The following is a 144,179-nucleotide window of genomic DNA, read 5'->3' on the forward strand; positions in this document are numbered from 1 at the left end:
ACCCAACGCCAACGTCCTGTTGAGTAATTGCGAACGGTATTAAAATGAGCTAAAAGATAATTGTCCATTATCTAATGCAACTTGAATTGATAGATAAATATGGAATAATAATTATAAACTTTTAAAGCCACGGGTCAAATACAATCAACATTACCAAACGTTAACTATACAATGTGGATAAATGTCCTGCCAGTAGATATGGTTCTAAAAACTGGTATTGTGAGAGCATGGCAAGGCATGGACAAGCTGGAGCGGGTAGCTCTTCTGACTACAAATGGCTTTGGTAGCAGTGCCTTCAGATCTGGTGAGCACAAGCTTGTGTGCATTTTGTAGAGGGCCGTTGCTGCAGCTACTTGACGTCTTTGCTGAAGAGATGTGATGTTCAGCATTGTGGTTGCTTCCTCTTCGCTCACGCCCATGATTCGAAGGGCCTTCCTCTGGATGTAATAATCCTAGAATGGTGGCGCCGGTACTCAACCAAGACAGTGAGGCGTATAACACTGCAAACTTGAGCCTTGTAAACGGTTGCTCTGCCTCTGACATCAGGTTTATTTGCAACTCTTCTCAGAGCGCCCAGCCTCTGTCCTACTCTGGATGAGACGTAGGCCCCTATACATTTCTAATAGAAATATGCTTTGTCCAGGTCAGCTTGCTGTCAACTGTGACTACCAGGATCTCCAGCTTCATATGGAAGGTTTCTATACAAAACGATTCTCTTATAAACCATCTACGCACAGTTTCCACCTCGATACACCTAAGCACACATTTTCACCCAAGAGCTTCCAAGCAGAGAACAGCAAGCAGTGAATTGTCTTCCCCACAGCCTTTGATTACACTACACGGTTGAGTGCATAGCATCGTATGAGCTGTGGAGCTTCTAGCTGGAAAATGGGCCTCTGTAATTGGTTTTTGTAGAAACCTCAAGTGTTCCCTTCATCCAATCAGATTTTTTTTTATATCAAACGAAAGCTAACACTTCCCCCTAAAAACACTTTTCGTCACTTGTGTCAGCAGATAACGCAATTCAATGTTATAGCAAGGCCAATGTGGTAAATCTATTGAACACTACTATCCAAGCACATTTTTGACCAAAATGTGGGTTTTAAAGGTCAAAACCTCAAATGTTCAAAATGTCAAATTTTATGTCATTAAATGCACATATTGTCCATACACTAGCGTCACTAGAATGAGCAATGGCATATTCTCTTTCAATTCCAAATCTTGTGCAAAAAGTTACTATTTTCGCCTGTTTTGTCATACGGTTGTAAATTCAATGAACTATGACTTTGCTAAAGAGCGCTTACAAATTGATATGCTCTTTCTCAGCCAGTTTGGGGGTACCAAACATAAAATTATTAAGATTTACCTTGGTTGGATTCCTCTTTCTTGATATTGTCATTGCCTTACATTTCGATGGCTCGAAGGTTACCTTCCATCTGTCTCCCCAGATCCTCATTTTCTCCAGGTCTCTGTTCGGCTAACAGTAACAGCTTTAGAGTTGACCTCCAGATGTTATCTCACAGAACAAGGTGGAATCATCTGCATAGAGGTGAGTTGGTTTTCACACTCATCACCCAGGTCACCAATGAAGACAAATGTGGGCCCCATATTGACCCCTGGGAAACTGACGCTTTGATGGAGGAAGTACTTGATGACTGGCCAGATAAGACCATTGATGGAACGATCTGTCAGGTAGCTCCTAATCCAGGTGAGTAGTTTGCCGGATACTTCTTTTGCCATGAGTATCGAGCAAATGCCATTATGTCAGACCTTTGATGTCCAGTGCAATCAAGCGCACTTCGTTGCCTCTGTCCAGGAAGCTGTGCTGTGGTGTGGCCTAAATTTAAATCTATAAGTAAAATATCCTGTAAATTTTACCCGAAATGGGGGTCGAATTTTAAAGAAAATCAAGAAAATTAAAATCTGACAGGCTGGTTTAGAAACTTGTTTCGCTCACTAGCCTTGCTTGCGCAAAGCTCCCGTCTCACGAAATCCTGTATAACTATTTTAAAGGGTTCAGATCATATATGCAGTAAAGAAGGGATTATTCCCCATATTTTACAAGAACAGTAATAATTCTTGGTATCATTCCTATTTTTCAACTCAAAACCCAGAGAACATATCTTACCCTTCCCAGAATCCTTTTCAACATAATACATCCCCTCATTCCAACAAATGATGCTCCCATTACTCTTTGTACACTCTTTGTTTCCTTTGTTTTCATATTGGGAATAGACTGGCTGAACATGGATCGCTAATCAAGAGATAAACATATTTCATATGAACGTAACCAGACCCAGTTAACAAGTGTAGCGCAAACCCATTCGGGAATTTCATCTAGATATTCCATAGCGATTGTAAAAAAGTGTTCCTCTCACTCACACAAATATCTGTCATCCTGCAATTTTCTGTGAATTTTTTGGAAACATACCTGAACGTAAATCTGAAATTTGGAGGTTTATAATGAAAGAAACTGGTATTTTTTACCTTGTTTTCGCCACGGCTTCTGTGTGGAATTGAACAGCTTGTTACAAAACGTATAGCGTGCATCTAGGCGTTCGTTGTATGATCCATTTAGATCGAATTTTAGATTGTCCATAGAGTGCCTGGGAAAAGTGCTTCGGGTGCTTCTCTTTCGCCCACAAATACTCAAAAAGTTAATGTGGGACAAAATGTGTATTGCTGTTTGAGCTTATTGGGCGTAAATTAACGTAACCTACAATGGACATCATATTATCGACATAGTTGATCAAAATAAACGTACCTTTATGCGAAATATTATTTCTTGCCAATTTGTACCACCTCCTCACTCGGGCGTGCCGTCTTCATGTTCTAGGAGAGGGTTGATCCAAGTTGTTCCGCGTGTCTGTGGTGGAGACAGTTGTCCCTCCTTTCAATAGAACTTTGGTTATTTTCAATTTCCCTCCTCCCACCGCTGTCTTTATGTATGACCTTAATCTTAGTGTGCCTCTCTTTGGGCAAGTTTTTTCCCTATTTGCCTTCCATCCGGGCCTTCCATACCTTTTCTAGCGGAACAATTTCACACCTATTGTTAACCTGATCTAGTTCCTTGTGTTATTTCTTTATTTTATTATTCTTCTAGTGGCTACACTATACATAGAGCCGGTCTCTATGTTGCACCACACTGTGCTGTTTTTAAATAGGTCCCTAAACAATTTCGCTGCCTGAGAAACAAACATCCTGCTTTGATAAAAAAAATAATATCACACTAGTACTGGATGTTTAAAATTGTGTTTCCCATGAGTAATGACAATAACTTGTTTAAAGAAAGTGTCCAGCAATCAACATTATGTCTTATGTGTTAGAAAAATAATTATTAAGCACGAATCGCATGGTTTTATTTAAAACAAAGTCATATTAACCATGAAAACGAATAAAAACAGCCATCTCTCAACACGCGATATTCAAAATTTCCGCTCCGAAATTGGCTCGAGCAATGACGTCCTTATAATTCAATGAAGCCTGACGACAAATGAGCACAAATAACCATGACGTCATTGCTCTAGAAAGTTTCGGCGCGGGAATTTTGAATATTGTGTGTTGAGAGATTGCTGTTTTTAGTCGTTTTTATGGTTAATATGAGTTTGTTTTAAATAAAACCATGTGATTCGTTCTTGATAATTATTTTTTTAACATATAAGACATAATGTTGTGATTGCCGGACACTTTCTTTAATAAACATTGAAAAAAATTCAGGTAGTCATCAGTATTCTAACTCGGGCCACCGTATCAGGAATCGAACACCCTAACCATTAGGCCATGAGACCCTGTACTATCTTCTTCAGAGCGAAAGATGAAGATGGCACTCGCTAGAGTTCCGAAAGCTCAGCCCTCTGAAAAGGACTTCCCTAGGGAAAGATCAAACCTTACTCAGCAAGAATGTTAGTTAATTATCAAACAACGATTGACTGTAGGATTGGTGTCATTTAAAAAAAAATCAAATGAGTTGTTAAAATATTACACTTGGGACTGTACCCAGCGAAAAATATCACAGAACAATTGCTTTAGTGTTTCCGTCAGCATCCGTTTAGTCTTCTTTATCAGTCATATATTCTGTGTGACTCTTGAGAACCAGAAAGCCTTAACTCACAATGACCAGCTCTAACAAATTGAGCATAAAGTTGAAAAAAAAATTCTGAGATATTCCAGATTTGAAATCTTTACTCTATACCCTTCAATGTCATACCAAACATGTTAAGATTGCTCCTTGCTTTGGTCTTAAAATTTTTTGTTGTTGTTGTGTTTTTTGTTGAATTTTTTTATTTTTAATGGACAATATCTTATAATGCCCTGGTGACTATGCTCCTTTCGTGGGAGCAGGTGATTGTGAGTTAAGGCTTTCTGGCTCTCAACCCTTGACTTAGCCTCGTACACTTATGTACAGTAAACCAAAAAATTATGTTCACCCCTGTATACCCTAAACAAAGACAGATATATCATAATTGGAACCAGCAGCCAATAGCTGCATCTTTTAGCTCGAATTTAAGACCTTATTTGTTGAAATTGTTCAAGAAAAAAGGAAACGATCCAAAAAGCCAAGGAAGATGCCAATTTAAAATTGCAGTTTGCTCCATTGCGTGCCCTATTGATTTGTACAAAGCGTTTGCAAACAACAGAATTATTGCAATGCTTTCATTGATTAGCACATTAAAACTAGCATTGTGCTTTCATTGATTGGAACACAAAAGTGCTACTTAAGTTAGGCGGGCAGCCTAACTTATTTCTTTCTTGCCATTTCTTTCTTCTTTCTTCTTTCTTTCTTTCTTTCTTCTCACAATTTGCTACTACTTCCACATCCTTGATCGGATTTCGACCAAACTCAGTCACAAGCAGTATTGTGTAGCTGGCTACAAAAGTTATGGGTTGTTTAACGTCGGAGGTCATCCAAGGGGTCACAGGGGTCAAAAAGGTCATGTTAACCGAAAATACTCCAATTGAGCTGAAATTTATATGCAATGATCCTTATGACATTCTAAACATGCTTAAAATATTTTAATATTCATTAAATGTCATTAAGGGTCATAAAGGGGTCAAAGGTCAAGTTTTTGAAAATGCTCCAATTGAGCTGGAATTTAAATGCAATGATCCTTATGACATTCTTAACATGTTAAAAATATTTAAAAATTCATTTAAGATCATTAAGGGGCAACAAAGGGGTCAAAGGTCAAATTTTCAAAATGCTTCAATTGAGCTGAAATTTAAATGCAATGATCCTTATGACATTTTTTACATGTTTTAAATATTTCAAAATTCATTTCTGGTCATTAGGGGTTATACAGAGGTCAAAGGTCAAGTTTTCAAAATGCCAGCTTTCCACGATGAATGTACATTAAAACGGCAAACAGTCTTATTAAAATTAATACTATCCAGCACCCAGCACAGTATTGCTTGATCAAATCGTCACAATCATCCGCCTAACTTACCTCGTGCCCTTGCAAAGGGCACAGTTGCTCTAGTTTTGATTTTGTTTCTTATTAGATTTTAGATCTTTAATTTCTTTAATTCTCAACCAATTTCAAAAAATATGGTCTTAAATCAAGAGCTAACGAATACAGGTGTTGGCTGCCTGTTTTAATTTTGACATATTTTTGATATTCTTTGGCTTACTATATATTATGTATATGCGATGCAAATGTTAACTACGGAAAAAAATTTGCCTCCCAGACCTCCACCCGAGGCAGTGAAGGGCATAAAAAAACAAAAACAAAAAAGGCAAAAAAAAAAAAAGCGGTTTCAGGCGCTAAGCGCCTAAAAGCAGCACATTTTGATGTATAGTACCATTTTTTCAAAATTTTTTATACTTTATCAAATTTTTCCGCCCTTTTTTATTTCCTAATTCTTTTTGCCACCCCTTCGCTTTTTGCCGCCACTATTTTTACCGCCTTCTTCCGCCGCCCTTCATTTTTGCCGCCTTGCTTTTTTCCCGGGGCTGGCGCCTAAAGCCTCCCCAAAATACACGCATGCGAGGCCCTAAAGCGAGTCCACTAACTTTACCCATTAGTCAATCACCATTAGTCATTTCTTTACACAAGGAATTTAGTAATAAACACAAACACACACACAATTGTTTGAGTAACAAGTGGCAATATATTCCAATAAGAATGTTTTTAATACATAATTGTCAAGCAAAATTGTGGTGAGAACAATCAATCTATTACACTCTATGAGGTATAAGGAGATCTCTACATGCATGCATTATTAGTATATATTTTAAGCTATGCTAATATGGTGTAGTCTATCTGTAAAATGCCATTGGAGCATGTTTTACAGAATTTTCGTGCAGTATCTTGCATTTTACAAGCACAGATGGAAGTGTGTTAAAGATCTAGATAGTCTAGGCACTGCGCTTTTTAGGCAAAGCTTGAAGGGTTGTTATTCCTAAGATTCATTACTGCGAAAGATCATTACTCCAAATGTACAACAAGGTTCATTATTACGAAGGGGCAATACTCCAAATTTAAAACAAGGTTCGTTACTCTGAAGGGTCATTATTAACTTTGGAGTAATAACCTTTTTGAATAACAAGCCTTCAGAGTATTGATATTTCAGGATAACAAACCATGTTGTAAATTTGGAGTAATGACCCTTCCAAGTAATGAGCCTTCGGAATAACAACCCTCAGAATGACTGTCCTTCAGAATAACGATCTGCTCCCAGCTTGAAAGAGCCAGGAGCAGGTTAACTAACATCTTTGTACTAGTAAGAAGCTACTAAAATAATAAGGTGCAACTATACATATGCGTGCAGTTATCTAAGTAAGCAGTATTTTACAGCGGTTTATTGTGCAGTATCTACAGCACTCTACAGGTTAAAAGCGACTATGTTTACTTCTTTCTACAATGGTTGCACAGTATCTAGATATATTTTATAGATTCAATAACAATGACCTACTATATAATATGTAAGCAAAGCAAACACTACTTCTGTATTAGTAAACCCTGTCCCCAAATGACACAATATTGCCATGGTTACAAATGACACAATATTGCCATGGTTATACACTACAGTGCAAATCAAAAAGTGCAACTAAAACTGTGGCTATTATAATACATCTTTGGCTCTTCATATTAAAAATTATTTTGTAATATTTTCACTGCAGCACTATGGAAAATAGATTTTACATGTAGTTACAGTTCTTATAAAAATGCAGCACAAGTACATATACCTTAATTATTCACACACTTTTATAGATTAATCTGATATTTGCTTTAAAAAATTATAAAAGATTAAAAAAAACAGTAAAAAAGTATCAAATCCAGTACAAAAATGTCTTGTTCTTTGGTCATATACATATACAAAATGCGTCATGATCTGACCTAGTTGGTCTGATGTTGCAAACAATAAAATTGACATGTGCAAAATAAGATGACAAAAACAAGAGAAAATTTACAGAAATGTCACCATAAAAGTTGTCAAACCGCGCAGCCATGTATGCTAGATTTATGAAGCTTTTGATATACATGTGGAAGTCGATTTTCCCCAGTTTATTTTTAAGACTAGCCCATCAAAAGTAGCTGTACTTTCAAAATGATTGACATTAAATCAGACCAAATCACACATGTTGTCTAGTTTTTAATCAAGCCTTAAACATTGACAGTCACCACAGCAGCTTTACTCCTGCGAAGCTTAGCTGGGTTTTGTACAACACACATGTAAGATCCCGCATCTTCCAATGTCGCAGATGAAATAACCAGACTACCGTCCTCCATCAGCATCACCCTCTCATTGTTAAGATCTAGAAGCTGGCCATCTTTTTCCCATGATACCTCAGGGTCGGGTCTTCCTGTTGGTGGCTGGCATTCTAGTAAGAATGAGTCTCCCGCAGAGACGATTTGACTAGTTGGTTCCTTCCCCCAAGCCTTACGGAAAACTACAAGAGAAAATAATATAATAAGAATGAGTCTCCAGCAGAGACGATTTGACTTGTTGATTCCTTCCCCCAAGCCTTACGGAAAACTACAAGAGAAAATAATATAATAAGAATGAGTCTCCAGCAGAGACGATTTGACTAGTTGGTTCCTTCCCCCAAGCCTTACGGAAAACTACAAGAGAAAATAATATAATAAGAATGAGTCTCCCGCAGAGACGATTTGACTAGTTGGTTCCTTCCCCCAAGCCTTACGCAAAACTACAAGAGAAAATAATATAATAAGAATGAGTCTCCTGCAGAGACGATTTGACTAGTTGGTTCCTTCCCCCAAGCCTTACGGAAAAAAACAAGAGAAAATAATAAACACAGCCAAAAAAGAAAGTCTCCAGTAGTGCCATCCCCATTTAATCAGATTCGGATGAGTTTATGGCAAAATAATTTATATAATAATTTTCTATACACCTTCCTGCGAAGATTGATACCAAATTTGATATCAAAAGTTTAATCATCATGAGCAAAGGAGCCGTTGTTTGGAAATTCGTGCAATTTTAAAAATGACAAATTACGAATTGACCACGCAAAAATCAATGCATGGTATCAGCTTATTATGTGGCCTGAAGCATGCCCGTGCAGGAATCATTGTACACTTGCGTGCGCACAATTGAAAGGGCGGGGTATTTGATTTGCGTTTTGACATGCATGGGCAAACCTTTAACCTGCCGGCCTATTCAGGCGACGTAATTCTTGGCACTCACGCTAGCTCTGCTACGTGATACAATTCCTATGTCATTTTTAAAATTGCATGAATTTCCAAACAAATATTTCTATGCTCACGATGATTAAACTTTTGATATCAAATTTGGTATCAACCTTTGAAGGAAGTGTATAGAAAATTATTATATAAATTATTTTGCCATAAACTCATCAGAATCTGATTAAATGGGGATGGAACTACTGGAGACTTTCTTTTTTGGCTGTGTTTATAATAAGAATGAGTCTCCCGTAGAGACGATTTGACTAGTTGGTTCCTTCCCCCAAACCTTACGGAAAACTACAAGAGAAAATAAAATAATAAGAATGAGTCTCCCGCAGAGACGATTTGACTTGTTGGTTCCTTCCCCCAAACCTTACGGAAAACTACAAGAGAAAATAATATAATAAGAATGAGTCTCCCGCAGAGACGATTTGACTTGTTGGTTCCTTCCCCCAAACCTTACGGAAAACTACAAAAGAAAATAATATAATAAGAATGAGTCTCCAGCAGAGACGATTTGACTAGTTGGTTCCTTCCCCCAAGCCTTAAGGAAAAAAACAAGAGAAAATAATGTAATAAGAATGAGTCTCCCGTAGAGACGATTTGACTAGTTGGTTCCTTCCCCCAAACCTTACGGAAAACTACAAGAGAAAATAATATAATAAGAATGAGTCTCCCGTAGAGACGATTTGACTAGTTGGCTCCTTCCCCCAAACCTTACGGAAAACTACAAAAGAAAATAATAAAATAAGAATGAGTCTCCCGTAGAGACGATTTGACTAGTTGGTTCTTTCCCCCAAACCTTGTGGTCAAAACAATATTAGTATAACTGTCAAGGAGGTTTTCTGATGATTTCAAGCCGAAATAATGAGGTAATATGAAAGGAAATTTAACTGTGGAGCTCTATGGGGGAAACGGTGAATAAACCCCAGTTTTAATCAAGAACTCTTAAATTTTACTGTAATTAAAGCACTTTAGGCTCAGTCTTTCACAAGGTATTATAAGTAGAAAACTGGGTATCAAAATTGTGCAAAAAGTAGAATTTGAGGGCGAACTTTAATCACTTGTGGGCAAATCATTATTGCTTTAAATGTTGGATTATATATGTATACATTTTTAAACACCTTACTTGTATATGAAAAATATAAATTACAAAATATTTTTTGTAATTCTGTGCCAGTGATAAAGTGTAATAAATAAAATAAATAAATAAAATAAATAAATAAATAAATAAATAAATAAATAAATAAATAAATAAATAAATAAATAAATAAATAAATAAATAAATAAATAAATAAATAAATAAATAAATAAATAAATAAATAAATAAATAAATAAATAAATAAAACACTACAAAAACATTTTTAACTATTGCCAAAATGTAAAAAGTTATGTTACACCAACTTTTACAAATAAAGTCTGCACAAAAAGTAACGCAGCTGTTATAAATACGCCTATAGATTCAGAACTAATAATTGTTTTCAAAATATTTCAACATAAAAAGGATGATTTATTTACGCGCATTTTGATACCCCATTTTGTTCAATATTGACAATACAGCAGTGTTTTGAAAGAAAAATACCCTAATAAAAGTTGCAGTTATTTCTATTGATTTGAAGTAAGCGCTGAGATAATGGCGGGCTTGACGTGTTTACAGTGCTGGCATTATAACCATTGATCGCTGTAAACTGCAACTTTTAAATTCAGGTATTTTTTTGTAAAAGCACTACTGTGTTGTTAAGGGCGTACTACACCCATATATTGGTTTGATTGGTCTAAAAAAATATTTTTTCATTTATAGCGAGGCGATATATGCACGGATCATGTGAAATAAAAAAAAAATTTAAAAAAATAAATAAAAAGGTGCTTTTAACATGTTTAAACCATTGTATAGTAAGCCATTTTAGCCCTATATATTTTTTGTTTACCGTATCCTGGTAACTCAGATGCGTGTTTCATAACAAACCATAATTTATTCTTTTCAACATGTTCAAGTACAGGGTACATGAATAGAATACATTAAATCCTTTGTTATACTCTCTATAGAAAATCTAGTGGTGCTTGCAAAATATATAACACTGAATAAATTAAATAAACACTTACACAATAGATGCATAGTCATTAGTCAATTTGATATTGATGTTGTTATTGATGTGTTGTTAGGAGAAGAAAAGGCTATTAGGTCACCGTATGTCAGGTTATAGGTCAATTGGTTCAGGTCAAATTTAAGCATCAATTTTGAATACACATGTGAGAGTCTGTGATACAAAATGTATCATAATGAGGAATAATTTTGATATTCTGTCTTTAACTGGATATATATCGAGAAGTGCAAGGTGGATATACTAATATACCTTGGGATGTAAATGGTGAGTACAATTTAGAATGCCTAGTTGAGATGGATTTCACAAATAAATATAAAATAGTTACCAAAATCACAAAACTTAAGCTTACGGAAAACTACCCAATATGGTGGTATAGGTGACAAGAAATACAATTTTTTCAACATTGCTGTAGTATGGTTGTGGTAACCTGTTACCTATGGCTTAATTAAGTTTCAGTGAAATAATGTCGCAAGTTAAAAATACAAAATATAGCTCAACATTGAAAATAGAAGCATTTTAACCAGTTCCTTTTTGATAGTTGTGGAGCACCAAGTTCATGAAGTCATAAAAGAAATCAGGAACCACTTATTCCCATTTTACATATCAACTTTATTTTCCTAACGTGTTAGCAACACATATCCAAAATTTTAACGAAATCCGTTGATATTAAGCTTTCCAAAATGAAGTGAATTTAAATCATCAGTGATGTACCACCTTTTGGCTTCTACTTTTAAAAGCATGTAAGCTACGTTGATACCGATGCCACCAATAAAACGAGAAGATTTGCCCCTTCATTTTGCATACCACTTTGTCCAATTTTTTGGGGAATTTCTTCACAAAATGCAAAAAAAATGCAAAAAAAAATCAATGGGTGTAGTACCCCCTTAATATTGAACAAAATTTGACGAATAGGGTATCAAAATGTGTGTAAATAAATCATCCTTCTCTCTATGTTGAAATATTGTGAAAACAATAATTAGTTCTGAATCTATAGGCATATTTATAACAGCTGAGTTACTTTTTGTGCAGACTTTAGTAAGTTTATAAATACCTTCCACAGAGGGAGTATGAAAATCATATGGAATGAACACATTAGGCAGCTGTATTTGAATTTCACACACCCTGTGAGAATGATTCAACATGAATCTTCCACAGAGGGAGGGTGAGATTCAAAGAGTTGGTTAATGTGCTAATTCCATTTCAAGTTCATACTCCCCCTGTGGAAGATATTTCCAAAATCTTCCACAGGGGGAGTGTGTACTTTAAATGAATAAGCCCAATTATGAATTACATCCAATCATTATAAATATCAAAGAAATTGCAACTTACATGAAATACCGACTTCAGCCACAGAGCTGCGATACTCGGTTAAGTCTGGAGTTGAGGCGACACATTGGCAATAGAATTTGTTATTGAAGTCCTCTACTTCACCACGAGAAATATCTAAAAAAAATAAATTCAGGCATGATATAGAGATAAATATACTGTACTACGGGAATGGTTAAAAATATTTTTATGCAATATTAAACTGCATGCTTTTATGCTACATGTTGTAATTATGGCTTTATGTCAAAACTGCTCTGTTGTCCTACAAGTACAACAACTTTGGCTGATTACATTTTAGGTGCAAGTTTAGACATGTGTAAACATTACATATAGCAAAAAATCGGGTTTGAAAAAAATTAAATAATTTCATATTATAAGATCGCACATTATGGCTTTAAAACCACTAAAAGTGGTGCCCAATATTGAAAGCTTAATTTGAACAATGACCACGATTTGACAACTTAAGCCAGAAAGCCTTATAAGTCTGGCAATATTCATTCATGATATCTGCATGCTCATATTTTTTTTAAACTGTAAAACTAAAACTATAAAATAAAATTTAAAGTTATTAATTGAACACATTAGTGACCTGTGGTAGCATGTCACATATTTGCTATTTCTTACCAATAGATGCATAAGTTGTGACAATTCCCGGTGTAATGCTTTCAGCAGTATATGTCACACGGCTTGTATCCATGATCTCGCCATTGCACTCAAATGAGATTGTAACATCTTGTGGATCCGATACTTCTGCTCCACAAGTCAGGGTGACAGGCTGGCTGTAGCGGACAACCCAACTATCCTCCAAATCTTGTGTAAAGAACCACTGCTCTGTAGGAACTGAAAAATTACAACAGAAATTCAAGAAATATATAATCTACACATCTACACAATATTGTTTTTGTTTACGCTAAGGGTGTCAAATTAAGTTAATCAGATTCTAGATCACTGAAAGATCCCTGCGGACTAATTCACCTGCTATCTGGTTGCTGTTGACATAACACTCGCAGGTCCTCTGGTAACCGTCCGATATTGGGTTACACTTATTATTATTAAGAATTACTCATATATATACATCCATATCAAAACAATGCACTTGTCGGCTGCTACATGTGTCTCATTTCACATAATAGCTAGGAATAATTACCAGACTCATCTCAAGTGGACGTCATTTCAAGTCATCCCCACATCACATGGTTTAGGAATATGTTCTCTGTATTCCTAAATCAAGTGACTTCGGTATAATTTGAGGTGACCTCCACTTGAGATGAGTCTGGTATTTATTCCTAGCTATTATGTAAAATGAGACACAGGTAGCAACTGACAAGTGCATCATTTGATATGGATGTACACATTATTATTACATAGGGGTTACTCATATTATTACAAAGGAGCTCACAGGTTATCAATGAGGATAATTGTTTAGCCATTAAATTTGGAATTTTAAGTTTTGTAAAAAGAAATTAAAATATATTTTTATGTTTATGAGTAATGACTAGATATGTTTTTGTTGACATTCAAATGACAAATCTTTACCTGGTGGAGGTGGTGTTGCAGATGAGACCTCATCTTCTGGTACAGGATCTGCTACTGTGGACAAACCAAATATCATGTATGGGTTAATACAAGATATCTTTAGTTTCTTTGTTTGAAAACTAAGAGAATCATATCTGGGTTATTACAAGGTGCCTTTAGTTTTGCTGGTTTCTTTTTGTGTTACCCTCCTCCTTGTTTATACTAAAATGCAATCATTACTAATCCATTATATCAAAATTTAGACATCAAAGTCCCTCTGCAGCTGTCATTGAAGTACAGCACTGTGATGTTGGATATTTACATAGACAACACACACTTATGCTTGTATGAAAATGTATTTTGCAGGACCTTGATGAAAGTCAGCACTATCGAGTATGATTTTTATAAAGACAACACACATATGAAATGTACTTTTTTCTCAGGAGTCATATACTCACCCTCTGGGCATGAATATTCTGGACAGCAATGTATCTTTGGATCAAATTGTATACTTGTACACCCTAGTTCTGGAGGTGGTGCCGCACACAAGGGTGTGGGACACATGGAATTCCCATCTTCACAGAAACAAGTCCCACAAGGTTCTTCCCAGCTATCACCATGGTTTACTGTGTTACCATTGTTATCAGTACATGCTGAAATGAAATGCAATGAAAAGCTTGGTATAATGATGATAATGCATGAGAAGGTGAGTGAGATTTTTGGATCAAATATACTTGTACATCCTGGAGGAATACTTATATAAGAAGAGGAATAAGAAGAAGGGGGCAACACACACAAGGGTGTGGGACACATGGAATTCCCATCTTCACAGAAACAAGTCCCACAAGGTTCTTCCCAGCTCTCACCATGGTTTACTGTGTTACCATTGTTATCAGTACATGCTGCTGAAATGAAATGATTTGTATAACGATTTGATGATGATGATATGAGAGGGGTGAGTGAGTGAGTGAGTGGGGGAGGGGAGAGAGAGAGGGAGAGTGAAAAGAGTATAAGCGAGTAAGAGAGACACAGAAAGAAAGAGGCTGAGAAAGAGAGAAAAGAGACACACAAAAGGCTATTCCAGCTGAAATCCATTGATTTCATACGGAGTAACCTCATTTGAAATTCACACTCCCTGTGTGGAAGATTAAGGTCATGTTTTCCATAGGGGGTGTATGGATTTCAACTGGAATAGCCAAAACGGTTGGAATATGGAAAAAAACATGAAGAAAACAAATGAGAGACACAAGACAACAAGCAAGAAAACAGAGATAGGCAAAGACATCGGGAAAATGGGAGGAAGAAGACAGAGAGAGACAGAGAGAGATAAAGAGAATATGGAAGGCAGAAAATAAACAGTCAATGAGGGAGTCCTTCTTTTGCATTTCTACCAAACAAATGCCAAAACATGCACCACATTGGCTTTAGGAAGACAAAGACCATAACCATATGGGCATGTAACAAGTCATATCAAAAAGGTGGACTTTGCAGAAAACTGTTTTTCAATAATAAAATCTGAATCAATTTTGAAAAGTGATGTCTGAAAATAAAATTGATCAAAAATACCACATATGAAAGACAAAAGTATCATCTTAAATATGATTTTTTCCTGCAAAGTCCACCTGTTTGATGTGACTGTTCACAAATGCACTGAACAAATGTCTTAACCCCCTGAGCACTACCTGCCGATCTAACATTGCCTCTGATTGGTCAATTACATGATATCTTCATTTTAATCACCAATCAGAATGGAGTTTTGCAAATAATTCACCCCAATTATTTTGCGTGGTGAAATTATTCTAAAAATGTTGCTGATTGGTCCAATTGATAATGAAAACTCCTTTTTGACCAATAGGCAGGTAGTTGTTATGGGGTTAAAGAGAGAGACCACTTACCCTCAGGTTCTGGACATTCAAAGGTTGGACAGCACTGATCTTCTGTAGGTGGTACAAGAGTACATAGTGCTGATGGTGGGCTACCACATGCCATACCCTTGCATACAGGAGGACGAAGACCTTCCCCTGCTGGACACACACACATTGTGCACACATCTGTCATCCATTCATCACCGGTTTCATGAAGACCAACAGAGTCGGCACAACCTAAAGAAGAGATGGTTAAACTATCAGTCTCTAAGCACCATTTGATTGGTAACAAACAGGGTTACATCATATATTGAGCCAATCACAAGATATGAAGGTATAAGAATAGTAAGGCCTAAAAGAAATTGTTTGATTGGCGTAACATAAAAAAATTAGGGTAAGTAGCTGGGAGTTTTTTAACTTTTATTAAAGCTGTAAATTGCATTTGATTAAGGCCTTGAACTTTTTTTTTTTTTTTTAACTAAATTTTTAATTAAAAAAAAATCAGGGTCAGGCTTATTTTTAGGGTAGGTCGGCTAATGCCAATCAAACCATTCTTTAGGCCTAAGTAGGGCTGAAGGGGATTAAATTTAAAAGTGTTATGAGCTCGATTTTGATTGGTTACTCAAATGATTATATAAGTTAATTAACCTATCAGGTCCATGGTAAGAAAGCCAGTAGAGCTCTTGAGGTTATAATAACAGACAAACTGGATTATGCCATGTTTGCATGATGCCTATGGAACATGGGACGTAAGAGTACTGGACCTCAAAATGTGCATGTGAACTTGCTTGTGTAGGTGCATGTTTTGAAACAATGCAAGTGGGAAGGTATAGTCTGGTTTTTATAAGTGTGAGGTTATATGTTTGTGACTCCATGCTTACCTTCTGGGCATGAGTATTGTGGACAGCAATCTACTTCTGGATCAAAAGTGCTTGTACATAGTGGGCTAGGAGGCCCAGAACATGAGGCTATAGGATATAGGATAGATGGTGGTGTGTGGGGGGGTGGCTCCATGCTTACCTTCTGGGCATGAGTATTGTGGACAGCAATCTACTTCTGGATCAAAAGTGCTTGTACAGAGTGGGCTTGGAGGCCCAGCACATAAGGCTGTAGGATATAGGATAGATGTGGTGTGGGGTGTGTGTGTGGCTCCATGCTTACCTTCTGGGCATGAGTATTGTGGACAGCAATCTACTTCTGGATCAAAAGTGCTTGTACAGAGTGGGCTAGGAGGCCCAGAACATGAGGCTGTAGGATATAGGATAGATGGTGGTGTGTGTGTGTGGGGGGGTGGCTCCATGCTTACCTTCTGGGCATGAGTATTGTGGACAACAATCTACTTCTGGATCAAAAGTGCTTGTACAGAGTGGGCTAGGAGGCCCAGCACATGAGGCTGTAGGGATATAGGATAGATTGTAGGGGGGGGGGGGGTGTGTGTGTGGCTCCATGCTTACCTTCTGGGCATGAGTATTGTGGACAACAATCTACTTCTGGATCAAAAGTGCTTGTACAGAGTGGGCTAGGAGGCCCAGAACATGAGGCTGTAGGATATAGGATAGATGATGGTGTGGGGTGTGTGTGTGGCTCCATGCTTACCTTCTGGGCATGAGTATTGTGGACAGCAATCTACTTCTGGATCAAAAGTGCTTGTACAGAGTGGGCTAGGAGGCCCAGAACATGAGGCTGTAGGATATAGGATATAGTGTTGTGGGGTGTGTGTATGTGTGTGGCTCCATGCTTACCTTCTGGGCATGAGTATTGTGGACAGCAATCTACTTCTGGATCAAAAGTGCTTGTACAGAGTGGGCTAGGAGGCCCAGAACATGAGGCTGTAGGACACATTTGATATCCATCCTGGCATACACAGGTTCCGCATGGTTGCTCCCAACGCTCTCCGTGTGATCTTAGGTTACCCATGTCATCCTCACAGTCTAAATAAAATAAAACATGTACTTTCTTGGTGATTATTTTTGTGCAAATCAATTGACCTTGCAACTTTTGTTAGCAGCTGAGGGTGGCCCAGAACAAAGTTTTTTTACAGGGTTCGTACACTTGCTGACCAACCAAAATTCCATGATTTTCCATGAGCTTTAGAAAGGGTTTGGACAGCAATGTTCACATAGTATTTTTCTGGGACTCGAGAGCACATCAGACATATCATATTGCATTCTGAATATAAGAGACGTCTTTTTATATCACATAATTTGATTGTTTGAAATTTGCGATATAATACAAATTTTATGGCTTACCTGCAAATGCTTCAACTATTGGCTCAGGTGGGCATTCTCCCTCACTCACTACAGTAATTTCAACATTGTTATTACAGGCCACTGTCCTTAACTCGCACTCATTTGAGTAAGTATTTCCATCACTACCGCATACTGGGTTATAATCTGCAGTGCATATAAGGGGGCATTCTGTAATATAAAAGGAAACATAGTAAATCACACTGGGTTATAATCTGCAGTGCATATAAGGGGGCATTCTGTAATGTAAAAGAAAACATAGTAAATCACACTGGGTTATAATCTGCAGTGCATATAAGGGGGCATTCTGTAATATAAAAGGAAACAAGAGTAAATTAATCAGTTTTTTCTTGAAAAAGAAACCCTGGAACCTCCATGGGGTACAAATAACCATAGGTGGATGTACCATAAACATTTGGGCAACATTTTTGACAATCTGATGTGTTGATTATATTTTTAGTTCAATTTTGGTACAGAGAAGGGTCATTTCGTTTTGAAATTTGTCAAAAGTGTTTGGAACACATGAATGAACACATATGTGGCACACTTTGACCAATCGTGCCGGGCAATCGTGTAAGTCCAAAAATCATTTTTGTAAGGAGGATGTTAACATTCTGCAAGTGATAACACCTAAAACAACATCATAAGGAAGGAAATAAAATTTTAGTCAATTTTGGAGTTTGTCTGTAAGGACAATAATAGCTACAAATTGAGAAATTAAAGTTAAACTATGTAGGAAATTAAATATGAGAAAGATTTTTAACATACATACATAAATGACAGCCAATGAAAAAATTTCACTGACCATCCAGGATTTGAACCTGTGGACCTTTCGGATCATCAGAACAATACTCTACCAACTGACCTGATGAGTTGGATGGAGAAGAGCAGTGATGTTATCATCTACACGCCTTCAGTTCAATACCCACCTTCTTATCATCTTCTCATCCAAGAAGCTTTATGACAGAGGTTTGGAAAATCAGTCCGAAATCATATTCAAACCAGTGAAAAAAGTTCACTGACCATAGCAACAAGCATTTTTTTAACACTGTTGTAATCCTCCTTTTTGTCACTTTGTTATTTGAAAACAATATAGCCCAGCGCTAGTGCATTTGACGTAGCGATGGGTGCCTTTGACGGCGCAGAAATTTGTGAGCTAGTCGGCCTATTTATCCTTCATGAGCTCAAATCCAAACTCGGGGCTAATAGCGTTGGCTTATACCGTGATGACGGGTTGGCAGTGCTAAAGCAATGTTCTGGAAGTGAAGCAGATCGTACGAGGAAAAGAATCGTACAAATATTCAAGCAGTTTGATCTGAAAATTACTGTAGAAACCAATCTCAAAGCGGTCAACTTCCTTGATGTAAATCTGGACCTCAGTACTGGTATTCATAAACCATACAGAAAACCAAACAACCCCCCTATGTACATAAATGCTAACTCGAACCACCCCCGTCTATAATTAAGAATATACCATCAGGTATTGGGAAGAGAATATCCAACATCTCCTCTAGTAGAGATGTCTTCAACAATGCTGCGGACATTTACAATGAAGCACTTAAAGATAGCGGCTATTCTGAAGAAATAACGTACGAGGAGAGAAATCAAGAATCTAACACAGCAAGCAATAGAAGAAGTAATAATAAACATAGAACAAGAAAAAGAAAGACAATTTGGTTTAACCTGCCATTTAGCAACAATGTAAAATCAAATGTAGGAGGAAAGTTCCTCAAACTAATCAAAAAGCATTTCCCTGCGGGAAGCAAGCTAAACCAGATCTTTAATAAGAACAGTATGAAGGTCAGCTATAGCTGCATGCTAATATGGGCTCTATAATGAGATCACATAACACTCAGTATCAGGAATAAAGCCAAGAACACTCCTAAAAGGAGTGCAATTGCAGGACTAAAAGCAGCTGCCCCTTAAAGGGAAATGCTTAACAGAGAGCATCATTTATAGGGCTACCGTCCAATCGGGCAATACATCTATGTTTTATGTGGGCTTATCGGGGAAAGTTCAAGGATCGCTATAACAATCATACTAAGTCATTCAGGCACAGTAAGTATGAAAAAGAAACCGAGCTATCAAAATATATCTGGAAATTAAAGCAACAAAACAGTGATTACAGCATCAATTGGGAAATTGCGCACAAATCAAACACTTGTATGAGGCAATCTGGTAACTGTAATTTATGCATTGATGAAAAACCAATAGCTCAAGTGCCCTTAATAAAAGATCTGAGCTAGTATCTAAATGTCGTCATGGATACAAACCAGCCAACCGTGCTAAGAAAAAATAAGACTGTGTGATCATTGTCATACCATTCCACCTGATGATTGCTACATGCTTGTAGCATGAAACTCGGAGTAGTGGCCATGATGTGTTAATTAAACTTAATTAATTATTTTATAATTAGCTCTACTGACAGTAATGTTAGTATTGAGCACTCTTGTATAAGGCCTATGTTAACTTTTTCATTGGATATAGCCCAATAAATATGTAGGCATTTAGACAATCATAATTTAATAGTTCGTCTCAAAGCCCCTTACGCATAAAATCACCAACTGCGCGTTATTCCCACTGGATTGAGTAAATCAAAATAGCCTTAATCAAAAATCTCAATACAATTCTTCATCTTGACCACAGTGAAAACTCCTTACCAAACGAAACAGTGGTCTATTTTTGTCAAAACGCTTGTCCCACAGATGAATAAAACCACACATTCCGCAATAGGTTTTCAACTTGGGAAAGGCTTTGAGACAAACTAGAGTGCCTCTAATTAAGCTCAATATCTAACCTTGTTCAGATGGGCATTCTCCTTCACTAATCTTGGTGATTTCCACATCTTGTTCACAAGCAGTGCGGCCCATATCGCATTCATTAGAATAAGTTGTACCATCACTGCCACACACTGGGGTGTAATCCTCAGTACAGAAGTATGTGCACTCTGAAATACATGACATTTTATTGGCATTTTAACAATTTTCAATTGACAAAATATCTAGCCAGAGTCATCTATTGTAATCATTTAGAGCAAGAGCCAGGTTGAAGCAGCCCCACTAGGTTAAAGACCACTAATAGGCCAGGGCGATACATTGAAATACGATGAGGAACTATTTGTTTTCATGGCATTCGAAAAGACTGCATTAAAATCGCTGAAATTGATCAAGTTATATAGCCAAAAAAGTACTTTTTAGAGTTTGATGCTTCAAAATGGTACATTTTCTCTCATTATATGACATTTTTGATGTAATAGTACCAAAATTCATACGCACAGCTTCGGTTTTTAGTAAATAGTCGCCTTATCATATTGTAACTTTCAGCTTCGAGGGCGCACTGTCATTTTAAGGTGTTTACGGTTCAGTGCGTTAAAACAAGAAAAGTCTCAGTTCAACCTATGTTGAATTTTTTGATCATTTGGCATCTAAATCATATAGTTTCACCTGATATTGGTGGCATTGAACTGTGAGAGTTCTGAATATGAGAAAATTCCACCCGAAATTAGGCATTTTCCCATTGAAAACCGCGTAATACATAATTAGTGGTATTTAACCTATAGAAACACTGAATTCTATGGATCTGATATTCGTCATGGAGACTTTTCTAGCTATTTTTTGCTTACATTTCTCAATATTGAACTGTATTTGCCCTGGCAAGAAAACGTGCATCTTCTTCGACTACTAAGGTATGTTTTTAGAACCCGTTGAGGTAGTAACGGGTTGAGGGGGTGGGGGGGACTTGTGGCATTAGTATTGGGTTTACGGCTGGTTTCTGTGATTTCAGGGCTTCTAAATTCAACAACCTTCGCTTGCCTGCGTATACATATAGAAAGCTTAATGATGATGAAAAATCAATGTTGATGATCATATAAACATGCCACTTTGTTAATTAGACCCACATGCACATTTTGTTGGTGATTTCCTTGCCCTAAATAACGTACATAGGCCTATACGTGTAAATACAGTATATGCCTAGGCTAGGCATTTTGCTTAAGCTTTAAGTCGCATGTAAGGCCTATAGTCACGTGTAAAATAAAACCTAGTCTTTGTGTACACGTTGTCTATGGGCCTCTACAGCATCTTGTGTGGCCTCACTCTATCCTAACTCAAGCCGGAACCCTAACTTGATCTATAACTCTATTTTAAACCCATATCTAATCCTCAGACCTAGCCGTATCTCTATCCCTATCCATGAGCCTAGCCCTATAAAAACCCTATTCCTAATGCGAACCTGACCCTAATCAACAATTCTAACACTAAACAGCAAGCCTAAATCGAACACTAACCCTAAATCAATCTTAATCTGATCTGATCGTGCTAGGACAGGCTACAGATACGAATCTCCAGATATAGTCCTAGGTTGAAGCAAAAACAGCGAAACAGTCATCATACAGGGTGTCCGAAAATCATTGATATTTTACTCGTCATGCTGTTTTCCAGAAATTTTCTTGTTAAAACATGTCTTGCAAATGTCAATGTTTACATTCTTGGCATTTTATCCGAGATTTGAGCACCTTTGTGCTGATATGGGTTAAAGACCACTAATAGGCCAGGCGATACATTGAAATACGATGAGGAACTATTTGTTTTCATGGCATTCGAAAAGACTGCATTAAAATCGCTGAAATTGATCAAGTTATATAGCCAAAAAGTACTTTTTAGAGTCTGATGCTTCAAAATGATACATTTTCTCTCATTATATGACATTTTTGATGTAATAGTACCAAAATTCATACGCACAGCTTCGGTTTTTAGTAAATAGTCGCCTTATCATATTGTAACTTTCAGCTTCGAGGGCGCACTGTCATTTTAAGGTGTTTACGGTTCAGTGCGTTAAAACAAGAAAAGTCTCAGTTCAACCTATGTTGAATTTTTGATCATTTGGCATCTAAATCATATAGTTTCACCTGATATTGGTGGCATTGAACTGTGAGAGTTCTGAATATGAGAAAATTCCACCCGAAATTAGGCATTTTCCCATTGAAACCTGTGTAATACATAATTAGTGGTATTTAACCACTAGAATGCACGATGTTATGCCAAATAAAGAGACACCAAGTTTAATCAGTAATAAATTTGATCTGTACTTACCTCCTAGTTTTGGGTATGTAGGCTCCGGCTCTAATCAAAGTAGAAGAAAGAAAAGAAAACAAAGAAACATTTATTTAAAAGTAAAAGAGACTGATAACTAAAAACAATACTTTTCCACAGTGATGCCAACGCTGTGTCTTAGACGCCTAATTGAAAACCATGCCACTACTGGTCTAAAATTGGGCTACTTTTGTGAGTGTCAGGCTGTGACATTAATTTTATGGATTTTTTTTCGTGAGTCTCTGAAGCTCCAAATTGCAATAACAATGGGTATTTGTGATCAGTGATTGGTCGGTAAGTACCAGAAGTTTAACAACGCAAGTGCTTTTTGGCCACAACCACAGAGGTCGGTATACACAAGAGTCGCATAAGTTTACATGTTCACGTAACCTCCTTCAACTCATTTGCATAGAACTGGATACCAGGATCATATTCTGATTCGTCGTTCCTTCTAACCTGTTCTAATTAGCATACTTTTGGATACCTCCATATTTGGTATTACCTAATTAATTATTTATTCCTCTATGTTGTTTACATAGTGACGTCATAGAGCTTGTCACTTCGTGAAACATCCGACGAACGAACGTTTGCAGTTTTCTTTTAATTACTGTTATATCGTGAAATACCATATAGCTGAGGTGTTAGTCCAATATGCATAGGAAAATATTTCTGGCGATGACCCATGTTCACATTGGCTAAATAAGCTGTATTTTACGCTGGAAAGGGGCCGGGACGAGTCGGCCATTTTGTTTGCAAAAGGCATGTTCTTCTCCGCGTTACCGGAAGTGGCAGCACCAGAACAAATGACGCCATTTCTGGATTTCAGCCGGAACGGTTACGTTCACTGCCGTGCATCAGTATAGGCATCAGCTTATCTAGGTTTTACTAAAGTAAAACATCTTTGGCCACAACTGAGTAATTTACGTACAAAATCTAGGTGAAGCTGCCCAAATATCCAATAATGGTGTACTTGAGAGACATTATAAGTGCCTGTATACATTATGTACACACACCCACACCCCTCCTCCACCCTCAATTTATAATTTTCTCCTTCTTTAGGATAATTATCCACTACTGGACCAAATTAACTCTCGGCATTAGTCTATGTAATTTGCATAATTAATTTTTTGTGCTTCACCATTTTCAACTGTTTCTCCTTTTTTTACATACGCTTTTTTAAGCTTCTTTACATAATTTTTACTATATAAAAGGAATATATTGTGTGCATTGATATTTTTGTGGTACTTGCCTAGAGCATGAAAAAAATACTTTTACAGAGTAGGCAAAGTGCTTAAAGAGAAAAGACAAGAAAAGGAAAAGAGCTATAAACAGTGGGAAAGAGGTGGGTTTTAAGAAAGTTTTTGAAGGTGGTGATATTTTCTTGACTATGGATGATGGTGTGGGCAACTTGTTCCAGAGGAATAGGTGTGGCCCTGCAGTTGAAAAGGCACAATTCCCAGCTTGTTTTTTGGAATGAGGCATTTAGAATGTGACAGCTGAGTCAGAGCAAAGTGCACAGTAAATTCGAGGTTGAAAATAAGAAGATAAGTAGCCAGTATTTACAATATATTTTACCTGGTAAGCATTCGCCATAATAAGCCAAGGTAATCTCTACATCTTGCTCACAAGCAGCACGACCCATCTCACATTCATTAGAATGAGTTGTACCATCACTGCCACACACTGGGGTATAATCCTGATCACAGAAGTATGTGCACTCTGAATATGAGAATGAGAAAGACAGGTTTGTTGGCATTACAAACATATTTTGTGTTAAACACTATGAAGTTATACTGGGCTAAGGTAGAGTCCAAAGTTTATCGTTTTCTAAAATCCATTTTCTTTGTTGTAATCCGTGTTGTAAAATCTGTAAATCCGTGTTTCATGAATAAAGCTTAAAATGTATAAACAATGATAGTGTCACAATAAAGTGTTCAATATCGGCGATCAATATGCGCTGATTGGAATATTGTCACGATAATAGGCCGACTGTTACAATGTTTGGATGGATATAGGGGTTCATGCCTTGGTAATATATCATAAAAGTTGACACAGTAAACTAATGATTGTTTTTAACATTTACTTCTCTTATCTTTTAAAAATTTATTCACGTTATACAAAAAATTTCATTTCCCGTGTTGTACCTCCGATTCTGTGATTTATTTCCGTTTTCCGCAAAAGGGAAAACTTCTGAGACTTCTAAGGGACATTCGCCATATTGAATTGTCACAAGCTCTCATTTTTTCCCTCTTTTGTTCCCTTGACACATTTAATATTGAACATGTGACAAGGTCAAAGAATATTTTAATTCTTTCCCATAAATTTCAATCAGAATTGATATATTATGCTTGTTAGAATAGGTTCAGTAGGTTGTTTCAGATCTCACTATGATTGACCATCATACAATGTAAAAAGTCATGGTAATGTCGTCCTCCATTGACAGGCAGTTTATAGACGAATCCGACAAGCTAGGTGATGGTCAGGATTAAGTCGGCCATATATAGCTGGGGCCATCCATGCCAAACTAGCTTCGTTCATTTGGATTGCGATCCAAGACACCCACTTTCGCGAGCGCATCAGAGCGCGTAGCACTTACGCCACGCCGCGGAAGCGGTAAACGCTGCACGCCTATGATACTGGCATCGCGTAAAATGGATGGCCCCTACCTATGGCCGCCAGTGAGGTGTAGGAATGTAGCTTGTCAGATTCTTCTATAGTTGGATGCTATTTGGCACTATGCAGTCATCATTACAGTGTTTACTATAATGTTGTCATAGCATGTATCATAATGCATCTTGTTACAGTAAGTATATAAAAGCCCTACTTACTTCCAACAACTCTTGGTTCAGGTACGCATTCTCCTTCACTAATCTTGGTGATTTCCACATCTTGTTCACAAGCAGCACGGCCCATCTCACATTCATTAGAATGAGTTGTACCATCACTGCCACACACTGGTGTGTAATCTTCAGTACAGAAGTATGTGCACTCTGAAAGAAGGAGAAAGGCAGGTTTGGTAATTAACATTTGACTGAACAGGGTGGATTACACAGAGTTACGATGCATTTACCAACAATGGAAAAGGAGACGCGTAGCAAAGTTAGCAATCGACATGCACCTTATTATATATGATTAATTACCTGATCTACAATTAACAGTACAGTCAGATAATTAGAAAATGATAATAAAAATTGGACAAACTTACCTCCAATAACTGGGAAGGTTGGTTCAGGCTCTGATGAAAGAAAACAAAAAACATAAATGAATAAATACTAAAAGCAGTATTAAACCAGATAGCCTGAAGTTAATAGTCAAGATATAGATTAAATTGAGGCAAAATTTAATCTTAACCTATGCGTATCACAGTGATAACGATGGCAGTGATTATAAAGCTGCTTTGTGGTAGATGTGTAACAGCTATAAGAGGGGCACAAAGATTTGTAGACCAAAGGGGACCAAATGGCCCTTAAAAATGTTGGCTATTTCCAACGTTGGTTGCAAGTTGGTTATATCGTTTAGTTGACATGAATTGGCCTATTCTATTTAAAATCCACACTCCCACTGTGGAAGATTTTGGAAATATGTTCCACAGGGGGAGTATGAATTTCAAATGGAATGAACACATCAGGCAGCTCCATTTTATTTTCATATACCCTCTGAGAAAAATTCAACCTGAATCTTCCACAGAAGGCCGACCTGTAGCCAAGGAGGTTACGCTGTCCCGGGCAGCGATTCCCTGGGTATATGACTTAGGCTGATTGCGTCATCAAGTCATGTGGGATGCATGCACAAGCAGTGGTTTTAATAGTGAGATTTGGTTTAGTAAGGGTTAAGGTTGAAATTTTGTAACCTCTAGGGGTTTTTGAAGCTTATTTTACTACTGTAAAAGTGGAAATTTTCGCGCGATTTATTTTGCGCGTTTTGCCAAATTTAAACTGTTTCCCTTGTTTTTAAATTCACGATTCTAAGTTTCCTTACAGTAGCCTATACACAAAAGGAATATATTAGGTGCATTGTTATTTTCATGGTAGCATCTTGCAACGCATAAAAAAAGCATAAAACTAAATATAGCGCGAAATTTCCACTTTTTCCAGTATAAGGAGAAACCACTAATACTTCATACCTGGACAAAGTTTAATAGTACCAGCTTCTGCAATCTCCCCACAAGTACACTGATTACAGCCATCGGCACAGAGATAGGATTCACCAACTTTGCGTTTATTTTGGTCGGAATCAATGCAGTGATCTTTCAGTTCTGTAAATTGAAAAAAAAATGATAGTCAACCATAATTACAAATACAGAAACATACGTAAGCATTTAGACAATAATAATGTACTGCACGCTACCTGCTTTGAAGTCACTGCGTGAAATTGGGGGGGTTTGTTTTGAGCCAAGGAAAAATACAGAGGCCCAACACAAACCCTGATGATTTCACACAATGATCATAAAACAGATGGTGCAAAATTGTTATTATCATTTATTATCATTTTACAACTTTGCTTCATGAAAATAACATAATTTCTTTTGTTTAAAATACTACTGAAAATGTATCTTCCATTCACTGTTTTATATTTTACCCCATAATGTCATCCAATTTTAATTTTGTTTTTCTTTACTCATATGCCGAAATAATATTAGTACACATAGAGCCTATAGACATACATGTACAGATTCGCACAGCGACTGCTAATTATTTTAGATTAATAGACACACAGACACACAGAAGGCACAGGACTGGTCTATCGATATGTTGGAGTTAGGAAACAGCCATTTATGACCTCTTCCCATTTCAATAGCATTGTTGCAGTTTGTCTGATTTGGCGTAAGTTTTAATAGAGGCCGTCATCTTGTGGGTACTGCCGTTCTGCATGTCATGCGTTAGATATTACGGACCCTGTTACGCGGAAGTCGCAGCGTGTGACACATCTCTTCAGTCAAGCGTCAATGCAGTGATCTTAGCAACAAGGCACTCCATACCCACAAGATGGCAGCATTGACATCACAATGACTACCTCTATAGCATAGGTCCTCAACAAAACAGGATGCACATGCATACTGCCAGGCAAAGAACAATGACAACTGCCAGCCAAATTCTTTATATGATGCCACATATCACATTATTTATAGAGCTGTTATTTTCACAGATTGTATAGGGCTGATTTATTTCACAGGTTGTAAAGGGCCGGTTTATAGCAATCTCATACTCAACCGTACATGCAAAAATCACAACAATAGAAAACAATTGTGCTTGATCAGAAAAGAGAACAAGGAACTTGATATGGGGAAACAAGTAAAACATGCAAAGGTATGCAGAGGGACAACAAACAATGAAAAGAGGACAAGGAACAGCAACTGGATGTGGGGAAACAAGTAAAACAAACACACAATTGTATGCAGAGGGGACGACAAACAACAGAAGGCACAGGAGTTGGTAAACTTGGATTAGCCAAAAATTACCAATTCTGCTGCCCACAGAAGTACAAAAGTGCATTGGAACAGGTGATGAGAATTACTATGCACATATTATGTTTCATAATGCATCTCATTACAGTAAGCCCTACTGACCTCCAACAACTCTTGGTTCAGGTACGCATTCTCCGTCACTAATCTTGGTGATTTCCACATCTTGTTCACAAGCAGCAATGCCCATCTCACATTCATTAGAATGAGTTGTACCATCACTGCCACACACTGGGATGTACTCCTGAGTACAGATGTATGTGCACTCTGAAAATGAGAATGATAAATATGAGTTTGGTAGTTAACAGTTGACTGAACAGGGTAGAACAAGGTAGATTAGAGTTATGATGCATTGCAAGTCCTATGTAATGATCAAAATTGTGCATAATGACCAATAAGAAATTACTATAAACTGTCCCTGTTCATTTCATTTCAAAGTTTCTCCAAGTGATCCATAGCTAGTGAGGCAATAGCATCTGGTTGTAAATCATTATTGGTATCCCCAACAGCTTCTGTATTATTATATTACAGTCAGATAGCTTGTCCTTTGTCACCCTGGTCTCCTTTTGCCATGTGATGGAACATAAACAGCATCTTCTACGGGGCTCCTCAACTGGCATCCTCAGAGGGGTCTGAGTTGATGCTGCCTTACTCGGCTGATCAGAGGCTGGGTATCAGTTATAACTGTATACATGTAGATTTAGGCATTGCTCACACAAGGCTCTTGATATTGAACATAATCCTTAAACATGATGTGGCGAATGCATTTATCTTATTTTCCATGTCACCCGATATTACCCAGGATTCACAGCCATATAAAACCACTGTTACACAGGTGGTGTTAAAAAGCCTGCTTTGGTTGTGATGGAGATTGGTGCTCTAACTAACAAAAAGCAGTCCAATCAAGTGCTTCCTGGTTGGTTAGAGGCACAAAAGTACAAAGCTTTGTATTATGTCTATATAGGTAAGTATTAGCCAACCATTTACAAAGAGATGACACTCCTATACTTTGATCAGCTCTCAATCGGCGGGCCTTATAACATCGCGGATTAATATCAAAATGTTTTATTTTGAAAATTGTCTTGTGACATCTCGCCAAAAGCATCACAAGTTATTAATTCAAGCCCTATACCTTGTCTACTTTCTTTAACACACAAAATATAGACCAGATAAGTCAACTAATAGCAGTCTAAACGTGGGTCTACTTCTCGGCTAGTGGTAAAAACCTGACATTTCCCGCCTATTAAGAGCTGATCAAACTGTAAACCTCATTGACTTGGGGATGATTTGAATTGGCCACCACTTTCGATATTTATTGCCAGCAAAAAAGAGACAATTGACATGAGGTATATAGAATTAATTATCAGATATATAATTAGCAGCATAGTCAGATAATTAGAAAATGATAATAAAAGTTGGATAAACTTACTTCCAAGAACTGGGTAGGTTGGTTCAGGCTCTGATAAAAGAAAACAGAAAACATAAATGAATAAATACTAAAAAGCAGTATTAAACCAGAATAAAGTTAGTAGTTACTAAGTTTATAGATGTAAATTAAATGGGGCTAAACATGACCATAACATATGCTTATCACACCATATGTGCGTCCCAGTGATAATGATGGCAGCGAACGCTGTAACATCTATGTAGAAGAAAGAGGAGAGGCATTGGGGCCTAAGGTTCGTAAAATGGGCAAGGACTCACTGATTTGTAGACCAATCTGGCCAAATGTCCCTTGAAAATCTCTATTTCAACATTGGTTGGAAGATAACTTTGTATTCTTTGGTTGACATTATTTCTGTAATCTCATTGGTCAAACACTACTTGGATAAAAATACTACTCATTACTGGGCTATTCCAGTTGAATCCGCACACCCCACACATGACCATCATTCATCATCCTTCGGCTGCAGAGCAGGCGACTACAAGTCGCTATTTGACCTTGACTCAGCATGCTGCCTATAGACGAATCCAATTTCACGCATTCCAATACCTTAATGGCTGCCAAAGTTGGGTCCCCGTCGGCTCAATCTTACCTAAAATGTGACATAATGCGGCCTTGGAGGGTATTTTAAACTGCATTCTATCACCCGTGTTACACGTAGACAAAAGAACACAGTTTACAACACAAAAGAATCTAACATCGATTTTTAAGCGGCTTTTTGGTGTTGCAGGGACCCAAAGATGGCCGACCAAATCCTGACCATGACTTGGCTCGTTGGATTTGTCTATATCCCAAAAAACATACTGGATGTATTTCCCATTGTTAAAATTTTAGGGTTTTTAAAGCTAATGTTACGGTAAAGAGAGACAACAATAATTAATACCTGGACAAATCATTCGAGTACTAATCTCTATAATCTCCCTACAAACACAGCGATTACAGCCATCGGCACAGAGATAGGATTCACCAACTTTGCGTCTATTTTGGTCGGAATCAATGCAGTGATCTTTCAGTTCTGTAAAAATGATACCAATAGATTTAAAGACAAGCAAAGGTGGTTGCCAGTACACCATCGTCATTATCATCATCATTATCATTATCAAAATAAACACAAAGTTAGTGATAATTATCTCTGTGGAGATGGTTGTAATCAGTGTGTTTATTCCAGAAAAATACAGCACTAATTTTTTTGGATTAAAAAAATATTATACTGATTTGCCAAATGAAACATAGCTGAATCCTAATCCCTTAGTTAGTCCTAACTGGTAATAAAAGTCAAATTTTAATATTTTTACAATTTGAGGGAAATGGTCCAAAAACCTGCAATTTTGCATGTTTTCTTACAATTGTAGTCACAAAATTGTAAGACATGGCTCAAGTCTAAGCATTAAAAATCTTGAGTATAGGGTAAGAGTGAGCGTATAATTTTAATATTACATGTTATTTTTGCTAATTGGGTACGAAAAAGAATGGAAAATGTGTTTTCCAAAAATTAAAATGCATAACTTGAAATAAGCCTTTGTTCAAGTCTTTGGGCTTCTTTGTCAGAGAATACTAAAAAGGTCGAAAAACGCCCTAAAAATGCATTTTTTTTTGCCCTTATTTCCAAAAATTGACCAAATATTAATTTTTTTTTCATTGTCAGTTAGGACTAACTAAAGAATTAGGATTTAGCTATGTTTCATTTGGCAAAACAATATAATATTTTTCTTCAAAAAAATTAGTTGTGTACTTTTCTGGACTAGGGAGTAGAGGCTTGTACTCTAATGCTTTGGTGGTGGTGATAGTGATGATGACAATGTTCTGATGTATACATGGCCAACAGAAGTGGTAACTTGTAAAAACAACAGGAATGAAACAGGAATACAAAAGCACACAGAAACAGGGGATAAGAATTACTATGCACATATCGTTATGAATACGGCAGACGGCCGAATCCAGATTCGGCTTTTGGTAAATTCATTTTACACATGCATTACATTTGAATTCGAGAACAAGGGATCAGTGCTATATCTATAGAGGGCAGCATATCGATTTTTTAACGGTTGCCGACGGTGACCGTACTGTGATGCACCGTCAACTAACCTTGTATGCCGCCCTCTTTTGATTACTTATGCTGTTATCATCTGGTCTCCATTAAAAAATTGATATGCTGCCCTCTTTCATGTACAGCATTGATCCCTTGTTCTCTAATTCAAATGTAATGCATTCGTAAAATAAATTTACCAAAAGACGAATCCGGATACGGCCGTCTGCCGTATTCATAACGATATCATGTTCCATTCTTTGTAAACAGATGGTTGACAAAACACACATACTTAAACTGGATCTATGAAGATTCACTCCCGTGAAGTAAAATCAAATAAAACAAACGGAGATAAAAGCCTGCAGAAGGTATGCTTGGTACCAAAACTTTGCTAAAATATAACTGTTTCCCGTCTCTGTTTGTTTTATTTTATCATGTTTCATAATTAATGCATCTCATTACAGTAAATATTTTCCCTTTGTTCAGATCCCCATCTTGCTACCAAAACGAGGTTCTTCCCTGTAAACGCAAGCGCAAAAAGTGCATTAATATATCTTGTGCTTTTCTAGCAACGCACCAGAAGGCTTTTGCAAAGCATACACAGTAATTAAAGCAGATAAAGCATGTGTTTGACAGGCATATGCACACACAACAGTCACTTTGCGGGCAGAAGCTCATTTGAGATGATCGTTGAAAGGGTCAATATAAAAGCCCTCCATACCTTCAACTCCTCTTGGTTCAGGTGCACATTCTCCTTCACTGATCTTGGTGATTTCCACATCTTGTTCACAAGCAGCACGGCCCATCTCGCATTCATTAGAATAAGTTGTACCATCACTACCACACACTGGTGTGTAATCTTCAGTACAAAAGTATGTGCACTCTGAAAATAAGAATGAGAAAAGCAGGTTTGGTAATTAACATTTGACTGAACAGGGTGAATTACACATAAGAGTTACAATGCATTTACCAGCAATGTGGAAAAAGAGACATGTAGCAAGCAACATGCAGTACCTTTTCACATATTTATAGTAGGGATGACCAATGAACCATCAACTTGACTAGAACACTCCCATAGACATGCAGGTAGCTCAACTGTGCACTGCTTGCACAGACATTTCTAAATTGAGCTCATTCTTTTATTTTTCAATATTTTTCTGTACAAATTGGGGATGTTAAAACCCTAACCGCCTAAGGGCTTTTTGGCGACGGGAAGGGAAAGAAGGAAGGAATAAAGAGAGAAAAGAAGGAAAGAAGTTTTTGCTCTGGGTGGGATTCGAACCCGAGACCCCTCCCATGCCAGGCACTGGGTCGGCGACACTTTGCCACGGGTCTTGGGCTTCGCTGGCCAGCCAAACCGTGCCTATATATCACTTAGGGCAATTGCGTCATCACACCACGTGGGATGCATGCACGAACAGCGCATATATCAAGTAGTATTTTGTAGTATACCGTCCTGTTAGGGTTAATGTCAATTATAGCTTGTAACTATCCTGTAAATTACAGCAACATAACTTACTTGGTTTTCCTGTAAGTGTGAGTCAAAATTGGTCCTTCGCCACAGTGCGCTTAATTGCCAGTGGCCAAGTACAGCACTGCTCAGAATGGCACAAAATATTCAGATCAATAAGATCAGGTGAAAACCTTGACCTACTGAGCTGTTATTTGGCAGAGTTGCCATTATTACCTCTATCATACCCTCTGTAAAAAGGCTAACAAATTGGACAAGTAGATCTCGAGTTACAAATTAAATCACCAGCTTCCCTTTGGAATTTCCATACGCCTTTCGAGTCATGTTAAATAGACACCTTTCTGAACATAAATGTGAAAAATGCTCATTTGATGTATTTTTCACCTGATCCCAACCCTAAACTTATATATTTATACCATGTACAACTTGCTGCTATACACGCACAGTAGCTGTACTTTTATAATACGCGCCTAATCAATAATGAGTCTTTTACTCCATTGTTAAAGTGCTAGTGCTCCCTGTAGCATTATCATGATTATGGAGTGACCAGGTCCTAGAGTGTTTTTCGTTTCGTTTGGTTCGCTCTCGTAGGAGCAGGGTCATTGCTAAAAAGCTTGTCCCTCTGGTTGCAAAAGTCTGTTCAGGAACTGGGTTACTTTTGGTCGCTGTATAAGCCGACCCACTCTGGTTGGTCAATCTGAGGTGACTTCTCTGAAGACTTGTGTTTCAACGTAGTCGCCTGTGGCAGCCATGTAAAGCGCGACGGTTTTATACTAGCTCGCACTAGTCCGAGTCGTCGGGACCCAATAGCAAACTGCCAAGTCTTGTGGATAGTAAATTATTCCCCCAGTCCGTTAACCTGTCAAGCCAGTACAACGAACCATAATGGGATAATGTTACTATGTGGTATAACTTTGGTTCGACCTTATGCTGCTGGAAAGCTCGGGATAACTTGGGTGCTTCGACACAACAGGTAGGCTCATGTGCAGTGACACGGCGGTGTGCACATTCAAGCGTCTAGCTGTCGCCGCCCTCGTCACTATCCTTAACCTTCTTAGCGCAATAGGTCTTGCCTCTATTGTACCTTCGCGTGCTCGTACCGTCACTTCCGATGAGTGTGATGGTTTTGTAGCAGATGACAGTATTCATTCAAGCCTATCAAGGTCAGTTATTAGCCACTTGCTGAATGGCTGGGCATTATCAGCTATCAAAGCGATGCCTTATGCAGCTGCCAATCACAGTAGAGGTTTGATAACATTTTGTTAAAAATCCAAAAGTGATATAAGGACAAAGCTGTGCATGTTGGTACTTGATTGTTTGGATTCCTATGTTGAAAATCCCTTGTAGTAGTATTCTTTTTAAGTGTAGTGTATATTGTTCATGAATTACCGTAACCACTCGGGTATAAGCCCACTCCCCTAGATGGCAGATTTCACTTCAAAATAGGGGTGGGCTTATACCCGGGGAGGGGCTAGTACTTGCATTTAGATATAAGAAAAATCATCCCCATTTGTATATGCCCAATGTACCAGTAATTTCTATCATCTATGTCAATTTCTTAAACTTCTAAGTGTGGAATGTTAATTATCAGCTTATTTTTTTATATTTGTTCTTAAATGTGAGAGAAAAGCATTGATTTGATTTAAGAACTTGGCCAAAATTTAGTACTGGGCTTATAGCAGAGTGCACCCTTGTTCCCAGAATGTTTTGAAAAATAGGGGGTGGGCTTATACCTGAAGGTGGGCTTATACCCGGGTGGTTACGGTATACAGGGTGTCCCAGAAAAAATTACCGAGTGAACAAAATTGAACGTAAGTCGAAGAATAGACACCAGAATCAAAAAATTTAAAATGTAACGCATAGCCTATTTTCTTGTGCATCACATACGAAAATTTTATTTGATTCGTTGACTGGTTGCGAAGAAATTAACGATTACATAATGCGCGCATCAATGCAGTTCATTCCAAGTTTGATCAACAAGCGCTTTTTTTTTTCATACTCGCTCACCGCTTCCTAAAGTTTGTGTATCTCATTGAATTTAGTCCAAATTATCTATTTTATAATCCAACGGTTATGTTATTCATGCTTTCACTGAAGATGAATAACAGTTTGTCGAGAAAACTTTGATTTCTGCAATTGGAAGCTTTGCAACTTTAACTCCTTAGGTTGTACAAATATGTTATATTTTAACTTTCCAAAGAACATCTGAGCCAAGAATTAAAATGATCAAGTGCATACAACATTACGAGTGATTTTGATACCATGCAACATTAATGTTGAACTTTTAAAAGATTCAGACTTTGCAATACAATTTCTCGCAAATATTCCAAAAACATTAACGTGTGTGAGAAATTTTAAGCCAGCTAGAATTCTTAATGCAATAATTCTTTATGCAACATTTATATCAACATTCACGAAAAAAGATATTTACAAGTACCGTTTATCATCTTACATGCAAGTTTTCATTTTCAATATGGTGAAGGTTTTCAAATTTGAATAAAATGTTTTGCAAGAAGCAGGTTGTTTAAAAGAACTAAAAGGATTTCACGGAATAAAATATGAAGCCCATTAACAATTTAACCACTAGTGCGCATTGTGTTGAATGGTCTTTCTTTCAAACGTGGAATGAAGTGAATTGACGCATGCGTTATGTAATCGCTCATTTCTTTGCAATTAGTCAACCGATTCCAGTAAAATTAGCCTATAAGATGAAGAATAAGATGGGCTATACGCTGATTTTTAGATTTTTGGATTCTGATGTCTATTTCTCGACTTAGATCCAAATTTATTCTCCCGGTAATTTTTTCTGGGACACCCTGTATAGGCCTAGCTTTTTAATTTAGGGCATTTATGCACTGTATAAACACTACAAAATTGGATTTTAATATTTTAGTCAGGCTTAATATGCATATCATGCATATTTATGTACTAATATGCCAGTTTTATTTTTTTGGAATTTAATGATTTTCGCAGACAAGGTTGCCGAATTCTACACTCTTGGCATTTGAATTACGATGACAATACTGGATATTTTATATAATGTTAGTTGTAAAATATTATGCAGCCTGTTTTTACAGCTTAGTATGGATTTTGGTGATTTTTTTCAAAAGTTGTAGAATTCTGCACCCATGACTGCAGATTTTTTTTTCCCGAAAACTTCTATTTTACTATTTGATGCATATTAAACCTAATAACATTAAAAAAATTTGCCGGCAGATCCGCCATGAGCTGTTGTGGCGTGTGGTGGTGAACTCAACGACATGTAATCGTGGGTGCTTGCGCTGGTTCGAATCCGAACGGTTCTGATTTTTCTCTCCTTTATTATAATGCCAGTTTGTCTGAGCTTCATTTCTGTAATTATTATATATTTTCTCAGGCATGAATCCTCTGGATCCTCGCATTTAATATTTAATGTCTCATATTGACTGATGTCCTGCTAGGGCACAGCAGATAGGCCGCCCTCTCTAATTATAATAAAAAACATTAAAAAAAGATAGAGAACGGCAGCCATGACATTGTTGGTATTATGTTACCAGTGGACCTGAGCATCAGGCATCTTTAGACACAAGTCATTTCATTTCACGATCTATTCCATCATTTTTGGTTGTATTTTGTAACTTGTTTGGCATTGAGAACCAAATCTTTTTGACATGGAGGACTTCTAATCATCTGTGATCATTGTTGAAATGATCTTATTAAGCTACTACTTAGTAGTGCCGTCACATGAACTTTTGCATTATACTGTTAGTAGCAAAGTAGTAACCTCTATGGTGTGTGGGGGTGAGCTGTATGAGTGTGAGTGTGAGATTTTGCCTCAGCGAGTGTGGAGATGTAGGTGAGTGTGCAGCTGTATGAGTGTGAGTATGAGATTTTGCCTCAGCAATTGCAATTAATTTCTTTGAACAATTTAATTTTGATTTTATGTTTTTTATGTCTTTTAATGTAAACAATGCAAATGTAATATTTTATGTAATTTGGCCTACAGGCCATAAATTTGAAATTAATTTAATCTGAATCTGAATCTGAACAGGAAAAATTTTGCACTTTTTTTTACAATCGTATAAATGCTAATATTTTAGCAGCTATTGAATTACCTGATGGTGGTAGCATTTGTATAGTGTCCATACAACTTGTTTCTCCACATGCTGTTGGGCAACATTTCTCTATCTCAATGCATACACTGTCATCAACATACCCTCTCCCTCACACAAACCTTAAGCTCTACCCCAAAGCACACAGAACATCATTTACCTGATGGTAGTGTTGGTGATACTGGCTGTACTTGTATATAGTTTCCATACAACTCATTCCTCTACATGCCGTAGGGCAACATCTCTCAGTCTCACCGCATGCAAATCTACACATTCACCCCCTCTCACACACACCCCCACCTGCACCCTAAAAGTGTACACACACATCGTTTACCTGTTGGTAGTTCTGGTGGTGGTAGTACTTGTACAGTTTGCATACAACTTGTTCCTCCACATGCCGTTGGACAACATTTCTCTGTTTCACTGCATACACTGTCATCTTCACAAACATTGGCACAGATTCCAAAACCACTATCTTCTGCTGGTGCTGGACATTCATCAACATAACCAACTGGTGGAAAATAAGAATTGTGTTTTTATTAGATATAATTTATGTCATTGTTAAGATTCAATTTGTAGGCAGATTGCAAGACCATCGTAAGTGTAGTAGAATGTATCTCTAAAGGCTGCCTTGTGTGATTCTTATTATCATTGTTGTAATTTATATTGTGATAATAATGCACTCAAAATTATTATAAACTATTTTACAGTCTCAACTCATTGCAATTAAAGCTCATAAAACTAGTAAAATAAGTCGCACAATGCAGCCTTTTAAGATATACAACAGTATGTGATGCAAACGACGAATTTACTTACGATTAGAGCAATCAAAACTTGGGCAGCATTCATCAGTCTCTATAACCAAACAGTCTGGGTGAGGTGGCCCAGCGCAACTTGGCGATACACAAGCTGGGAATCCCTTGAAGCATTGACAGCTGGTACATTTATCCTGTTTCCATGACGACCCTGCTGCTCTCTCCTGTCCATCATAATCTATGCAACCAGGTTCAACTACAAGACGACAAAATAAAAATACAGTTGAAACCATGACATACTCAATTTTGCTGTGGGTTTGATGTGCCATGAACATGAAATAGTATACAAATATTGACTACTATGAGCGACATGGTCAAAATTACCATGGTGATCTTGGCCTGTAATTTAAACCATGACCCGAATAAAGCAATCAATACTTCCTAATAACTTATATTTTCAGATTCGGCCATTATCGTAACATTTCTTCTTGTATTTCCTCCTGTTTACCTCGATTTCGCATCAAAATAGGTCAATGACCATAGAAACCCATTGTACTTGATATGTTTTGATGTGTACATAGGTAACAAAACATCCTAACTAGCATTATGTTTAGGTCATTCTTCAAAACACAGATTTTTACACCGTTTTCATCAAGATCGGAGCAAGTTCAAAGTTTTGATCCTTTAGATGTCAATGCTTGACCTTTGACTTTTTGGTAATAACTCAAGAATGGTACATCCTAGATAGGTAAAACTATACATTAGTCAACTGGGCTATTTCAGTTGAAATCAATACACCCCCTACATGTATGTAAGACATGACCTTAAATCTCTCTCCCACAGGGAGAGTGAATTTCAAAAGGAGTCACCCATTCAGGTTACACCTCTTGGAATTCACACTCCTTGTGAAGGAGATTATAAGGCCATGTCTTCCATAGGGGTATATGGATTTCAACTTGAATGAGCTATTAGTTGGCACCAATTAGTCTCTTGTTTTATACCTTATCCACACTTACCAAGACACAGCACTTCACCCTCTCCAGGTCCTCTTCTTGTTCCTTCCCGTTCTTCACCATTGACATCAACACACCAGCAATGACCTGTGCTTCCACTACACTGTTTGGGTTCGTATTCACCCGAGTCGGTACATGATGGAATGTCTGCCCCAAGGAGACCTCCTATAAATCCTCCAAAAAGACCCCCTGCCTCATCTTGTGCAGCCTGACACTTGGTTATTCCAGCTGAAAATACAATTTTGGGAGAATGCTCAGAGTAGGGTAATCCTACAATTTCTGGTTAAACCAAAGAGTCCAGACACCAAAATATTGACGTAAATATTTCAATATACTTGTGTTGAATGAGTGTTAAGGGGGTACTACACCCCTGACCAATTTTGTGCCTATTTTTGCATTTTTCTCAAAAATTGTAGCGCATTGGTGACAAGTAAGATATTATAGGGGCAAAGACTACAACTACTGCACTGAAAATTCAGCAACTCAAGGCAATTAGTTATTGATTTATTGATCAAATATTGGTTTTCCCTCATTTTTGAATGTAACTCCACAACTGTTGTCTGTGCTGAAATCAAATTTCCTGTGCAGTAGTTGTAGTCCTTGCCCCTATAATATACATATCTTATTTGTCACCAATGCGCTATAATTTTTGAGAAAAATGCCAAATAGGCACAAAATTGGGCAGCGGTGTAGTACCCCCATAAAGGCCAAAATATACTCTTGACATTTTCCCATAGTGACACATGCAGCGACTAATATTTCGTCCGCATCTACCGTAGCGGCTACGATATCGGAAAAGCAATAAAAAAAACCTGAATAAATCCAATCGTTGAAACAAACAGAACAGATGGTCGCAGCGGGCAACTGAAAATCACAGCAGCAAACGGAAAGCTCAATATCTGCTGCAATGGTATACACACATAGACATCAGCTCTGCCTTTAACACAGTTTGTTTACAGGTGAAAGAAGAATTATGCATTGCACAAAAGCACAATTAAACATGAAATTACAAATGGAAACATAACATGCATAGGCAGATAAACCAGAGAAAAAACTCTGGACATACCTACTTGTGCAGGGACTAGCTTGTTTATCTACAAACACACATTCTTAGTCAGTGGGAGTGGTCTAGTGCGTAGACACATTTCTGATTGGACAATCGCATGATTTCGGTGCCGTCTATCAGGCCGTAGACGCGACCCCACGTCATCATGCATCTTGATAATCGTAACACGCGTATAGAGGTGCGCATATGTATCGCGCTGGATGCGTGAGACTAGTGCGGAATACGCGAGCGCGCTAGCAGTACGCGCAACGGAATACGTGAAGTTGTAAACAAGTTTCGTTCATTTTATAATGAGGGGAGTTTTTATGACGGTAACTTAGTTCTTGCTTAAAAAAATGGTTTACAGTTATTAAAATAATATTTAACTGACTAAGAATGAGAATAAGCGATAGGTTTTTGCCTATCCTCTACCTATGATAGGCGACAGGCAGGTCCAATATTTTTATCGTAGTTGCGCCAGCATCCACTACTCAAAATATTGGACCTGCCTGTCGCCTATCACACGATAGAGGATAGGCAAAATAAAAATTCTATCATTTATTCTCTAATTAACATTCACATTCATAAACAACATTAATGACATGCCGCTTTAGCATGATCATCACAATACAGAAAAAAAATGGAAATTGCATTTTTAAGAATATCCCCAAATGTTGGACAGTGTCCCAAATGTTGGACAATGTACGAATAGGCGTGCTGTTAGATAACATGTATGTATAAACAATTGATCATGCTCTCAATTCTATTAATGAACCCCTAAATAAAGATTGTGTTTTGCTTATAACTTACTGGTTGGTTCAGGTGCATCTTCACATCTTCCGACAGTTGCAATAATAACCTCAAGTCCTTCTTCACAAGCAGCTTTATTCAACTCGCATTCATTTCCATAAGTAACACCATTGTTGCCACACACTGGGTCATAAAGTGACGTGCAGAATTCAGGGCAATATGGAGCTGTAAAAAAAATCATCAAAACACATTTTTATAATAATAATCGGGAATGCAATTTTTTTCGAAAGGGGTGGATTATTAGAATTACATTTTCAGTCAGGGCGAAAATAGCCAAATATGACTCAATTCTGGTATTTTTCTGGGTTGAAATCCAATATGGCAGAACCCATTTAACAGCATATTATCACAGTAAATACTATAAGTAAGAATGTGGTTTACTTGGTGTAATCCTACCATCACTTGACAATGAACTGGATAGAAGTTAAAGTTATAATGGGGTTTGTCCACACAATTTTATAGCAGTTATTACTGCCAGCAGTTTTAGGCTTCCTCACACAATATACGATACAAAGTTTTTAATGGGAAAATGGCTAATTACGGGCAGATTTTTCTCATATTCTGAACTCTCACATTTAAACGCCACCAATCCAGCATTGGGGTGTATGTAGGGGGTGTGCAAGTTTGGCAGGGGTGTGTTTGTGTCATGTGGCAGTGCCAATCTTAGTTACCTTCTGGACATTCATAGACAGGGCAGCATTCTCCTTCAGGTGTGCCTTTATCAATACACAGGGGATTCTCCGGTGGAAAGCAGTCAACCACTGGACATACAATTTCTCCATAAGAACAATAACAGTCTACACAGTTTCCTTTTGGTCTGAATGAATCACCCTCTTTGTACTCAACACCGTCGCTGGTACACACTGAGGAAATAATGAATGAAAAATAAAAACAATATATACCAAATGAGTATAAATGTCTTGTACTATCCCATCATACACCTCTCACTATCCAAGTGCCAAATGGTTTGCAACATCACTTGTGATTTATTGTGTGCCATGCCAAACCCGCAGGCCTCTGCACACTTTTACAGATTGTCGCTGACCAATGTGACACCTCAGGGACTTGCAGCTAAGAAGCGGACACTCTAGACATACCCCAATGAACCATCACAGCCAAGATCAGATATCCGGAGTTTTGTATCAGTTACATCAGGACAAGTAGTATGTTCTTTGTCCAGAAGAATTTTTTACTCAATTTTATCATGAGCATACTACAGCAGTGTCTTAGGCACTTTGTCCTGAAGAAGTCAGAGCTACTCCTGACGAAAGCTTGACAGTTCTAAACTTGTCCGACGGCGAACACGCTAAAACCCACTAATTGTTATGAATTCCCGTCGTAAAATCCTATCCCACAATACCTCTTCCTATGCCTGCAGGCATTGTGTATTGTTATTAAACCAAGGGAACCTTGAATTGAAGCATAATTGGTAAACTGGAGACTAAAATAGCAGATTTTTTGTGTTTAGCTGTGTACTGGAAAAAAATCGGACACATCTCCAAAATACATTTCGCATGCAATTGCAACCTACTGCAGACCTCCACAAACTGAGGAGGGTGCTCGTTTGCAGGTAAGTCCACGGTTTAATAGCGAAAAGTCTCATGTATGAATGTCCTCATTTGCAGGTAAACATGCATACAGCAGGTATCAAAATGGTTGTAACTATAATACTTACTCCACACCTACCTCTACATCAGGGGTCGCATTTATGGAGTTTGCGCGTCCAGAGACTCCTATTTTTTTATTTTGGTCATTTTCGACGCCTTAAATCACAAGTTGAAAGTGACCAAAAGGTACGATATAAACTGCATGGACTCCTTAGTTTTACGATGCACGGAGGCGTAAATCAGTATAAGAATCGTCGATCAAAAGTAAAAAAATAAAAAGATCAGTAAATCTTCCAAATCACCATAGGCCAATGACACTAATAATTTCACTGAGATATTTGACAAGTTCCAAAATTTAGAATTTCGGACAGGTCGACTCCTTAAATTCTCATTGGACCCCTTAAATGTTGGTTTTGCAGGTACCAAAGGGTCCAGAAAAATTAAATTGGACCCATTGATTTTTTTGTGCTCGCGCTACCCTTGCTCTACATCTCCCCCTCCTCAAATCACGCACACATCATTTACCTGGTAGTACTGGTGGTTGTATTTGCACAGCTTCCATACAACTTGTTCCTCCACATGCCGTTGGGCAACATTTCTCTGTTTCACCGCAAACACTGTCATCTGCACAAAGGTTGGAACAGATTCCAAACTCTGTCTCCTCTACCGGTGCTGGACATTCACCAATGTTTCTTGGCTCTGTATAAATACACAAGGTGATTTCAATCTATAAGAATATCTATAACTTTACAAATGGCTCTATTTTTGGTAGGAGGTCGCCAACCTAAATTAGGACTCATCTCTCAGGCTTCTATCCCCCATTCATCAGTGCAGTCCGAAAATGATCTAGAAATGATGCCTTCCACGACCGACCCAAATTTTGAGAATTTCCAAAAATGTTTTTCACTGTACAAAAGAATAACTATAGTACGTTTAAGGGACCTTTGGACTATGTTTGTCTGGCAAGAGGTAGAAGGTTGGATTTGAGGTGCACATGTTGGGTTCATAATGGTATTTAGAATATCAAATGAAAGTTCACACTATAGCACATATGGGCATCTGTAGAAGTGTATTGATGTTAACCTTTTGTGCATGCTTCACACCTAACTCGTTATATTTAAACACTCCAAGCAAGAAGCATTTTCGAAAGGCTAACATCGGGCAATGGCGGTAGATGCCGGTATGAATACAACACCATTCAAGTGTATAATTCCAAAAGTAATAACACTTATTCATTATATGTCTCTTCAAACTAGAAGGCCTATGTGGAAAATTATAATTGTATTATAACCCAATGTCAATGAAACAAACAGGTAGCCTATAACATTAATCAAAATCAAGAATAATATCAAACAAATCTTCCTACTCGTACAGTACACTTGATGCAAGCTTGTATTATAATTATAGGCCTACATATGATTTTGGTATCAGGTGAAAGCTCATATTTTCTTATTAACATATTGAAATTACTTATTGACATACAGAAAGACAGACATATAGGTAAATCCCTTTATCTTGTATTCATACTTACCAACAACACACAGTACTCTATCCTCTACAGGACCTCTCCTTGTTCCTTCCAGTTCTTTGCCCTCTACATCAACACACCAGCAATAACCTGTGCTTCCATGACACTGTTTGGGTTCGTATTCACCAGCATCAGTACATGATGGCACATATGCCCCTAGAAGACCTCCTATAAATGCTCCTACCAGACCTGCTTCCTCCTTACGTTCTCTTTGACATTTGGTTAATTCAACTGAAAAATTCAATTTGGGGAGAATGTTCAGGGTGAGAAAATCCTACAAATACAGGGGCATTTCTAGATCCACAGCCTCACCCCCCCCCCCACATATCACAAAAAAAGTTGATATTTTTATACCACTGGAAACCTCTGGCTACATAATGTTTATGTAAAAAAAGAGGCTGCTAGGAGCATGAAATACTCCTTTAAACCAAATAGATCTGACTTAAAGCCATAATGTATGATTTCTATCAAATTTTAACTTTAACTTTGCTATTCTTTAACCAATGATAAAATAACATCAGTAATAACTGTCAGGAAGATTTTCTGTACATTTTAGGCTGAAATAATGAGGTAAATTAAGCCCTACTAGCTAGCTATAGCCGTTTAACATGGAACTCTAAGGGGATTCAATGTCATAAATTCCTGTTGTCCTATAAACAAAACCAGGATTGAAAACAATTCACCACCACCAATTTCATTTGAAAAGATTATGGCTTCAAAGTGACTTTATCATTTGATCTATAGGTACCAGAATTTATCATTAAGGAGTGCCACAATCTCCCCCCCCCCCAACCTATTTCTATAGCTTCATCCTCTGACTTACCAGGAGGAGCACAAACTTCAGGAGGTGCAAGAAGGATTTCAATTCCTTCTTTGCAAGCTGCTTTATTCATCTCGCATTCATTGTCATAGATTACACCATTGCTGCCGCATGCAAGGTCATAAATTTCACCGCAGAATTCAGGGCATTCTGAAAGCAAATGCACAAAAAACAAATAAAGACTTCTATAAATTTCAATATAATAGATACTACTGTTGTGAGAGTGCTGGCAGGTGTGGAACATTAGCATAAATAAGAGCTCCCTGGTATAAATCAAGATTCTGGTCTTCAGATATGATATATGGTGATGTCCAGAATCCTTGTTTTACACCAGGGAGCTCTTATTTATATTCCTGTGATTCTACGACAAATCCACGTCCACGATTAAAGGCCAACACATACACATACCCATTCTGACACCCATCATTTACAACTTGAATAGTTTCAATATACAACTTGTTCCTCCACATTCCCAATGGCAACATTTCTCCGTCTCACTACATACACTGTCTTCAACATAGCCTCCCCCTTACACAAACCTCCAGATCTACCCCCAAAGCACACACCCCCACATGTAATCGCCTCCAAACGTGGACGCTGTTGTGGACCATGCAAACGTGGTCGTCTGAATCCGTACTCAATCGGCATACCGAGGACGTTTGTTTGTGTATTTTAGAGGGGATGGAATACAACCTTGCAACTGCGGACGTTATTTTTTTATATACCGATAGAGGTCGTATTTCGCAAATACATTATACATGCATTTGCGGTCGTTTGCAGACCTCCAGAAACCGTGGACGGTCCCCCATTGCAGAGTGGTTTGCGGATTGAATGTGAAGTGCGAGTGTGTGTCCTCGTTTGCTGGCAAAAACCAACGCACATTTACCTGATGGTAGTGTTGGTGGTACTGGCTGGACTTGTATAGTTTCCATACGACAAGTTCCTCAACATACTGTTGGGCAACATCTCTCCGCCTTACCGCATACATTGTCAACTACACACCCTCCCCCCCCACACAAACTCCACCCATACACATCATTTACCTGGTAGTCTTGGTGGTTGTATTTGTACAGCTTCCATACAACTTGTTCCTCCACATGCTGTTGGGCAACATTTCTCACTCCCACCGCATACACTGTCATCTTCACAAACATTGGCACAGATTCCAAAACCAATGTCTTCTCCTGGTGGTGGACACTCACCCACATGACCAACTCTGGGTTCTGAAATAAATAAGATAATATTATATCAAGAAATTGTCTTGGTGCAAATTATTCATCCAGTAGTTTAAAACATTCTTTTGTGAATTAATACTGGAATTAAAACTCCCTATGCTATATTGAGTCCATCCAATACCATTGAATTTCATCAGGCATCTGATTGATGATGGTGTGACATCAATATATCAGTGTGATCACTATTGAAGATGAATAACATATGATTAAGTCCACATCACTTTGTATAATTCTACAGAGAATATTGTTGCCAATTTCTTTCTCATTGCAAAAAAAAATTAGATGTCACAACATTATCAAACAGATGCGAAGAAACAAAGTAATTTGCCAATTTTAGTTTCAGTATTTGATTAATTTACAAAAGAAAATTACAACTGAGGTAAAGCAAAGTAAATTGGATTTACTACCAGCGCTAATAATGCCAATTCATGTCACTCCATCGGTCGTGCAACGGTACGGCCCTTTGAAGGTCCCGCATGCCATGTACGTACTGTGTTATGAACATTGCATACGCATTAGACTAATATGTCCATCGCAAATAATAAACCGTCTTGTTCTGACAGTTTATTCAAAAATTTTAACAAAACTACAGCACCTAAAGTTTTGATTTTTGCAGAGTATGTTAGTTTATTAAAGAACATTACAATTGTGTAAAAAATATTGAGGGCATCCTCCTCAGCAAATGTTACAATATGGCTTTAGTATTCTGTGTGTGCTACAATCACATCCCTCTAGCAATTAAAAGGTGCCTTTCAGGTGTGTGTGAATTCAATAGCACTCCCCCTGGGGTGTTTTATGGTCCTTATCAACAATATTACGATTATTTGACCTACAGCAACTGTAGCATTTCACATTCAGGTACCAGCAGATATTACTAGTGCTTTAATCTTCCACCACCCAACCACTTTCTCTGCCTTCATCTCCTGACTTACCAGGAGCACAAGCTTCAGGAGGTGCCAGAGTGATTTCAATTCCTTCTTCACAAGCAGCTACTGACATCAGACATGCATTGTCGTAAGTAACACCATTGCTGCCACACACAGGGGCATAAAGGAATGGGCAGATTTCAGGGCAGTCTGTAAAAATAAATAACATTGATGCTAAATGAAGTGTGAGTGCTAGAAGGCATGTTACATAGAGGTAGTAGGAGGTAGTTTTTTTCCAAGTAATTTGCTGTCTACAGCACACATCGTCATCATCCCTATATCTTTGTGTTAAAAATTGCCGTGATAGTACAGCGAATCCTCTCGTTTTTTAACAGCCACGCATCGCGATTTTGTTCGAGATAGACCGAGCGACTCAGGCTAAGCATACCATGACTATCATATGAGATACCACAGCGTTTCTATATTCTACACATTATTACGATTTGTGCATGCTCTAGTACCCCATATGATGTTTCTATTACAAGAAAAAAATTTGTTTTCAGGTAAAACCAGGGTTTTGTTTCCAGTACACTCACTCGAAAAGCAATACACTAATCAGCGGGGCCTTGCAGCTTGCTGTGGATATCTTTTACTGCATTTTTAAAGTAAAAAATTTGAAATCCAAAGTAAAAATTGAGATATATTTAATTTTGAGAATGACAATTATACTTTATAGGTATAAAGGAACGTGTTTAGCCCATTCAGTTAAGTTCCAGGTGCAAGGGTGCAAGTCCTATAACACAATGCATATGTAAACTTTCTTTATCTGTGTCAATAATAGAGAATAATAGAGCTGTATGGAAAAAATATTTATAATACAGGGTGTTGACACTGTGCAGCACATGCTATTGCTTATGCTAACACAGGGGATGCTACCAGTTGCAGGAATGTCAAGTTTCATAAAAATGTCTGCATGAACACTTGCACACATACGCTCGTACATGCCCACCCACATGTCTGCAGTCAAATGAGGACCATGCACACAATTATACTAGTGGCTGGGCTTTTAATTGCCGCATCAAGGACAGTTTCTACCATTTTTTGTGATTCGTTTTCCTACACAAATTACTACGCATCTAGTACCAACCAACTGCGGACTTTTACATTGTATTTTTCTTTCACATGCACTTCTGCGATTAAAGGCCAACACATACACATTCCCATCATGACACACATCGTATACCTGATGGTGCTGGGTAAAACTTGTATAGTTTCAATACAACTTGTTCCTCTACATGCCATTGGGCAACATCTCTCCATCTCACCGTATACACTGTCATCAACACCCCCTCCTCCTCACACAAACCTCCAGCACACACACACACCATTTACCTGATGGTAGTGTTGGTGGTACTGGCTGCACTTGTATAGTTTCCATACAACTCATTCTTCCACATGCTTTTAGACAACATCTCTCTGCCTCACCGCATACATTGTCAACTACACACCCGTTCCCTCACAAACCCCACCCATCTCCACCCCAAGCACACACACATCATTTACCTGGTAGTACTGGTGGCTGTACTTGTATAGTTTCCATACAACTTGTTCCTCCACATGCTGTTGGACAACATCTCTCAGTCTCACCACACACGTTGTCATCTTCACAAACATTGGCACAGATTCCAAAACCACTGTCTTCTCCTGGTGGTGGACACTCACCCACATGACCAACTCTAGGTACTGGAATAGGAATAAATTGGTAGAATTAATATTATGTATATTACATCAAGCAATTATCTTGGTGTTCATCCAGAAGTTTAAAATATAAGTTTGTAAATTAATCTAATGCTGGAACTAACATTTGCAACTCACTTTGCATCATCAGGCATCTAATTGATGGTGTGGCATCAATATATCCTTGTGATCACTATTGATGATGGAGTGACATCAATATATCGTTGTGATCGCCACTGATGAATAACATACGATTCACTACACATCACTTTGTATAATTCTACAGAGAATATTGTTACCAATTTCTTTCTCAGTGCAAATAAATTTATATGTCACACCATTATCAAGCAGATGCGACAAAGCATAGTAATTTGCCAATTTGAATTTCAGTATTTGATTAATTTACAAAAGAATATTACAACTGAGGCAAAGTAAATTGTTATTTACTACCAGCGCCCATAATGCCAATAATTATTCATGTCACTCCATCGGTCGTGCAACGGTACGGCCCTTTGAAGGTCCCGCATGCCATGTACGTACTGTGTCTTGTTCTGACAGTTTATTCAAAAATTTTGACAAAACTACAGCACCTAAAGTTTTGATTTCGCAGAGTATGTTAGTTTATTAAAGTACATTACAATTGTGTAAAAACCGAACTTTGAAAAATATTGAGGGCATCCTCCTCAGCAAATGTTACAATATGGCTTTAGTATTCTGTGTGTGCTACAATCACATCCCTCAAGCAATTAAAAGGTGCATTTCAGGTGTGTGTGAATTCAATATCATCCCCTGGGGTGTGTTAAGGTCCTTATCAATATTATTACGATCATTTGACCTACAGCAACTGTAGCATTTCACATTCAGGTACCAGCAGATATTACTAGTGCTTCAATCTTCCCCCACTCAACCTCTTTCTCTGCCTTCATCTCCTGACTTACCAGGAGCACAAACTTCAGGAGGTGCCAGAGTGATTTCAATTCCTTCTTCACAGGCAGCTTTAGACATCAGACATGCATTGTCGTAAGTAACACCATTGCTGCCACACACAGGGGCATAAATTTCAATGCAGAATTCAGGGCATTCTGAAAAAAAAATAACATTGATGCTAAGGCATGTTACATAGAGGTAGTAGGAGGTAGTTTTTTCAAAAGCGACCTACACCATCTGGTGTCAAAGGTTTAGAATAAGCTCAACCAACAGTAGCACCAGTGCAAAAATTTGGAGACCTGTTATTTTAAAGATATTTTTTGCACATGCTAAAACACAGGAGAGGGTAATTACATAACACTTGCACACATACGGGCAGGGCTTGATTTAGAGGGGTTTTACATGTACAAATGCATGTAGAATTTTACCTATGCATGCAAAATGTTGTGTTATTCAGCCCATTTTTAGGAAAAAAAGTTGTACATGTAATTTTATTTTCTAAATTGACCCCTGCATACGGCCCCACCCACACGTCAGCAGTCAAATAAGGATCATGCACATAATTATCCCAGTGGCTGGGGTTTTCAATTGCCGCATCAAGGACAGTTTTTAGCATTTTTTGTGATTCGTTTTCATACACACAAATTACTACGCATCTATAGTACCAACCACTAGCGGACTTATCCAAGGGTATTTTCTTCATATGCACGTCCACAGCCAACACATAAACGTACCCATTCTGACACCCATCATTTACCTGATGGTACCGGGGGTAGAACTTGTATAGTTTCAATACAACTTGTTCTTCTACATGCCTAAAGGCAACATTTCTCCATCTCACTACATACACTGTCATCAACATACCCTTACACAAACCAGATCTACTCCCAATTAAAGCACATATACACACACCCCCACTCGCGTAGGCAGGAAAACAAGGACCTCATTTTAAAACATACAAACCGAGGACTCACACATCCGTTCTTAATCGCCATACCGTGGACCTCACTCACGTCACACACACCAGACCACTTACTGTCCAACCATGGCCCGTCCTATACCACTCATAGGTGGCCCCGTTTTAAATGCATTTTTACGTTATTTGCGATGTCCTGGATATATTTAAAAGGCCGAGGACGTCCACGGTCACCGGGTGTCCTCATTTGTCATGTGTGTATCCTTGTGTGTGTCCTCGTTTGACTGGCTACGTAAACGCACCCCCACACACACACACCCACATTTACCTGATGGTAGTGTTGGTGGTACTGGCTGTACTTGTATAGTTTCCATACAACTTGTTCCCCCACATGCTGTTGGGCAACATCTCTCCGTCTCACCACATACACTGTCATCTTCACAAACATTGGCACAGATTCCAAAACCACTGTCTTCTCCTGGTGGTGGACACTCACCCACATGACCAACTCTAGGTTCTGAAATAAATTAGAATTAATATTATGTATATTACATCAAGTAATTATCTTGGTGTTCATCCAGAAGTTTAAAACATACTTTTGTAAATTAATCTAATACAGGAACTAACATTTGCAACTCACTTTGCATCATCAGGCATCTAATTGATGATGGTGTGGCATCAATATATCCTGATGAATAACATACGATAAAGTCCACATCTTTTTATATAATTCTACAGCGAATAGTATTACACATTTCTTTCTTAGTGCAAAGAAATTTAGACATCACACCAACCAAACAGATGCTTGATGCTACGTAGCAAAGTAATTTGCCAATTTTGGTTTCAGTATTCCATTTACATAAGAATATGGAGCAATTAGCATGTATGCATTTACCTATTCTTCTGCCCACCACATACACAACCACATAGTCACACATACGTGTAATCACCCTCTTTGGCATACTATATACTTCTGCCCACCACATACACAACCACATAGTCACACATAAGTTTAATCACCCTCTTTGGCATACTATATACTATATACTTCTGCCCACCACATACACAACCACATAGTCACACATACGTGTAATCACCCTCTTTGGCATACTATATACTTCTGCCCACCACATACACAACCACATAGTCACACATACGTGTAATCACCCTCTTTGGCATACTATATACTTCTGCCCACCACATACACAACCACATAGTCACACATACGTGTAATCACCCTCTTTGGCATACTATATACTATATACTTCTGCCCACCACATACACAACCACATAGTCACACATACGTGTAATCACCCTCTTTGGCATACTATATACTATATACTTCTGCCCACCACATACACAACCACATAGTCACACATACGTGTAATCACCCTCTTTGGCATACTATATACTATATACTTCTGCCCACCACATACACAACCACATAGTCACACATACGTGTAATCACCCTCTTTGGCATACTATATACTATATACTTCTGCCCACCACATACACAACCACATAGTCACACATAAGTGTAATCACCCTCTTTGGCATACTATATACTATATACTTCTGCCCACCACATACACAACCACATAGTCACACATAAGTGTAATCACCCTCTTTGGCATACTATATACTATATACTTCTGCCCACCACATACACAACCACATAGTCACACATAAGTGTAATCACCCTCTTTGGCATACTATATACTATATACTTCTGCCCACCACATACACAACCACATAGTCACACATACGTGTAATCACCCTCTTTGGCATACTATATACTATATACTTCTGCCCACCACATACACAACCACATAGTCACACATACGTGTAATCACCCTCTTTGGCATACTATATACTATATACTTCTGCCCACCACATACACAACCACATAGTCACACATAAGTGTAATCACCCTCTTTGGCATACTATATACTTCTGCCCACCACATACACAACCACATAGTCACACATAAGTGTAATCACCCTCTTTGGCATACTATATACTATATACTTCTGCCCACCACATACACAACCACATAGTCACACATAAGTGTAATCACCCTCTTTGGCATACTATATACTATATACTTCTGCCCACCACATACACAACCACATAGTCACACATACGTGTAATCACCCTCTTTGGCATACTATATACTATATACTTCTGCCCACCACATACACAACCACATAGTCACACATACGTGTAATCACCCTCTTTGGCATACTATATACTTCTGCCCACCACATACACAACCACATAGTCACACATACGTGTAATCACCCTCTTTGGCATACTATATACTATATACTTCTGCCCACCACATACACAACCACATAGTCACACATACGTGTAATCACCCTCTTTGGCATACTATATACTATATACTTCTGCCCACCACATACACAACCACATAGTCACACATACGTGTAATCACCCTCTTTGGCATACTATATACTATATACTTCTGCCCACACCACATACACAACCACATAGTCACACATAAGTGTAATCACCCTCTTTGGCATACTATATACTATATACTTCTGCCCACCACATACACAACCACATAGTCACACATACGTGTAATCACCCTCTTTGGCATACTATATACTATATACTTCTGCCCACCACATACACAACCACATAGTCACACATAAGTGTAATCACCCTCTTTGGCATACTATATACTATATACTTCTGCCCACCACATACACAACCACATAGTCACACATACGTGTAATCACCCTCTTTGGCATACTATATACTATATACTTCTGCCCACCACATACACAACCACATAGTCACACATACGTGTAATCACCCTCTTTGGCATACTATATTGTTGTGATCGCTACTGACAAATAACATACGATTATAAACCATCCCAAGTCCAGATCACTTTGTATAATTTTAACTACAGAGAGTATTGCTCAGGGAAATAGCTAGCCATTATTTTGGACAGGCAGTCTGCTCCTGGAACAGGCAAAATTAATGACAGTGACATATTTATGCTAAATTCTAAAAAATATGGCTTGAATAGGTTCTTTGAACTCAAAACAAGACCAGGTTAATAAATGAAGGCTATACCAATAGCTATTTTAACTGACTGACCCCCCCCCCCAGTGCAGAGGTCTGCTTTATGTTTTTAGTGTCAAATTTTGGACAGGAAGTTTTGGTGAAAATGATGGACACTTGTCAAATCCTAGCTAAGACCCTGATAGTGTTATCATTTTTTCTCAGTTAATTCCATGAGAACTAACCATCCTTGTTGAATAATTTCACTACGCAAAATAAATTGGGGTGAAGTATTTGCAAAACTACATTCTGATTGAAATGAAGATATCACGTAATTGACCAATCAGAGGCAATGTTAGATTGGCAGTTAGTGCTCAGGGGGTTAATTTCATCTGCTAACCTGGTTCAGGTGCACAAGGTCCGTCATAAGCTTTTGTAACTTCAATGTTTTGTTGACAAGCTTCAAATCCCATCATACACTCATTAGAATAAGTAGTACCATCACTGCCGCACACAGGTCTGTACATGCGGTTGCATTTTATGTCACATAAATCTGAGGCAAAAAGAATGATTATCGTGTTGTAACTTCTGCATATACTGACAATATACTACATTACCGTAATAAATCATCCCTATATACCCCAGTATATTCAATGTAAGTGGATTCTGTGAATAGTAAAACGTCTAAATTATGAGAGAAAATGCAAAACTATCGCAAAAATAACAACAATGTAAGAGTGGGACCTTGTATAAGAGCTGGACGGTGTAGAGCCTGATGAGCAGGTAACTCTTGAAAGAAGGTGATTCTCATATAATTAATGAGCTTAGATGCAATAAGGTAAAGATAAAGCAGACAACATAAATAAAAACTTCTTTTTTCATCTTTTCTGGAAGCTCTAGCACATAATTTCTACTGTAAGTGTGAATTGCTATGCACATTGTTGGCTGTTAGCATGCATATGCTATATTCTAGTCATGGTTTTTGAACTCGACAGCCTCATTTGAGACAATCGTGCAAACGGAAGTAGATTAAAATTAATATCAAACTGATCATCTGATCATACTGTTTTGAGTTGCCTTAGAATTTCTATCTACCTATATTCACAAATATAAAACAGAAGTAGAAAAAGTATGCATATACTTTTATTCTATCGTCATATACTGTAACATTAAATTATCTTTTAGAAACAAAATGTGTGGTAGGGTTACCTTTATGTTTTTACATTTTTATCACTGATTATAGCCCTTAAGTTTCAATACTGGATTCTTGGTTACACATGGTAATTGACAGCTCCAGAGCGGGGCTAATTCTATGCCGACTATACAAAAATGTGACTTTTAGAAGCTTCAAAATTCAAAACTGATGTGCTAGTCTCTTCAACAGAAAGAGCTTTATAGTCTCTTCTCACCACAGGGCAAATAGTAGACATGATTTGCCTCCATGGTTGTATCTGGGCAGTTTGTACAGAGTGCTATGGTCCTGATATAATTATAATTTACAGAGATGTTTTATAGTTATCTGTGCTCCTACAAGTATTCTGAAATCATGTTGCTATAAATCAATACATTTCTTCACATAAACTTTTCCATTATGATACATAACAATTCTAGAAACACCACATCTTTTAGAAACACCAAAAGTCTTCTGAATCAAGTCTGCGCAACAGAAGAAAATCTGCAAGGGGTGGCAACCACCCACCCCTGGTAAGACAATGATTAAGGTAAATTTCTGACATCACCTACGTGACTAACCAGAATTTAAAATGAGCTGATTTATCACTTATTTTCTTTCTATAATCTTGATTATATTACAATATCTTGACAACTTTTTTTCCAAGAAAGCAGTCAATCTTCCTCCACCCATCCATCCACCTTCCCTGCTCTCTTAACTTACCTGGAACAGTTGCTTCTGCTTCCTCACAAACTTCAGGAGGTGCAAGAAGGATTTCAATTTCTCCTTCACAAGCAGCTTTATTCATCTCACATTCATTGTCATAGATTACACCATTGCTGCCGCACACTGGGTCAAGCAGCCAGGTGCAGAATTCAGGGCATTCTGAAAGAAAAAGATGGTGGCAACACTCACATATAATGTATATCTCAAAATATAAACTTAATCAACACTATATTCTTTCTGGTGTCCTTACTATTGATCAAGGGCTTGAATGTCCTCCATTATATTGTCACCTTATTCAAATAATTGCCTGAGTCATATTCACTAGTTTTTCAAAACATGGAAACAAAAATATACTAGACTTAGCTGTGGTCTAACCCATGGACACAGCCGTGTTGCTGACCCCTTAATGACCTTTGACCCCAAAATCTCATGAAAACCCCACAGGCATTGCCTTATGTCAATGCATGTGTCACATAGTATCACTCTGCCATTGTATTTGTGACAGAAGGGACATTTTGAATGTTTTTGTCTTGGACCGGAAGTGATCCCTTTATGACCTTTGACCCCAAATAAAAAAATACCACATATACATTAGGTTAACATAATTCATGTGTGCACATACCGTCACTCTCCTATGTTTTTCTTAGCTAATAAAGTTTTTTGAAGGAATTTGGTTTTATACTGGAAGTGACCCCTTAATGACCTTTGACCTCAAATCTGTGTATGATTCATATACACTGTGTAATAGCAATGCATGTGCACAAGTTGCATCACCGTCCTACGTAATTTGTGGGAGAAGTAGCATTTTGAAGCTATTTCGTTTTATACCGGAAGTGACCCCTTAATGACCTTTGACATCAAACAAAAAAATACCACATATACATTTGGTTAACATAATTCATGTGTGCACATACCGTCACTCTCCTATGTTTTTCTTAGCTAATAAAATTTTTTGAAGGAATTTGGTTTTATACCGGAATTGACCCCTTAATGACCTTTGACCTCAAATCTGTATGATTTACAGACATTGGGTAATAACAATGCATGTGTGCAAGTGGTGTTACTGTCCTACGAAATTTTTGGGAGAAGTAGCATTTTGAGTTGAAATCACGTTTTTGACCCCTGTGACCCCTACTTGACCTTTGACCCCACAAATTTCATGTGACATGTAGGGGCATGGACATTGATGATTGTGACCAAGTTAGGTCAAAATCGGTGTACGCATGTCAGTGCTAGAGCAAATGTAAAGGTCGACAGAAGAAGAAAGAAAGAAGAAGAAGATCCTGTAAGAAAAAAGACACAGCCGTGACTAAGGTCACGGCTGTGTAATGATCAGATCAATGGAAAGGAAATCAAAGTTTGACAAAAGGGCAAACACATCCATCCCTAGAGTCCTACTGATAAAGATGAGTGGGTATATATCAAAATGTTATGGTACATATCTCAAATACACTTGTGATGTATGACTGTTTATACCTAGTTGGCTTGTTTATCCATCATGTATGAATATTAACAATGACATTTTTATGAGATAAGGGTTTAGGTATAGCTTAAAAAAAACCGCAGTGATTTATAGTGTGCTACGCACACAGGCAGTGTTCTAGCTGGCCATCCGTCTGGTCGTCATTTTAGATGCGGAGTTTGCTCCTGGGACGGGCAAAATTAATGTCTTTGACAGATGCTATATTAAATTGTATGTGTTGGGAAGCTAATTTACATTTTTAGTAGACCAGATTTGTAGAACAAGGCCATATCAGCACATATTTGAACTCTTTGAGCGAGCCCCCAATGGGCTATAGACGTCTGGTAAATGTTTAAAGGTCAAATTAGGACAGGAAATTTTATTCAAATGACGGGCAACCCTGCGCACAGGCACAACGCCTATGTTGATCCACAAGCCTCAGCACACTTTACAGGTTGTCGCTACTACGGCCCCACATCATTCCATAAACCATTTAACAACAATTCAGGGACTTTGCTGCTTCAAGAGCGCACACCCTAGAATTCCACAAATAACCTTCGCAACCAGGATCAGCTCCCCGAGTTTCGTACGGGTTACAATGAGACAATTAGCAGTAAGTTCCTTGTAAAGGGGAATTTCAAGCTAACTCAATTTTTCCACAAGAACGTACTTGGCACCGTTAGGATTCGAACCCGCATCCTCTCGCACCATAGTCAAACGCCTTATCGATTGAGCTATCTTGGCAGCTTACCATTTGGTAGAATTTTTTCTGGTGCATCTTCACATCTTCCTTGAGTTGCTACAGTAATGTCAATTACTTCTTCACATGCAGCTTTATTCAGCTCACATTCATTTCCATAAGTAACACCATTGCTACCGCACACAGGGTCATAAAGCGAGGTGCAGAAAGGGCACTCTGAAACCAAAGCACAAAACAAATATTAAAACTAAAGTGCCACACAGCTCTTCCTTATGTATCCTGTGACACCTAGTTTAAATCATACTTAACATCTTCAAGCCATATTCAACAACTCTTTTTATACATTTGTACAGGAGCCATCCGTTGTTAATCGGGGATGAATCCACACTTTTACAGTAGCATATACGCGAACTCAAGCGCGCATGTGTGTTATGCGTGAGCGCATAAAATTTGTCATGCCTGGAACCTGTGTGCGTATACACGCTTACAAGTTGAATTCAGTATTTTGGAGGTAGCAGCTAAACATTGCTCATATCAACAGAAAAATCACCAATCTTTTTGTAAGGCTAAGTGGCAATGATTAAGTGATATTCCTCATGAAATAATCATGTGAATTATACGATCTTTAGCTTGGTTTCGTTGTTGAAAAGGATTGAATCATGTTTCACAGTTGTTCAACACCATTTAACAACTTGTGTGCGCTTGGTTTATTTCGCTCGGGCAGCTAAAGCTGCTCTCGCGAAGTAAACCATGCAAATGTATCTTTGTTTTAAAAACAGTGATGAACAATGGTGAAACATGATTGAATGTATGTATGATTTCCGTCACATATTAATTTTGTTATTGTTTATCAAGATTGATAAAATGGTATTAGTAATTATGAGGTAAAATGAAAGAAAGCCCACTTGCTATCTTGGCCGTGTAATGTAAAGCTCTATGGGAGACTTAAGGACACAATTACAACATTATTTCAAAACAAACACAACAAATTTGGCCAATTCTAAATAGGTCAGGGGTGTGAGTGAGCACTGATAAAAAAAAGTCTGAAAAAAGATAAAATCAAGATCAAAAAGTCTAAATTCAGATTTGAATCTGAACTCTCACACCCCTGTTAGGTGTAAAAGTTAGGACATGTGTAAATATTACAAATATACCAAGAAATCAGGTCTGAAATAAATTTAACCCTATTCTATTAGCCCCATCAATTTCGTGCCATATGGCACGAAATGGCTTAAAATGCATGTAAAACATATTTACACAAATAAGGTCTTATCTTTTGAACAGTTTTGATAATTTATCACTTCTTTATCAACCAAAAACCTTTTTTCCTAATATAACTACCATTTACGCATCAAAAAATGGTTTAAAGTGTTGGAAACCTGCATATTTTAACCATTTTTAGGCCAAATTTTGTGTCCTAAAAATAGCCCCAAAATGTCCATAAACTTTATAAATATAATTTAAATTAAATCCGATTTCATTTTATCATATGTAGAAACACGGCATTACAAAGTATTTAAAACTGCATGAAAATGCCACATTGATGTACTCATACACTTCAAAAATGTAAATCAAAATATTTTTTCATCATATTTCGCTGAGCTCATTAATTATTCATGAGCTAATTTGCATAAAATTTACATAATTAATTTTGAAACTTGTTTTTCTAAAAGCTTAAAGTCCAAGCTTGCCAATGATATGCCACTTATTGGTTTTTACCCAACCGATAACACTGCAACAGAGTAGTTAATATGATACCTCCACAACCCTCAAATATACCACTTTTGTGAGGGTAATAGAATAGGGTTAAAAAGATCATACATATGACTTAAGTTATGAACCCCTTCTTTATTCCTCTTGTTATGACTCACCTTCTATAAGTACTGGCTCTAGTATAGACTCTGTAATATATAACACAGGTATAAAAGGAATTTATGGGATATGGAAACATTGTGGAAATACATCAAATAATGAAGGTGGCCAGATTCTTTACCCAAAGGGCATAAGTTTTTTATTATTTTCAGCAACTGATAAAGTGCCTATAACTTGGTAATCAGAAGTTCAATTTTCATGGCATTTGCATTAAAATGAGATGCAGAATTCTTGAAGGGCTAGTCTTAAATCTTATAATTGTGACATTTTCCTTTCCTCTACACTCATGTGTTTTTGATTCCCTTATATAAATATGGAAGTGAGATGTCAGTATCTAATAGACACTTCAGAATAACCCGAAAGCCTTGATGAAATTTACCCCCATTCCCTATCATTGATATGCACATCTTTACAGGGCGAGTCAAAATGAAGATAACTCATGTTTGTGGCGCTTTTGTACAAAATCTAGAAAAAATCCGCTGTAAGTGAAAAGATCATTGAAAAGAGCAGATTCTAAAATTTAAAAAAAGAATTGTTGCATTTGCTTTCTGCAAACCCGAGTTATACTCATTTGAATAAAACCTCCCATTTTTGGAGCTGCACACTGTTCCACTTACCATGTAGTGTATTGATTTTGGAGCCTACATTGGTTGTTTGATTTATCGTATATATGTATGTGCACAGTGATTTTCATAACTTGTTCTAGTGCACTTTTGTATTCCCATTGATTCATGTTGTTTCTATAGGTTTAGCACTTCTTTGGGCCGTGGAACTGGTAATTTTTGGCTATCGAACTTTACCTACTTCTAATGCCTACATTTGCTGTTTTTGCCCCCCCAGCGTAAAGTCTAGTCAGTATTTTACTTGTTTTCCCACATCAAGTTGGTGTACCTTGTTCTTTTTCTTTCCAGTTGTTCATATTCAAGGTATCCTCTTGTATCATTTTGATCATTGATGTGTTTTGTGTCCTCGTCCGTTGGATACACCATTACCCACTTTGTCTCTTTTTAAATTAAAGGGTAACCATGACAACAATGTTTATGCTAATGAAGAAAATGAGTTAACCACAATGTGTCATACATTTTAAAGATTTTCTGAGTATTTGTACACAAATTTTACAATTAATATATTCACAGTGGAAACTCTTTAATACAAAATTTGTGGGGCCACAAAATTTAGTTTGTCTTATCAGGATTTTATCTTATCCATCACATATTACATAGGGATTCAGTGCCCGGGACCTGAAAATCAAGCTTGTCTTATCAGGTTTTTTGTATTATCAGAGCTTCTTCTTCTTCTTCTTCTTCCTATATACGTGCATACCTCAAATTGAGTATTGTCGCATGGGCTTAACGTGCACAGTTTTTTACCTATGCACGATCCTGGAACCTAGGATTGATTGCAGATATCAGAACCGGGGATGGTACCCCTTCTCTTTTCGAATAGCTCTGACACTTAACGTGCACAGGGTTTGACTCTTCCTGTACACGGGACCAACGGCTTTACGTGACTTCCGAATCACGGATTTAAGCACATACACTACCTATATCTGCATGTGATAAGCAGTGTATGGGGCGAGAAGAAATTCTTCAATTAAATTCTGAAATTAAATTTCTGAACTGAATTGAAGGATTCCTGACCATATAGGAACTTTTTGGGAGGGAAGAGAATTTTCACCTAAGGCAAGCCCAAGGCTCAAACCCTCGTCGATCGTATCTCCCGGCCGGCAGCGCAACGCCTTAACCACTCGGCCATCTCGCCCGCTTGTATTAACAAGTTTCCACTGTAATATATTCTTAAGAAGGTCTTTATATCAAAGAAGTTAGACTAGGAGAAGCTTGATGACTCTGCCATGTTTGAGTGAAACTCATGAGGGGGAAATAGTGTACCCTTAGATCATTTCACCATATGCACCTTGATTGCGATCTGCCTCTACAGCTTTGCGCATACTATGCAAACTCAGTGTTTTACCCAGAAACCTTGGAAACACTGAATGCAATAAGACACTGATATTTGTTCAACTTCAGGTTACACCATTAAATGCAGGAGGTACACCATTTTAGTTCCCATGTCTGACAATCCAATATATCAGATTTCCCAGAGTGCTTTGCACAGGGCTTTATGGAGTCTATACTCTCTATACGTACCTTCAGGACAAGTGAAACTTGGGCAGCAGGCATCAGGCTCCTGTACTGGATCAATGGTACAATACGGAGGTGGCGCATCACAATAGATTTGAAAACATTCTGCCGTGGGGCCCTCTGGTGTATCCACACACTGACAATCGATGCAAGGCTCATGTTTCCATTCAGCGCCAACTTCATAAGTTTGACCCTCAGAATCGGCGCATCCTTTAAAAAGGATTGACAAAGAAAATTACGCATATAAACACATTACATATTAACCCCCTTCATTACTAGATAATAACATGAAATAGATGCTTCACAATTTTATAATTGAATTAGTTTGATGCCTTATTTTGTCTTAGCAGAAAATGTGTTCCCATGGTGAATCTTTGAATAAAAACAATGCAAATTTTAAAACTGTACTTAAACTCATTGAAAATGTTGCTCTTGTTGTTAGAGTGCCTGTTTGTCACTTGTCACCAATGAGCAGTCATGTAGAGAATGGTATACTGACATCAGTATCAGGCGCGTAGCAAGCGGGGGGACAGGGTGGACATTCATACACTTAAAAGCATTCATCTGTGTTTATTTTGCATGTGTGCACACTTGTGTTTTCTGAAGCAAAGCATACAGTACACAAATTAAATTACTCTGCTAATATATAAAACTATGTACAGATATATGCCTGTATTGTCATACCACTAAGGGAAACATCAAACAACACCGCTAAGCGGATACATTTTTGTATCTAGTCAGTGAGTATGTACTTATGCTTTACATCTAGTCAGTGAGAGTGTAATTGGCAAGCATGATACGCGTATACAGCAAGGTATGTGTATAAAGGCAATTCGCATAAACCGGGCATGTAAAATACACACGATACGTATTACGCGGAACAGTCATCTAATTTTTGTAATGTTTTTTCCTATTTTGCATCAATTAAAATGTATAAAAACTTAATTACTGTCCAATCTCTTTTATCTGGCCATTATGGGACCAAGCATTATCTGGATAAGTGAAAAATCCGGATAAGTGAATTACATGTAATTCTGCATTAGAAGTTCCAAGGACGGAAATTGTGACAACAAAAGATTGATGGGCTAATAACACTTAAAGATGGCTTTAGAGTGCTTTATGCAACATAGATATGTCATTCTAAGCATTCAGAGCATAAGGTATTAAATCATCAAAAACATGTTTTCCTGTGAAGATGCCATAGCCAGATAACATAGAGAATAGAGATCCATATAAAGGAAGTCCAGATAAGAGATGTTCGACTGTATTTCAATATTTAGAATGACTTAGTGGTATGATAAATTCATTATAGGTTCAGCATTGGTATGGTACGGTAAATCATAATACTGGGTTCAGCCTTCGGCATCACCCAGTATGACACTTCACGCACAATAATATCCAGCACCATACCTCCGCTTCACCTAATAACTAATATCCTCACACATGACTCACCTTCTGGGCATTCAAATACAGGACAGCATTCACCTTCTGGAGTTCCTTTATCTACACATAATGGGTTCGCTGGGAAGTAGCAGTCAACAGTTGGACAAACGATATTGCCCTCAATGCATGTACATGAAACACAAGAATCCTTTGGTTGAAACACATCACCATCTTTGTACTTTAAACCATTGTCAACACATACTGCAAAGAAAAAGAATTTTTTATCTAAATTTTGGTTTCAAATCATAGATTCAATTACAAGTTAAGACATTTTTGAATTGTGTACTGTGCTTCACTGCATTTCATACAATTACTGAATAGGGCGCAATTTGCTAGACTTGATTCCAGTCCTTGTTTACAGAGTTTAAGGTTAGGGTTTAGGATTGGGGTAGGACAGTCTTGTAATAAAACTAGTAGAGTTGCACTCTATTCAGCAATCACCCCTTGCATTTGCATTTCCATTTCCTAGGTTGTTTAGTCTACCAGCAACAAGCTCGCATTCTTGAAACAGTAATGCTAAATGCCTTCAACTGGTTTAAGTTGTGAGAACAAGTTACAAATTTCTACAAATTACACTGTGTGTGTATGCTTGCATCCACAAATAAACATGAAGAAATAAACAATTTCTTTTTGGATATATTTTGTCAAAGATCTGGCAGTTATATAATCTTAGACAGAATTTGACATCAATTTTGTCAATCAAACTGCCCATGACCTTTGATTGGTTGGCAGTGCATAATAGGACAGCAAATTCATCGGAGAAAAGGAATCATGGTACTTTCACAAGGCAAAAATCCAAATTTTCTCCGCTTGTTGACATGGTGCCTTCAGGAAAGAAAGTTTACTAAGACGTAACTTTTGAGACATTTTGTATGTTTGAAGATAAACCATAAATAATGCACACTGTTTTACCGCCACATTGAGAAAGTCAATCACAACAACCTGTAAACAAATTGATTGACAGGTGAGGTCTGACTAATCTTTTTAATTCTGTCTCTGATTATAGGATACTCAGAGGTTAGATTATTTCTCTTTGTTAAGTTTAGAGTTTAAAGAGTACCTAGTTGTTACCCCAAACTCATCCACATGTTGTTTAGATATCTTAGTACTGACATGTCCTCTGTTGGGCTGGTTTTATACATCTTGAAATAAGATCTATCATGGTACATCTATTTCATATCTAAGAGAAATTTTGTATTTATTTTTCGACATCCATGGTCATTATTTTATTTTACTTTATTTTATTTTATCTCTGGCAAAAAGCCAGGTATGCAATACATTTTAGTATTTTTACTTTACTGGCATAAAGGACTGGAATTCCCTCATATGCCATTTGAAATCAAGCAAATTAAAACCAATTCAACAACGATGCATTCACGTCGTCTGTATGGTTTACTCGGAGCTGCGTGGTTAAGTAAACCATGCAGATAGACGATGTGAATGCTTCATTGTTAAATGGTGATGAACAACGGTGAAACATGATTGAATCCCGAAATTAATCTTTAACTACAGTGTACTTACATGGAACAGCTAATTCACCTGAAAACAAACAAGGAAATAAACACACATTAATACTAGAATGTACTTTTACAATCAAAATGTCTCACAAATCATTAAATATTTCACATTCATTGGCAGTCAGCACATGTTTGTTCTCTTTTAGATAACATAAGGCTAAAAAAAGCTTTGTCTAAAAGCACCTTGTGCATATTAGTTTTTCTTAGCGCATCCATTTCAGCTAAAATGGTAAAGTCATTTTTATTTTATTTTTATTTTTTAGAGGTAAAATCATGAAATCCTGAAAAATATTGAGAAGAACATTTTGATTTGATACTTACATTGTTTCGGTATAAAAACAATTGGTATTTGTATTTCAATTGTGTAATGAACCCCATTTTTATGCTTTTAATTCATGTTTCATAAATTCATGAGGGGTGATCGTTCGATGGTGCATGTCTAACAATCACACCAGTGTTGCATGCCTTCGCGTATATTTGATAGATTGTTGCATGTCTTTTTGTTTACGCAAACAACCAAAATAATATGCGGTATGTAGATAGCAGTTTCCCCTGTCACATTTTATGGAATGATTGACCCTCATTATCGGGTGATACTGAGACTGTTTGTGGGTAGTCTGTATCTCCATGATTGCATGTCTGTGAACTAAAACAACAAATCATAATATTGTTGTCTGCATCACATATTGTCATATCTCAAAAGGCTGCCTTGTAGGATTTTTGTATTTTATATTATTTTATATTTCAACATGCTTCTTTCTTTTATGAATAGACTGTAATAAGATTGTAATATTGTGATAATACCTCAAAATCAATATATACATGTACATGTAGAGTTAATTTTACAGTGTTTCTCATCACAATTAGATGACAATAATAAAAAAATCACACAAGGGAGCCATTTGAGATACGACATTATATGAAGCAGACGACGATATGACTTACAGATTATTTCCTCCTCTACAGGCCCTCTCCTTGTTCCTTCCCGTTCTTCACCAATCGCATTAACACACCAGCAATAACCTGTGCTTCCATGACACTGCTTGATCTCATATTCACCAGCTTCAGTACATGATGGTATGTATGCACCAAGAAGACCTCCTGCTTCCCGACGTTCAGTCTGACATTTGGTTAATTTACCTGAAAATAAAGTACACAGGGTATGTAATATGACATCACTCATGACAGAGTCATCCTCATTTCAATACAATTCTGTCCTCCAAGAGGCTACCATTGGGAATTTTCTGTGATAATACAATTGAACAGGTGATAGGTATGAATGGCTGCTTAGAAGTGCAAACCCTAGGCATTCCACAATTGACCTTCACAGCCAGGATGAGCTCCCAGAGTATCGTACAAGTTACAATGAAATAATTATCAGTAAGTTCCTTGTCCAGAGGAAAACTCAAATTTTTCCATGAGAGAACAACCTCTCGCACCTTAGTCAAATGTTTTATCATTAGGCTAACTTGACTCCCAATAACTAATTCTACGTTGATACTCAGCATAATCCTCCATAGGATGTAGAGCCAAGGAAATAATTTACAATGCTCCTGTGCGGAGTCAAAGTTGCAATGCATATGTACAAGGTGCAAGTAAAAAAATCTGTAATTTAGATGTGTGTTGCTATTGCTCCCTTGGAGGCCTCAGCTGATGGCAGGGCAAGGACATCTCCAGGGAGGTTGTTCCACCAGTTGAGAGTGCTTGGGAAGAATGAATATCTGTACAGTTGCATGCAAGATTGAATGGTCTGGAGAGGGTGATAAGACCTGGTGTTGCTCTGAACCATAGGAGCTAGGTAGTGATCTGGATTTATGGCAACATGATGGTGGTGAATACGGTACATCAGTATGAGACAAACTAATATAGACCATTTGACATGTGACGTCATTGCCCGGCAGTATGCGCACGCATTATGGCACTTTCCATTGTTCTTTGCCCTGCAGTGTGCGTGCGCATCGTTGTTTGCTCAGGGCATGTGTATTTTAAATCTCCCACCACATTTCATATAGTACAAGAAAGCCATTGAACAGTGAAGCGATTCGTTCGAGCATATCGACAGACCAATCCCTCGCCTTTGTTAATAAACAATGATGTCAAGTGGTCTATATGGCTAGCAGATTCAGACAGAGGGGAGTCCATCAGCACAGTCGCAGTACTGGCCTGGCTACTTCTCACACTGTTTGGACTGTGGGAGGTACAATAACAGAAGCAGAAAACATAAATTTATAGTCACCCGAGAAATAAAATACAGTCCGCCATCAAGCACGTATTATGAATATCAAGAAGCAGTCAACCGTATCAAGAAAGTATTGTATTGAAACAACCGCATTGGGCAGGAGAGAATGTACAGTATGGGCATGAATGGTAGCAGCAGCGAAGATCATAATGTTACAGGATAATGCTGAACATCAAGCGCACTGACCATGCTAGTAATGAAAGGCTCTGTACCATCACCAACACTGTGCCTCTTATCAACTCTGTCAGATTACGACAACTACGATTCCTGGGACATATCCTGAGGATATAGGGAGATGAACCATGCAAAAGATATGATCTCTACAGCCCATTACGTGGTAAAAGAAGACCTGGAAGGCAAAGAACATCCTACTTGTCAAATGTGCAAGAAGTCTTGGGGACTTTGACAACATTTTACTGCCAGATGCCATTACCACTTTGGCTTCAAATCGTAGTACATGGAGAAACTTTGTAGTCGCCTGCTTCACAGCTTAATGAAATGAATGAAATGATGGTAGCAGCAGCAGCCAGAAATGACACACAAACCAACAACTGATGTATACAACCAACAGAATGTTGACACTAAGCTTACTTGGTTTAGCTTCACAAGACCCTCTCCATGCTTCAGTGATATTAGTCTCTGCCAAACAAGCGGCTTTTTTCATCTCACAGTCGTTGTTATATGTGACATCATCACTACCACATACAGGGTCATAAAATGACATGCAGAATTCAGGGCATTCTAAAAATAATATAAAATTCACAAAACAATTTGATTATCAGTCATGTTCATTAAAGCCATATTATAACATTTTCATTCAAAATAGATAAGTATTTCTTTGCCATAAAATGTTAGCTTTTATTATCAGATATGTCCCCTTTTAATTTTGAGCCAAAGAACCGAGGTAAAGCAAAGAAAATTGGAATTTACTACCAGCGCCGATGTCGCCAATGTGTATCACTCCGTCGGTTGTGTTACGGTACTATCCTTTGATGTGTATATCCGTCCCATACGCAATGCACGTACTGTGTTGTCAATATCGTGTACGCGTTCGACTAATATTTCCATCGTAATAATAATACGCCGGATCCTGTGTTTTATTCAAAATCTCGGATTTTGACAAAACTACAGCACCTAAAGTTTTGATTTTTGCAGAGTATCTTTATTGAATAAAGTACATTACAATCGTGTAAAAACCAGAATTTAAAAAAAAGTTGAGGGCGTTCTCCTCAGCAAATGTTATAATATGGCTTTAACTTTACAAATTATTTTTATTGTACATGTACATCTCGTATCAACCACAAAATTTTAATCTTGTGAACAGACAATAAAATAGTTTAGATATGCACACAACTCAAAACTTTCACAACTTCAATTTCAGCCATCCTGAATCACTCTAGAAAATGACAGTATAGCCTCATTCTCAGGGTGGGATTGTGACCCAAAAAGATGATCATATCTTCTTGTGAACTTTGCATAGTGACAAATAGAGCAGCAACCAAGGATGCCTTCATGCAGAAACTTCAGTCATACAACGAGACTGCATTAGCAGCAACCAATGAATGAAGCACTCAAGCAAAAACTTCACCACTCAATCACCTCTCATTATACACTATTAAGCAAATAAGCAAGACCAAAAATGATGCTGACGGTATTATACAGTACTTCTTCTTCCTTATTAGTGCCTCCCTCATATTTATGAGTATTATCGCACTGAATACAGAGAAGCTGTACTTATTTTTTACTTTGGAACCTAGAGTAGATGAGTGTACAGTCAACAGTACCAGGATGATCCCCTGCACTTTTCGAATAGCCTATGACGTTCTTTAACATGCACACTGCATTAATGTCAGAAAAATACATATACACAGGCTTAGAGTGCCCTCCGAAGCACTAAGCAAGTAGGGTTAAGTGTCTTGCTCAAGGCTACAAAGAGCCAGCCGAGCTCAAGCGGTACCTCAGATCTCAGATTTCGAACCCTCGACCCTTGGATTCACAGTCCAACGCCTTAACCGCTCGGCCACGCTCCCCTCTGAGGATACCGACGCGACCAAGAGAGAAACTGCCAAAATCACCTTCCAGACCAATTAGATTAGAAAGAGAGGGTTCAACTATGAACTGACAAAGAGATTAGAACCAAATAGAACAAACTCTGTCATGTTTGCAAGAATGTATGTTGCAGTGGTGAAGCACTGCATGGTCTGCACTGCCCCTAATTAAACTCCTGCTTCATTTGTATTTTAGCAAAGTATATGTGGCTTTGAAAATTATATAAAATCAAATGCTTTGGAAATATGAAGAATAAATTTTGTATTATGCATTATATACTGTCTTATCACAAAAGGCTGCCTTGTGTGATTCTTTTATTATCATTGTTGTATTTCATATTGTTATTTTTTCCTTTTATGAATGGACATGAAATTGTATTATTGAGATAATACCTCAAAATTTTACCGGTAATCTAAAGTTAATTTTACAGTGTATCACAATTAGATAACATTAAAAATATAATAATAATATAATAATATAATAATAATATAACAATATAACAAAATAAAATAAAATATACTAAAAAAAATCACACAAGGCCTTTTGAGATACAACAGTTGCAGATGACAATTTCTTTCAAGCTGAACTTACCAGAAGCTGGCTCTGTTCCATCCTCACATCGTCCCTTAAACTCCTCCATCACGTCTATTCCGTCCAGACATGCAGCTTTAGTCAGCTCACATTCATTGCCGTAAGTAACACCATTACTACCGCACACTGGGTCATAAAGCGATGTGCAGAATTCAGGGCATTCTAAGTGTAAAAGAAAAAAATTGAATTCTATTAGCTGTAAAAAAAAGGATTTAACCTGAAATACAAGTTATTGGCAATCATTTGGTGCAAGGGTACAAGGAGCAGTTCTCCCTGGTAAATTTTTTAACCCCATGAGAACTACCTGCCGATTGGCCAAAAAGAAGCAGTTTTCATTATCAATTGGACCAATCAGCAACATTGATAGAATAATTTCACCACACAAAATTTTTTTTTCCTTTTCCTTTTTGCTTACTTTCATCTGTTTGACTCTTTGGTATTGCATTTGTTCTGTTGCAATTTCAGTACATTTTTAAGGTATGAATCACAGCAGCTTAAGGAAGTATCCCATCATGCATTGCAGTGTATCTGCTTGCTTCATAGCAAACACATACAAAAAAAAAAAGAGCTGATCATATATTGAGAGGATTGAGAGCTATGGACATTTACACAAAATGTCATATTTTTTTCAAACAAAAGTCTGAGCACCCCTGATTTTAGTGTGTAATTGAAAATGTAAGCAAGATTTTGTGTACACTTCCTATGGCATGTGCAATTATATTATGGTACTTCCCAGAGTATGATGGGATACAGGTATCAGCTACTCTGTGGGTGTGCATACTGCTTCTTTTGCGGTCATTATCTCTTGCTTGTTCTCCTCATAAAGTTGGTGTACTTGATTCAAATCTGTCTCTTCCACAGTCAGCAAAGCCACCTGGATCTTATTAACTTTCCCCCTAACCCAAATTTCGCACTGATAATTACAAACATTGATAATCATTGCAACCCTAGTATTGCCAATAGAGTAAACTGCACACCATCCTGAAAAACTACATCTCTAGCATGCTCGGTCATTTCAACATTCAAAACATCTGATTTTGACCAGAGTGGATTAAATCATGCCACATATAGGAAACAAAACTGACAATGTATTGAGGGACAAAAAACATCAATTGATTGTGGGACATATTACTAGTTTTGATCGAAATAGACACTTACCAAAGACATCAGGACCAGGCTCAGTGCATTCCCCTGTGTATGCTATAGTAATTTCATCCTCCTGTTCACATGATGCTTTGTTCATTTCACATTCGTTAGAGTAGGTAGTACCATCACTGCCACACACCGGCAAGTATAAGAAAATACATGCTGTGGGACAGTCTATTTATCACAAAGAGAAAGAGTAAAGAAACATTATTAATTCAATCATTAGTTATTGAATTGATATTCCAAAGAGGTGTGGCCCATAATGATTAGTTAAGACTTAAAGCCATAATCTATGATCTTATAAAATGAAATTGGTTAATTTTTTTCAAACCTGACATTTTTGCATATATGTGATGCGATCAAACAAAATCAGTCGGAACTCTGAAATATTATTTCAACATTTTGATTAAATTTTAACAAAATTTAAATTTGACGGAAATCGTACATTAAGGCTTTACGTGTACTACGCACAACCCTTCATACACGTATATTTATCATCCATCTCTCTCTGGCATGCCATCTCTGGCCAAACAGCTTCTGATCTTTGATAATGGTTACTCACTTTATTGAACACTGCCGATCTGAAAACTGCTCCCCCATGTTACACTGCATATCACAGTTCTTATGCTCATAAAATAATACTGTTACATGTTTTTGTGAGGGACAAATAAAAATCATCTTGAAAGTTGACTACTAAGGGCGTGGCTCTGGTGCAAGAGGCCTGGTATCTCCCCCCCCCCCTGCAAAATTATGAACAACTTTTTGCCCTCTTTATTGCATTTGTTGCATTAATTTTGCTCTTTAAACTGACGGTGGATGTCCACGGTTCCTGTGAGTCTGCACTTTATGAGCGACATGTCATAGGTGCATCTTGTTTGTCAGTGAAAACAAACACACCCACACATGAATCATGCTGCAATACACTCTCTCTCCTTTGGACAACCTAATGACCCAATGTTTTCACTGAATTTTCATATAATGGATGGTTGATGCTTACCTCTTGTTGGTTCAGGTTCTAAAAAGGAAAAGAACAGGAAAGTTAAATTATGCTTGATTGACTGACAAAGTGTGGTTGGTCGATTGATAAATTATGGTTGATTGATAAATTACGGTTGATTGACTGAAAACTAAGGTTGATTGACAAACTTGATTGACTAGTCAGAATGAAAGAATTAATAAAAGACAAAGAAAGTAAAAATACATCAAAAGTGTAAAGCAAACAGGAAAGAAAATGGCAAATTCAATAAAAGACCACAATATACTAATAGTTCATTTTAAAATGATTTTGTTCCAAAATTAAGCTTCTTTGTGAAAAGAAGTTAATTTTAATTAAAACATTTTTGTAATCGATTTGGCATGTGCCCCCCGCCCGGCCCTGACATGCAGCTGAACATCCCACACCCACTTTACCACTATAAGGGAACCAATCAATGCTTCCTAAACCACAAAGCTTACCCTCAAATTCACACTGCTTGCCATCAAATCCTTGTGGGCACTCACACTTATAGAAGAATCTGAATCTAACGTAACATTCACCGCCGTTTACGCATGGATTAGGGTTGCATGGACCTTGAGCTGACTCAACTACACCTGACTCAGCTGAAAATAGAAAAACACATATTTAATTTATGTAAAAACGTGAATGCAAATCGAGGTCAATAATACAATCGACCAAAAAATGTGTAATTGTTCCAGTGTAATTGTTCCAGTGTTGTACGTCAAACAAACTGTTATGATGAAATATGATGAAGTTGCTCCACAAGGCTATAAAATTAGCTACTTTCTGGCATTATGTGATAAAAAAAATCCCAATATGTAAGGCAATGCTGACCACTTCTCAGTTCAATGGAAGCTTGCACAATAGCAGGCAATATTGCATATTCTTAGTCAGTGGCTTAGCTTGTTAGCGCTGAATTTCATTGGTTTCTGCATCACACGGTAGACAGCAGCCAGTGCGTTGTTGTGGAAAGCGCTTGTCGAAGCACGAGTATGTAGCGCATTCCATAATATCAGAACGAGATCGCAGTATGTGCAACTAAAAATGTAAACAAGTTCTGTAAATTCAGAAAGAGGGGAGTTTTCATAACTTAGTTAACTTATTTTTTGCTAAGTAAAACAGTGTTTAGTTATCAAAATAATATTTAACTGACTACGAATGAGAATACACAATAGGAATTTTTAATTTTACTATCCTCTACTGTGTGATCACACGGTAGAGGATAGTAGAAAAATCAAAAATTGCTATTGTTTATTCTCTAAACAATTTGATTACAATCGGTTTCACCTTGAGATTGGTAAAGACATTGGTGCTTATTTTTACCGGTCACAGTATCAAATTGTGTGTGCTAACCTAATCACACAGTTCATGTTACAAGTACACATGTACAAGGGCAGTTTGTTGGCATGCTTGTAGCGAAACCATGTAAAAGCATTGACATTACTACCTAACGCAAGGTGAAGAGAAGCATAGTGGATGCTTCCAAACTCAAGGTGAAGAGAAGCATAGTGGATGCTTCCAAACTCAAGGTGAAGAGAAGCATAGTGGATGCTTCCAAACGCAAGGTGAAGAGAAGCATAGTGGATGCTTCCAAACTCAAGGTGAAGAGAAGCATAGTGGATGCTTCCAAACTCAAGGTGAAGAGAAGCATAGTGGACGCTTCCAAACTCAAGGTGAAGAGAAGCATAGTGGATGCTTCTGGCTTACCTTCTGTTGGTGCAATTTCTGGCAATTCTGGTACTTTATATGGACCTATAAGAGGCAGAATTGAAAAGAGAGAAATAAAAAAGTCATTACAGTAAATGGCTGATTAGATTGACCCCCTCAGATGTCAACATTCTGGGATGAAACTGAAAACCCTCCAAGGGTCCACTTCACTAGACTTTTGCTAACCCTCCGTAACTCAAGTAACCGTTCATAAAGTTACGAATACCCAATACTAGATGTCACTTTATAAAGGGTCCCTGTAGTGAATCCCTATTGAAAGGTACCGTTTGTAAGTTTAGTGAAATGGAACTTACAACTCGACGTAAGTTACGGACAATTTTGAGACTTACAAAGCTTTGTAAAGTTTAGTGAAATGGACACCAGGTCAGTGTATAGAAAATTATTATATAAATTATTTTGCCATAAACTCATCAGACTCTGATTAAATGGGGATGGAACTAGTGGTGACTTTTTAATTTGGCTGTATTTATATCCAGACTGAAGGGTGTGGTAGAGAGGAGGATGGTATTTTGGGGTATCCCTATAGAGGGCAGTATATCCTTGTAGGCCTACCTCCCTGAGGTATGGGTTACACATGGCCTTAATCTTCCACACAAGGGGTGCAGAATTTTAAATGGAGCTGCCCATTCAGGTAACACCATTTGAAATTTACACTTCCTGTATGGAAGATTAAGGTTTTAAGGTTATGTCAATGGGGTTTTTCACAATTTTCGCTTCAAATGGGGAGGAGGGGGTTGAATGTGCCTTGTCCTTAATTAAAGCTATGCCACTACTGGGATGGTGAGAATGTCAGCAATAGCATGTATGGTTGCTGGACTAGTTGGTGATGATAATCTTTCAAGTTTCAAAATGGCCTCCTTTGAATGACAACTGGATAAGTCCATAATTTCGCAGTGGTTTAATTTTTGTAAATTCACCATCCTTCGAATATGTTCAATAACGAAACTTTTATTTACTAAGAAATCTTCAACCTCAAAATCATAGAGGCCCTGCATAAAACGTATCATCCCGTAAATATGGCAGACTACTCAAATGCATTCAACATAAGCATGATTGCAATCTACCGTGACAGTTTGTCCCACACACATAAGCCTGCACTACGATCAAATAGGTTGACGACAACATTTGATTGAATGGCCTGCACTCCGCCATAACTACGGTGAAGGACACCGGTTCAAATCCTTTGTTTGGAGCCAATCGATAAAAAAATGCAGGGCCTCTATTGAATGAAAATGTTAGTGAACCTCACAACTGTGACCAAAAATATAAGCTTATTCAGTTGTATTATTTACTTACTTGCGTTAGCTGATTCAATGTATATCTTCCATTCGCCATCAACTTTCTTATAAACATGGAAGAATCTGAAAACAAATGTATGTAACATTAGCAATCAGGTAATCTGAAGCTGAAAAAATTACAGTAAATTGCTGTAAACTTTTGATGCGTACGATGTGTAGTTCAGTCACTCAGGCAGTGACTTGACAATAGCAGGTTGCATCAGTAGCCAATCAGAGAGAGTGTGTTTAACACAGTGAATATGCGACATATGTAGCAAAGTACAGTATGTCCAGCACCTCCTGGGAGATACTGAAGGGATGCTGCAGCCAAACAAAATTGTTTCGCTTGCCCAAGATCGCAATAGTTGGAGAAAGCTTGTAGTCGACTGATGATGATGATGATGAAGCAAAGGTCTACAGGCTAGCCATTTACTATTATAGTGGTTTAATATGTCAATACTGACTGGGCTATTCCAAATGAAATCCATACACCCATATGGAAGACAAGACCATTATCTCCCACAAACGTAGTCACCCATTCAGGTAACCCCATTTGTGATACACACTCCCTGTGTGGGAGATTAATTCATACGGGGGTGTATGGATTTCAACTAGAATAACCATTTTAAGTATAACATGAACAACATTATGTGGAATTCCCATGGAGTAATGTGTGAGTAAAAATGGGTAAACATAGGACTGCTATGCAATGTGCATATCTATTTTTTTAATCAACCATGAATGATTTCAGTGCATGGCCTAGGTCCAGTAGATTCAAATCCGCAAAAATAAATTACAAAACAAAATGATGGCAACAAAGTGAGGATGAGGTTATTGATTCAACCATCTTCCTTTAAATTGAAAACGGTTTTCTGCAGTCAAGTTAGCGTTCGACTATGGTGCGAGAGGTTGCGGTGGCTAGGCGGTGCCTAGTGCGCTCTCGTGGAAAAATTGAGTTAGCTTGAAATGCCCTGGACAAGGACTTCAACTTACTGCTAATTGTCTCGTTGTAACCCGTACAAAACTCGGGGAGCTGAACCTGGTTGTTGAAGGTTATTTGTGGAATGTCTAGGGTATACGCTCTTGTAGCAGCAAGTCCCTGAATTGTTGTTAAATGGTTTATGGAATGATGTGGGGCCATGATAGTGGTCAGCGAAAACCTGTAAAGTGTGCCGAGGCTTGTGGATCAACATCTAGGCATTGTGCCTGTGCATATAGCGCACTATAAATCACTGCGCTTTTTTTTTAAAGAAAGCTGGTTAGATAACACTTACTTTCCGTATTCAGCGACAGTGTCTGGTGCATCTCTTCTGTAAGCCTCATATGTTCCCCATCCAAAGGTGTAGTTTTCTCCCATCGGTCCAACTTGTACGAGTTCATTTATGATTTTGGTAAACCCAGCCTCTTCCACCATGAACTTCAGCAACTTGATAAGACCTGTAAGAGGGGAGAAATGTCACAAGTTCAGCAGGGATTTCAAACTTACACATCCATCTCTGTTACACAGTAAAGAGATTCATTTGGTAGGATTGTTGAGATCATAAACTAATACTTTTAGCTAAATCCAAGGAAATACTACTTCTGGGTAACAAGGATGTGTCATTAGCAACCAAGTCTTGCAGAAAATGCAGTGGACCAGTTCATCTGTGATCAAGAAATCAGCCAAGATGTCGAAAGATCAGATTAATGAGTAGTATTTCCTTGGATTCAGCTAAATTAAGTATTAGTTTATCAGCTCTATTATTGTCTTTACAGTCTGTATAACTTCCTCGAGTCAGTTAAGTAAAATCAGATTTTGAGATTTTCTCAAAAAATGTTAATTTTTGCAGGAATTTGGTATGCTAGTTGGATTCCTTGCATCATTTCCTTTATGAAAATGTATACTTTTATATACTTCTCATCATTACATTTAGAGATACAATAAACAACAATATCTATATAATAATTACTGACTCAAGGAAGGTATAAAGACTGAGACACGGACATCACAGTCAATCAAACTCCCTGCGACCTTTGATTTGTTAGTACCTGTACATAAAATGAGGTTGGTTCATCTGGTGCCATCATCAGAGAAAAGGAATAGCAGAAAAAGGGTATTTTTACAAGGCAAAACAAGGCAATAAAAGCAACTTTTCTAGGCTTTGTTGACACGGTGCCTTCAAAAAAACAATTTCCTATTACTAAGACTTTTGAGATAGTGAAGAAGGAGGCGGCCTATATGCTTCACCCTAGCAGGGCGTAAGACAATGCGAAACACAAATTCATATATGCGAGGATCGGAAATAAACGATGCAAGCCCGAGAAATTATAATTTAAATGGCGTGATTGGGGCTTGAGCAAACTGGCATATGAAAATATTGAGAAAGAAAAAAACTTTGGGTTAAAAATTTGGGTTAAAAAGACCCAAAAGATACTGTAATTACTATTCAAGTGTAGAAATTTGGACTGAAAAAGCCATAAGTCAGGCAAAACCCTAAGAAGTGTCATCAGTGATTAGTGATTATTACTCAAATATTAATGAATGCTCACCTTCCCTGCCTTCTACAACATCCACTCCAGTGTAGAGTAGTTTGCAATCATCTGTGTATAGATTGGCCATGGCCTCATAATCACTCAGCTCAATTTGATTTGCCTCATCAAAACGTTCTTGTATTTCCCTGGCTGGAGCTATTGCAACAACACAATGTAAAAATAACAACAACAAATCATCAATTAGAAAATCCCTGATCTAGTTTATTGAAGCACTCGTAACTAACATTATTTGTTTCCTCTTATTATACATGTTGTATGGTGCCGATTCTGCCCACCCATGGGCGGGGGGACCCAGCAGTTGCCTTTGTGTTTTCATGCTTTTGCTGGGCTATCACTTCTTATTTTGCTAGCCTTTTTCATCACTCTTGGTAGTGGGCAGCATTTGCTTTTTTTTATCAGAATAACAGAGGTATCGGTTGGGTCCTGTCAAAATTATTTACATTCATTTGAAACAAACATATTGCAAGGGGAAATATATTTGGTTTCTTTTTTTTTTTTTTTCGGTACGAAAAAGAGTTTTTAAAAATCGAAATTTTCCGTTCAATACGGGCATTTCCAGCCTGAGACGAATATACCTAGTTTCCAGCATTGTCGTCGGGTCATTTCTGTTTTGCTTTGTTATTGAGCTCTATTGCCATTATGCCATAATTTATATACAAAAGTCATCATGAACGATATGCAGACGAACACGAAAAGACTGGTTGTGGAGAAATGTCACCGTAGTATTGGAATTTGTACCTAGTACAGTGGAGCTTGGTTAATGTCAATGTGCAACCACGCACGCATGGCACATGACGAACGGGAATTACGGCACATGTTATTGCTTGCCTTCCCAGAAAGCAATTCACGCATACCAAGTATTGGGTTGCAAATTTTGCTATTTATTCACATTTACGCAGAAAATGCTCTAGTTTTTTTCACAAAGCTGCATAAAGGGGACAATATTTGATATTATAATTATATGTAATTTTAAAGACAATCCATATCCAAAACCAATAGGGTTACCCCCCTTTAACTGGTGTCGTGGAGCAAAATGCTCCCCATTTTGGACAACCTGCTACACAAATTTCAGCTTGTATAGCAATTTTTTACAATGTAAACATATGCTAATATTATAAGAACATCGCCTAAATAAGGCTACACAAATTTTTCAAAGTAAATCGAACCCTGGAACAAAGCATGGTCAATTATGGTAACCACACTAGAAGTGTATGTAACTTATTGTACTACCCTATGGGGAATTGCTGCTATCGGTTTGCTTCTTATATCAAAACCTCTGGCGCATTACAACTCAACTTGAAATATACTGTTTAAATGGTAGGCCTCGTATAAGATAGAAAACAGAACATGAAATGATTGGACTACGCCCCTTTAAGGCAAATAAGATTGTGCATAAATGGGTCTCCATGTTCTTCTCTAGTGTATCAACAAAAACCTAATATTAATTCCAGACTGGTCCTGTCAAACTAGATGCAATGTATTTGTTTATGGCAGTGTAATTATCTATGGTCTGGATAACATGTCTTGGTTGCTATGTATACAACTATCTCTCAATACAAACATGAATTAGCATACAATGGCATGCAGTCTTTCTTCTTCTTCCTTATAAGTGCCTCCCTCATATGTATGAGTATTTATCGCACTGCGTACAGACAAGCTGTACTTATTTTTTACTCTGGAACCTAGAGTAGATGAGGGTATTTTTGAAGTACAGTCAACAGTACCAGGATGATCCCCTGCTCTTTTCGAATAGCCTGTGACGTTCTTTAACGTGCACACTACATTAATGTGAGAAAATATGCATGTACACGGGACCGACAGCTTAAAGTGCCCTCCGAAGCACTAAGCAAGTAGAGTGAAGTGCCTTGCTCAAGGACACAAAGAGCCAGCCGAGCTCAGGCGGACCCGGGATTCGAACCCTTGACCCTTGGATTCACAGTCCAACGCCGTAACCGCTAGGCCACGCTCTCCTACTTTTTGAGGACAGCAATCCTAGCATCCAGCTATATGCTTTACAAAATGTCTAGGTTTGCATGTGGCAATGTATAACTTTATGTACATGTACAGAGACAGGGAAGATATCTTACACTTCCCACAATGCATTTCTTCTATTTCAATTTTCTGTACTGATTTGCTATCTACAGCAACATGGGTTGATAGTGACAAAATGTACCTCAATAAACATTAAAGGAGGATTTTGTGATCCTAGCATCTTCTTTTTATGACATTTTTCAGTAGATATCCACGAAAAAAGCTTATTTCCAAAATTTCAGTTGATTCCGATTTTGCGTTTGCGAGTTATGTATGATTATGTGTATTACAATGCTCCATAGACAATGCGTTGTAATTTCGTTCTGGTGCACCAGAACGAAATTCAAATTTCACGATATCTTTGCAAAACGAATTAATCTGCAAGAAATATTTTGTACATAAACATTATGTAGCCAGAGGTTTCCAGTGATATAAATATCTCAACTTTTTTTGAGAAAAGTGGGGGGATGATGCTGTGGATCACGAAATGCCCCTTTAATTCTTGGAAAACACTGGTGCAAATTTGACCACCATGGAAATTTTGTTACAATTACCGAATAGGGTGCAACTTGCTAGACTTGAGTCCAGTCCTCGTTTACGGAGTTTAGGGTTAGGGTTGGGGTAGGGCTGTCTTGTAATAAGACTAGTAGAGTTGCACCCTATTCGGCAATCGCTCCAATTTGTATCCAGTATGCCAAGGGCAATCTGTGCTTTGGAGGGAAACACTTTGGGGAACTACTCTCCAGTTGTTATAAAACAGGAACCCAGAAATAAAATCCCATCCCAATGAGTCAACAATAATTCCTTGCTGCAATGGAAGCACATATTATGTGACCATCCACCACAACTGAGCCCGGATGTCGCCAGTGCCACTATTGAGATATGCTCCATTGAACTTAACAATAAACAATAGGAAACAAAGGATTTATTGACCGTTTTATTGATTTTTCACTACTTACGTACTATAGACATGATATACATCATTTTAAAGCTAATTTCAAGCAGAATATTTTGGTTGAATATGGTCATTTTCACGGTAAAGGGTGTAACTTTGGATTTTTAACATTTTAATCCGTAGTGTTCTAATAAAGCCACAGAATTCCATAATTTTTGGCCACATAAGTCATCTAGTTAGCAGCTACCTTGGGTAGCATAATCAGCTTTGGGAGTTACTGCGTTCAGTTTTAGCAGGCTTAAATGTACTTAATATTGCCATTTTGAAAAACTATAAAAAACAGTAACATTTTTGTAAAACCCTGTGTTTTCTTCAGTTAGTTCATGGATAATTTTTCTTATCCTGAAAGTACAGTCATATGTTCAGTAAACACTGCCACATTAGATTTAATTGTGAACGGCCCTGTATTTTTGAGAACCGGACTTTGATATTTGTCGTTTGAGGCTTCATTTTCCGTTAACAATTGTTAACAAACTTTGTGGGTGTAGCTTTGGTTCATAATTCTTGGTTATTTCTTCACTTCTTCTTGATTTATAACAGTTGTTATCTTAACTTGAAATGGGTAACAAAAATTAGCCGATTTGCAAGCTTTTAAAATTTTTATAAAATCTTGACTTCAAATAGCCGTTTTTCCGTTAACTTTTTGAAGCCTCCGAAACAAACTGTTCAGCAAGCTTGTGCAAATATAAATAAAAGAGCTCATCCAATCTATTTATCAAAATGTAGCAAAGTAGATCCTCAAGTCACATGTTTTTAAATCGTGGAGCTATATATCACCGTTTGAAAATGGGACCCAATACAAACTTTCCGTTAACAATTGAAGCCTCCGAAACAAATGAAGCCTCCGAAACAACAGTAAACTTAATTATCATCTATGCATATCTAAATTGGTGTGTTTCATACTGATATCTGCATTGTAATTATTACTTGATATGTGCAGAATGTCATAAATTTTTAAAAAAATTGACATTATGGTTAATGTTTGAAAAATATACTGATACCTTAAAAAGCCTGTTTCGAAGGCTTCACATGCAAAAAACACCATACTTAACAAATGGGTGAAAAAATTAATGTGTGATAAATCTACAATATCTGCTGCATAGAATCATTGATTCAATACACACAAGAAAATAACAGCTTAGATGATCCCAACACTGTTGTTTTCAAAAAAACTACTTCTGCAATGTTTAACAATTGTTAACATGAAGCCTCGAAAACAAAAAAAATGACTTGCTGTGATAATTTAATTTTTGTCACAACTGAAATTCAATACTTAGAAGCAAAGCATGAAAATTGGTAATTGTGATATTTTTTACCTATTTTTTTATGTCAACTTGTAGTACTTAGCTAAATATTTTACTTTTATGATCACCTGTGTTGTTAACTGAAGCCTCCGAAACACAAATCGCTTGAATTGCCAATTCTAAAAAATAGCTCCAATTTCTGTGAAACTTGGATGGGAGGTTCCTTTCATCAAGTAGTAGTATTTGTACATGAAGTTAGACATTCAAATTATTTTAGGAACCCAATTAAAACTTAAAAAATATGTTTAAGGTTTGGAAATTTCCATTGTAAATGACACTTGATGTTAAAAATTTTCAAAACTGCAATTACAAACATAGCAAAACATGGTATAAAATTTAACTTATATCTGTTGACTTACTTTGGAATGGAATTTCACATGTATTCCAGCTTTCATGTCAAAATTTTCTGAGGTTATGTAAAATACATTTTTCTTAGATTTTAACCAAAATGTTATGCAAATGTCAAATTTTTTATTAGAAATCAAAAGGTTTAAGCCTTGAAACATTATTTTACTTGAATTTAAGTTGCTTCTATGCATGATTTCAGTAAACAGAAACATATTTAAGTGGTTTGAAATTTTGACCCTAAAAATCAAAAGTTACACCCTTTACCGTGAAAATGACCATATCTCAAAAATGATGATTGGCGACTTCAGGGCTCAGTTGTGCTGGATGGTTACATATAGATGCATTTATTATCTTGTTAAATTCACTTACCTGATAGCTGCACTGCAGTCTCGTCATTTTGTAGTGGATACTACATGTACAAAAGAAAAATGAAATAAATTAAATTCATGTTTTAATCACATTGACTATATCCAGTACACCATAACCTCCTCCATATCATGGGAATTATTTGCAAAAGAACATGGGATCTTCATCTTGTTGTTAACCTGAACTAGACTTGCAGTCACATCACAAGTTCATGACAGTCGAGTCATAAATTGAGTCAAGTGATCACGGGGTCCAGTCACACACTGAGTCATCAAGAGATCAACCAGGTTGAGTCTTGAGTCATGAGGGACTTAACGCAAATGACCATTGGGGTATCCCCCGGAAAGACCCATTTAAGAACTGTGCACATGTAGCTCAAAATCAAAAAGTCCCCTGATTTTACCAAAGTAAGAGGGCTGAAAGACCACATAATCATTTTGATAATTTCAGCTCTTAAGGACCCCTAAATTGCTCATTCCTCACACACTGTTTTTTCTCAGGTGAATTTCAACCAGAAAGCCAAGAAAGACCCTTGAATTTGAATGTTCTCAGTTCCAAAAGACCCGCCTTTTACTGGTACACCATCGATTCCCAAAGACCCACCATCTCCGAATTCTGGGGCGCACATACTCACCGAACAAATAGATGTGTCCCCCCCCCCCTGATTTTAGGCCAACCTTCAGTTAGTCAAAATTTGTTTACATTATCTTAGACAAGTACAAAGAATTCAAATTAACATGGCTCCTTATCAGTGTTATCACAACATCATAAAATCACACTGCAAGCACATGGCTTCAGATTTCACACCACCAAATAATATTATATGATAGTGCGCCTTTAATTTCAATTCTCAGACAAACTCGTTAATGCCTAAGGAAAGCATTAAAATGGGCAGAAATTTGCATAATATTGGCAAAATTTGGATTGGTCATGATTAGTAAATACGGGAAGTGTACCACATGGAATAATTTTTAATGGTTTTATGCAGAAACACTGGTATAATTTTGCATGTAAATTAGGTACGGTAATTCCCAAACTTCGAGGGCCAGTCGTAAAAAATAATGACAGTCAACCTATTTTTTCCCAGCCTAGAGGAATCACTGAGGCACGGGTTGATTTCAACCATCATATCTGTCACTAAGAACTGAGTCACTCATGTGAAGATAAAATGATGTTTTCTTAAGGCAAATACCTCTATGGGACTCTGATTTGGTGGTGCGAGATCATTATTGCTGAATGATCTGGTGTAGATCAACACATGCTAACTATTCTTAAATTTTCTTCAGCATGTCTCAATCAATGGGCTATTCCATTTAAAATCCACTCTAACCCTGTAGAAAATTTAGTTGAAGTCCTCCACAAAGGGAGTATGAGTTTCGATTAGAATAGACATTGGATAACTTCCTTTTGAAATACTCACTCCAGTTGTGGAAGACAAGTAGGCCTACATGTAAAGCCATAATACAGGGGGAGTATGGGTTTCAAATTGATTAACCCTGACCAATTACATTTGAAAAATATACTCCCCTTGTGGAAGATATTTCCAAAATCTTCCACAGGGGTAGTGTAGATATCTTCTTCTTCTTCTTGAGTACTGCTCAGTCCTCCTTAGGGAAGCTGACAAGCAGGGATAAGTGTGCATGCAAAGGATTTGATTAGTTCCCAAATCCTTAATGTGGAAATGGGTGTGGAGTGCTTCTTTAAACTGGAATAGCCCAATGCAATGTCATATCACAGACCAACTCAGTTTTAATTGTAAGCATGTATACATGTATCTTGAAACCATTTCAACATCTGAAGAACTGGAAAACAGTGGTGTGATCTTCCTAGTTATCTATTAAATTATGCCTGTGACTACCTAGTCGGTGTTATGCACTTTCAGTTTCCCATGCGTTTGAATGGGAATTATTTTGCCTACTCACCACAAGTTCAGGGAGCACATTTCTTCAATATTTTGACAAGTTGACATCAAATGTTCTATTCTATTGTTTGGCAATAATGTCTTTTGCCAATAGTATGTCCAAAGTTGTAATTTTGTGTTTGTGATCGCAAAGATCAGATATTTTTATTCCCGATTCCAATTCTGCACTCTTCGCAAGGGTGGAGAATTTGATGATAATTTTGCCTTTTTGGACAATAAAATGTATTTGATCCTTAATTTTGTTTCAACCGAGTCTTGATTTAGCAAGTACAATAAGGTGGGTATGGTACCAATTTTATATACCTTTGACAAAGCCGCTTTTCAAGAAATTTTTTCGAATATCTGACCTATGTCCAGCGAGGTCATGTCACACTTCCGGTGTGACATGTCCAGAACTCCCATACATTTTCGGAAGCGACAGACAAATTGCAGAACAGTGTGCCAATTTAAGCTTCCTGTAATATCTATTGCACATAACATACGAAGTCACAAACTTACAAACTTCAATATGAACTTCAAATACACCAGGCACAAAAAGAAACTCGCCAGTTATATTCATCCTTGCTGTTCAATAAATTGATAATTTTGGATTATTCTGAAATATACATATTGTTAATTGGACTTTGCTTTCTCATTTGACACCCTATTCGTGAAAAACAAACAAGAATTGACCAAGATATACGCCTCCAAAGCCTCAAACCCCAAAATCAAAAGTTGCAATTTCAACGATTTTCAATGGGAACGCATCGTTGTATTGCACACAAGCACCACGGGCCAATCAATAAAGCACACAGTGTAACAGGCACAATTGAATCGTTAAAATTGCAACTTTTCATTTTGGGGTTTGAGAATTTGGAGGCGCATATCTTGGTCAATTCTCGCTCAATGTTCACGAACATGGTGTCAAATGAGAAAGAACAGTCCAATTAATAAAATGTATATTTCAGAATAATCTAAAATTATCAAGTTATTGAACAGCAAGGATGAACAGTGTTCGATTTACCAGAAAAAAGTTACTTGCATTTGTGCAGGTAACATAGAAAATCAACCTGCACAAAGTGAAAGTAACTTGCACACAATTTAACTCTATATAAAATTATCCTTTTTACTGATGAAAAGTAAAAATTGGTGTAATTTCATAAGGGATATTACTTCTTTGATTTAGAGTTGTTACTGGTACCTTACTTTGAATGTTTCTGATTCCAACTGTGTAATTTATGACTAAAATTCTACATGCACTTGTGCAGGTACGTTTGAAAAGTTACCTGCACAGAATCAAAGTCACCTGCATATGTGCAGGCATGCAGGTGGTAAATCGAACACTGAGGATGAATATAACTGACGAGTTTCTTTTTGTGCCTGGTGTACACCAGACCAGCTGTTAATCATTACCGATCCTTCAGAACGTTTTACTCTTGCAGCTGTTTGATGTAAAATGCGACATCGCTATCTCCATTTTCCCTATCAAAACGTCAGGCGTTGTTTACAATTTTACTGGAAATGTGGGAATTCGCCAGGCCTTCTTCTGGAAATGCGCAAGGCATTGTGGGAAATTGTCAGAGCTGTGCACGTTGTGTAGCCTAAGTTCCTTGGCCCCGATCTCGAAACAATAAACATGGCGGAATAAAATGACCGTGTGTAAGCAGTAAAGTGACTGGTGGATCAAACCTCATCGGTCTGACAAGGTCAGGTCATTACGCATCAGCAGAGTTGGTAAATATGTCATCTGCTTAATTATTCATAGCTACGCTTGAACCGCTGGAATACATGGATTACGCCATTGTTGTAGCCGAGAGAGCAAGCGTGAGGTCTGGACACTTTTCGTGTTCTGGACACAAATTTGTCATAAATATATTGGCGATGTCCAGTATTTAAGCCAGGGCACTTTTTACATACAGGTACGTTTGCTTGTGATAGGGTAGATTCGATAGCTGTACAAATTGTACAAAATATCAATTTCATACCGACCTCAAATTGTTTACAAAAATATATTTTTCCATACGTTGTCATTGTATTTGTATCCAGTTGTTCGACGTTTATATCTGACCTGCGCAAACAGTTAAGCGTGTATTTTCCGTAGACAGACAAAATGGCTTGAGCCAGTCCTTAGGTACGGTATGTATCGTAGGACTGGCGAGCGAGTCTAGTGACTACCCTCTACTGTCATGACTGTGTACCATGTCTGTGTCCGACGTCCTGTGGCTGTGCATGTGTGTCTGACTGTCACAGTGTAGGTATGCTAGGTGAATTCAAATTTGCCATCAAACTGCATCATTTCATATATCAAATTAAAGCCCTTAAGGGGGTTCGAAACGATGTTTCTGGAAAACAGAAACTGAATTTAGAACCATTTGAATAGATTGAATAAGTTAAGCTAAATACACTGAGCAAAATAGTTTTTGTTTGAAGGAAATCGGACATACGGTTGTCAAGATATGCATGTTTTTAGTTTCTTTGTATTCTATTGTTTTTGCCAATATATTGATGAAGTTAATGAGGAAAATTGGCAAAATGTGCTCATGAATATTCATATTTGCCAATATTATACCAATATCTTATGAATAAACCTTCATACTACTTTTATTTTATATGGTTTTGACATGAAACTTTGCCAATGTGTTTCTATGGCCTAAAACATTACCATGTGATTTTCCCGCCCATCTAATTTGCATATTTGCATAATTAATTAGCATTATACTTAAGGCTAATTAATTATGCAAATATGCAAAATAGATTTGCGGGAAAATCGCATATTAAAGGTTTAGGTCATAGAGACACATTGGCAAAGTTTCAGGTCAAAATTCTTAAAGGTAAAAGTAGTATGAAGGTTTATTCATAAAATATTGGCAAAATATTGGCAAAAATTAATATTAATGAGCACATTTTGCCAATTTTCTTCATTAACTTCATCAATATATTGGCAAAAACAATAGAATACAAAGAATCTTTCAACAGCAATATCTCAAAAACCGTTTGTCCGATTTGGCTCAAATTTTAGAATTAAGATTATTTTGCATATCTCTCTGCAACAAGTCTATTTTAATCTCAATCAGAGCAACTTGATTTTGCCTTTCGTACCACCTTAAGTAAACAAAGCCAAAACTGAAAACCATTTTTTCATAGCACTTTCCGTAGCAAAGTTACATCTTGTCAAAGATTGACTTTCATCAAAAAGTTTCAGCTAGCAAAATTCCCCAAAACGGCATTTCGGGGTGTTTCTAGATCTTAGTCTCATTATGATAGCAGCTTTTTTTAATGGAACTGCTATCCAAATCCCTTGTGCGGGTGACTTATCACCATAAAAATCACATATTTGGGTCAAGTGAAGTATAGAAAACATACAGTAAAGTCTTGGAACACATAATCCACTCCCAAATCATGAATCACTTCGATAAATTTTCCGTTCTTACCGACAAGCAACATGGCTTCCGTACCAAACATTCCTGTGAATCCCAATTACTCCTCACCATCAATGACCTGGCCCTCTCATTAAACAACAAATCCCAAACCGACATGATAATAATGGATTTTTCAAAAGCATCGACACTGTCCCCCACAACCGACTCCTTTTAAAACTCAGTAATTATGGCATTAAAAATAACCTTCTCATTTGGATTTCAAATTTCCTCAAGCACCGTGAACAGAGGGCCGTTGTCGGTGGAGAACACTAGACTTGGACAGAAGTGGAATCTGGCGTCCCTCAGGGCACGGTGCTTGGCCCCCTCCTCTTTTTGACGTACATAAATGACCTGCCCCTTAACATCAGTTCCCATGTCAGATTATTTGCTGACGACTGTGTCGTATACCGTCAAATCATCAACGACATAGACCACTCACTTCTCCAAAAGGATCTTAACTCCTTAGTGAAGTGGCAGGAGGACTGGCAGTTATGTTTTAATGTCAAGAAGTGTTTTACAGTGCGTCGAGCGCTTGTCTGTTATCCAAAATATTCAATTACGATCTTGGAGGACACACACTGGAGGAAGTGAAAAACTACCCATATTTGGGTGTTAACATCTCTAATAATTTAAACTGGTCAACTCACATCAATAACATAACTTCATCTGCCAATAGATCTCTGGGTTTCATAAGGAGAAACCTTTATGCATGTCCCAAACCAATCAAACAAACAGCCTACATGTCTCTTGTGAGACCCCTTACCGAGTACTCAAGCTCGGTATGGGACCCCCATCAGAAAGATCTCATTAATAAAATCGAAATGATCCAAAAACGGGCTGCCCGGTTCACAACAAACACATACGACAGAACAACCAGCATTACCAAAGTCATCAAGAACTTAAACTGGGACACTCTACAAAATAGAAGAACTGCCAACAGATTATGTGTTCTCCACAAAGCCAGACAGGGCCTCCTGGCCCTGCCGGTTGAACACCTACTCAAACCAAGCCTGCGTCAATCTCAGCATACTCACTCTGATTCATACCAGATCATCACTTGTGCAAAGGACTGTTATAAATATTCATATTTCCCCAAAACTATAATAGACTGGAACCAATTACCACAATCAATCATCAACATTCAAGACTCAACCAGCTTCAAAACAGCTGTGCAAGAATTCCTCAAGCAAGACTAATCACCTACGGGCGCACACCAATTCCTGCTCGTATTGTTCCGCACGGAGCGTTGTGCAGTATCCACACAGATACAGATACAGATACATATTTATGTAGGTTTCTTTCTTCGGGCACAAGTTTTAAATTTCTATGTAAAAATGCATTGACATTGTCGGCGAATTTGGCTGACTGGCAAATGTGTTAACTAAGGTTTGCCTGGGTTACCTACACAGTGACAGTCACTCATAGTCCGAGGTGCTCTGACGATAACACTCCGATCGCCAGGCAATCTACGTTAGTATAAGTAGGCCAGTGGGACAACGAAACCGCTACGTGAACGAGCTAAGTCACTCACACACACAGTCACAGTTTGTTTATAAAATACCAACTACAGTACAACTACAGAGGCTAGCTTAGCTGCCCAACTTGAACTGAGATACAAAACCTTAAACCTGAATTAGTCTTCCTCTCTGATGACATGTCAAGTTCACGTTCAATCAATGTAAAGAAATGCAGTAGTCTTTCTTGTTTCAAATTTGACATTCCGAACAAAATTACATTCACCCTGGTAAAAAGAGCCCGTCGCCCATTAGGAAGATCAACAGCAGATGGCGCTTTTCTCAGACGATGTTAACTAGTAACAAACGCAGGGCACATGCGCGAGCCGGGAAGTTCAAGCTTGCTGTAGAATCGGTCCCTACACATGTACGACACGTTTGCAACGCCCCGACTCAGGTGTCAATTTGTGGATTAAATTAAATAAAATTAAATATCTTTTTTCTATATGTCCGTTTCTCCGTCTCCCGGGAATTGACTTGAAAACACTATGAGGATTACTCAGTTAATTTTGAGGACAAAATCATGAAATTGGTGGTGTACGGGAATTTTTTATGGCCAAGTTTTAAGGCCAAAAAATATGATTTTTTCGAAAAAATTTTGACCGAAAATTCGACCCTTTCTCGCTTATCTGATGAATTTTCAACTTCTTTTTGACATATGTGCTAGATATGACTTTGGTGTTTATATTCCCTAAAGTAATTGTTGTAATTTTGCTTAGTTTTATAAAAAGAAGTGATTTTCTGCATGGAGTCGTTTTGATATTCAGCTTTGTTTACGTTTCAAAACCAAAACTGAATTTCCCGGCTCGCGCATGCGCCGTGCGTTTGTTACTAGTTAATGTACGTCTCAGCCCAGAGGCACTTAATGTTGCGGTCGGTGACCGGAGTCAATTTTTTATGACCCACCCTTTTTAATATCGCGGAATAAAAAAAAAAATACGACCCCCCCCATATCTCGGGTTGAAAATGTCTTCACCCCCGCCCCATTCCGCCCAAGACAAAATTAATTCCCGGGACAATCATGCCGGAAGGCGGGGAAAGCACAAAATTTTAATTACAAAGTATGGGGAACTCACAAAAATTAGATTGCCAGTGTAAAGAACGAAAATTTCGCATTTAACTATTAAAATTGCGCACACATTTTGATTGTAGGCCTATAATTTTTGAGTTTAAGTCACCGGCCCTTTTATTAAAATAGGCCTAATTATTAATAAATTATTAAAATCATGAATTTTAAATTTGGCTTTGCGACCCCTCGACGCTTAAATCTTTAGTTGCGTTTAATACGGCAGCGTCAAAATTTAGGACATCTGTAATTTCTTATTTCGCCTCCCATTTCTTTTCTGAGTGTATGACTATGAGAAATTAAACTATACTGAGGAGTGGTAGGCCTATTGTTCTACCGGACTACAACGAAATAAAAACTTTACCTGTTTCGACAGAGTAAACAAAGTCAGAAGGAGAATGATCACCGTTTTCGTCTTCATATTTGCAAGTAATCAATGGATTCCCATCAAACCTGAAATTTAAAAACCAAATCAAAGTTTGATTTAGTAACTTTAACGTTAAACTTAACGGATAAACATAATTTAACACATACTTTTTAAACGTTTGAATTAAGTCATAGACAAAATAAATAAACTTTAATATCATACAATAATATTACATCGTACAGATAATATCTTCTCTGGTTTTTATAATTCGTGCCTACCCCGATGCCTACCTGAACTTCAAAATGGGCGTCCAGCGACTCACTGACGTTATAGATTGGCAGCACTCCTGCGTGGAACAGGCTACCTGCCTATTTTTCTAAGTTTCAGTCAGTCAGTCAACCTCACGATCACGCATGAAGATGTGCCAGTAAATCCTTTAGGCCTACCTCTGGTTCTAGATCATATCATGTAGATCCCGAACCTCGAACCAAGAATTCGTAGCAGAGAGCAAAGCAGAAAGACGAGTCGCGACCAACGTGTCCAGGCCTATCTCTCCTACTGATGAATGATCACATTCAGTGTAGCAGTCAATAAGTCAATATTTAATCATCACAGTTTGGTGATGTACAGTACAATACAGACAAAGGAGAAGAGATGATGCTATTTTATTGATGATAAAGGTCTTATAAGGGCTCTTATAACTTGACCTTCCGCAAATCTATACTTTATCTTTGTGACTTTTGAAAAGATTACGTAATGCTTACAAAGGTAGACATCGTTATCTTCATCTATGTATATTACACATTAAATCTTTACAATCAATATTTTACAAACACTTCTTATTTAGATTCCTGATAAAGAAGTGACATATCAGCAATTGAGAAACTCAGCTTATCCAGCACTTTTCATAGGAAAATTCTCGATCAAAACATTAGATTTTAAGGAGAATTTGCTTGTATTTTGTTACTTCTTCTTCTTCTTCTTCTTCTTCTTCTTGTGTTTTTGACATTCCTTGTTTTTGACACACTTCCTTTGTGTTTTTGACATTGTCCAAGTAATTGATCGATATCGTGTACAAATCCAAACAAACTTTCTTTGAAAAAAAAAGCAAAAACAAGCAAAGACAAAAAAAAAAAAACTAAAACAAAAAACAAATAAAAAACAAAACAAGACAAGACAACAAATAAAACCATAAGGGTAGGCCTATACAGAGGGAAAATAACCACGCATCGCACCACTAGCACAATTAAACATGAAATTACCCCGGGAAATTACAATGGAAACATATCATGCATATTTATATTATACTGCAGATAAGCCAGAGGCATACTTAATACTTGGCTGTGCGGGGGCTTGAACACCAGGCCTTTCCGCCTTTGGATAGTGCGTCCAATGGTCTGACATCACTGAGCTACGCAGCGCGCAGACTATGGTCCATTTGCTATATCGTCGAGAAACTTGCGTGGGCAAAGTTTACTCTGAATAGTGTCCTGTTGTGTCATTCGTATGCCCTTAAAGCCATAATGTACGATCTTATAATATGAAATTGGTTAATTTTTTTCAAACCTGATTTTTTGCATATTTGTAATGTTTACATATGTCCCAACTTGCACCTAAATGGAATCGGCCAAATTTGGTGCCTTTGTAGGTCAACAGAGCAAGTTCGACATATTATCATAATTTAAAAATTATGATAAATATGTCCTCCATAGAACTCGGCATGTTTAATGGCCAAAATAACCAGTGGGGTTTCTTTCACTTTACCTTGTTATTTCAACCTAAAATGGACAGTAACCCCTCCCGTCAGTTATTACTAATATTATTTCAACATTTTGAATAAAGAAAATAACAAAAGCAAAATTTGACGTAAATCGTACATTAAGGCTTTAATTTACTGCGTGTCCCCGAATTGTGTCAAAAACATGGTGTATGGCCCGTTCATTATTTCTGTTGGAATCAGAATTGATCGTAATCTATCGGGATTTTTCAAATAAAAAAACAAAAAACAAAACAAACCCCCCCCCCCCAAAAAAAAACCCAACAACAACAACAACCAAACAGTTATGATAAATTTTATATATCAAAATGCATAAAGATGCGATTCCGACGAACAATGTTTGTTTCAGATGAAACTGCTGAACTGATTGGTCTTACAACAGGCGATTAACATGATTAATAACATGATGTAGCAGCATCAGCAATAGGCCTACAATGAGGTCAATGTTTGCAAACACTCATATTGTCAATACAAATATCATTGTGTCTAGGAAAAGATTAGGGCCTATTTCGTGTTAACAGCCGTTTTTATGGTTTTATCATTGAACATGAGTAACGATTAGTTGTGAATCTTTAGTTTCACGGTTTACTTTGTGTGATGTTTTGTTAGTCTATTGACTCAATACCCCACTCAATGCTTTAGCCGGCAATATGCAAGTTTTAAGTTTTCTTGCCTCCGTTTTTTATTGAAAGAATAATATAAATTGATTTTTAAGTAAGTAAGTGTTTTATTATTATTATTTTCGTTTTGTTTTGTTCTTTTTTTTGGTAAAAAAATGTATATTGATCCCTTGATGGGTTGCAAAAACATCATGGTCGACAGTCCCCCCCTGAAAATACTGCCTTTTAAAGGATCTGGAATGAGCGTTTTAAACGTTTCGACAGTATTTATTGTGGGACATTAGAGCACATCAGACATATCGAATTGCATTCTGAATACGAAGAATGTCTTTCTGATATCAAATAATTTTCATTTTTGAAATTCACGATATAAAACAAATTTTATGACAAATTATTCAAATTTGATATTTTTCACATTTTTGATATATAAAACAGTCCTCGAAGTAAATTTGATAAATCTAATTATATATTCTTAAAGTGTATGTAGCTGGAAGGAAAAGCCAACGATCAATTGAAAATTTTGACCTTAAATATTGAAGATATGGATTTTTTTCCCAAAAAGACCTAATTTTTTTGGGTGTTTTGGGGAAAAAATCCATATCTTCAATACGAAAGGTCAAAATTTTCAATTGATCGTCGGCTTTTCATCCCACCTACATACACTTTAAGTATAAATCATCAGATTTATAAAGTTTACTTCGAGTACTGTTAAATATCAAAAATATCCATTTTAATGATTTGCCATAAAATGTGTATTACATTGCGAATTTCAAAAAATCAAAATTATTTGATATCAGAATGACATTCTTCGTATTCAGAATGCAATTCGATATGTCTGATGTGCTCTAATGTCCCACAATAAATACTGTCCAAACGTTCATACCCCATCCCTTAACGGAGTCAAATTCGAAATACGTACTGATTTATAGTGATTATATGATTATAATAGGCCTACTCTATTATGACTGGCGGGATTATTAAAAATACCTGTCTCCCAGGTAAAAAGACAGTTTTTATTTTGTATTTTATTTGCAGATACTGATATTTTACTTGAATGGCGTAAGAGAGGAACTTGTAAATCCGGTCAATGTACTAGATAGGCCTATTTGGACACTCAGATCATGGCATTACTACTACTACTAGTCATGAAGAGGCATGGCACCAGGAAGTAATACATTAAGTTACCCACTCTTTCCGTTTATATATAAACTCAATGACACTACGTATTGCAGCTAATGAAGTCTTGTATGTGTTTGATTTTATACACATTTTTGTACCTGGTAAGTGTGCATTCTATTTTCAATTCAATTAATATGTTGTAAATGTTTTAAAGATTAGGATTAGTCAAGGTACTAAATATTATGTCAAGTTTCTTTCAAGATAGTTTCATGACTGAGTATTTGACTGCAAACAAAACTAAATGTGGCACGGCAAGCTAGGCCTACAAATATATAATGAAATAGTAATATAGGAAAACTACTATAGTCAGTGAGTACTAATTCAAAATATCTATATCTGTGATCTGCCATGTAAACCAGCTCTGTTCAGATCTTCTCTGATTCAACATAAGAAATTATTATCATAGGAATATACCTTGATAGCTCTTAATCCTGACCGTTTATGCAGTGAAATTTCGTGTTGTGATTTTTACTAAGCGGGGTATACCTATTAGATGTAGGGCAAGGGTGGAAAATGTCTCAATTTTTTAAGTTCCGTGGGCCGCACTTAATTAGAAAACGGAATACCATTAGGCCTATATATTGCGACACAATGTCAACCAGAGTTTTTCAACAAACAAGGCCAAGACAATATTTTGAATTTCAATATTATTGATGAGATAAGTGGAGTCATAATATTGATGCTTCTTCTTTCATGTGCAGGATACGTGGCCCTTATATCTATAGACGTTACGTGACTTTTATAGCATTTTATTTTTATTTATTTAATCTTTTGTTTATTGATCAGTTATATAAACAAAATAACAAGCAATTGAAACCACACTGAGAGCTTATTGTGAGGTGAAAGCTGAGACTATATAGAATTCTTCTACCGATGAGAATCTAACAACAAAGGCCATAAAATAAATCTTCATAACATTACTTGTAATGCCTTTGTTACTGTTTTTTATTTAAAGCAAACAATACATTATCATTTGTGCACTGTGTATACTAGAAAGGATGAGGGTCTATTTCTTGCTGGCTTTATGGCTCCTGATAACTGTGGTGAGTATTGTGTGTATTACCTATGTTCAAGTTTTATTTTTGCTAATGCGAGAAGTTATATAAATTCAGAGATAAATTTTCCTTCAATTAATCCAGGTATTTTACTGACTCTTGCTTGTACTTTAACAGAGAGCAGTACTAGTCATCCCAATCTGCTGTGACTTTTCACACACCCCGCCATTTTGTTTGCACTTTAAGAATAATATTACTACTGGAGCAGGGGCGTAGTCAGCTTTTTTGGTCAGGGGGGGGGGGCAAAATAAAATTTTTGGGGCACAGACGAAAAAATTACAGTTGCATCATACAATACATAGAGACAAAAGGCTTTACTGGGAAAAAATTGGTATTTTACACTATTTTCGCCCATTATCAGGATGGAAAGGGCTTAATCCTTGCAATATGCGCGCGTAGCGCGGAAAAATTGTGTATTTTCGGGCTGAATTTCGGTAGAAAAGGGCTCCTTGCCCGTTTTTTTTTCCTTTGCCCTTCTGATTTTCCCTTTTATTTTTTGTCAGAGGGGCACTTTTTTCTTTCATTTTTTGTCAGGGGGGGCACTCTGCCCCCCCCTGCCCCCCGCTGGCTACGCTACTGTACTGGAGTATACCCCCGAGTGTACCAGAGAAGATATATTATGGCAAGGAAATTAATCAAAAAATCATACTATCACTAGTATCAGATTTGGTGTAAAAACACCAATTGTATAGAAAATCACAAACAAAAACACTTACTGCCTCACATTTTTGTAATACACCAAACAAGAAGTAAAAGCAAAGATTTTGCTTTTGTTTGTCGGCACTTTTAAATTGTTTTTTAAATTGGCCCTTTTTTTTTGTTACATTATTGACTTTGGAATAAAAATGATTTTTTTGGCCAAAAGTGGTAAAAAGTCATATTTTTTTACCTTGTTTGGTCAAAAATTCAAACAATAAAGCCAAAATCCCAAAAATAAAAAAAAATCGTTCATGGAGTGTAGTGTCTTACAGTTTACAAATAATAATTTTTTATTACCCTTGATATATAACCCGACATTTCAACTTTTTCTGAATAAAAATTCCCTTTAAAAGGGAAAGCCAGCCTCAATGTAGAAGAGGTCTTGTAATTAGTTTTGGTCAATGTGAAATTTTAGGATCACGGCTTACTACATCCATGTTACATGACAGTCCACCAAACCATCAACGGTGAGAAGATGTACACTGAAACTGCAGAAAACATTAACTCCTAATCTCCTGTCAACTCTTTAATTCATTATTGTTCATTATTATTAATTCATTATTGTTCTCTAAATTGTTCTGTTCTGGTTTTATTTGTCTTTTCAGCTTTTTACCCACGATATTTCAATTTCCAATTTTTTAATACCATAACTCTATTTCTTCGCTTAGGAATGTCCGATTTTATTGGGGAAAACGGCGTTGTGGAGCAAAATAGCTCTTTATGTGAAAGCCTCCAAATTTATAAGCTGTCCAAAAGATGTCTGTTTTTGACATGATACGCCCCATTTCTTAAAGACCCATTCAGTGATCCCAGCGCAAGAGTAAAAAAAATAAAATTGTTTATAAATTGCTTAAAAGAGAAGGATAGGCCTAAGTCGTTCAAATTGTCATTTGGTATTTTTGAAATGCCAAATTTGGCAAAAATGAAGAAAACAGCAGTACTGAGGAAGTTCAAGCCCCGCCATTCAAATACTTGTAGCTAATTTTAGATACTGTCAGTATCTAAAATTACAGATTCGTGTAAAATGTCTTATTTTGTCTTAAATAGACCTACACGGCTTTTGGCTGAACCATTCGCAGACTTAGCACATCTATGTAATAACAAAGGTACAGTACCAAAATTTTGATGATTTTTACGATCGTCCGGATGAGCAAATCACTGAATGGGCCTTTAATATTAATAATAGATAAGCTGCCTTTAAAAATATTATTGACAAGTGTTGAGAGTAGGAATTACCTTGAAAAATGTCTCAAACACATGCCAGTTATATTCCGGTCTGAAACGATCAGACAATCTTTTAAACATTAATAACATCATAAACCCAAATCGTGAAAAAATCACCCCGGGTAGATTTTTGGCTATTTCTCCATTTACCATCCTGCCCAAAAGTGTCTGGTTTCGATATACCACGTCACAAATACTACACTGCACTGACTGCAGGTTTTAGTTAAAAGGGCATTTCGTGATCCACAGCATCATCCCCTAACTTTTCTCAAAAAAGTTGAGATTTTTATATCACTGGAAACCTCTGGCTACATAATGTTTATGTACAAAATATTTCTTGCAGATTAATTCGTTTAGCAAAGTAATCGTGAAATTTGAATTTCGTTCTGGTATACCAGAACAAAATTGCAACACATTGTCTACACATAACCATATTTATCTATAAGTGCATGTCAAATGGGCACATTGTTCAATACTATAGCCTACATGCATAAATTATGCCCATATTATAGCTAGGCCCTAAAAACTTTATTTTGCATCGGATTTTTCCCGTTGAAAAGGCAAAACTGATGTTTATGATAGCAACTATTTCATCAATAGCATTTTGAGTCATTTTTATCCATAAAACGACACAGGATAGGATAGATAATTACTTTGACATCAATATGGTCCATATGATGAAGATTTTGATTCTTAGATCTGTTATCAACATGATATCACGCTGTTCAGTGGTCAAGGACCCCGGGTCAAAGACACTGAAATGACATACTTTTCTTCTGCTGACCATATGATGCTGTATATTAACTATTATTGTTACATTTTAGGCCTATACCTAAAACTTTTAAAGTCATATTAATTCAAACATAACTTTGGTAATACTCACTCGTTTTCATTCGTTGAAACGGCAAAACATACTTACTTTTCCTAACAAATCGAATTAAAATATTTAAAAAAAAATTTAACCACAAAAAGTAAAAAAAAAAATCATTCCAATACCACTAAAATATAATCTCTTGAGTAAACTGACCCCAAACCTGAAACAGGTACCAGCCCCGAATGGGCTGGCGAAAAACGTTTTGTATTTGCCTGGGGTATAATTGTAAATTTCATGAGCGCGAGCTTCTTGTATCGTACTGATCATTTGGGGACAAGTCCATTCACCAAGCCAAATATGCTTTTTGCTTCTTCTCTTCCCCCTGTATTTTAAGGTCGCATGACTCCCTTTTTTTCGGCTACCCATTGACACTTTATAGATATTTATCATCAAAATGCCATAAAATGATACAGACAAATTTCATTGAATTTGGCAAATTTTGGTCTAAATTTTCTACCCTATCATGCCGATGACTTTTTTTTTTTTTTATTGTATCCCATGACAAGTGTCCAGAGTAGCAGAATGACACCCCCACAACATGCCCAATTTCTGAAACAATTGTGCGCGATGTGCGCGAACAAACTACTAGTACTAGGCCTACTAATTCGGTTGACTATGAACTTGAAGTATGATTTATGTGTAAATGTGCGCGAAGTGCTCGAAAATTTTGACTTTCACAGAGGTTGCTCAGAATCGATTTAGGAGAAGCAAACGGTACCCAGGGCTTGTACCGCTTCTCGGAGTCGAATCGAGTCCCTCACATCCTTGCTCCGCTGCGCCACTGCCACTCGCACTGCCACTGAATGACCTCAGTAACCAGTAGAATTTCAGTTGTGTGAGGGGGCAAAGTCAAATTTTCGTCCCTATGATTTGTTAACTTTTTGTCCTATTTTTAGGACAATTTACTCATTGTGGTTCTCATTTTATCCCTGCAAATTTTGTGAGGGGACCCCCTTGACCCCCCCCGGTCCCCGCACTCCGCGCATCCGCGGGTATTCATGCTCGTCGAAAATGGCGCGAAATAAGGGGTGTTTTCAGATGAAGAAACGCGATTCGCGAAACACACAAAAAAGGGGTGTTTTTTTAAACCACATGTTCGCGAAATTGAAAAAAAGGGTATTTTCATCAAGCAGCCTACGCGTTTCTGCCAGAAAAGGGTATATTAGAAATATCGTTCGCATTTTAGCGAAAATAGGGGTATTGTCGAAGGGTAAATAATTCGCGAAATCGCTAAAAAAAGGGGTGTTTTTCCCCTAAAAACTTCGCGAAATGAGATGCAAAAGGGGGTGTTTTTAAAGTTCACCGACAAGCATGAATACCCGCGGATGTGCAGAGTGCGGGGACCGGGGACTCCCCCTGGCTACGCCCCTGAGTGGCACCCTTTCCCTTTTCTGAACGACCTACTTCCCGAAGCCGGTAGACGCATGCTCTTCACTTCCAAAGTAGGGTGCCCCCGATCATACTGGCACAAGGCTGGTAGGTTGGAAATCGAAACAATCGTGCAGAAAATATTTACAGTGCAGTGCAAGTACAAAATAACAACCAGCAATGAAGCTACACGTAGTAGATCACGATGGGCTGTTATAGTCCGAATAATCAGACCCAGAACACTGAAAATATTAATTTCTGACATGATCGTGTACTGGGTCTGAACTGTTTCCATATGAAATCTTGATGGCAAATTGGACAATAGAAGCACATGGTTCTACGTGACAGCTTTTTAATCCCTATTCAGGTTACGTGAATCACGCTATTGTGGACCATCCTTCTGATACTTGAGTGTTTGGACAAGCGGAACGGTTTTTTTGTCTACCTCTCTGTTTGTAAACAAACCAGGAGGTCGAAATCGTCCTCCTCGCCGAATACGAAAGTCAGCGTAATAGTACGGCACTAGGGCTGTTTATTGTTCTCTAGTTCTTTGATTGTTCAGAAATAATAACTTTTTAAGTTTTATACTACAACACGCATAATAGAGTTATGTGATTGGTTAAATATTTCTTCATGGTCGGAAATATTTAACCAATCATAACTTTTTAAAAGTTTTATCCTACAAGCTGTCTTTACGCATGACCAGTACGAAAAATGTGTAGTATATGGTGAGAGATATATGTTGGATGTCTGTGCAAAAACCAGGATGAAAATCATATGAAGACATGTAGGGGTCTATTGCGAAAAGGTCAAATATATCATGAGATTTCTTATAACATTAAATGGCTGCAGGTTGGTGAGTGACACTCATCATATATTAGTATGATAAACCATAAGATGACACAAAAAAATGAAGCTTATGGCACCCAATCTGATGGAAATTTTGCTTACATACACTACAATATTAATGTGTACACTGATGATATGAAAAAATTACGCGGCAAAAAAATCATCACAGAACTGGAATTACAAAGTTTTTTCTTTGTTTTGTTCAGCTCAAAATTAAAAGGCAACATACATGTATCTGACGGTGAAAACTAACATTTTGTGGAAAAGAATTGTTTTTATGGCAATGTTACATTTTGTTTTATTAAGCTTCAAGTTTTAACCCTGGCTGGGTTTTAATTTATATTTTATGAATCTTTTTTTCTTTTCAGGGTCACATTGAAATTGCTCCTGATACAGGTAAGTAAATGCATAAGCTGCCAAGTTATGGTTCACTATGCAGCCAGGACATTTTTTTTTGGCGGGGGGCACATATCAAAACCTTTAGTAACATTTCAGAATCAGTGAATTCACGGCAGACTTGGCCATTCAAAACGCAACAGAAAACTGGCTAAAAATGACCAAATTTTTCTTTAAATCGCCGTCAATTTCGAACTAGTGAACTCAGAATTCTATACCCACGTTTATATTACCTTGAGATATTCTTTAACCCTAAAATTAATTTTTTGAAGCTGTTATAGGTGCTTCCATAAACCCGCCTGAATTTTTTTATTTATTCCATCTTTTCACTCATTTTGTTCCTTTCCCTGCGTGAGATCAAGTTTTTCTGGGTTTTCCTGTCAAACCTGCCCTGTTCCAACAGTCACTCTCTGAAATAGCGCCACGTTATTAAAAAATGTTTTCGGGTTAATCGACTGTATAGACATTTCCCTAATGGTCATCTAAAAATGGTTATGATAGACCTGAATTTAGTCTCGCCAAGCATACAAAAAACTATGGGTACCCCTAATCAGAAGTCAATTCTAGTCCCTTCGATAACTCGCTGGGTCTGCCAGTCTTAGTCACAGCCTATATGGCACAGCATAATTCGCATTACGTGAAATACGACCAAGCGTGAGACTTTATGTGAGACTATACGATCTCATATTTCAGCATGACTCCACACAGCTCGCGTTCATCAAGGTCACTATTGCTTTTCATTGTGTAGTGAATATTATTTTGGGTAAAAAACATGTTACTTTTCACATAGAAAGGTTTTGATATGAAAGGATAAAAATTGTCCAAAATGGTAAATCTGAAATATCCAGCATGTTGTGGAACTGCGTGTCAACTGTTGCTTTTGGGGCAATTCATGGAATCATTTAATATCAAGATCAAGAGCCGCCATAACATACAATCTTATTAATATGAAATTGGGTTAAATTTTTTAAAACCTTATTTTTTGCTATTTTTGTAATGTTTACATAACTCCCAGGGGGAACTCCCGGGGGAACTCAAGTTTGGTTTGGTAGAGGTATACTGCTGGGCCCATCAATATACCAAGTTTTCAAGAAATTTGGACCCATCGATATACCAAGATTCAACATTTTTGGCCAAATTGAACACAAATCACATCCAAATTTCCCCCAAAATTTTGGGGAAATTTTGGCTACAGTGAGTGAGGTAAGTTTTTTGGGAAAAGTTGTGAAAACTTTGGCAATTTGCATTAAATTAAGCTGATAATGTTGATAGTAATGGGTACAAATTTCTTGAAAAAAATGGTATTATTATTATGTGTTCTTTTGGAAAGTACTGTTGTTTTTGGAAAGTGCTGTATAAATATTTGGTTGTATTGTGTTGTATTATATTGTATTGTAATGTATTGTATTGTATTGTATTGTATTGTATTGTATTGTACTGCTGATGTATTGTATTGTATTGTATTATATTGTATATGGATGGGTTCACTTTTAAATTATCAACGACACATCTCTACCCAATCCAAACTTGAGCACCCAACGATAGTGTTGTAGCTCTCGGCCTTGGGTTGAGACCGCCTCAAGACCTTTGCAGGTCTTGGTTTCGTTCTTGGTCTAGGTCTCTGATGGGCAGATCTCTGTCTCGCTCTTGGTCTCAGTTATAGAGGTCTTGACTACAACACTGCTCACTCCCTGGCGATGGACACACCTAATATAGTCTTGTTTTACATTTTATGAACACAAATTTGTTATCTTTTTGTTAGGACCATGTATGAGTCCGGCTCAATGCACAGAGGATCTTTTCTATAATCCAAAGCAGTGTAATGAGATAGGATGTTGGTGTGTCGGTCAGTGTGGTGAGATCTTACCAGGAACTCATGGAGATGCCAATATTGTATGCCGTAAGTATATCTGAATTTTGTGTTAATTTGCTTACTTTGTTTTAAAATAATCATCCCAATTTCATGAAGCTCGTAATCCAAAGATAATGTACTGATTCAGTTAAAGTGCCACTAGAATTTTAGGTGAATATTTGCTGGATTTGGGGTGGGCTTATACTCTTTCAGGAATATTGGCAAGGTGTAGGTGGTCTACATACTCAAGTCAGTACAGTTTTAGTAGATTCAATATCCTCAGTACCAGCATCCTTCAGGTTTATTTTTTGTTTTTCCCAATAAAAGAAAACATAATAGAAACAAATTTGGGCTTTGCCACCCCGAACCTGATACTATCAGTGATAGACGACAAGGTTGACATTGGCAGGGGCGGATTTAGGGGCGCGCGGCCAAGCGCCCCTCTATTTCTTGACTAGCAAAAGGCGCCGGCCTAACTTAAAAATACAAAAAATGAAAGAAATTCAAAAACATGAACAAATTCGGCCATGAACAGCAAACAATGGGCCAAAACCGTTGAGTTTTCGAGGGTAACCCCTTAACACCATTTTTTCAGTTATCGACCAAAAGGCGCCCCTCTATCAAAAATCCCTGGATCCGCCCCTGATTGGGCTATATATCAGTTGAAATCCGTACACCCCCTATGGAAGATGTAATCACAAAGGGGGTGTAGATTTCAAATGTAGGGTAACTCCATTTGAACTTCACACTCCCTGTGTAGAATATTAAGGTAATATCTTTTAGGGGTGTATGGTTTTCAGCTGGAATTTCAGCAAAATATTTTGTAAGATTTTGAAAACAGAGATTTAGATTGAAATATGTTCAGTACATTTTTAAACTTTAAACTTGCTAAAGACAGTCACAAGTGGATCCAGGTGATTTGTTACAAGCAAAACATGATCATGCCCAATTTTGGTTTATGTAGCATCTCAGTCCCCAGATAATGTGACCAGCGTTGCAATCCTGGATTTGGCCAATGGATTGCTTTTAACATTACAATAGGTGGTTTGTGGTGATGATGAGTTATACCAGGAATTACTGTGATTCTGATATCCTATGAAATCGGAGCCAGGAAGGTGGGTGCAAGCTAGTCATGATGATGATGCTTGATCAGCCATTTGGGGTTGCGTAGGCTCTCAGCCACCAGATAATGTGACCAGTATTCAAATCCTGGATCCTGTCTATGACTTGCATAAAGGTGGTTGTGGTTTACACAGTGATATCCTCTCTGATTGGGAAATGATATTCTCAAGGAAATAGATCATTTTTGAGACCTGTTCCCAAAAAATGAGAGGAAAGTTGCAAAAGTTATTTCCAGAATTATGTCCATAATTAAAATGATATAACTTTTCAGGGTTGCTCTCCCACTTGGTCTTCAAAATTTAACATTTCAATGAAGAATTCTTTTGTTTTCTACTGTTTTCTGACATGTACAATAAACCATTTGTCCATTTCTTTCCTGGTGACTTTCCGCTCATTTTGTGAGAACATACAGGTCTCATTTCTGCGGCTTTATTAACCCCATAGGCACTGCTGCCCTTCTTACAGAGCCCCTGTTAATTACATGATATAATCATCTTATTAACCAATCAAACTAGACCTTCTATCTCTTAGCAATTTTAAACGTATCCCCTTCAGTCCTACTGACCATTGTGACCATATCTCTGATTGGCTCAATATATGATACAGGCCTCTTTGTGACCAATCAAAATAGTTCTTAGACGCTAATAATTTGGCCAGTTGTGCCCAAGGGGTTAATTTTACCTCGCTTTTTAAGTGTTTTAGATAATTATGATTTCTTGGTTATCCTTTAGAATACCCTACCATTTTTACATTCACAGTGTATGGGTCGTTCATAAAAGACCCCATTAAAAATCTACAGTGCTAGGGTATTCCAAAAGAAATCTGAATTCTTTATAATTGTTATCATATTTTTTTACAGAGCAAGCAGAGCCCCCATGTCTTGTGGAATACAAGGCTATCCACTCATCTAGATTGGGACAGCTGCTAGGTCGGTTCCGGCCTCGTTGTCATCCAGATGGATTCTACTATCACACACAATGTAGGGAGGGGCAATGTTACTGCACAGACAAATGTGGTAATACAGTCCCTGGTTCAAATCATCCTGTGTACCGCATCAGGGAAAACATTTGTGGTGAGTTGAATGTTGTCATGACATATGTCAGGGAATGATCAGCATAGTTGTGCCAGCAGTATAAGCCATGCAGCCAAAAGTGTTCTATTTAACAATTTTGTAGGACAGATGTTTCAAATGGGACTGATCAACATAGTTGTGCAAGGAGTAAATGAGGGAATTTAAGGCAAACATAAATTTGTAAAAAAGAACTTGAGAAATCAGGAGGCAAACAAAATTTTAGAGTAAACATGAGGGCGTGGAGTGCTATTAATTCTCCAAAAAGTGAGCTCTCCATACACATAGGAATAAATATTTATCAGTCCCTAAGTAAGAGAAGAGAGCATTGATTAGAACCTTTTAATACAAAGATTCCTGGTTCAAACCCAGGGGGGACTCAATTTAAATTTTGGTAGGGATGTGTGGCACCGAGCGCTAAACTTTGGAACCTAAGAACTGATTTTTAGGCAAAATAGGGGCTTGATGAACTGAAATTTCAACATTTTTGTGGGGGTTTGTGAACTAAAATTGGGCCAAATTAAAGGCTTTGGAGCTAACAAATTTTTTCCAAAATTGAACTAAAGAGATTGGCATAGTTTGAGGCTCAATGAACTGGAAAATGATGCAAATGTACACACTTAAAACTACGGGGTCATTTTTGACCCCAGCATAGTTATCAACTAAACACCATACCACTAACGGGGTCATTTTGACCCCATTGGTCGGGGTCATTGCAATGACTACGTATTTGGGTCAAATAGTAACCCCATTGGGGTCAAAATATTACCACATTTCGGGGTCAAATGAAATGACCCCTTCAAAAGGGTTGCCTTATTGGGTTACTTAATGACCTCATTTCGGGGTCAAATGAAATGACCCATTTGAAAGGGTTGTTTTATAGGGTTACTCAATAACCACATTTAGGGGTTGTTTGGATTTTTTTAGTAGGCCTATGGTCATGCTGGTCCCACCAGGACATAAGTGTGTTTCTGCACAGAGAAAGCATTACATAAACAGCAAACTGCAAAATGCATCTGTGTATCACACTCACACACAGTCAGTCATCGCCTATGACAGTTCACGTATTATAAGCTTACATGATATAAGCTTATAACAACTGCAGGTTAAGACACCAGCCACGACAGCATGAAATTGAATGAATCTGCGTGCATAGACAAGGGTCTGTGCATCCTTGCAGTCTCACTTTTCAACTAACTTTTCATATTCCATCATGCAGACAAGCACACACGACAATCCGCTGAGCTGCACAATCAGAACAAATATGGCGCTGATGTGACCACGCCGGAAGCCGATGCACACCGTGTGTGCAAATAGTTCCGAAATGCAAGTCATTATAAAGTTGACAAATTGGGTAACTTCGGTCAAAAAATTAGTTTTATTTATTAATCAACAAACATTAATTGCAGCTCATGTTTAAACTCATTTATGAATTGAGATTTTCAAAGCGGAAGATTGAAACTGATATCAATGCGCCGACGGTATCGGCAAAATGACCACTAAGTTTTTGACCACGTTCGTCGTGGCTAAAATGACCTCGTGAATGTGGTCAAATTAAAACAGTACAACCCCTTGAAGGGTCAAAACAACCCCAAACGTGGTCAATTCAAAATGACCACGGAAAATATAACCCCGTAGTTTTTAGTGTGTAGGCCTTAAGAAACTGCCAGAGAGCCTGAAAAAGACCAGTACCGGTACCACCTTTACATATGAGTGAGCCGGGTTCAAAAGTGAAAATTACAATCCTTGAAAAGAAGTGACTCCAATATATGGTTAGAGAGTATGTACATGTACTTTAATGATGCAATGTGGTCTTTTGGACCATCCTGTGTGTCATATCAGGAAAGTATGTGTGGTAAGTTTGATGTTGCAGAGAAGTGGGCGCTGTGTGTGGTTCACCTTTCAGAGTATGAAGGGTGAAAATTTCTTATTTAATTAGGAGTTCCATTGCATGATTGGGAAGTTGAAAACAGCCCATTAGTCTGAAGGGTCAATAGTGTGAAAAGGGTTGAAGTTAGGGGTTAGGGCCTGGGGCGGAACACTCAACTTTGGAAGTGACGGTATGTGTCTGTCAATAGGCCCCCTCTTTTTGAAGTCGACTATACCCGATGACCCCTTTTTTTGGTTGCGGCTACCCAATGACCCCCTTTTTTCTAGATTTTCTAGAGTAGCATCTTCAAAATGCAACAAAATAATGCAGACAATTTTAAATGTTGCCCCATTTTTTTCAAAATTATGCCGAAACTTTCGCTCCATTTTTTCAAAATTTTCTACCCCATGACCCTTTTAAAATTTTATACTCAATGACCCCCTTTTTTCCAACTTTTATACCCAATGACCCCCTATTTGATTTTGTTTGTACCCAATGACCCCCTTTTTTATGATAACACTTTGAACCTGATAGGCCCCTACTTCGCGACGCCGGTAGGCACATACCCGTCACTTCTAAAGTTGAGTGCCCCCTGGGTTAGGGCATTCTAGGTTAAGATTAGGGTTAGTGTTAGGAATAAGAATAGGTTAGGATTATATGAAGAATTAGGATTAGAGTTATATTGGTTAGGTTTTAGGTTAAGATTTTGTTCAGGATTAGGGTTTAAGTTATAGGCCTACTACACTGTAAAAGTCATAGAACACTTGACACTAGTGTTCTGTCTCTGTTTCCAAGATTAGTAATATGAAAAGATGTTTGCATATCCATACTAAAATTTGCTTTAAATAGTGTCTCCTTACCTAGCACTATCACAAAAAGGAAACTTTGTTACATTAATATTTGATTTTGAAAAATAAGACAACATTTTTAAAACTTAAAAACATATGTAACACCTTTTGAACAGTTGACACATGTTCAAATTTCCTTATGTCTTTCTTTGTTTCATTTGAACACTGGTGTTCTTGTATATAGCTTAAACACTGATGTTCTGAAATATTTTAGAACACTTATTACACATGCATGTGTCATGTGTTCAATTGTATCTTATGAATACGTCTCAGGTGTTCACACTACTGTTTTCTAAATAAGATGAACATGTGTCATGTGTTAAAAAACCGTTACATTAATGAAAACGTTCCATGTGTTCTGGCAAATTTACAGTGTAGGCTTGTGTAAGGGTGAAAATTAGGGTAAGGGTATATAGGGTTTATAACTACGTTATTGGGTTTTTGGACAAATGACCCTTTGGACTATCAGCCTGTAAATTAGGAAGCTGTGTATAGTAATCACCCAGAGTGATCAATAGCAATGTTGGCACAATGTCAGTTTTAATTGAGAAATGGGAAAAAATATTTTGGTAGTATTGTTCAGTTAAGTATTTTGGTAGTCAGTTTCGTTGCGTAAAATATAACTTTCCGGCAGTCCTAAAGAAAAGGATTTCATAACTTTTTAGGTGCTCCCTGCATGTTTTATATAGGCCTACATGCTCAAATGTCAAAAGTGCCACCACTGCAGATCAGTGACATAGTGTTATTGGGGCATGGGGACATGTGTGTTGACCCTTCAAAGAGAAAATTACCAAAAATCAGTTCTTTTAAGTGCCCTCTTCATCTGTAGCTTATACTTCACTTCATCTGTGTAGCTTATACTACAATTATCACAGATGTAACCTATTTCTCTTACAACTCTTTCAATGTGAATATTATTTTCTACAGCCTGTCCTAATGATGACTATGCCTACAGCTGTCCTTACGACCCATGTGAGGGCGTTGTTTGCGAGGCGTATCCTGATGCTGTTTGCAAAGCTTCAATTTGTGGTGGATGCAAAGCTGAGTTTTCACTGGATGGAGCTGTTGTGGAATGTGGTGGTAAGATGTGCCTTATTACTCATTATTCATATTAATTGTATTAAAGGAGTATTTCGTGATCCTAGCATCCTCTTTTTATGACATTTTTCAGTACATATCCACAAAAAAAGCCTATTCCTAAAATTTTAGTTGATTCCGATTTTGCGTTTGCGAGTTCTGCATGATTATGTGTATTACACTGCTCCATAGACAATGCATTGTAATTTCGTTATGGTATACCAGAACGAAATTCAAATTTCACAATATCTTTGCTAAACGAATTAATCTGCAAGAAATATTTTGTACATAAACATTATGTATCCAGAGGTTTCCAGTGATATAAAAATCTCAACTTTTTTTGAGAAAGTGGGGGGATGAGGCTATGGATCACGAAATGCCCTTTTAATTGAAGCTAATATGGGAGTACTCGGCACTGGTGACCATAGGAGGATGTGTCCACAAACACGGGTTTCATTTCGGGCCTTGGGTATATCAATGACCCCTTTTTTTGAAGCCAATTTTTTGGTATATGGATGGATCATTTTACAAAATTTTTCCAATATTTGCAATTTTTGAACAATTTTTGATCCACTTTCAAATTCTCAGCGGCAGACCCTACCCAAACCAAACTTGAGTACTAGGAGAAATAATGCCTTATGAGGCAACCTGGAAAACCAATAATTCCCAGACTGACTGTGGTTCGGATTAAAAAAATCTACAGATCTGGTGGGCAGATCATAGAATATATTGTTATTGATGGGTTGGGCCGGGCAGGGGTTTTCACAAAAAATGAAAGAGAAAATCTAGGGGGAAAAGGAAAAGAAAAGGGGCAAGGAGTCCCTTTTCCACCAAAATTCACCCTGATCATTGGCCAAAATCATTGTGTAAAATACAAAATTTTTGTGTGTGCTGCGTGCACACGTTATCACAATAAAGCCCTTTTCATCTGATCATGGGCAAAAATAATGTCAAATACAAATTATCCCCAACTAGAGGTATACCCGTATGGCCGTATGCTACGGAGCCTTTTACCCTTCAAAACCCACAGTGGAAGACATTGGCTTAATATAGATTTTACCAAGTTCAAGTACATGAATCAGAATGCGTCAGAGCTATTTATAGAACACAGGCAGCAAGTGCAATTGTTTATACCATGGTCACTGACTTTTGAAAATGCACATTTTCGCGGATTTTGAGCCCAATCCTTTACCGATCGCAACCAAATGTGATCCCCGCATTCCACCGAAAGTAGCTTAGGACACTCCCCATATTTTCCTTGATCTCTCGTATAAATTACAGCCCAATCGGACCAAGTTTAAAATTGACCTTCGACCTCCGATTTCGACCGAAGGTAGTGTAGGACACTCCCCATATTTTCCTTGATCTCCCATATGAATTACAGCCCAATCGGACCAAGTTTAAAATTTGACCTTTGACCTTCGACCTCCGATTTCGACCGAAGGTAGGGTAGGACACTCCCATATTTTCCTTGATCTCCGTATGAATTACAGCCCAATCGGACCAAGTTTAAAATTTGACCTTCGACCTCCGATTTCGACCGAAGGTAGCTTAGGTCACTCCCGTATTTTCCTTGATCTCCCGTGATGAATTACAGCCCAATCGGACCAAGTTTAAAATTTGACCTTTGACCTTCGACCTCCGATTTCGACCGAAGGTAGCTTAGGACACTCCCCATATTTCCCTTGATCTCCTGTATGAATTACAGCCCAATCGGACCAAGTTTAAAATTTGACCTTTGACCTTGAGCTCCGATTTTGACCGAAGGTAGCTTACGACACTCCCGTATTTTCTGCATCCCCAGTGCGAATTTGGCGAGGCTGGGATCAAAACTGACGGAGCCTTTAACACACATACATACACGCAAACACGCATACAACATAAGGCAAATTATAGTAAGATAAAGCCTTTTTTGAAACTGGAAGACATGCACACTAGTATCTCTGCCCCCCCCCCCTGAGCAAAACAAAGTAAACATTTCCACCTGGGATGTGAGAACTAAGTGAGAACACTAAGATTGTCAAGTGATTGCAAACTACACATTGAGTTTAGTAACTTCGCATTAGTTGAGTGGGAGTGGTTATAATATGGATTCATCAGTCATCATTCTTAGTTCTGTTTAGTGGTAGTTGAATTCTTTTGAAGCAGCAAGATGTCCTTGCATAGTGGGATCATAAAATGATCACTTTTTTAGCCCTTATGCCATGCAGCTTGAGGTAATAACAAAATGTATTTCTGTCATGATGTCTTTTTAAAAACATTTCTTGTTGGTTTTCTTAACAGTTCAGGAACTTACCGCGTGTACAGACCTTACTTCTGGCAAACAGTACCCACTAGATTCTGAGTTTGAACGTGGTTGCGAAGTATGTCTATGTACATCATCTGGAGAGATAGTCTGTGAAGATAAACCTTGCCCACCAATGCAAGCTGGCGGTCCTGAGGGATGGTCCTGTAACAGTATGGTACCACGTGGGGGCTGCTGTGAACGACTGGGTTGTATGATACGTAAGTGGAATAACTTTAAACCATATTCTCTCTAATTAACGGCCTCAATTTTCCAAAATGAGGTATTAATTGGAGATTGGAGACTACATGTACTACAGTGCCATCTATCAACAATCAAAGTCTCCGTGTATTGCATGCTGTGAATCTTCGCATATTCATGAGGGCCGATTGGTCCATTGTTCCGTGTCTAACAAACACACCAGCATTGTGTGCAACTTTTTGTGCCTTCGCGATTACGCGATTAGAGGTTAATAACTGCGCGCCGGTTATTTGGAGGCATTGTGAAAAATCTAAACATTTTGCCTTTGGAACCGAGGAATATCCCGAGGGCGTAGCCCGAGGATATTCCGAGGTCCAAAGCAAAATGTTTAGATTTTTCACAATGCCCGATATATATTACCGATGCAAAGTTATTAACCTCATTCATAACTTTCGTCACTTTAATCTCTTCACCTTACAAAATAACACCAAATTTTGCTCAAAAGTTTATAAAAATAGATGATTTTTGCATCTTCCCTTTCCAAAAATCGATCAGGCTAAAACAGAACGACCAATAACAAAAGTGCGTATCAGAATCTGTGCAAATATGGTAGCGCGCAATCCAAATACGGCAGCCAGCGCGCGCGCAGTTTGTTGGACGCACAATACTGCGAACGCGGAAGTCAATTGTGTGCGACATTGGAACAATTACGCATTTTGCGGTCAATTGTGAGATATTAATGACCTCGATTGGCGTTCGCGTTTTTGCAAATAATAAAATATGATTGGATCGCATGCATCGCGTTTATTAATGAGGTTATGAATAGACCGTAAAATATGCGGTAAGTGCATAGCAGTTTTGCCTGTCGCATTTCATGGAACAATCAGCCCTCATTTACAGGTGATGCTGAGACCTTGACTGCTTGTACATGGTTTGTTATCTTTTTTGTTCATGCTGTAAACACTGTAGATGGCCACTGCCACATGGATATCATGAAATCGGAGATCAGTGATCAAAAATACAGGTACTGTATGGTATTTTGACAGCATATATTGTACAGTTTGTTTGATAAAAATAGTGGGGCATTTATTAAAGAGGCTTAATTAATTAGAGAGAATATACCATATGTAGTGAAATATAATAGGTGTGACATTGGAATGTTGCTAGCAGTGGCGGCACCAGAGGGGAAAATTCACCCAGTCAGAATTCTTTCCCCAAGTTCCCCCCTAGTAAAAACCAATCCAAAGTAATTTCCACTTTTTACAGTAATTTTGTTGATTATGGCAAAAGGAAGTAACATGTAAGTGAATATCAGATACACCAAGTTACCATATTATTAGGCAATAGAAACAAATTAGTTTGATCTTTCGATTGACCATCGATGCTTGGTCGATCCTTAATAATGAAATCAATTAAATTACTATTTTTAATTGTGATAATATATGAATCTTTAGCTGTATTGACAATGATCAATATTAATTTAGCATTAATTCTGACTAATTAGTTGTTAGTTCATTAAAAACAAGCATCGAAGCAGCATAGACGGTCGATCCAAACACCGAAAAAATTTGTTCCTGGTGTCAATGTTTGGCAAAATGGTCCATTTCTTGTGACACTTTTGAAATACGTACCTAATAGCTCTACAATAACTGTTCTAAAACTAATTAAGATTAGATCTAATGCAATATAAACATAAACATTTATAAGTTTTGAACCAGTCCATTAGATCAAGGGGTTTTGTTTTGTGGAAATCACTAGGTAAAGTCAATATAGGTCTTGCATAAATTTGTTTTTTGAAAGCTGACAAAATTGAAATTTTGAAATTCGACAGCGAAGTGGTTACGTAACTCCCTGGTAACTGGATCACGCACCTTTCGGAACTGGTAGTACACGCCATAGACTTTGTGTTGCGATCATTTTGATCATGGTGGAGAACTCAAAAGCGTGATCCAGTTGACATAGTGATAATCGGATTACACATAACACTTCGCTGGCGAATATTAAAATAATTTCATTAAAATGAGTGCACACAAGTGTTTCTCTTCTCTTGTTCTCCAATAATTTCTCTTTCGATACCCGGGGGTGAGCCCATTTAAAAAGGGCTTTATACGTTACTGATAACTAAAGGTGCTAGAATGAACTGGTGATTTTCTTTGTTTACCTCATTTGTTCGGCTTGAAATTAAAAAGGGGATATGTGATAGTGAAACTGTGTGGACTAATGAAATGACAGAAATGGTAGAGTGGACTTCTTTGTCATGTTTGAACTGTCGTATTCATTCCAATAAGCGCCCATATCCCAATAAGCACCCACCCAGGGTATTTCAATTTGCTAAAGGGTACCATTTGAAGTGACGTATAGACGTCGATACAGTGAAATAGCTGGGGGACTGCAAGTCTTGTGTAAACTTGCAAAACATTAGCATGATTCTCGAATGTAAGTTCATACGTGCTGGTAATAAACAATTTCCAAAAGTTTAAACTGACTTTCAGCACAAAAATTCACTAACCTTGAATTTTCGATGTGTGACACACATCTTCATCAGAAGAAGTCCTAAGATGTTGTGATGGACTTGCCCATTTGTTGACCATTGGTGACTTTTGGTCGAATGAGGGCGTTGTATAAGGTTGGCAATTCCAGTCCTTGATCGCGATTTAGTTCTGGCGATTTTTTCTTGCTCTGGATGGCCTCCCAATTAGCATGATTAGAACGTCTAGAGAACTACTCAGAACGTCTCAGGACCGTTTTATAACATACGTAAATTCATCTCTAATAAACGCCTCTATGACAAAATTAGGTAAACCAGGTAAAAAATAAGCGCCCACCAAAATAACTTTGTTAAGCGCCTGGGCGCTTATTGGAATGAATCTTGTAATATTGTACCAAAATGCTGCTTGATATAACTTATTTCACTAAAACATGTGCCACTTTTGCCAAAAATTGTTTTATTTTTCCCAACAGTTGTTTAATTTTTCCAACAGATGTTTTACTTTTTTCAACAGATGTTTTATTTTTTCCAACAGTTTTTACTTTTGCCACAAATTCCATAGATTGTGTTTTTTGATCCACAGCTCTAAGTGAATGTCCACCTAATACACCAGTAGCTTCATGTGCCCGCAATGAGTGTTTAACAGCAACATGTGACGCCTATCCAGATGCTATTTGTGCTATGAGTTTCTGTGGGAGAGATGCTTGTACTGCAATATTTGTTGACAAAGACAAGAATAGATTGGATTGTACTGTATCCGATCAGGGGCCTGCAAGAGGTAAGGGCCATCATTAGACTTTGAGGGGTGGGCAGGACAAGATTATGTACAGATACATGTTTGCGCAGTGGTTGAGGTTGTGTCTTAGAATTGCCACAGCTTCAACTTGTTGTGCATTTCTTAAGGTCTGTATGCACGAAACAACTAACTTTAGACCTGGTCTAACTGTGAATATTCCGAGGTTCAAAGCAAAATGTTTAGATTTTTCACAATGCCGGACATATTTCAGATGCAAAGTTATTAACCTCATTCATAACCGTCAATTTAATCTCTTCACCTTACAAAATAACACAAAATTTTGCTCAAAAATTTATTAAAATAGATGATTTTTTTACCCCTTCCTTTCCAAAAATTGATCAGGCTAAAACAAGACGACCAATATTGAAAAAGTGCGTATCACAATCTGTGCAAATATGGTAGCGTGCAATCCAAGTACGGCAGTCAGCGCGCTCAGTTTGTTCGACGCACAACAACACGCAAACGACGGTCAATTGTGTGTGACATTGGAACAATTACACATTTTGCAGTCAATTGTGAGATATTAATGACCTCGATTTGCGTTCGCGTTTTCATGAGTCTTTGAGTGCCTGAAATGACCTAAAATGGCCAAAAATGAGATAATAGGCTCTTTCCAGCCTTTTCTAGTCCTCATCTCCATAGACTTTGCATGTAAAATGAAAAGGTCCATAAGAACTACATTCAAGTTTTAAGCTAAATGGATGCTGGGAAGGTAAACATGTTATTACATGTAGGGAGCTGACCCTTACACAACATTATACAGAGTCTGGCCTCAAGTTTCTTTGAAAAAGAGATGGCCATTCCTGCCTGTGAACACAGATATCACTTTTACCTTTTACTGTAGTGTGAACTCTTAGCTTTTCCAGGCTGAGACTTTGATTAACAATGATGTGGATAGACTTTGTAAAAATGCTCTTTCAATTTTTGCCAAAAAATCTTGAAGCTAAAAGAAAAAACTAATTAAAATCTCCATTTTCTCCCCTTCATTCCCATCTAGAGCCATCTGATTTGATTAATCCAGTCACAAGTATTCCCACATTGCCAATAACAACCACAGTAACAACATGTATACCAATCACATGCTCCAATGGCTGTGGACCATCTGGACCATTATTTGTCAACGGCTGTGAGACGTGTGAATGCATAGATGCTCCAGCACCTTCAACTACTATAACTACGCCAACTACAACAACATGCCCACTTATAACTTGTGGCAATGCATGTGGATCATCGGGACGGAGAGTCATTAATGGCTGTGAGACATGTGACTGTGTAGATGCTCCTGCACCTCCAACTACGATACCGACAAAAATGTGCCCACTTATTACTTGTGGCAATGCATGTGGATCATCAGGACGGAGATTCATCAATGGCTGTGAGACATGTGAATGTGTGGACGAGCCAGTGACAGCGCCACCAACTACTATACCACCAACAACGTCCCCATGCCCACTGATAACTTGTGCCAATGCATGTGGTTCGTCTGGTAGGATGATAATCAATGGATGCATGTCATGTGAATGTATTGATTCACCTGTTACACCAGGTAAGGGTAATTTTGGGTGTGGTCAAATGAGAGGGGTGTGGTCAGTAGTGGTCTTTCATACATTGCCAATGCATGTGGTTCGTCTGGTAGGAAGATAATCAATGGATGCATGTCATGTGAATGTATAGATTCACCTGTTACACCAGGTAAGGGTAATTTAGGGCGTGGTCAAATGAGAGGGGTGTGGTCAGTAGTGGTCTTTCATACATTGCCAATGCATGTGGTTCGTCTGGTAGGAAGATAATCAATGGATGCATGTCATGTGAATGTATAGATTCACCTGTTACACCAGGTAAGGGTAATTTAGGGCGTGGTCAAATGAGAGGGGTGTGGTCAGTAGTGGTCTTTCATACATTGCCAATGCATGTGGTTCGTCTGGTAGGAAGATAATCAATGGATGCATGTCATGTGAATGTATAGATTCACCTGTTACACCAGGTAAGGATAATTTAGGGCGTGGTCAAATGAGAGGGGTGTGGTCAGTAGTGGTCATTCATACATTGCCAATGCATGTGGTTCGTCTGGTAGGAAGATAATCAATGGATGCATGTCATGTGAATGTATAGATTCACCTGTTACACCAGGTAAGGGTAATTTAGGGCATGGTCAAATGAATTTTGATACAGATGCCTCACCAAGAGTCTTTAGTCATGTCAGCTGGGGGAAATGCACCCATTTTGGTAAATACCTGGAAATGCACCTAATAGGGGTAACTGATAGAGGGTTACTGAAACAGGCAATAACAATATGGCTAAATATAGTAAAATGAAACTTTTTTGTAAAATTAAAATTGATTAATAACACCCCCCTAGATTCTTGAGCATCCTGGCAAAAAAATAGAGATCAACAATTTAAAAAAATCTGTCTCGCCTGATTATGGCGAGCAGAACTTTTTTGAGCAGTTGGGGGAATTGTGATACGTGTCCCCCACTTCTGAAAACCTGCACATATGATACTGGGTGTGGTCGAATGAAAGTGTGTGGCCATTCATGCATTGCCAATGTGCGCTAAAATATTTTCTATTTAGCATATAATTTTGAATTCAAGTTTGCATATGAATATGTGTTCACAGACTTCTTTTATTTTGGGAGTTTCAACCCCCTCAAGAAGCTATTTTTAATTGGTTATGAAGAAAAATTTCAGTCAAAATCAATTCACTTTGGCTAAAAAATGGCTGTTTTTAATTTCATGCAGCTAAAAATAAAATAAAAAATCCCCAAAATGCCAAATAGGATAGGTTGGTCGGTCCGTAGAACTAGTTTTTTGTTTCATTGCTTAATGCCTAATGCCATACATTTTTCTTTGCTTTTTTCTGTTCTCAGCTTCTGATGGATGCGCAGACTCGGATGGTCAAATCCATGCGATTGATTCTGACTGGAAGCCAAGCCCTTGCTTACACTGCTACTGTAGTACTGATTTGCAAATCCTATGCTCTGACATCCAATGTGAATATCCACCTTCATATTGTACTGTTGAACCTGTGCAGAACCCAGATGAATGCTGCCCAAGAGTCACATGTCCTGATGGTAGGCCACCTTATAAGTCTTATACCCATGTATACTAGGTTCACAAACATGACAATCTTGAGAACACAATTCCTTAACCCCAATATGCTTGCTTTGGATGTGTTGGGTACAAAAACTCATGTATTACAAATTTGAGCTTTGCTTGTTAAATGGGGGTCATTGAGCTATGCCATTGGGTATGAGATTCTAAACATGCTCATCTGTCAGGACACAGTTCTTTAACCCCAATATGTTTGTGCATTAACAGAATGACCTTTGAATATGGTGGGTACAAAAACTCATGTTCCACAATTTGAGATCAAAATTTGAGCTTTGCTAGTTTAATATGGTTCACTGAGCTATGCCTTTGGGATTGAGGTCTTTATTGTTCTTAGTGTCACTAAAACTATTTAACTAATTGAAACTTGTCAATAATCTACAGGTTTATGTAAAGCAAGGCCCGTATGTGCGGCAGCACCTCCTCCAAACAAAATCTGCAAAGGTCTTGCTATTTCTTTTTTCAATAAGTTGGAGAAAAATTGACAAAAAATCATTCTGCGCAAGCACACTATTCATTTGAGAAAGGTCCACTTAGAGGCCTATATATAAGGCTGCTTATAAAAGTGTTTTAATATTATTGTTAAAACTTTATGATGTTTTCAAGTCAGTCTGCTTCTGAAGTAAAAGGCAGTTCAGTGGAAGCTTGTTTAAAACTCAATGTCAGGGTGTTAACAGGATTTTGTGTTATCAGGTCTGTATAATGTATAACATATATGAATGGGACCAAGGCAGTTACGCTAGTGCCCTGGTTCAAAGTGTCCCGACTGCAAAAGCTCAGACTGCAAATTTTAATACCGATTCATTTATAATGCTTTAACCAGGATGTTTTGATTTCAACGGCCAATTCCGCTCTATCAGTGAGGAGTATGAAGATGGATGCCAACGTTGTATATGCACACACCTAGGAGAACCTATCTGTCATAATATCCCATGTGAGCCCCCACGTGATGAACCCCCTGCTGGATGCCAGTATATGACACCCCCTGGTGGCTGCTGCCCTACTAGATTGGCATGTACAGAACGTAAGTCAATTCAACATTCCATGTGAACCTCCACGCAACGAACCCCCTGCTGGATCCCAGAATGTGACACCCCTAGTGGCTGCTGCCTTACTAGATTAGCATGTACAGAACGTCATTTCATAACGTTCCATGTAAACCCCCACACGCAACGAACCCCCTGCTGGATGCCAGTATGTGACACCCCCTGGTGTCTGCTATCAATTTAGGCAACTATACACTGATTTTATTTAAGTTTTCAACATTCAAATTTTGCCATTGTAACATAGTGGGCTATTCCAGTTAAAATTCATACATCTGATACCATCATGCATTGCAGTATATCTGCTTGCTCCATAGCAAATGTATACAAAATATAAACAAGAGCTGCTTAGATATTGAGAGCTATGGATAGTTTCACAATACTTTAGGGGTCATATTTTTGCAATCAAAAGTCTAAGCTTCCCTGATTTAAGCTAGTTATTTAAAGTTGAAGTGAGGTATTTTGTGTATGTTTTCTATGGCACATTCAGTTCTATTATGGTACCGCAAAGCATAATGGGATACTCCCTTCAGCTGCTGTGTCCCCTATGGATGACATGACCTTAATTTCCAACATAGAGGATGTGAATTTCAAATGGTGTTATATGAGTGGGCGACTCTATTTGAATTCAACAAAATTGTCTTCCATAGGGGGTGCATGGATTTCACCTGGAATCGGGCCTGAATAGCTCATGTATGTAAAAGAGGAACCTGAAAGTGTTTCTTCCATTTATAACCATGTTTCAAAAAAAAGTTTGTTTTCTGTAGGCAGCAGACATTTAATTTTAGGGGCTCTTTTTACTCATTTCAATTTTTTATTTGACAAATCCAGAAAAAAAGTACATTTTGTTTAACAATTTTCATATATAACCTATTCTGCACTGATTTGACGATAATTATTGAGGCATATGTTACCGTACATGTACATCAGGAAATACATCCTTAAAAAATAATTAAAATTTACCATTTTGGTTTTCAGGCCCCTACAGGAAACAAACTTGTTTTTTTAGCCTAATGTCACCTTGAGTGCTAAAACTGCACTTTTATTGCAGACTCTGTCATAGAAAATGACAATTGTGAAGAAAATATCACATTCTGTAATTTTCTTTTTATTATTATATAATTTATCTTTTGTTACAGCTGAGAGCAAGTGCCGTGGTCCTATTGCTCAATGTTTTTCCAATGCTTGTCTTGATGCTACATGTGAACGCTATCCTGATGCTAAATGTGTCATAAGTTTCTGTGGCTTCAGACCTTGTCAAGCTATATTCTATGATGAAAATGATAAAGAATTAGACTGCACACCTGTTAAACCAGAAGGTTAGTAAGTGTGCTGGGGTGTGGGTGCGTATTTGTGTGTGAGAGTGGGGTGTGGGTACATTATACATACATCATTAGTTTATGTGGCTTCAGACCGTGTCAAGCCATCTTCTATGATGAAAATGATAAAGAATTGGATTGCTCTCCTGTTAAACCAGAAGGTTAGTAAGTGTGCTGGGGTGTGGGTGCGTATTTGTGTGTGAGAGTGGGGTGTGGGTATGGATACATACATCATAAGTTTCTGTGGCTTCAGACCCTGTCAAGCTATCTTCTATGATGAAAATGATACAGAATTAGACTGCTCACCTGTTAAACCAGAAGGTTAGTAAGTGTGCTGGGGTGTGGGTGCGTATTTGTGTGTGAGAGTGGGGTGTGGGTACGGATACATACATCATAAGTTTCTGTGGCTTCAGACCGTGTCAAGCCATCTTCTATGATGAAAATGATAAAGAATTAGACTGCTCTCCTGTTAAACCGGAAGGTTAGTAAGTGTGCTGGGGTGTGTGGGTGCGTATTTGTGTGTGAGAGTGGGGTGTGGGGTACATTATACATACATTATTAGTTTCTGTGGCTTCAGACCGTGTCAAGCCATCTTCTATGATGAAAATGATAAAGAATTGGATTGCTCTCCTGTTAAACCAGAAGGTTAGTAAGGGCGCGTTCTCACTATGCCTGTTTGATACCAGGACGTGGACTCGATCCTACATCGAGTCCACTTCCAAGCATAGTGAGAACGCGAAATAAGTGGTCTCGATCCTACATCCAGGATGTAGCATCGAGACCACCTCATTAAGGTAGTCTCGTACCTGGGACGTGGTATCAAACAGCATAGTGAGAACGCGTTTACAAGTGGACTCGATCCACTTATACCGGAAATGCTCTATGCACGACCTTGATGGCCGGCGTTGTACTATAGGCCTATACAATATACAGTCTACATTTTATAATTTTCCATTATAAGATTTAAACATATGCATTTTCAACTTTAAAAATTCATAGCTGGTATTATAGAACAAATTTCTACAGGCTCAGTTTATTTCATGTAGTAATTTACAAAATTTATTTTTTATGTGGAAACAGCTCGGGGAAAGTGGCTATACACGGAAGTTCGTTTGAGATGCTTGCCGTAGTTTGATGAGCAGCATGCTTCTCGTGCAGTGTGAAAACAACGGCATCGCGGCAAGATACAGTTTTTATCCAGTTTCAGAATTAAACAAAACGACTTTGAACTTCAAAAGGATATTATTCAGGTGTAATATATTCATTTTTGAGGTGTACATTTTGCTAGACTGAGTCAAAATTACCAATCAAAAATAGTATTTTCGATGGTGATTTAGAGGTTGTGTTGCGTGTAAATCGGCGTGCTTGACCAAAATCAGAAATAACAACCCGATGTATTTCTCTCATTTTACACGTATAGGCCTAATATAAAATAATAGTTTTTAGAGCGTTTTATTTCAGATCTTTCCAAATTATACATATCACCAAATAACATATCCATAGATTGCAGAAATATATCAGGGGGCCTGGAAATAAAAAATGATCTTTCAAAATTGATAGTTTGATTTGTGCTGTGAGTTCGGCTGGGCTCAAAACATGCATTGCAACAGAATTTGTGACGTCATGCATTGATATTATAACATCCGGGTAAGTGGAGTCGATCCTACATCAGCATTTTGGTGTTAGTGAGAACGCGAAATCAATGTGGACTGAGTCCACTTGTATGTGGACTCGGACCTAGGTACGAGACCCCATGTCTGTAGTGAGAACACGACCTAAGTGTGCTGGGGTGTGTGTGGGGAGGGGGACAGATCTGCTCATACATACATCATTAGTTGATGTGGCTTCAGACCTTATCAAGCTATTTTCTATGATGAAAATGATCAAAAGTAAAGACAAATGTAAAAATACCCCCACAATGTACCTTTTGTGGGTAGGGGCCCATAGGGGGCTTGGTGTTTTAGTATTTGTATCATTAATGTGTGATTTGAAAGACAACAGTAGTCTTTATGTAGTCATAAAGAACTTGATGAAAATACTCCATCTGCAGGATCCATATATAGGGGGTCAAAGGTCAATTTTCATTACACAATGACTGAACCTTGTGTAGATCACTTCGTTCAGTCATATAAATTCATTCTTCTTTATTTCTTATTTTAGGCTGTGTGGATGAGACAACCGGTAAATCCTATAAATTAGGAGATGTATACAATGATGGATGCAATGACTGCACCTGTATAGAAAATGGATTCTTTGCATGTACAGAAAAATTCTGCAGTAAGTATAGGTCTTAAGGGTGGTCTTAAGGGGGGTACTACACCCCTGGCCAATTCTGTGCCTATTTTTGCATTTTTCTCAAAAATTATAGCACATTGACAAGTAAGATATGTAAATTATAGAGGCAAAGACTACAACTACTACACTGAAAATTCAGCAACTCAAGGCAAGTAGTTATTGATTTATTGATCAAATATTGGTTTTCCCTCATTTTTGACTGCAACTCCACAACTGTTGTCTGTGCTGAAATAAAATTCCCAATGCAGTAGTTGTAGTCCTTGCCCCTATAATTTGTGGAAAATTTTGGGTGTCATAACTGCTAAATTGTTGGTCAAAAGAATATAAAAGTAGACATTTTTGGAATGGCAAAGACTTGATGAATTCATCTGTGAGGTCAAATTTGGGCCAAAATGCTCATATTTGGAGAAAATCCAAAAAAAAAAAACAGGTTTTTGTCTGGTGTGTATATATTATTGATTTTATGTCATCAAACATTCAATTAGAAGATAAAAATTACTGAAAATAGAATGGGAATAAAGAACACATGTTGTATGAAATATTCTACATTGAATAAAAAGTATGCAGTGAGCTTAACGCTCAAGGATTTGAATAAGATTCAACCAATCAAATAAGCAGTCAATCAATGACCAATCACTCAACCAACAAATCAATTGATTGGTCAAACAATCAATCAATCCACCAAGTAATCAATCAATCAATGAACTATCAATCAAGTAATCACTCAACCAATCATTATCAATCAATTAATTAATGATACATTGATGACAATTTGTAACATTAGTTTTTTGTGTGGATGTAACAAAGAATACAGCTTACTGATTGGGGTTTTTGTTTCCATCAATAATCAATTGATGTCTTGTTATAAATGTTCATTTGTTAATTGTTTCTTCGTGTAGTTGATGGATGCATAGATGAAGTGACGGGTACAAGTTACAAGATAGGGGACAAATTTTACAAAGACTGCAATGACTGTATATGTGGTGCAATTGGTGAGATTGAATGCACCAATAAAGTTTGCATCAAAGAAAGTAAACCAATTGAAGAAGGTAATGTACAGCTTCATCATTCTCTTCCTCATCTCCCTCCCCCCTCAACTTTGTCTTTCTTTCTTTCTTTCTTTCTTTCTTTCTTGTACACCCTTTTTGAATAGGGATGTTTATTGCCATTTAAATATGACCATTGAAGTGAGGACTTTAATATTTTGTCCCCACAAATACAGTGAAAAGCTTTCAAATGTACCCACTTTATGGTATCATGGGTACTCTCTGAGAATGAAAATTTGGCAATTGGGCACCCACCCCTATTTGCAGTTGTAGAGCTGTTTAGTTGTTACTTTTGCATGTAAAAACTTTTTAGAGCTAAGTTGGCCCCCCCCCCACCAACATGGACTCGCCACCCCACCCATCCAAGGTACACCACTGGTCTTTTTTGGACGGGTGCGGCGTGCCGCACCCGCCCTGTATTCTCTGACTATTGACCTACTTTCTCACATGCCGCAGTGTTGAGAAAATATTTGTGCCGGTTATATCCCAAACACCCACAGAGGTGATAGTTTACTGGCCGAGTTTTGTAATTATTACTTGATTTTGATATGTAAGTAATACGATAAAGTCATCATAGGCAGTAATGTGTTTGTATTAAAAGAAATAACAAAAATAATTATTTTAGTAATAGAAATACTATTTTGAAATTGCAGCAAGATTTGCAGATGTTTTTATTTGAACAGTACCAGTTCACCAGTTTTGCTAGTTTTCCTAATCTTTGGGCTAAATTAATAGCATCGTGAAGGTCATATCATTTTATACTGATAGCTTCAGCATGTACTTAAATACAGCTTGTATGTGCATTGTGTTCAGTGTGTACATAGGCTATTTACTTTTCAAATCTTGTGACAAATAGTGCTTGGCTGATGCTTGTATAAGGTATTATAGACAAATTATTAGAATGCATGTGCACCAGTAGAAATGGCCCAGGTTGAATAAAATAAATAAACATATGAATGAATATTTTATTCCCTGGATTATTTTTGTTGGGACAAAATAATGATATAGTTTGACGCTTTGAAATACAGTTATGTTAATCATAATAAAGTTACAAAGTTAAAAAATGATATCGAAATATTGTAAAATCAAACTTTTCCCTCATAAGTTGTATCAAAACAACATATTGAGGAAATTGATATGACAGATTTTTAAACTTTGATATGGAAAGATACCCCAGCCCTGTTGTCTCACCAGAGAAGATGAGCAGAAGTCTTTCTATCTGATGATAAAAAAAAAACTCTAGGTATGATTAAGAAAATGTTTTAAATAACTATTATCTACAAAAGTTTTATAACAATGTTTTATATAAAATGTTAACATAAAACGTCTTCTGTTATGATGTGAAGGGTTAATATAAAAACAGGGAAAATCTGTTCCAACTGACCAGCAGAGAATAAAGGATAAGGAATAGATAAGATTAAAATCAAGGAAAATATGACACAACCTAAAATGAGGGAATAACCATCGTATAACCGTATAAAGTTAAAAACTCTTTTAACTTTGTTTATACGTTTTGTGTTATTCCCCATTGGAAATCGATGTTGTGTCATATTTTCCCTATTTTTAATTGTGAACTTGACTTACTCATTCTTTCATTTCTCTTGACAATTTTTCATTTGCCCGCCCTATTCCTTTTAAAGGAATTTTTATCTCTTAATCTGTGACACTTTTCACCTTTCATTCATTCTTACAGATAATCAAAGTTTTATGTGTGACCCCTGGACTGTAAATCAGTTTGAGATCTCCCCAAGTCGTCCACGTTGCCAGCCAGATGGAAGCTTCTCTCCCAAGCAATGCAATGATGATGGTAGCTGCTGGTGTGTAGACACTGTAGGCGTCATGATAGAGGGCACTAGACAAGACAGTGGGTCATCGGTAGAATGCGAAATAGGTAGGTCTAAATCAGGCTTCCTCAAATAGATTTGTTGAAGCACCACATGAAATAAAAGAAAACTGTAATGCGCCATTCAGTGATTTAGCGGTGATTTAGCACCGCCGGGGGGGAGTCAGAGGGGTGTGTCTCCCCGTGATTGAAGCTATCGATTTTGAGGTGCAAATGATGCCATTTGGTGCAAGATTTTGTACTATTTTAGCCTGTCTTTACAAGGATAACATGGGAATCGCATTGTTAAATGTTGAAATGTAGAATATTGGAGATATTGCTGATGGATCAAACGGTTTGATTTGATTTTTTAAAAATCTAAACGGCGCCACGCGCCACTCGGGAAGCCACAGTGCGCCACAAGTGGCGCGCGCGCAGCTATTTGCGGACCCCTGGTCTAAATGATCTGAAATCAAATCATTTTAGAACATTTTATGTGCAGCAGCAGATGAGCAGTGCAGGTACCAATCATTTATTCTTTTTTATGCCTATTGTCAATTATACCGCCAGGATATTTTTTCCAGTGGGGAGTGAAATTTGGGTGGGCAAAAATCCGAACATTGGCATTTTTTGCCCAAAATAGTGTGTTAAATTTAGTGATTTTGTTAATGTTCAGAACGTAGGATTGAAAGCATATTTTATGTAATCTAAACTAATGACATTTTCCCCTCCATAACAGAACCACCATGCCATTTGGAACTGGCTTTGAACCAACAGAAGGTAGAACGAGGTGAACCAGTGACCTCTGATCCAGTGTGTGACAAGGACGGTTACTATGAAATAGAACAGTGTGATCCTGACAGCAATCGGTGTTGGTGCAGTGAAAGAGATGGTACAATGATGCTTGATTCAGATAGGCCTAGATCTCTTGGGGAAGATTTGCTATGCAGTAAGTATGAACTAGCAGCACCCCAGGACCAGTACCTGTTTCACATCTGGAAATAGGTTTTTATTGTACAAAAGAATACCGATTCCTAATTTTTTGAAATTCCAGAAAAAGGATTATTTATTTAAGAAATTTTGCAACACATTGTTTTCATTACATGGACAGTGCCTAAAAATTGAAGCAGAAAGACCAGAGGGGGTGGGGGGGGCTTATCAGATATTGGAAAATGTATACAGAGGGATAATATTCTATATTTTGATTTCATCTCAGTTGCAAATGAAGTTATAAATATTATTTTGGAAAAAAATCTGGGTCATTTTGTGCCTGAAAATATAATTTTTTCTGGATTTTCAAATAAGAATAAAAATTGCTCTAGAAAGAAACGTGATGGCCTGTGAGAAACATACCTACTCTTATCTGATGTCTAATCTCCCTTTTCTTATCATTTTGTCATTTGTACAGCTCAATCATGCTTTGGTGATATACCTCTGGTATCCAGCAAATGTACATATCATTCAGGATGTCCAGATAACTATTACTGTCATCTTGAAACATGTTGTCGTATTACCATCACAGAACGTAAGTTACATTCTATAAAATGTAGACATCTGTTAGGTCACAATTATGCATTGTTCTAGACTTAAAGTGGAGATATATTGCTCCACCTTACAGGCATTTTTCCATTACTACAGATGCAGTGGCTCAACTTTCCTGACGGGGGGCACCCAAGTATGATAGCATGACCAAATTTTTTCACAATATCTGCTAAACAAGTTCCACCATACCAGCAAAGCAAGAAAATATTACACTAACTTTTGTTTGTTAAGCAAGTTCTCACCCAAAGAAATTGCCCTTTTTCTGGACATAATTTGGAAAATAAATTAAAACTATCTTGAATAAGTTGAGTAAGTTTTAAAAAACAAACCTTTTCTTGAAAAAAACCCATGTTTTTAACCCCTAAAACACCACTTTTTGCTTCTTTTTTTTTGGTCACAAACTTGTACCTGTGGTCTTGCCAATGCATGTGAAATGGGGACCATCATGCACTGACAACCTGTGATGTACCATGGTCCATAATTTCTGGGTGCCACCAGTTCCCTGCCCCCCTCCCCCCACTGGCTATGCCACTGTACTGCCTATCCAAAAGTTGACCCTGAAAACATAAACCAGTATGTTCTCTGGACCTGGGGGGGGGGGTCAGTTAGTTCAAATAGCTATATAGCCTGGATTTGAAAGTCTGGTCTTGTTTTTAGTTCACAGAACTTATCCAAGCATTATTTTTACACTTAAGCATATGTCACAGGCATATAATTTTGCATGTCCCAGGAGCAAAACTACCCATCCAAAATGACAGGTAAATGGGTGGCCAGCTAACACCCTGACCTCATGCCCTGTTCACTAGTTCCTACAAAATGCTTCAGTAACCTTGATGCCTCATTTTTGCCACAGTTGCCACCATACATCCAACCAAACCACTCCCGTAGATTAAAAAAAATGAAATAAAAAACTAAAAACCAGTTTGCGTCCATGTCAATCCAATTCAGAGCGGCCTGATTGGTTACCAAAGTATGCAGCACCCTAGTTGTGCTATGGTAACCAATCATGGGTTGTGCCAAGTCCCGGTGCCAAGTATGATTGTCTTTTAAACGTTTGCTGTTATTTTTTACAATTTTTTATTAAAGTGGTATTCAGATTTCCTTTTACAAATTAAGCGTACTGCTAGCCATTTAGCGCGTATTATTTTGCACAAGGTCCAATGCACACGCTTGACGTCGCGCACGTATACGCGATGGTTAAGCTGTCAAAGGAACCTTGGAAAAGATTATATTTGTTTTAGGGGTAATGTAATGTTTGCTGTGTAGCACAAGGTTTCATTAGGAGAACTAACTTATCTACAGTTAGATATTTTTAATACTCTATTAGATATACTGTAGATATTTTTAATACAGTATTGGTTAGTGGTTCTTGAGGTAGCTCTTGATATTTTGAGAAAGTATATCTCAAAACTTTTTTATGTCAAAGCCTATGGTAGACTACCCCGTAGTCCACTTGCCCATTGCGCATACTCTGGATATTGTATAAAGCTTAAAACTCTGATTTAATTAATGTGTGCACAATTGATAGATTTTCACATCTGATCAGTCACCCTACTCCCTCTGTTTGTTAGCTTCCCAAGTGGACTACTGACATTGCCTTGTGGTTAAGATTTTTAACACGGGACTCTATGGAGAGTTAGGCCAATTTCTGGCCTAACTAAAATTGGCCATGATGTAATGCATCTTTAAATGGATCTGCCTTGTGATTGGTCGCCCATACCTCGCTATGGTTTAAATCGTCTGGGCCAGCGCCATTACCATTAACTACACCATAAACAACTGTCTGTGGTATTTGCGGCGCTTTTGTGTTGTGTGAAAGTTAATCTCTCATCAAACATCTAGCGCGTATTTGTGGTTAATGGACTGATAAACAAGTATGCTTGACAGTGTGTTTTTAGAGAGCAAAGTCCAGGGGGTAAAGTTCTGCTTACAATTCAAAGTTCATAGTCGAAATTTCGGGTTCGCTATCAATAAACTGGTAGATTCCAAAATCAGAATTGTTCAGTATTAAAGTGAGCCGTTATAATTATGCAAGATAATGTTGCATTCAATTACTTTTATTGTCACTAATTGTCTGATATTTTTAACTCTTTATGACCATTTTACTATTGAATACTTTAATTTTAATAAACATCAGTATAATTTTGAGTTCAACGAAATGGGTTCATCATGACTAATAATAACATATTTTTAATAAAATTCGACTATGGCATAGTCTAAGCCTATGGCAGTATACAAAACTTTATACAGGGTGTCCCATAAAAAATTACCGGGTGAATGAATTTGGACGTAAGTCGAGAAATCCAAAAATCTAAATGTCAGCGTATATAGCCCATCTGATTCTGCATCTTATACGCCAATTTTACTGGAATCAGTTGACTAATCGCGAAGAAATGAGCGATTACATAACGTACACGTCAATTCACTTCATTCCAAGTTTGAAAGAATGATCATTCAACACAATGCACACTAGTGGTTAACTGGGCTTCATATTTTGTTCGGTGAAATCCTTTTCGTTCTTTTTAAACAATCTGTGTCTTGCAAACATGTTTAATTAGATTTTGTTCAAATTTGAAAACCTGCACGATATTAAAAATGAAAGATTGCATGTAAGATGATGCTCGGTACTTGTAAATATATTTTTTCGCTAATGTTGATATAAATGTTGCATAAAGAATTATTGCATAAAGAATTCTAGCTGGCTTAAAGAAATTCTCACACACATTAATGTTTTTGGAATATTTCCAAGAAGTTGTAATACAAAGTTTAAATCTTTTAAAACTTAATATAGCATGGTATCAAAAATCTGTAAGCACTTGATCATTGTCATTCTTGGCTCAATGTTCTTTTTTGAAAGTTAAAATATAACATATTTGCACAACATAAAGAATTGAAGTTGAAAAGCTTCCAATTAATCAAAGTTTTCTCGGACAAACTGTTATTCATCTTCAGTGAAAGCATGAAAGACATAACACCGCACAGTGTAATTTACCCATTACCAACTTCAAAGTAATGCGCCATATTGCCTTAGCTCCAAAGCTGCAGCACCCATATTTATCCAACAGTCAAATATGTTGTAAAATCACTCATGAACTTTCATGTTCATTTATTTTTCAGATTCAAATTATTGTTAAATTATTCAAATGCTTATATTTACTCAATAACGTATTTGAGATTAAACATTGACTTTGTTGTATATTTTACACCCTGCTACGATTGGTACACGCAGTCAGCAGTACTAGTGTTTATGCATGCAGCGCGTGCATAGCTGAACCCCGTTCCCACACACACACAGCGGCCATGCGAAAGATGGATTTTTAATGTCACAAAAAACAAAAGATCCGCCAAATTTGCAACTGATCCGCCTCACAAGCTTCAGCGCATTCCACGCTACGATAATACATGATGTTAATTTGAGATAGACTTTGACATTCATAGACAAACAAATTAAATATTTGCAATTAAAAACTTGTGTTTTTGAACGATTCTGAATTTTATCAATGTAAATGCAGCGACGACGTCATTGGGTTAACGATTTTCCAACTGCTGATTGGTTGATTGCGTCACTGTCTGTGATCTGTGCATGCACAGTACGGTCCGTACGGAATGATTTTTCGTATGGGTAAAATACACTATGCACCGTCCGATTATAAAATAGATAATGTGGGCTAAATTTAATGAGATACATAAACTTTAGGAAGCGTTGAGCGAGTATGAAAAAGCGCATGTTGATCAAACTTGGAATGAACTGAATTGATGCACGCATTATGTAGTCGTTCATTTCTTCGCAACCAGTCAACCAAATCAAATAACATTTTCGCATGTGATGCCCAACAAAATGAGCTATGGGCTACATTTTAAATTTTTTGATTCTGATGTCTATTTCTCGACTTATGTACAATTTTATTCGCTCGGTAATTTTTTCTGGGACACCCTGTATGGTATAGTAAATCGATAAACCCAGAATAAAATTCTTGTGTTTTATTTTCCAACTAATTATAATGCTGTTTGTTTGTTTTTTCATTCCTCTTTATACAGCTTAACTTCAAAAAATACCAAGCAGATGGACCAATTCATGACTGCCTTTATGCATTATTGTTGGGATTACTGTATAATGATGAATAGAGGGCAACTATAAACCATGCACATTAATGTGTGTTATATTGACTACAGAGGGAGAAATTATTATTTAATTTCTAACATTATGAAGCTGTTTTTGCCTTGGTTGCTACTCACTCTCAGTGAATTGCATTAGACCCTTCAGAGTCTTTGTTCTGCTTATAATAGGTGAAAATTATTCGGTTTTTGTTGCTGCACACATCAATAAATTCACATAAGCATGCGCCAGTCACAAATTATGCAACACACAACTAGTGTAAGTGATGCACCCAACTGTGTACACGCCATTCTATATCAATACACAATGTATCAATATACAATCTTTTCGCCTATTATAAGCCTAATAAACATAGGGACAGTTTATTAGGGGTGGTGCAATAATTGTGTGTACCCCCGGGGTGGTGACTTCTCAAAATGGTCTGCCAAAAATCGCTTGCCCCCCCTTTGGCCGTGCCAAAAATCTTTACCACCCCCCTTCGACGTGCCAAAAACCTTTGCCCCCCCCCTTTTGATGTGCCAAAAAATCTTTGCCCCCCCCTTACACATGCAAGATTTTGGGGAACCGGAATTTGAAACCTTAAATTGTCTTATCATATAATGTGAGCGCAGCGAGCAGGAAATTTTGCATATTTTGAACATGTTCCTAACGTTTATATAAATATAAAATGGTACCCAAAATATCTGTGGCAAAAATTGCTTGCCCCCTTTCGACCTGCCAAAAATCGCTTGACCCTCCTTTTGACCTGCCAAAAATGCTTGCCCCCCTTTTGGCCTGCCAAAAATCTTTGCCCCCCCTATAATTCACCACCCGGTGGTACACATAATTATTGCACCACCCCTTATTAACCTGGTATTTGAATACAAACTATGTTTATACTTCATTTGACACCACGCAGGTGTCATATGAATACCTGAGTGGAAGAGGGCCCAACTCCATCAAAACTGTTTTTGAGATATTAAAAAAAAATTAATATTTGGAAAAGTTTTATAAACAGAATGTTTTCATCTTCAGGGAACCTTTAATACATGGCCATACATTATTACATACATTCAAAATCATATATGATGTTTCCATGGCAACGGTACATGTCTTGATACAAGCTGGAGTTGGGCCCTTCTTCCACTAATATACTGCAAGCGGTAATTATCCATTAATTGCACAAGTAGAAGCATGTAATATGTTAGCAAGAAGGTTTATTGTAGTGAAAAGCAGATTTCATGGAGGAACAAAAATTCCTCTTTAACCCAATATTTGTGGAAGAAGGGCCCAACTCCATGGAGTTGGGCCTTTCTTCCATGAAAACTCATGATTAAGTGTATGTGGAAGACTATTTAGAGAGTGGATTTTGGCTCATCTTTCACACACAAGGAAGAACAGTCTGCTGGCAATAACATGCTGGGTCTAACTCATTTTTGTTAAAAATTGGAGTTGGGCCCTTCTTCCACTCAGGTATTCATATCTTCTTGGGATTTCAAGATATGGGAAAGAACCCAAAATAAGAATATTGACCTGGGTCTTATGAGGAGTGTCACACCTGGTGGGGAAAATATGTTTAATACATTCTTTGCTTCTTCTCTTTCATTTGATACCACTTGGGTCATACCTTCTTGGCATTTTGAGATATGAAAAGGACCCTAAATATGAATATTGACCCAGTCTTATGAGGAGTGTGACCCCCGGTGGGGGAATTATTTTTATTATATTTTTTACTTTACTTCTCTTTCATTTGACACCACTCGAGGGTACATACCTTCTTGGCATTTTGAGATATGAAAATGACCCATATGAATATTGACCCAGGGCTTATTATGAGTGCCACCCCTGGTAAGGAAAATATTTTAATTAGATTCTTTACTTCTTCCTCTTTCATTTGACACCACTTGGGGGTTCATACCTTCGTGGTATTATATTATGTCCATTTCAGACCAAAAGGTTGGTTAGTAAGTAAGTTAGTAAGTAACATACACTAATATAGGCTAATATAGGCCTACTTTTAAACTACTATGATATACGTCTCTCATTGATCAAGACCCAATTTGACACAATAATCAACTTAGTAGTTTTGTAGCTGTGATGCTTACTTGGCTGTAATCTGGAAACCCATCATTCGCCTCTTCTCCTGCTACCACATATGAGGGCCCCCCAAATACCCCGAAAATAGGCCTATTGATCCAATGAGATGCACCTGCACGATGCTTTCCGATGCTCACACTGCGCCCGTACTACTACGCGATAGCGCACAGCCTTGAACGCGACACGCACCGCAAGCAGCGTTAGCGAAGCCATGCGCACGGATAGCGCACGGACAGAGGGACGGACGGACGGACACGCCATGATTAGTATTATGATATACAGTGACGTAGCCAGCACTTTTTCAGAGTGCTTTTTAAGGGGGCACAAATTTTAAGGGGGCACCTTGTGGCGACAAAATCAGTTAATGTTACAAATGCGCGCAAAAAATTGTGCCATATTGAAGCTAAACTGGTGAAATATGGTACAGAACGGGAATAAATTCATGTGAAGCGTGCAAAAATTGGCACTTTTTAGGTTAAAATGGCAAAATATAATGTCAATTTGGTCAGAAACACAAAAAAGTCTTAAATGTCGGGGCGGGCCACCATCCCACAGGGGGGCAGCTGCTCCTCTTGCCCCCCTGGCTACGCCACTGGCTAGATACCATTTCATGGTTCAGCAAAAATAGTTAGATTTTTGTAAAATACTGAGGAGCATGGATGCAAGTTTTCCTGTATTTGCAGGATTTCAGGCATGATGATGTTGTAGGCCATTTCCTACAAGGGACTGTGCAATAGTTATTAGCCCTGGGGGAGGTTAAAATTTGGGGGAGGGGGACACAGGGGTTGATGTACATAGACCGCTCGATCACTTGTTCAAAAAGTTCAAAAAAGATAACTAAGTCGAAGCCAACCAATTTGCATGTACTATATGACCCATAATTGTACAAGGATTACTTAGCGACTTCAAAATTTGAAAAAAAAATTCGCCTTCGGCTTAAAAATCCGGAAAAACTTGAAAATTTATGAAAATTCAGCTCAAAATCCAAGATGGCGGCCGTAAAGTGAAAATTGCCAGAAGAAGAAAACTAAATCGAAGCCAAGCCATTAACATGTCTCACATGATAGGTAATTGCATACAGATTAATTGGGGACTTTAAAAAATGAAGAAAAAATTGGTCTTTGGTTTCAAAATGCACAAAATGGCAAAAATCCAAAATGGCGGATATACGAACAAATGATCAGGGCCAACACCTGTGGGGAGCAAGACTTTCTTTGCAAGCCAAAGCAGGGAGACAAGCAATGTTTGGCAGATTGAAAGGGGAGGGGCAGGCAATTTTTTGGCACACATTGATTGGGAACCTGTTGAACAAAATTGGGGGGACAAAGATTTTGTACAGGCCCAGAGGGGGAAGCAATTTTTGGCAGGCTGAGAGGGGCAGGCATGCAATATTTAGTGTGCCATTGGATTTTTTACCGGGGGGGGCTCATAATTATTGTACAGCCCTTAAATGTGATACACAAATGTCCAATTTCAGGCATTTTACTTCACAGCCAATTACATCCCTGGTGGGGAAGGAAGAAAATCAAGAATTTGAAAAAGTAACTGCTATTTTGTGCACCCAGGAGCTATGAAACCAGTGGTAGTGCTAACTTGCACCAATGGGTCATAGACTCATTATTTTAATTTTTGGCACGCACTACTATTTAGAGGATCATTTGAACCCCTTATTTCTATAGTTTTGGATCCATACTTTTGGCATTTTGACCTCTTGTTTGAAAATGTAGCACTACCCCTGTATGTGACAAACCATTAGAGGATGACTCCGGCAATCACAACATTATGCCTTATATGTTAGAAAATTAATTATCAAGCACAAATCACATTTATTTTAAACAAACTCATATTGATCATAAAAACGAATTAAAACGGTCGTCTCTCAACACTCACGTGATATTCAAAATTCCCGGGCGCCGAGATTGTCAAGTGCAATGACGTCCCATACAGTGAAGGCTGACAACACTTGAGCGCACATAACCATGACGTGATTACACTGGATAAATTATTTCGGTGCGGGAATTTTGAATATCACGTGTTGAGATCGAGTTTGTTTTTAAATAAAACTGTGTGATTCGTGCTTGATAATTATTTTTCTAACATATAAGACATGATGTTGTGATTGCCGGAGTGTTCCTTTAATATTAATGTGGTCTAGCTCAGGAGGTCCACCCTACCACACTAAGTAAATAACATGATCATGTAGTTCTTCATATTACTGTCACATGACTATATAGTTACACTCACCTCGAGATTGGTAGCGACAATATAAATGTCCCCTGACAGCATTTGGATTTTGCCACCATTGCACACAGCAAATAGATTTGTATGATTCCAAGAATGGTGCGGAAAAAGTGACAGCTACCAATCCTGAAACATGCAGTAACACCCATATACCTGTGTCTATGTATCTATAGTCTTTCCAGTCCACAAGTTCAGGGTATAAAAATGATTAAATTAAATCATATAGGACCTACATTTGTTACTTTATTTATCAAAGGAAATGAGAGAAAGGGAATTCAGAAAAAACTACAAATTTTTCTTAATGATGGTATATGTATTAAAATGTCAGCAAACATGTTTGTTTATAAATATCAATAAATATTTGTGTTTTTATTTGTCCTTCCTTTGCCTGCCAACAATTAATGCTTAGGTCCATTCATACTTTTATTCAGCATCACATATTCATTCTACAGGGTGAGTCAAAAAAAGTGCAATAGAGCAAAGAATCGATATTTATGTAAGAACCAAGTTGAACTTTCCCATTATTGAAAGTTTCTATAAATGCCACACTCAATAGTCACCTTCTGTGAATAAATGAAGTGACTCGCTTCTACCGTTTAATTTTTATGAGTCCTTTTGCTGCGATACCCAATATCATTAATTGTCCACGAGGTACCATGTATTTTGAATGAGAACATACAATGCACGATAAAGGCACCAGCTGATGACGTCCCATACAGTGAAGGCTGACAACACTTGAGCGCACATAACCATGACGTGATTCCACTGGATAAATTATTTTGGTGCGGGAATTTTGAATATCACGTGTTGAGATCGAGTTTGTTTTTAAATAAAACTGTGTGATTCGTGCTTGATAATTATTTTTCTAACATATAAGACATGATGTTGTGATTGCCGGAGTGTTCCTTTAATATTAATGTGGTCTAGCTCAGGAGGTCCACCCTACCACACTGAGTCAAAAAAAGTGCAATAGAGCAAAGAATCGATATTTATGTAAGAACCAAGTTGAACTTTCCCATTATTGAAAGTTTCTATAAATGCCACACTCAATAGTCACCTTCTGTGAATAAATGAAGTGACTCGCTTCTACCGTTTAATTTTTATGAGTCCTTTTGCTGCGATACCCAATATCATTAATTGTCCACGAGGTACCATGTATTTTGAATGAGAACATACAATGCACGATAAAGGCACCAGCTCTGAAACTGACTTTAACTTAAATAAGGTTGATTTTTGTTATTTTAATTTCTTTGTTTCTGTTCAAACCAACTTTCTAACATTACTTTAAGTCCTTCATACCTCACTCGACTCCAAATCCACTTTTTTAAATCCCAATATGTCCAACTTACTGGATATTTTGTAATTCACTTCACTTCAATTTGCGCGCATTTCATTTCGACATTTGAAAAACCCGCCTATATTAATTTATATGTTTTTGATAGAGAATAAACATCTTTAAAGTAAAGGGAAAATGAAAATAACAACAAATAATGTTTCTTTTCCTTAAACAAGACCATGAGCAATAACACTTTGGGTACTTTATTTTATTTCAATGCCAATGAGATTAAGAAAAGGGTAGTTGTTCCAAATCTACCTTACACAGAGTGGGCTGACATTCAAATTTTAGATATCTCTTGGACAAACATTAAAATTGGGTATCGCTATAAAATGTGCCATAAAAACAAAACTGTAAATGATAATTTTTTTACACAATATCCCAAATGGATATGTTATTTATAAAATGTTTTAAACCTAAAAGGTTCAACTCGGTTCTTAAATAAAAATGGATTCTTTTCTCTATTGCACTTTTTTTGACTCACCCTGTATTTCCATTCCTAAAGTCAATAATATATCTCCACCAGATATGACATCAAATATCATTAATTTTTCATCAAGAAACTAAAAATGCATTGAAGCAGATTGAATAACGAATATTCGACATCGAATACATGGGACGTATGAATCAGTCCTAAAAGACTGCACAAAAAGCCACGACAAAAAAAAAGGAGGATTTCGTGATCCTAACATCCTCTTTTTATAACATTTTTCAGTAGATATCCACCCATATCCACGAAAAAAAAAAAGCTTATTCCAAAAATGTCAGTTGATTCCGATTTTGCGTTTGCGAATTATGCATGATTATGTGTAGGCCTAGTACGTAACTTCCACACATGTATCGGCTATATCCAGTACCCATAGGACCGTGTGCCATAGGACGCAATCAAAATTGGGGTCAAAGGTCGTTAAAGGGGCATTTCTGGTTTATAAGGGGTGGTGCAATAATTATGTGTACCGTTCAACAATCCAACAGCAGACCTCAGATGAATACACGGGATCGATACACGTGAATTGCTATGCACGATTTTGATATCAGACGAAAATCTTCGGATACCGGGTTAGAAAATGATGAATATCTCCCGTAAATGATTTTTTCTCAAGAAACCAGATGTGGTCTCATACACTTGAAAATACGTGTTGAACAGATATGAAAGTCGTTAGTTTGCGCTTTGACAAACGGCCATGCGTCTTGAACTCAAAATCTGACCAAAATTCTAATTTTATATTGCGTTGGTCCTGTATGGACTACAGCGTGTAGTACAGCTGCACTCACTACTAGGCAGTATAAAAGTCGATGACCATTGACCTCAATGGGGTATACAAGCTTATTCACGCACAACCAAGATCAATTACCGGCTATTGTGAGTAGCCTTAGTCATGTCCTCGACTAATTATTCGTCTCAAAGAGCTTCAAAGGTCTGAACCAAATGGCCAATCGTGGCTGTGGATTCAACCTACCATGGCGATTTCTGCCATGAAGATATAGGGTCGATGACACTGTGTGGTGATCACATCCACCACGTTTCATGAAATGCTCAGTGACCACATACATATGACCTTGACATGACTTTAAATTGTGGGCGCTCAATAATTATTGTAATAACATCAAGTAAAGTTTCACGACAATCTATGACATTTTTCGCGATTACATCTACCATGTTTCATGACAATCCAAAAGACCATCAATAATGGGACATAGTGCACCCTTCAACAACAAACCAAACACTAACTCCTATCCTAAATCTTTCTGTCAACTCTCTAATTTATACATTTTCCTAAACTTGCTATGCACTTGAGCATTTCACAGAAAGAACACTGACCAAAACAGTAGGCCTACTGGTACTCCATAAAAATGAATTGCATTTTGCAGGCCTTTCGTGGTTATCTAATATGTCAAATCTGGGCACGACAGGCTTATATGACCATCTTAATGTCATTAATGTAGTAGTTTCAAAGCCTTCCCCCTTCCCCAAAACCTAATGCGGAATGGTTTTTTTGGGGGCGCCCGAAACGGCTGGGGCACCTTATTGGCATGACTTTGTGAAAAGATTATAATTTCACTCTTGCTAAATTTACTTCGCAATTGTTTTGCTAAAAGTAATTTGCCTGGATTTTATTTTATTATTGTTTTCTGATATGCACGGGATAAAACCTTGTGCGTATATTCTTTGTTTAAAATACAAAATGGACTTATAAAAACATCAAATAAACCTTGACCTTGGTATGGTTTAAACCAGTTTACCGCCTCTTAGAACCCAATAGACGGTGACCAAGTTGACCGTTGACCATAAGATCAATAATAATTCCTATTCTTGAACATGATTTAATTAAGCAGTAACCTTCAAAGAAATTGAATAAATATATACCCAGTAATTATAATGTTTGCTTATATTTTCTGTCAATAACTGGGGCACTATATATGATAATGACAAATTTGGACATGAAATTCTTTCATCTTCCCATGGTTAGGTTAGGCTATTATGTTGTTTAGTTGTCCATGTTTAATACGCTGCAGCATGGTACAGTGTATGAGTAGGCATCTTATCAAGATCAAGATAGTGATAGTGACATAACAATTAACATGTTTATCTTACCAAGGTCTATCTGCATGGCGTAATTGAAAGCTATTGAAAATTATGGTGTATTTGTTTTAAGGATGAAACAACTGTCTCCTTTTGCATGAAAATTAGAACAAATTATTGTACAAGCTGTATCAAAAAGTTTGGTACCCAGCAGTTTTGATAGTTATTGAAAAGCCTGGTTCTTCCAAATGCAATATCAGGTCCCCCTTAAAATGATAAAATGATCAGACCATAAATCTTTTGTGACTGTTTATGACATTAATCAGCAAATTATACGGATCCTATTCCTAGATGTGACGAGGATGTTACGTTTATGAACAAAACGTTACTACGCGTGTATTTGCAACATTGTTAATCATTGCTACGTGTATGTTAACAAATGAAAGTTCTGTATTTTTTTTTAATTCTTCAATGCTAAGTATTCTTTTGGATATCATCAAATTGTAAATCTCTCGTCAGATTTTCAGTGTGTTAACAACTATGTATCAAAGACGTTCATGTACAAAACATTAACGTTCTTATCTTGTAAACATTGTATACCCATAGCTACTTTTATGAAGAATGAATGTTCTGTAATTGTTTTTTATCCTTCATCTAATCATCTGCCCTTGATATTGATATAAGCATCATGTCACAATGGTATTTTCTAATTGCCATAGAGGGCGCTTTTCACTTGCACAACTTTTTTTGAGACAGGCTGTATGTCGAATTTAATCCTGTATTTTGGAAATTGGAAATTTTTAGCAATTTAAATGCTTTTTATACAGGATATAATTATCCAGGACCGGTAGTATATATACTACTCCTATAATTAGCTCAAGCCATAGGCCTAACACTTTTAAAATGCCGCCTTTTTTTACTCCCCTTAAAGCCATATTATAACATTTTCAAACAAAATAGATTAGCATTTCTTTGCCATAAAATGTTAGCTTTTACTGTCAGATATATCCCTTTTATTTTTGAGCCGTACAACTCATACTGCAGTTACTGTCCGTTTTCCTATACACAATACACAGTGCTCTCACCATTTAGTACAGGAGCAGCAACCTCAAAAAATGACTTCGTTCATCCCCCACTACATACAAGGTTTGACACCATAGGTAGTTAGTATGGACCCTCTAGATCACTGCTAGGTAGGTAGTGGACTCAAATTGTGGTATCACTTTTTTTTTACAGGTCATTTTATGTGTGGACGTATAATCGCATAAAATCACCAAAAATAGGACAAAATTAAGGGGTAGGGGAGATATAAATTCTCATATCTCAACCTTTACTATAATAATGAATTTATTTTGGTATGAATATGTAGCTAATTGATTGTTCTAACTGCCTAGTATTATTTGAAAGAAACCTAGGTTTCATTTGATCATGATTGGAAGTGGCCAGTCCATACACTAATGAAAAATCAGATTTTTCACAACAATGCGCAGGGTGGGTGTTTTTGTGACATTGGCTTCAAATTTTACTATTGTGCCAATTTCTATTTTCAAAATTAATTAAGTTTCCTTTTTTTAATTTTGTTTTTAATATCAAGCATATCTAGGCAAACTTTGATGTTCTGGTTCAAATATTTATGTATGTGCATGTTTGCTTGCATGTTGGTTTGTGTTGTGTGTGTTTGGGGTAGGTGTGTGTGGGTATGTGGGGGTGGGTGCGGGGTGTGTATAGGGTTCAGGGTTGGGGTGTTTTACATGTTTAATATGTCACTCGGCTGAACTATATAAGTTCTATTAACAAAATTTGTTTGTTAAGTTGCCATTCATGTAATATTTTGAATATTTATATGTGTGGGGTGAGATCAACCGCTGTTTGTCAGGAAAATAGACTGAAAATGTAAAAAAAATAGTTACTTTTCCACATGTAGCAGCGTGTGTAACAATATTAAGGGTAGGGGAAATATAAACCATCATAACTCAACTTCAACTCATGATAATGAATTCATTTTGGAATTAATATGTAGCTAATTGATTGTTCAAACGTGTTAGTATTATTTTAAAGCAAAGCAAACATTTATTTTCAGGTAGATAGCCATAAAATGTGAGAAAAGGTTATGTCAAATATGGCATTATTAAGGGTAGGGGAAATAAAACCACCATAACTCAACCTTTACTCATAATAATGAATTCATTTTGGTATCAACATGTAGCTAATTGATTGTTCTAACTTTCCAGTATTATTTTTAACAGAAAAACCACAAGATAGACATAAAATATGATAAAAATGTTAATTTTCCCATGTGTAACAGCGTAAAATTTGACAATAATAAAGGTTAGGGGACGTACAAACCAACGTAACTCGACATTTATTCATTATAATTCATTCATTTTGGCATTAATATATAGCTATTTGGTTGTTGTAATCTTTTAAAGCAAAATAACCATTAATTGTTAGCTGGAAAGACATAAAATGTTTAAAAAATGTCAATTTTTCATGTGTAGTACCATAAAATATGACAATATTAAGGTGTAGGGGACATACAAATCACCAAAACACAAGTTTTACTGATGAAAATGAATTCATTTTGGTATCAATATGTAGCTATTTGATAGTTCTAACCTTCTAGTATTATTTTAAAGCAATTAAGCCATTAGTTGTCCGGTAGATAGACATAAAATGTATGAAAATGTTAATATTCAATGTCTAACAGCGTAAAATATGACAATATTAAGGGTAAGGGGACATACAAATCACCCAAACTCAAGTTTTACTGATGAAAATGAATTCATTTTGGTATCAATATGTAGCTATTTGATAGTTCTAACCTTCTAGTATTATTTTAAAAGCAATTAAGCCACTAGTTGTCCGGTAGATAGACATAAAATGTATGAAAATGTTAATATTCAATGTCTAACAGCGTAAAATATGACAATATTAATGGGTAAGGGGACATACAAATCACCCAAACTCAAGTTTTACTGATGAAAATGAATTCATTTTGGTATCAATATGTAGCTATTTGATAGTTCTAACCTTCTAGTATTATTTTAAAAGCAATTAAGCCATTAGTTGTCCGGTAGATAGACATAAAATGTATGAAAATGTTAATATTCAATGTCTAACAGCGTAAAATATGACAATATTAAGGGTAAGGGACATACAAATCACCCAAACTCAAGTTTTACTGATGAAAATGAATTCATTTTGGTATCAATATGTAGCTATTTGATAGTTCTAACCTTCTAGTATTATTTTAAAAGCAATTAAGCCATTAGTTGTCCGGTAGATAGACATAAAATGTATGAAAATGTTAATATTCAATGTCTAACAGCGTAAAATATGACAATATTAAGGGGTAAGGGGACATACAAATCACCCAAACTCAAGTTTTACTGATGAAAATGAATTCATTTTGGTATCAATATGTAGCTATTTGATAGTTCTAACCTTCTAGTATTATTTTAAAAGCAATTAAGCCATTAGTTGTCCGGTAGATAGACATAAAATGTATGAAAATGTTAATATTCAATGTCTAACAGCGTAAAATATGACAATATTAATGGGTAAGGGGACATACAAATCACCCAAACTCAAGTTTTACTGATGAAAATGAATTCATTTTGGTATCAATATGTAGCTATTTGATAGTTCTAACCTTCTAGTATTATTTTAAAAGCAATTAAGCCATTAGTTGTCCGGTAGATAGACATAAAATGTATGAAAATGTTAATATTCAATGTCTAACAGCGTAAAATATGACAATATTAAGGGGTAAGGGGACATACAAATCACCCAAACTCAAGTTTTACTGATGAAAATTAATTCATTTTGGTATCAATATGTAGCTATTTGATAGTTCTAACCTTCTAGTATTATTTTAAAAGCAATTAAGCCATTAGTTGTCCGGTAAATAGACATAAAATGTATGAAAATGATAATATTCAATGTCTAACAGCGTAAAATATGACAATATTAAGGGTAAGGGGACATACAAATCACCCAAACTCAAGTTTTACTGATGAAAATGAATTCATTTTGGTATCAATATGTAGCTATTTGATAGTTCTAACCTTCTAGTATTTTTTTAAAAGCAATTAAGCCATTAGTTGTCCGGTAGATAGACATAAAATGTATGGAAATGTTAATATTCAATGTCTAACAGCATAAAATATGACAATATTAAGGGGTAAGGGGACATACAAATCACCAAAACACAGGTTTCACTGACGAAAATGAATTCCATTTTGGCATCAATATGTAGCTATTTGATAGTTCTAACTTTCTAGTATTATTTTAAAAGCAACTTAAAATTCATTAGTTGTCAGGTAGATACCCAGCAAACACAAAAACGTTTTAAAAACGTTTTTAATAAGTTATATTTTGGCTTTTGGTTGACATAAATACGTTTTAATAACATTAAAATGTCGGGTTATATAAAGGTCATGAAAACGTTTTAAAACGTTTTGTATGAAAACACACTACAACAATATTTTTAAAATGTTATTGTAAATTATTTTGGCAAACATTTTTTGCCAAATATTTTGTCAACACTTAAATAACATTATGTTAAAATATTTGCACCCAGCAAACACAGAAATGTTCTTAAAATGTTTTAATAAATGTCGGGTTATATAAAGGTCATGAAAACGTTTTTAAAATGTTATTGCAAATATTTTGGGCAAACATTTTTCGCAAAATATATTTTCAACCCCAAAATAACATTCTGTTTAGAATGTTTTGTATCAAGTTTTCAAAAATGTTTTTGGAATGTTATTAAAACGTTTTTATACCCTTTATATAACCCGACATTTAAACGTTTTCTGTAAAACATTTTTTGTTTGCTGAGCAGTAGATTATCAAAAAATGATTTTTAATGTTATGAAAACGTTTTATACCCTTAATATACCCTTTATATAACCCGACATTTAAACGTTTTCTGACAACCTTTTATAACCTTTTGCGAATGATGTCGAAAATGTTTTGTGTTTGCTGGGTAGACATAAAATGTATGAAAATGTTAATATTCAATGTACTATGTCTAACAGCGTAAAATATGACAATATTAAGGGGTAAGGGGACATACAAATCACCCAAACTCAAGTTTTACTGATGAAAATTAATTCATTTTGGTATCAATATGTAGCTATTTGATAGTTCTAACCTTCTAGTATTATTTTAAAAGCAATTATTAAGCCATTAGTTGTCCGGTAAATAGACATAAAATGTATGAAAATGTTAATATTCAATGTCTAAGTTTCACTGACGAAAATGAATTCCATTTTGGCATCAATATGTAGCTATTTGATTGTTCTCATTTTCTGGCATTATTTTAAAAGCAATTAAGTTTCCCACGAGGGGTTGAAGGTCATAATGGGGCCAATATTAAAAATTATCCTATCATGTTGTAATGTTGTAATCTCAAATTGTTCCTCTCATCGCTAAGAATTTAAAAAAAGACAATTGTCATAGTTCTACGAAGCTTAGTTCAGGGGTTATAACGTCGAATATATCAATATCATAAATAAAGGTCAAATTTTTAAAATGGCCCAATTGCACCAATTAACGTAAGAAACCTCAATCGTATACTACATTCAAATTTTGGTGCAACGATTTGTATTCCTGT

At 37.2% G+C, this 144,179-nt stretch overlaps 3 protein-coding genes across 21 annotated transcripts; 1 reads left to right on the forward strand and 2 right to left on the reverse strand.

Annotated features, from left to right (window-relative positions):
* Positions 1-6,085: 6,085 nt before the first annotated feature.
* LOC140171114 (uncharacterized) lies at positions 6,086-16,485 on the reverse strand. Of its 4 annotated transcripts, none has more exons than XM_072194281.1 (7): positions 16,338-16,485; positions 15,487-15,693; positions 14,050-14,244; positions 13,613-13,663; positions 12,701-12,916; positions 12,080-12,193; positions 6,086-7,891 (listed from the first exon to the last, which is right to left on the reverse strand). In XM_072194281.1, exons 1-7 carry the CDS (start codon positions 16,468-16,470, stop codon positions 7,605-7,607), a joined length of 1,203 nt encoding a protein of 400 aa, XP_072050382.1. In that variant the 5' UTR covers positions 16,471-16,485; the 3' UTR covers positions 6,086-7,604. The 4 variants fall into 4 exon arrangements, with proteins under 4 accessions (XP_072050382.1, XP_072050381.1, XP_072050383.1 ...); XM_072194280.1 differs by having other exon boundaries at positions 13,613-13,666; XM_072194282.1 differs by lacking the exon at positions 6,086-7,891 and adding an exon at positions 7,963-8,063 and having other exon boundaries at positions 13,613-13,666.
* A 582-nt stretch (positions 16,486-17,067) lies between these two features.
* LOC140171115 (uncharacterized) lies at positions 17,068-91,015 on the reverse strand. Of its 16 annotated transcripts, XM_072194284.1 has the most exons (45): positions 90,732-91,014; positions 90,439-90,527; positions 82,179-82,218; positions 77,169-77,306; positions 75,914-76,076; positions 74,659-74,723; positions 73,342-73,386; positions 72,093-72,236; positions 71,635-71,652; positions 70,650-70,811; positions 69,492-69,653; positions 67,443-67,592; positions 65,558-65,752; positions 64,617-64,634; positions 63,105-63,296; positions 61,659-61,862; positions 59,511-59,540; positions 57,691-57,855; positions 55,475-55,636; positions 53,981-54,133; positions 50,873-51,061; positions 49,640-49,783; positions 48,528-48,707; positions 47,031-47,174; positions 45,907-46,086; positions 44,867-45,013; positions 44,047-44,274; positions 43,041-43,214; positions 41,580-41,771; positions 40,909-41,073; positions 39,057-39,281; positions 38,102-38,296; positions 37,620-37,796; positions 32,445-32,606; positions 30,581-30,712; positions 29,683-29,712; positions 28,359-28,520; positions 26,916-27,047; positions 25,998-26,027; positions 25,621-25,782; positions 24,368-24,511; positions 22,793-22,822; positions 20,500-20,649; positions 17,706-17,873; positions 17,068-17,387 (listed from the first exon to the last, which is right to left on the reverse strand). In XM_072194284.1, the coding sequence occupies exons 2-45, from the start codon at positions 90,493-90,495 to the stop codon at positions 17,083-17,085; spliced, it is 6,210 nt and encodes a 2,069-aa protein (XP_072050385.1). In that variant the 5' UTR covers positions 90,496-90,527; positions 90,732-91,014; the 3' UTR covers positions 17,068-17,082. The 16 variants fall into 16 exon arrangements, with proteins under 16 accessions (XP_072050385.1, XP_072050390.1, XP_072050389.1 ...); XM_072194289.1 differs by lacking the exon at positions 25,621-25,782 and having other exon boundaries at positions 90,732-91,015; XM_072194288.1 differs by lacking the exon at positions 67,443-67,592.
* A 9,042-nt stretch (positions 91,016-100,057) lies between these two features.
* Positions 100,058-130,796, forward strand: LOC140172033 (uncharacterized). Its single transcript, XM_072195379.1, has 17 exons — positions 100,058-100,093; positions 100,455-100,482; positions 102,245-102,382; positions 104,316-104,528; positions 108,171-108,323; positions 110,604-110,825; positions 113,877-114,071; positions 115,087-115,635; positions 116,958-117,161; positions 118,022-118,222; positions 119,381-119,560; positions 121,721-121,837; positions 122,755-122,904; positions 124,595-124,792; positions 125,463-125,672; positions 126,132-126,248; positions 130,304-130,796. The coding sequence occupies exons 1-17, from the start codon at positions 100,058-100,060 to the stop codon at positions 130,306-130,308; spliced, it is 2,916 nt and encodes a 971-aa protein (XP_072051480.1). The 3' UTR covers positions 130,309-130,796.
* Positions 130,797-144,179: the final 13,383 nt, after the last annotated feature.

Source organism: Amphiura filiformis, chromosome 15 (genome assembly GCF_039555335.1).
Source record: "Amphiura filiformis chromosome 15, Afil_fr2py, whole genome shotgun sequence".
Lineage (NCBI taxonomy): Eukaryota > Metazoa > Echinodermata > Ophiuroidea > Amphilepidida > Amphiuridae > Amphiura > Amphiura filiformis.

What these genes read in the sequence shown, in the direction of transcription:
- LOC140171115 (XM_072194284.1), bottom strand. Translation starts at nt 90,495, where the DNA reads ATGAAGACGAAAACGGTGATCATTCTCCTTCTGACTTTGTTTACTCTG. An exon ending in ACTGTCGCTGAATACGGAAA is followed by an intron (nt 74,724 to 75,913) that starts GTAAGTGTTATC and finishes ATTTGTTTTCAG; the next exon opens with ATTCTTCCATGTTTATAAGA. An exon ending in AGAATGCCCATCTGAACAAG is followed by an intron (nt 17,874 to 20,499) that starts GTTAGATATTGA and finishes TTTATATTACAG; the next exon opens with AATGCCCCCTTATATGCACT.
- LOC140171114 (XM_072194280.1), bottom strand. Translation starts at nt 16,470, where the DNA reads ATGGAGCCACCCCCCCACACACCACCATCTATCCTATATCCTATAGCC. An exon ending in TGCAACACCACCTCCACCAG is followed by an intron (nt 12,917 to 13,612) that starts GTAAAGATTTGT and finishes GTAATTTTTCAG; the next exon opens with TTCCTACAGAGCAGTGGTTC. An exon ending in GGCTGAAGTCGGTATTTCAT is followed by an intron (nt 7,892 to 12,079) that starts GTAAGTTGCAAT and finishes TTTCTCTTGTAG; the next exon opens with TTTTCCGTAAGGCTTGGGGG.
- LOC140172033 (XM_072195379.1), top strand. Translation starts at nt 100,058, where the DNA reads ATGAGATTTCTTATAACATTAAATGGCTGCAGGTTG. An exon ending in AGCTGTTGTGGAATGTGGTG is followed by an intron (nt 108,324 to 110,603) that starts GTAAGATGTGCC and finishes TTTTCTTAACAG; the next exon opens with TTCAGGAACTTACCGCGTGT. An exon ending in AAGAGTCACATGTCCTGATG is followed by an intron (nt 117,162 to 118,021) that starts GTAGGCCACCTT and finishes TGCTTTAACCAG; the next exon opens with GATGTTTTGATTTCAACGGC.